This window comes from Quercus lobata, chromosome 2 (genome assembly GCF_001633185.2).
Source record: "Quercus lobata isolate SW786 chromosome 2, ValleyOak3.0 Primary Assembly, whole genome shotgun sequence".
Classification (NCBI taxonomy): Eukaryota; Viridiplantae; Streptophyta; class Magnoliopsida; order Fagales; family Fagaceae; genus Quercus; species Quercus lobata.
The window spans coordinates 1,607,209-1,724,057 of NC_044905.1; the positions used below are offsets into that span (position 1 = coordinate 1,607,209).

The 116,849-nt window shown below is 33.9% G+C and overlaps 9 protein-coding genes and 1 pseudogene across 14 annotated transcripts; 6 read left to right on the forward strand and 4 right to left on the reverse strand.

The window, feature by feature from the left end:
• Nucleotides 1-3,328: 3,328 nt before the first annotated feature.
• LOC115977800 lies at nucleotides 3,329-9,792 on the forward strand (annotated as a pseudogene).
• Nucleotides 9,793-27,177: 17,385 nt separating this feature from the next.
• Nucleotides 27,178-30,346, forward strand: LOC115972188 (glycosyl hydrolase 5 family protein-like). The gene is made up of 4 exons (XM_031092389.1): nucleotides 27,178-27,678; nucleotides 28,191-28,438; nucleotides 28,714-29,234; nucleotides 29,805-30,346. The coding sequence occupies exons 1-4, from the start codon at nucleotides 27,259-27,261 to the stop codon at nucleotides 30,263-30,265; spliced, it is 1,650 nt and encodes a 549-aa protein (XP_030948249.1). The 5' UTR covers nucleotides 27,178-27,258; the 3' UTR covers nucleotides 30,266-30,346.
• Nucleotides 30,347-30,608: 262 nt separating this feature from the next.
• On the forward strand, nucleotides 30,609-41,417 carry LOC115977803 (glycosyl hydrolase 5 family protein-like). Its single transcript, XM_031099827.1, has 5 exons — nucleotides 30,609-30,648; nucleotides 31,011-31,134; nucleotides 31,616-31,744; nucleotides 32,149-32,674; nucleotides 41,331-41,417. Exons 1-5 carry the CDS (start codon nucleotides 30,609-30,611, stop codon nucleotides 41,415-41,417), a joined length of 906 nt encoding a protein of 301 aa, XP_030955687.1.
• Nucleotides 41,418-44,226: 2,809 nt separating this feature from the next.
• On the forward strand, nucleotides 44,227-54,395 carry LOC115972269 (protein bunched, class 2/F/G isoform-like). Of its 2 annotated transcripts, XM_031092486.1 has the most exons (8): nucleotides 44,227-44,464; nucleotides 44,562-44,644; nucleotides 44,747-44,918; nucleotides 45,091-45,141; nucleotides 45,706-46,079; nucleotides 50,073-50,505; nucleotides 53,778-53,855; nucleotides 54,178-54,395. In XM_031092486.1, exons 5-8 carry the CDS (start codon nucleotides 45,718-45,720, stop codon nucleotides 54,226-54,228), a joined length of 924 nt encoding a protein of 307 aa, XP_030948346.1. In that variant the 5' UTR covers nucleotides 44,227-44,464; nucleotides 44,562-44,644; nucleotides 44,747-44,918; nucleotides 45,091-45,141; nucleotides 45,706-45,717; the 3' UTR covers nucleotides 54,229-54,395. The 2 variants fall into 2 exon arrangements, with proteins under 2 accessions (XP_030948346.1, XP_030948352.1); XM_031092492.1 differs by lacking the exons at nucleotides 53,778-53,855; nucleotides 54,178-54,395 and adding an exon at nucleotides 52,985-53,288.
• A 9,648-nt stretch (nucleotides 54,396-64,043) lies between these two features.
• On the reverse strand, nucleotides 64,044-65,349 carry LOC115972411 (photosystem I reaction center subunit N, chloroplastic). Of its 2 annotated transcripts, none has more exons than XM_031092697.1 (3): nucleotides 64,891-65,349; nucleotides 64,517-64,642; nucleotides 64,044-64,312 (listed from the first exon to the last, which is right to left on the reverse strand). In XM_031092697.1, exons 1-3 carry the CDS (start codon nucleotides 65,194-65,196, stop codon nucleotides 64,223-64,225), a joined length of 522 nt encoding a protein of 173 aa, XP_030948557.1. In that variant the 5' UTR covers nucleotides 65,197-65,349; the 3' UTR covers nucleotides 64,044-64,222. The 2 variants fall into 2 exon arrangements, with proteins under 2 accessions (XP_030948557.1, XP_030948566.1); XM_031092706.1 differs by having other exon boundaries at nucleotides 64,058-64,308; nucleotides 64,891-65,299.
• Nucleotides 65,350-66,482: 1,133 nt separating this feature from the next.
• Nucleotides 66,483-73,313, reverse strand: LOC115972464. 3 transcript variants are annotated; one of them, XM_031092762.1, is made up of 8 exons: nucleotides 73,148-73,313; nucleotides 72,997-73,056; nucleotides 69,649-69,979; nucleotides 68,680-69,337; nucleotides 68,396-68,595; nucleotides 68,047-68,291; nucleotides 67,130-67,919; nucleotides 66,510-66,922 (listed from the first exon to the last, which is right to left on the reverse strand). In XM_031092762.1, exons 3-8 carry the CDS (start codon nucleotides 69,915-69,917, stop codon nucleotides 66,916-66,918), a joined length of 2,169 nt encoding a protein of 722 aa, XP_030948622.1. In that variant the 5' UTR covers nucleotides 69,918-69,979; nucleotides 72,997-73,056; nucleotides 73,148-73,313; the 3' UTR covers nucleotides 66,510-66,915. The 3 variants fall into 3 exon arrangements, with proteins under 3 accessions (XP_030948637.1, XP_030948622.1, XP_030948631.1); XM_031092777.1 differs by having other exon boundaries at nucleotides 66,483-67,919; nucleotides 73,148-73,312; XM_031092771.1 differs by lacking the exons at nucleotides 72,997-73,056; nucleotides 73,148-73,313 and adding an exon at nucleotides 72,500-72,596.
• A 1,860-nt stretch (nucleotides 73,314-75,173) lies between these two features.
• LOC115972532 (glycosyltransferase BC10) lies at nucleotides 75,174-81,414 on the reverse strand. 2 transcript variants are annotated; one of them, XM_031092865.1, is made up of 3 exons: nucleotides 80,926-81,414; nucleotides 79,881-80,763; nucleotides 75,174-76,078 (listed from the first exon to the last, which is right to left on the reverse strand). In XM_031092865.1, exons 2-3 carry the CDS (start codon nucleotides 80,400-80,402, stop codon nucleotides 75,440-75,442), a joined length of 1,161 nt encoding a protein of 386 aa, XP_030948725.1. In that variant the 5' UTR covers nucleotides 80,403-80,763; nucleotides 80,926-81,414; the 3' UTR covers nucleotides 75,174-75,439. The 2 variants fall into 2 exon arrangements, with proteins under 2 accessions (XP_030948725.1, XP_030948719.1); XM_031092859.1 differs by having other exon boundaries at nucleotides 79,881-81,414.
• Nucleotides 81,415-84,092: 2,678 nt separating this feature from the next.
• LOC115972557 (CXXC motif containing zinc binding protein) lies at nucleotides 84,093-88,999 on the reverse strand. The gene is made up of 4 exons (XM_031092885.1): nucleotides 88,795-88,999; nucleotides 87,588-87,695; nucleotides 86,225-86,392; nucleotides 84,093-84,455 (listed from the first exon to the last, which is right to left on the reverse strand). The coding sequence occupies exons 1-4, from the start codon at nucleotides 88,894-88,896 to the stop codon at nucleotides 84,333-84,335; spliced, it is 501 nt and encodes a 166-aa protein (XP_030948745.1). The 5' UTR covers nucleotides 88,897-88,999; the 3' UTR covers nucleotides 84,093-84,332.
• A 3,157-nt stretch (nucleotides 89,000-92,156) lies between these two features.
• On the forward strand, nucleotides 92,157-115,479 carry LOC115977805. The gene is made up of 6 exons (XM_031099829.1): nucleotides 92,157-92,302; nucleotides 92,648-92,765; nucleotides 93,044-93,202; nucleotides 93,487-93,540; nucleotides 114,499-114,645; nucleotides 115,099-115,479. The coding sequence occupies exons 1-6, from the start codon at nucleotides 92,157-92,159 to the stop codon at nucleotides 115,477-115,479; spliced, it is 1,005 nt and encodes a 334-aa protein (XP_030955689.1).
• Nucleotides 96,284-102,242, forward strand: LOC115972525. The gene is made up of 7 exons (XM_031092846.1): nucleotides 96,284-96,588; nucleotides 98,947-99,033; nucleotides 99,377-99,667; nucleotides 100,499-100,660; nucleotides 100,776-100,829; nucleotides 101,122-101,268; nucleotides 101,616-102,242. Exons 1-7 carry the CDS (start codon nucleotides 96,439-96,441, stop codon nucleotides 101,997-101,999), a joined length of 1,275 nt encoding a protein of 424 aa, XP_030948706.1. The 5' UTR covers nucleotides 96,284-96,438; the 3' UTR covers nucleotides 102,000-102,242.
• Nucleotides 115,480-116,849: the final 1,370 nt, after the last annotated feature.

A 116,849-nucleotide genomic window follows, 5' to 3' on the forward strand; every position in this document is an offset into this window, starting at 1 on the left:
TGGGAAGAAGCTCGAACCAAAGAACCAAGAAAACACTTAGGAAGATCCTAACCTTATTTAGTTCGTAAACAATGCAGTAATTTTAGTATTTTTTTTTCAAAAAATAAAGTATGAATTATCTTTTTTGTAGTTGTTGACATATCAGTTTGTAAGAATCTGTATAATAAAATTTATAATAATTCTAACATTATTCTATTCATTTTAACATTCGACTATAGGAAGACAGTCAATCAATTAACATAACTTAACCAACAGGAGCACAAAACCACCTTGGGCTCCCCTTAAGTGTTTTAGTTGGTCTAAAAACATTTTTATTTTTTATTTGACGTAAATGCACTTTTGGTCCCTATATTTTGGGGCCATTTCTATTTTGGTCCCTACATTTTCATTTTACCACTTTTAATTCCTAAATTAATTAGAGCGTATCATATTAGTCCTTGCCGTCAGCCAACTAACAGAAAAAACTGACGTGACTGATGGCAATAATAAAATAATAATAAAAAAATTTATTTTGACATTAAAAAATACCACATCAGCATTTAAATTAATTTTAATTAAATAAAAAAATTAAAAACAAAATAAAAAATAAAAAATTACATTAAGTGAGATCTAAGAACATGATATGTTCTTCTTAAATCAAGAAATAAACCTAGCAACGACATCAAATCCAGAATCAAAGAGCAAACCCAGAATAAAAGAACATGAACATCAAACCTACAAGAAAAAAAAACATGAACATCACTAAATCAAAGAGCATGAACAAAAGCAAACACAGGAAAATGAAGATTGACACAAACCTGAGAAGAACATAGAAATCCAGCCCTAAAGAACATAGAAATCAAAATCCAGGCACGAGAAGTCAACTTAGAGAAAATCAAAAAGCCAAAGTACAGAAACCACAATCCAAACCTACAGAAAATAAAATAGCAAAAATGATTCCACAAACCCCAGATCTATGAAACTGAACTACAGAAAATCAAAGAGCAAAAATGAGTCCACAAACCCCAGATCTAGGGGATCACGAAGCCTGCGATTCGTCGTTTGGCTCGTAGGGGTGGAGTGATGCGTATCAGCGGTCTGATCTACGAGGAGACACGTGGCAACCAGTTACAGATTTGAGAAGGGATTGGACCGGGGATGGAGTTGTTGGAGAGATATAGGGTTTGGAGGCTTCGGTAATACTTCAGACTCTTCGGAACCTCGCCGGAAAGCTGCATCGTCGGAAGCTGAAGGCTGATGAGCCGGTTCTTCTTCTTGTTCCAGCACACAACTCCTTGGAGCTTGCAGATTGAAGCGACGGACGAGTTCGTGAAGGTCCATGAACTCAGTTTGTTGGCCATGTCGAAGAGAGAGTTCTTCACGCCTTGCAAGCACATCACATCGTCTTCAATGGAATTGCTTAGAGAAAAGTAGAAGATTGAAGCTAATGAGAGAATCAGAAAAATCTTCATAGTGTTTTAGAGTCAGCGTTTTGATTTTGATTTTTATGTTTTGTTTTTGTTGTTTTTAGTTTGGGTTTTTGAGAGTGAGGTGGGTTTGTTGGGTTCAACTTACTTGAGATGGGTTTTTCTGAGTTTGAGATTTTTTTGTTTGGATTGGTTGTGTTGTATTTTTTGGATTGATTTGGTACTTTGGTGCTTTAGGATTTGATGATTTTGCTGGGTCGGAGAAAATTGTGATTTTGAGATTTTTTAATTTTTGGATTTTAATTTTTGGGTTTGTGATCTTGGATCTGAATTTGTTCTTGCTTAATCTTGTGTTTGTTTTCTAAGAAAAAAAAAAGAGAGAAAATGTCAAATAAAGGAAAATTTTCTTCTTGTTCTTAAATTTGGATTTGTGTTCTTATTGTTCTTGTTCAAGGTCACGTTATTTTTTGTTTTTAATTCCATTTTTAATTTTTTTATTTAGTTAAAATTAATTTTTAATTTAAATGCTGATGTGGCTTTTTTTAATGCCAAAATAATTTTTTTAATTATTTTAATAGTGCCGTCAGCCACGTCAGCTTTTTTTGTTAGTTGGCTGACCAGTGCCGGCTCAAGGCCTAGGCCTAAGGCCCCACAACAAATAAAAAATTTCCCTACTAAAAAAAGGCCCCATCTCCCTCAGTAAAAAGCCCAAAATTTGATAAAAATATAACATTTTTTAAATAATTGGTACTTATTTTTAAGAGTGATGCTAAAAATACCACAAATTTTATTATAGATTTAACTGACATATCACCAATCACATAAAAAAGTAATTCAAATACAAATAAATTAAGTTGTTGAAATTCATCAATTACAGCCATAATCACATTTATTGTGAATATTTTGTAGTATTTTTCTTTTTTCATTTCTAACAAGGCTTTTAAAATAGGAGACCAATAAAAATTTAACCCAATTGAAATCCTAAGATGTTTCAAATAAAATGCTACAAATGTGATAAATTACCATGATGACTAATCTCCTACTAAGCCACACACCAAATAATATCTATCTATCTCTTTCTCTTAAAAGAATTTATAAAATTAAAATTTAGATTACAACTGTACTTAACTATGCATAGTCATATATCCAAGTTAAAGTAAATTCCTTTTGACTTACTTTTGATTCAACTATAATATTCAATCTTCTATTTGAAATTAACCTTAGTTTAGCTAGTATTATTCATCAATTTCTATACTTACATCAAATTAATCTTAATTTAATTAGTATTATAGAATTTTATTTAATTAATGTTTACATATAAAAAGGCGCCATATAAAATTTTTGCCTGAGGCCCCAAATTTTGTTGGGCCGGCCCTGTGGCTGACGGCAAGGACTGATATGACATGCGCTAATTGGTTTAAGGATTAAAAGTGGTAAAATGAAAATGTAAGGACCAAAATAGAAATGACTCCAAAATGTAGGGATTAAAAGTGCATTTATGCCTTTTTATTTTTACAATGATAGGTCCAAATGAAAATGATGTTACCTTTTTTTTTTTTGACAAATAAAATGATGTTACTCTAATAACAATAGACCATGTCAATAATTGTGAAAAATAATGTATTTTTACCATTTTACTCGAACTCCTTCTGTCTTAAAAGCTCCTCAATCATAACGAGCTGCAGATACACCCCATACAAAGCAAATAAGAACCACCGCCATGCAAGTACAGTCATGCAAACGTGTGCACCATAGATGTCATCGAAAACAAGGAGTACTTAGCAGTTAGCACAGAGAGGTATGTATCTTCCAATATACGAAATACTATTTAAAAAAAAAAAGCATTTCCCACCATTAAAGTCCACGCCTAAACTCTATTTAATCAGCATCACCAAACAGAAGCCCCAACACACCTCATTGCTATGACTTGCATGGCCTCCAGTGTCCTCCTCCTCCTCCTCCTCCTCCTCTTCGCTGGCCTCTCTGGTTCGGCCTTTGCCCGGTTGCCCCCAGAAGCTCGACATTCTTCAGTGGAAATAATAATCGTATAATTGCTGATGATATATCACTAACATCAGGGACCAAATGGGCGGTTCTGCTTGCTGGCTCTAGATCCTACTCTAATTACAGGCACCAGGTTTTTATTTTCCTTCCAATAAATTTATTTATAAAATATGTTAGAGATATTACAAATTTTAGCACATCAAACATACAAAATGATATAATACTGAATGTGATTAACAAATTTCAATAACACAAAATGATATAATATTGAATGTGATTAACAAGCTTCAACCACCTCATTAATATAAATGAATGTTTAATTTTTGGCATAATTGATGATATATCAATTTATATTGAGAAATGCTAACGAGTGCCCTTAGGGCACTGGTTAAGAATTCAGTTAAAGAAAGTTTTTATGGGAAAAGAAAAAAAAAATTAATGTTTTGACAGTTTTTTTCATTTCCCATAAAAGTGATGATGTCAAAATTTTCCTAAAATGGATTCTTAACCAGTGCTCTTAGGGCACTCGTTAGCAAGACCCATTTTATATTTTATAAGCTTTATGTTACAAAATTTGTAGTGTTTTTAGTGTCACTCTTTATTTAAATGTCTTTTTTTTTTTTTTTTTTTTTTGCTGAAATCTTTATGAGCTTATTATTTCACAAGTAACTAATTTGGTTATTTTCTTGATAGGTTAAACTATTAATTTGGTAATCGAATTTTTTTGAGAAGGTGGTAATAATCGAATTGTTGGGCGAGGTTCAGACGTTCAGTTTATGGCTTCTCAATAATGCCAATATATATATATATATATATATATATATATATATATATTTATCTTCAATGTTCAATATAGAATCAATATCATCTTTTAGTTTCTCTCCATTTAGATGAATTAACTGAGGTGGCAAACAAAGATGCTTGAAATCTAAAGGCGTTGATTTGATTAAAAAAATATAAAAATAATACATCAGCACTCTCTTGCTTGTACAAACACAATTATTCGATAGTGATATACAAGTAACTACAAGTTTATTACATAACTTTTATAAATGCATGTATCATTAATCAAGAAAATATACTTCAAGCATATATATCCATTTATTATGTTACTAAATTTCATCAATTACATTTACTACCACTCTAATTTGTAAACTTTATTGTGGGGGCGGAAAGTCCAAGAATACATGTCCACATATGTATTGGGCCTGAGGCCCAAGCCGAGGATGAGGAGTCATCCGAAGATGGGAAAATATTGTCAAGGGGGTCCCTGGGTAACAGGTGAAGAGGATGATGTTGATCATAGTGGTCCAGGAAGTGATGCTGAGGATGAGTTCCTCCTTGGCTATCCATAGCCAAGGTCTGAAGAAGTGATTTACCGACAAGGGCAACATTCTAGACCATACCATAGAGAAAGATAAGTGCTAAAGATAGACAGAATAGAGTATGGCCATGAAATATCTCCAGGAAAAGCTGCTACCTCCACATTAAATGCCATACAACTAATCTTTTGGCCGCATTAATGAAGAAGTGATACCTAAACAATGGTTTTCAGCCTTACAGCTACTACCTAAAAACTTTGGGAAGGGGTTGATGTGACAAAGATCAACACTAGCAAATCTGACCTGCATGTGGATGGTGGAGATGAATGGGAAATATAGTATATAAGGTAGAAGGAACTCTAGAATTAAAGATCGGAGAATTGTAAGAGAGAACACTGTAGCAATCTGTATTATTCTTGTAACCATTATCATTCAATATATACTAGAACAAACATTCTCGGACTGTGTCGAGGGCAGATTTTCTTATTCAAACTTACTTCAGTTGTGTTTAATGATCATGTAAACCTAGTCTAACTGTTGTCTCATTTGTTAAAACCCAGTTCTTCAACCCGCTCTCTACAAATTTATTGTTTTGGGCTTATTGGGCTTGAATCCTATTACCTCTTGGGCCGGGAATTCGAATCCAGTCCTTACATTTATATAATAAAATTTTGTAAAATCTTTTCTATTTTTCAATATTCAAACAATAATATGTGATAAATGACTTTTAGCACAATTTGTTGGGTATTAAATTGTAAATGGTGCAATATTACTTTCTCATAACCCTATCACTTATATCACTTTTATTTTACACCAATCACAATATCACACTATTGTATTGTTCATGATTTTTATTTTTACTTTTTCTATTACTATTAACACTTATTATTATTCAAAAACTTTTTCCCCATGCCATCTGCATGGTTTTCGTGTCAAAATTTAATGTCACCCGCGAGCTAATTTGTCGTTGTTTCTTGTTTGTAATTGTGATCTCATTTTTCTTCTTTCTTTTTGCTTCCCTTTTATATATAACTTCTTCTACTTCTTCTTCACAGGCTAATGTTTGTCATGCCTATCAAATCTTGAAAAGAAGTGGGTTGAAAGATGAAAACATTATTGTTTTCATGTATGATGACATTGCTTTCAATGAAGAGAACCCTAGGCCTGGAGTTATCATTAACAATCCTAATGGCAGCGATGTGTATCATGGAGTGCCAAAGGTTATATAAGATTTCTTTCCATAAAGGAAGTCTTATTCTATGTGATCTTCCAGCTGATCATGTGGTAGATATTCTTGTTGCATGCAGGATTATACTGGAGCAAATGTTACTGTCAACAACTTTTTTGCCGTAATCCTTGGAAATAGATCTGCTCTTACAGGAGGCAGTGGGAAGGTTGTGGATAGCGGTCCCAATGATCATATTTTCATCTACTACACTGATCATGGGGGCCCTGGTGTTCTTGGTTAGTGGAATTTCTATGAATATATTTCTTATAAAAAATTTGTTCATTGCTTCCATGGGGAATATGATCTTCTCTTTTTAAGTCCATATATTATAAAGTTTAAATTATTAAAAAATAATGAATTTAATATATATAATAAGAACAAAGTTTAGCTACAAAATTAGTTGTAGCCTTAGGCTACAAACTTACTTAATATTTTTTTATTGGATATAAATTTCGAAAAATCCACCATTGGATTACATCTTCTTCTTATATCCTCCATGCTTGCAAAATTTCAAGAAAATTAAAGATCAATAGCTATGTCATCAACAAATTTTTAAATTGCAAGTTTTTGTAATTTAAAATTATGCACAAAATATAAACTTATAGATCATATAGTAAATGATATCCGATTGACACAAAATTTAACATGTGTATTAAGGGCATAAAGAACATGCAATTCAACGGTTAGATTTTCAAAATATACTGTAGTATTTATTTTATTGAGTGAGTTTGTAGCCTTAAGCTACAACCAGTTTTGTAGCTAAACTTTGTCCATATAATAATGGATATTTCAAGTCAATGAAATATGCTTTAAACTTCTTGCATTAATTTTGTTCATATAAATTTCAAAAAATTACATAGGTAGAACTGTAGAAGTCTCTATAATTAAGCCTCGGAATCTCTTGAGAGTGTGACCAAATGTAGTTCAACAATAACTCCAAGAACGCAAATGTTCTCAACTATTTTTATAAACTATTAACATGTCTTATTGTGATTAGTACATCATAAAAATGGAGTCAATGGTGAAACTAGGGAAAATAGATGTTACTCCAATTACAACATGCTATTTCAAGCTTGTCAACTTTTAAGAGAGAGTTGTGAAAAATGGAGAATTTATGTTGCTTTAAAAATAATGATTTGATCACATGGTAATTTTAAAATCTCTTTTTCATATTGTCATTTTTAAGGGATGCCTACCCCTCCTCAGCTCTATGCTCGTGATCTAAACGACGTTTTGAAGAAGAAGAACTCTACTGGGACCTATTAAAGCTTGGTATGTTATTAATTGAAGAAAAAAAATCATGTGTCCTATTTTTAGTGTTACACATCACGCATTTCCTTTAGGCACATCACTCTTTGGTGGGATGTTAACTTTTAGATAAAATACTTGTGAACTTGTAGGTCTTTTATCTTGAAGCTTGTGATTCTGGAAGCAACTTTGATGGCCTTCTTCCAAAAGGTATGAATATCTATGCAACTACATCAACGAAACCAGACGCGCGAGCTTGGTTGGGCAATTTATTGCCCTGGAAATTCTCAAAATCCTCCCCCCAAAGAATATTACACATGTTTGGGTGACTTTATAGTGTGGCTTGGATGGAAGACAGGTATGCACAATAGATGCATTAATTTGTATCAATCATGTTAGTTATATGAGAAAAAAAAAGCAGCTTGCAAATATCAGGTTCACTTTGGGTCGATTATCTTAATTTAATCACTTCTGTTTAGGTGTTTTATTAGGCAGAACAAAAATTATTTGTATACACTGTTTTGTTTTTTTGCTCTTGAATGAAGTGTACACCTTGATAATGTTTAATTTGTGCGAATTCTAACAATATGAGTTTGTAAGCAGTGACATACACAATCCAGGAACAGAAACTTTGGAACAGCAGTACGAATTGGTAAGAACCAACTGCAATATATTGTTATTGAAATTCTAAGGTCAATAAATTCTAGTTCAAGTGACACTTCCTCTTCGCTTAATAATAGAATGAAGAGTAATGTGAGTTTATGACCCATCAGCATGATTAAATCAAATGGATTTTAACTTTAATCATTAAATCTCTCATCTTGTAGAAAGAACAAGTCAAAATCACGATCAATTATTTTTCATATCTTGCAAATTTCCTTCATGTCAACAATGGATACAAATAAAAGGATAAAATATGAATAAAGGATAAATCTTGTTAATTTGAACCATGAAATTGATCAATTCAAATCAAAAGTGTTCAGATATTGTTCATGCTCATATTAATTGCTGATAGCATTTTATGATTTCAATATGCTGCATTATGATTTCAATATGCTGCATTCACAGATTAAAGTGAGGACATTAAATAACAACTCAGATCGTGGCTCTCATGTCATGCGATTTGGTGATATAAGTCTTAGCCAAGCCAATCTCTCTTTGTATATTGGTGCAAATAGTACCAACACTTTTGTGGATCAATCTGAAGACTACTTGTGGTCACCTTCACAAATTATCAACCAACGAGATGCTGATCTCGTCCATTTTTGAAATAAGGTTTATTCTTCAACTCTTTTAATTTTTTGTTGAATTTTTCTTGAGTAATATTAAGGATATTAAAAATTTTACTACATTCGTCTTACACACAATACCAAAAAAAAAAAATAGAAATGAGCCTAAGAATACTATAAATTTTACTACATTAACTTTCAAATTATTGGAACCGAAGCATTACTCCCTCAACAATATACAAGCAGCTCTTGATTGAAAGGAACATAGGCCACTAGATATAGGCTTTTCTTTATTGATGTGAAATACCCATGCTTGAACTTTTCTTTCTAAATCTTTTCACAGTTCGAAAAGGCTCCCGAAGGCTCTCCAAGGAAAGTTGAAGCTCAGAAGCAGTTTGTTGAAGCAATGTCACATAGAATGCATGTAGATAGCAGCGTGAAACTTATTGGGGCGCTTTTATTTGGAATCGTGAAAAGTGACGAGATGCTCAACACTGTTCGACCAACTGGGCAACCACTTGTTGATGACTGTGACTGCCTTAAGGCAATGGTAACGTTACTAAGTACTAACTCTTAAGTTTGAATTCCTATTAGAAAAGCCAGACATGTGAGTGACTACCATGCTAGTCATTGACTACACCAAGATTACTTTAAGAAAATAAAACATTTTTTGAAGGGGAAAATTTATGGCTTGGCATGGTCACAATTAGTTCTGAATTAAAATGAAATTATTATGGTAGCAAATTAATGTATTTTGCATTTTTTGGACAAGTAAATTACTCCTTTATGGTTTGACCCAATAACAATTTAGTCTCACAATTCTTTCAATTGTTACATTTTGACCTCCAAAGTTTGGTTTGAAATGAAATTTTAGAGGTTTGATGATGAGCCTAGTGCTTTCATTTTAGTCCAAATCTTAGGAGGTCAAATGTAAAAACTGAAAATCTATGAACTAATTATAAATTGTAATAGGACCAAACTACAAGAGGGTAAATTAAAATTTTAAAATTTTCAATTACTTCAAAGGAAAAAAAAAAAAAAATCTAGGTACCAACTTAGAGGATTTTAACTTAAATTAATAATAGTCATTAATCTCCGACTATAATAATGTGTTATGATCAATCATATCTGTGTAGGTGAGGACTTTTGAAACACATTGTGGATCACTATCCCAATATGGGATGAAACACATGCGCTCCTTTGCAAACATCTGTAATGCTGGGATTAAGAGGGATCAAATGGATGCAGCATCAGCTCAAGTTTGTGTTAGCGTTCCTTCTGGGCATTATAGCTCTCTGGAGAATGGATTTAGTGCATATACTATACTATACTATACTATACTATACTATACTTGAAAGACCAAAACTTGAAATGTAGTAACCTATACTATACACAAGTTTATAACCTTACTGCTTTTTTATCATAGTTCTTAAGATCACATCACGTTAACAGAAATAAAACTTCACTTGTTATACTAATAAAACAGAAGGCAATCAAAGTCAGTGAATTTAAGGGTAGGTAGCTCCACATAGTCCTCGTCTATTTCAGTTAGCGTTTCAGGAAAGTTTTCGTCGTAGAATGGAAACGTTACGATCCCATAGTCCTCATACTTCACATCTGCCATGATTCCTAACTTCGAAACCCAAAAGGGAGAGGGGTTAAATAAAGTTTGTATTCCAGCAGCAAAAACATACATAGAGTTACAAGTCCCTTTTTATCACCTATATATATGTACAGATTTTATCACAAGAGCACGTATATGCACACATCATTTTCGAGAAAGAGAGAGACAAACGTTCCTGAGAGCGAGAGCGAGAGAGAGAGAGATGTGTCGAATTGTTGAATGAGAGAAATGGCGAGCGAATGAGAGAAAGAGAGCCCTATATACCGTCGGTTGGCTAGCTTATGTCAAAGTACGGTTTTACCCTAGCATATTTAGGGTTTTTACTTTTTATGCAAACCAAGGCCCATTTATTCACTTATGCTCCCTTTTTTGGGCCTCCCTGTTCCAAAACTTAATTACCTCATTCAAATAAAATTTCACTCTAGTAATTGGGCCATGACCCTCCTTCTTTATCTATATTATTGTTTGAAGGACTGCACTTGTTTGGACTGGATTTTTTTTTTTTAATCAAAATACCCCTATTTTTTTAAGTTTAAGTAGAGATAAAACTAAAAGATAATTTAGTAAAAATACATTTCTAACTTGTACTAAAATATTGCCTACAAAATAGGAATATTCTCCCACTAACCCACTTTTTCAAAGCAACTACAGATTTATTTTTTTTAAATACTATTATTATTTTAAAAAAAAACACCCTACGTACTGATAATTATTAAAAAAAAAAAAAAAAAAAAAAGCTAACACACGTACTGATTAAAAAACTAACACAAGTTGTCAAGTACTGATAAAATGTGGGTGTTTACACATCTTTTTTCTTTTCTTTTTTGGGTAAACTGGAGTTTTATTAAAAGCAAATCTATACTACTATTTAAAGGGCTGCACCTGTTTGGATCGGATTTTTTTTTTTTTTTTGGTTTCAAAATACCCCTATTTTTCTAAGTTTAAGTAGAGATAAAATTAAATGATAATTTAGTAAAAATACATGCCTAACTTGCACTAAAATATTGCCTACAAAATAGGAATATTCTCCCACTAACCCACTTTTTCAAAGCAACTACACGTTTATTTTTTTTTAAATACTATTATTATTTTTTTTTAAAAAAACACCCCACGTACTGATAATTATTATAAAAAAAAAACTATATAGTTATAAAAAAAATTAAAAAAAAGCTAACACACGTACTGATTAAAAAACTAACACAAGTTGTCAAGTACTGATAAAATGTGGGTGTTTAAACACATCTTTTTTCTTTTCTTTTTTGGGTAAACTGGAGTTTTATTAAAAGCAACTAAGCAGAGAAAATAGAAGCATCAATGCTGCGATCATACAAAGTTTCAGCCGAATTTAAATTCAAAAGGACACCTCGGCAGAGGGTCAAGAAAAACTACAACTCCAAACTTCTACATTGATTAAAAAGTACACCCACATTTTAGTCACACACAACTCCAAACCTCTACCTAACAAATTTAAATCTCTCCATTATCATTAAGCAGTTATAATGCTATCAAATTACTTCCCATCTCTTCCATAAAAAAGAAAATACTTCCCATCTCCACCCCCCACCCTCAAGTCCTTGCTTTTTATACTTAGAGGAACAATAGTAATGGGTGACTACGTGCTAGAGGAAGCCACTCAAAAAGGTATTTACTCATCATTTTCTTTCCATTCATGTTAGATAATTTATGAGTTCTATTTGAACTCAAATTTTCTTATATTCACATTTTCAAATATGAGTTCTTATATCTATACTACTATTTAAGGGGCTGCTCTTATTTGGACCAGATTTTTTTTTTGTTACAAAATACCCATATTCCCTAGGTTTAAGTTGGAACAAAACTAAAGGATAGTCCGGTAAAAATACACTTCTAACTTTTACTAAAACATTGCTTACAAAATAGGACCACAATTCCTTTTTTTTTTTTTTTTTTTTACAATTTCAAGCAAAATAAATCCTAAATTTTAGGATTTTAGAATCCTCTACTAATAGCCTACTGACCAACACGATTTTACATTTAAAAAAAAAATGTTTTAGGTATTTTTATTCCTAAAAGTTTGCCTATTATTTAGAAGCAGTTTCCTCCACAATTTTTATAATTTTGTCTTTAAAGATAACTTCCCCAGTATCATTTTTCTCTTTCAAACTTTACATATATAGCAATTGCTTACAAAGTCATCACATGAACGGCTGTTTTTTTTTTTTTTCCTTCTCATTTTACTTTGTATTTTGCAATTATATTCTAACATGAGCATTTGGTACATTTTTTTTTCTTTCTCATATAACTTTGCATTTTGCAACTATTTTCTAACAAAGTTGATTCTCTATTTTCTGTATAGGGAAGAAAGGGTGGAGTTGAAGTAAATGCAAAAGAATTTAAGACCCAAACAATTCATTGAAGGTATGTTCTTAAATTCTTAGTAGAAAATTTCATTCAAATTTTGCATTCTAATTATAGGCTTTTCCTATTTCATATATTCAATTACCGTTTTTAAATATTTGTTTTGGTTTCTTATATTAAATGTCTCTCAAACGTGTATTTGTGATAATGAGATGTTACTGTCACAACCATGCTCTTGATATCATGCTTCCACCAGATCAAGAAGGGCACAACATAGCCACGATTATGTTTCAAGCCACTGGCTCCTCCTGCTTTGTCAATATCTCACTAGCAACCAATTAACACCTATTTGGTGAAATCTTGACTTCACAATATGTATTTGGTTGTCTCCTGCCACATGACAATTTCTATTTGTTTGGTATTTATTTCTCTTCTTTAATGTCAAACTGTTCTTTCTTTTCTTTTCTTTTTTTCTTTTTCTTTTTTGAATTCAATAATTTTGCATCTAATATGACAAATGAGATCTTTCTTTTGGTTCCGTTTATTTATATTTCTTCAAATACCACATTCAATTAAACCCACGTTCAACTTCTATCAAAAAAAAAAAAAACACGTTCAAATTTATCCACAAAAAAAAAAAAAAAAAAAAAACCCTACTTCAATATTTAACAAAACAAAAAACTTAAGGAAGTTAATACCAACACATGTATATTCTGAAATTCAAATTCTATGCAAAAAAAAAAAAAAAAAAAAAAAAAACCCTACTTTCAAATATTTAACAAAACTTTCGGATAACTACTACTAAAAAAACTTAAGGAAGTTAAAAATATGCAACACATGTATATGTTCTGAAATTCAAATTCTTAAAAAAAAAAATATATATATATATATATATATATATAAAACTACTACTAAAAAAACTTAAGGAAGTTAAAAATATGCAACACATGTATATGTTCTGAAATTCAAATTCTTAAAAAAAAACTAGCCTCTGAGCACGCGCTCACACGAAGTGAACATTTTTATTAGTCCAAATGAACACAATGCAATGTGGCAAATGTTCACTTCATGTGGACTAATGGGCAAAAATTTTCATTTTTAAGCCCAACCAATGTAATGAACACAACAACTATTATTAGTCCAAAGGGAAGTGATTTTTATGCTAACGGCAAAGCATGGCTATTCTATAAGCAATGCATGTATTTCAAAATGAATCTAACATTTTTATATAATTTTGTATGTCAATTGGAGTATATTCTTTTATTTGTAAATTTCTTTTAAAACTTTTATCTCTGAAAATAAATCTAAACCATCAATACCATAATAAACTTCATGTTTGAGAAAATATTCAAGTTTAAGACAGTATTTTTGCAAACTATCATCATCTAGCTAGCTGAGAGAGAGAGAAAGAGGCGGAGAGCAAGAGTTAGAAAGAGAAAATGTATGAGTACATTTTAGGAATTTAATATTTTTGATTTGTTTTGATTTGAGATTGTTTTGTTGGTAATTTTTTAGACTGGATTTGCATTTTATCCAGTTGATTTTTTATTTGTCTAGAGGTTAAGGATGAATTTTTTTTGGGATAACGGATTTTGTTTAGACCAAAGAATTTTTTGGGGTACCAATGTTTACAAGGATATTCCAGATTCTTTGTTCTTTGGCCAGAAGGATGTATAAGATTTTTTGGAGTTTCATCTTTTTTTTTTTTTTTTTGGGGGGGGGGGGGCCTCCCTTCCGCTTGGGGAACTTAGGTGATAGGGCAAGAATGTATTGACCCCTTGTGATAAATTAATCAATTAATTAGCCAAGTTAATTAATTAATTCAATTAACATGCAATACGCGTAGTAGCACAAACAAATCACCAAATAACTAAATGCAGCGGAAAATAAATTGACATGGTGATTTGTTTACGAATGGGGAAAATCTACACGGCAAAAACTCTACCGGGTGATTTTAAGGTCACCACACCCGAGAATTCACTATTATCATAACAAGCGGTTACAAGTAAAGGAATTTCAGTACCTTATACCAACCTATAGTTGAACCCTTACCCCAATACCCAATTGGACTTGTTCTGTAGTGACAATCTCTCATTTTCAATGCACGGCTCCCAGTACGTGACTAACCAATAGATGCGCGAATCTCAGTACGCTACTTAATTACCAACTTGAGAAGGATGTTGGCTGCAAAATTCTTCAGTTCATCACACGATAAAGGTCACGAAGCTCCTTGGTCATAAAATCCAACGGCATACAAACGCAGCAGCTTCTTCAAGAGAAAGATGAACTAGGGCAAATTCTGTCTCTAGTCACAATTTGCATGAACAAAACTTTGCTCTACACTCGTGCAACATTTGACGGCTCTTAAAATAATCCTTATATATGTTTAGGGTTGTGAGAAAAGAAAGCCCAAACATCTATTCACGGATTGGAGTGAAATCAAATCTGGAAAACTGATTTTTATAATTCTCGACAAATACCCTATCTATCGAGCAACTGTCGAGCCTCAGGCTGAAACAGTTTTTTAAGCCTCTATAGATACTAACTGTTGAGCTTTAAAATTCAGCACTTCTTCACTTGTTTCTTGGATAGACTTGCATGGGTTTAACACTTGAACTTGAAACCTTGTTCATTGAAGCATTAAACACATCCTAGATCTACCCAATTATGCGTAGTAGCACAAATAAATCACCAAATAACTAAATGCAGCAGAAAATAAATTGACATGGTGATTTGTTTACGAATGGGGAAAATCTACACGGCAAAAACCTTACCGAGTGATTTTAAGGTCACCACACCCGAGAATTCACTATTATCATAACAAGCGGTTACAAGTAAAGGAATTTCAGTACTTTATACTAACCTACAGTTGAACCCTTACCCTAATATCCAATTGGACTTGTTCTATAGTGACAATCTCTCATTTTCAATGCACGGCTCCTAGTACGTGACTAACCAATAGATGCGCGAATCCCAGTACGCTACTTAATCACCAACTTGAGAAGGATGTTGGCTGCAAAATTCTTCAGTTCATCACACGATAAAGATCACGAAGCTCCTTGGTCATAAAACCCAACGGCGTACAAACGCAGCAGCTTCTTCAAGAGAAAGATGAACTAGGGCAAATTCTGTTTCTAGTCACAATTTGCATGAACAAAACTTTGCTCTACACTCGTGCAACATTTGACGGCTCTTAAAATAATCCTTATATATGTTTAGGGTTGTGAGAAAAGAAAGCTCAAACATCTATTCATGGATTGGAATGAAATCAAATCTGGAAAACTGATTTTTATAATTCTCGACAGATACCCTATCTATCGAGCAACTGTCGAGCCTCAGGCTGAAATAGTTTTTTAAGCCTCCATAGATACTAACTGTCGAGCTTTAAAATTCAGCACTTCTTCACTTGTTTCTTGGACAGACTTGCATGGGTTTAACACTTGAACTTGAAACCTTGTTCATTGAAGCATTAAACACATTCTAGATCTACCCAATTACAAGTAAAGTGCGTTTTGTCAAAGGATTAGCCAATTACATAAAATATTGACATATGTTCCTAACATGATTCACATATGTCCTAACACTTAGGCAATGGCCCAATTGGCCTAGTGGAAGGGCTGGCCCTGGCTGGAAGTGATATTGGATAACAGTGACTGGTGACAATCAATGGCGGTTAATGGCTTTGTCGAGCAATGGTTGGAAAATGAAATAAATTGGGTAATCTATATATTTTTTTAGCGAGTTTTAACTTTTAAGCTATGTATAGATGACTCTATATTTATACACAATGATAGTTGATCTTGGAAGCTTTGATTACGCTTGAATCAAGGATAATTTGATATTCCCTAATTCAAGCAATAATAGGAGTTGTACAGAATAATAGGAGTTGTACGGAATCTATAGATACATTCGACATGTGTTTAAGATACAAATAAGGAAATAATAGTAATAACGAAGTATAACTACAAAAATAACGGCTATATGCTGACATAAGTTAGGTATGATTTACATTATGGCTGCTATGGCAGAGAAGATTAAGAAACCACCATCAGTGGAAGTGTTGGAGCTGCTGGCAGCTAGACGTGAATAAAAATCCTACATCCCACTCTTATCTCAATTTTTTTTCCTATTTTATACTTTGATTACTTTATAGGGAAATAAAAAGCGATGTGGTAGGCTATTATTGGCGGAGTATAATGTAAAACAACAAGAGTGTACAACATGTATAAGATGCTATCATAAATATTTATAAGAGAGAGAGATGTGTCGAATTGTTGAATGAGAGAGAAAGCGAGCGATCGAATGAGAGAAAGAGAGCCCTAAAAGCCTAATATATACCGTCGGTTGAGGAATAACACAGATTGAATATTTAAGACTAAGTTTTGAGTCTTGAATTCTGTAGGAGTGGTTAGTAGCGGTGATAACTGAATGCTAATTATACCGTCCAGATTACTGGCATTAGAAGATGCAATTAATAAGCCAACGGGGGCTTGGCTCAACTGGGTATGGTTCGTTCACTCTGCCTAACACGCTCAGGTTCTATTCCCGCTACCAGCAGGAGTCCGTTAGTAGGCATCACATCTCTAAGCGTGTGTCCTATGCCCGGGGGTTTAATATAACCATAAACACCCCCATTTTTTTGTCTCAAAAAGAAGATGCAATTAATAATGCAATATAAAATAAAATAATATGTCCCAATATTTTATTTCTATAATTGTATTTAAATTTGTTGTAGAACTCAATTATTCTAAAAATTAAACATTTGCAAAGTTAAGATTATTGTTTATTTTTTTCAAATCAATCAAATGACAGTTTAAAGAAAAATAATAAAGAAAGCATTTTTGTATTTCAATTGCATAACAAATATATATATTTACTATTTACGTATCAAAGAGACGGATAATTAATAAATTTTTTTGGCAAAGACTTGAGAGAGAGAGAGAGATTTTTGGAGTGGGGGTTTATTTGTTTTTTTAAAACTATTGTGTGCATTAATAGAGGTTTTTTATTATTGTTTTTTTTTTTTTTTAATATACCTATAACAAATTACAATCCTTTTAGAGTGACTAGGAATAACAAGATATAGTTATTCTTAAGGATCAATCTTAAAAGAGCAATTTATTTGTACGTGATAAAAATAAAACTTAATAATTATTTCATATAGATAATCATTCAATTATAATATTTATTTGTTAAAAAAAAATATTTATTCTTTCATACTTACTAAATATGTTCAAACTTTATGAGTATTCCCCCCCCCCCCCCAAAATAAACCTTGTGCATATTAGCGAAAATCATAGGATCGGTCTCATTTTAAAATTTCATTTAAGATTTTACTTGGGTTCTATTTAAGTCAAATAAAGCATATATAGATCATTGGACACGATACAATACGAATATATGTCTAAAATTGGTCATGTGTTAACATCGTATTTTCATTCAATGCACCTGAAACTTTTCCCTCTCCAAAACTATGGATGCAACTAGCCCTTGAAGATTGTGCATTTTCTTTTCCCTAATGCAAAAACAAGATATTGACTTCTCGATGATCAAATCATATTGACACCAAAAAAGGGAAAGTGGGGTTCATGGCAGTTAAAGTTGATTTGGCTAAAGCCTATGATCGGCTTGAGTGGTCATTTATTCACCATGTCCTCACTGCCTTCCATTTGCCTTGTATGCTCATAGACTTGATAATGAGCTGCATATCCTCTACAAGCATATCCATACTCTTTAATGGTGGTAAGTTGGATTCCTTTAAACCCACTAGGGGTATCCGTCAAAGGGACCCACTCTCTCCCTACATCTTCATTTTGTGTATGGAATACTTGGGTTGCCTTATCAACAGGGAGTGCTTGGCGAAGAGATGGGTGCCAATGAAAGCCTCTAGAGACAATGTTGGGATTTCTCACTTATTTTTTGCTGATGATCTCATGCTTTTTGCCAAAGCAAATATTGAGGGGGCAAAGTCTATTAGGGAAGTTTTGCAGAAGTTTGATGCGGAATCTGGGTAAATAGTCAGCCTAGAGAAATCTCGTGTATATTTTTCACCTAATGTCCCTGAGTCTACCAAAGATAACATATGTGAAACCTTGGGCATTCAAGCAACTCTCCAACTGGGGAAATATTTAGGTTTTCCTTTAAAACACAGAAGGATGGGTAGGAACCAATACAACTTTGTTGTTGATAGGCTCATCTCCAAACTGGCTGGGTGGAAATCCAAACTCCTTTCCTTTGCTGGCAGAACTGTTTTGGTTAAGTTGGTTATGAGGGCCATTCCTAACTATGTGATGCAAGGCATTGCTCTACCAGCACACTTGTGTAGTAAGATTGATAAAATCAATAGAGACTTTATTTGGGGGTCTACTGAGGAAAAAAGAAGACTACATCTTGTTGGCTGGAGTAAAATCATCAAGGCAAAAGAAGAAGGCGAGTTGGGTATCTAGGCTGCCAGAGCAAAGAATATTGCCATGCTTGCTAAACTTAGCTGGAGGCTCTATCAAGAAAAGGATTCGCTTTGGGCGAAAGTACTTCTATATAAATATTGTTCTCGACATAGAATGAAAGCCAAAAATCCGGATAGCCTCCCATGCTCACCTACTTGGAAAGCTATCAAGGTTGGATTTCCAATCTTTGAGAAAGGAGTGTATTGGAGTGTGGGCAGTCAGTCTCCTCTTAATTTTTGGGAAAGTAAATGGGTGAAAGGGTGCTCCATAAGGGAACAAATTGCTGGCCCACTCAATCTACAAGATACTAGTCTGTCTATTGTTGAAGTTTTCCATGATGGACAGTGGGATTGGGATAAAATCTCCTTTGACTTACCTTGTGTAATTATGGATAAAATTAAAGCCACCCCTATACAACTCTTTGGGGAAAAGGAGGACACTTTAATGTGGAAATTCTCTAAAGATGGTGACTTTAGCATGGCTTCGGCCTATACTTTGGTTGGTTCCGAGGATTTTGATGACCAGGTTTTCACGGGCAATTGGGTTTGGCAACTTGACTCTCTTCCAAAAATTATTCACTTCATTTGGCTTGGTCTTCATCATAGTATCCCTGTTAGAAAAATCATTGCTGCAAGAGGTATTCAATGTAGTGTGGCTTGTCCCATTTGCCATACCCATGAAGAATCTATTTTACACCTCTTAAGGGACTGTTCCTTTGCAAGGGATTTTTGGAGGAAGATTGGAACTCCTCAGGCAATGGGGAATTTTCTTCAGCTTGACCTTTCGGAGTGGTTAAAAATTAATTGCCTAGCCAAAGATTCTATTTCTGCTAATGGTATTCCGTGGAGATATTTATTTCCTTTTGCTCTTTGGTCATTGTGGAAACACTGGAACCAGATTGTCTTTGAGAATGTCCCTAGTAACTCGAGACTTTCTTCCTCATGTATTCATCAAGCTAGAGAGTTTTTCTTCTGTATTGGGAAACTGCAGAAACTCAAGCAACATAGGGTCATTCCGGTATGTTGGCATAAACCACCACAAGGCTGGTTCAAGTTGAACTCTGACGAGGCATCCTTAGGAAATCCGGGGAAGGCTGGTGGGGGAGGTTTGATCCGTGATTGTCAAGGGACTTGGGTCAAGGGTTATATGAGGAATATTGGAGTGGCCACTAACATCATTGCAGAATTTTGGGCTCTAAGGGACGGTCTTATGTTAGCTCTTAAGCTTGGAATCACCCATCTTCTTGTTGAACTTGATGCAAAAGTTGTTGTTGATCTTGTTCTTTCTAGGAAACCATCTAACAGGCCATACTCTTCCTTGTTGAATGATTGCAGATTCCTCCTAAGTCAACTCCAGCAAGTCAGAATTAACCATGCTTTTCGGGAGGCTAACCGATGTGCGGACTCACTTGCCAAGGGTGGATGTAACCTCTTAGAGGATTTTGTTGTTTTAGATCTTCCCCCTTATGATAGTTTTTATGTTTTACTTAATTCAGATGCTGTTGGTTTGTACTACTTAAGGCTCTCAGCCAATACTTTGCCTTTTGTGGCTAGCTAGTTTCAATATATTTCCCTTTTAACCACAAAAAAAAAAAAAAAAAAGATGATCAAATCATGGCAACTTTCAACAAAATCAAGCTAATCCTTATAAAATGGGAAGAAACACACACACACACCAAAGAACTAAGAAGACACTCACTAGATCCGCAATTTACCATTCTACCCTCAAAACCATCTCGTCCCTCAAACAACAATAACTCAAGTGTCTCACCACAAACTATAAGTATCATACACTAATACACATATTGCTTATATTCTCTCCTTCCTAACCTACCCTCCTTGTGGATCTTGTTATTCTACTTTAAAATCATCAACTCCGTTCATCGTAGGTTTTTTTTTTTTTTGGGTAGAAAAGAAATGCTAAATTAGAGAAGTTTCAATTTTCCTTGCTGCTGAATAGGATTTTTTTCCTACCGCATAATAAGGAAAATTATAAATATCATCCATTTTCACAATAATGGGCTTTACTCTTGAAAATTTTGTCAAGCCCAAAATTAGGCCTTTTAAATAAGATTGATGGATTCAATCCAGAGGCAGAGGTAGCAACTAGCAAAGCAAAGTGAGCAAATCTTTCTTTCATCAGAAACAACGTGTTGCTGTTCTCTCCGTTCGTTCAAAGCTCCCTTTTACGTCGCCGTTTTGCCACCAGATTATCGGTACTACTCTCCATTCTCGTTCAATTTCTCATCGATACCGACCTCTTTTTCTCTGATTCTTCTGATTTTTTTTTTTTGTCCCTCGATTTTGACGGATTTATGTGTATAAATTTTGTATATGATTTTGTTTTTTTGGGGATCGATAGGGTGTAATTTATTTTAGTTGGTTATGTGCTGTTCATACATTAAAATATTAACAACTTAGAAAATTAGAACCAATATGGTTTAGCACAGAATTTGATTTTGAATATAAATTCATGTGTTCAATTTTGATTACTCTGTTGTGAATCCATAACCGAGACCCCAAAGTTTTGGATCAACAAAACTTGGGTACAGTTCCTTAATTACTGTATTTTAGGTTATTTGGATATCCAAATAAATTGAAACATATAGTTACATTGGTCAATAAACCACATTGTTGAATTTAATTGTCTTTACAGAACCATGTGTTGCACTGATTAGTAGTCAATACAGCTTTGTCAGCTACACCGTTGAATCTAAGGTACAGCATCTAAAGAACTGTACCTAAGTTTTACCCAATTTATTAAGAATCACATATGTTCATTCTGCTATGAATGAATAGGTTCATTTTTGTATTGAAATATTGTACTCGAGATATAGAAAGTATTGTCCTTCTCGATATAAATTATTAAACTATGTGATTTAGAAACAATTAGGTGTGCTCCATAGAACAGTTATTAGTTACTTCTGTGCTATACATTTTAAAATGTCCCAAAAGTTGGTTGAAGGTTCATTTTCGATCACGAATAATTCATTAATATCTTTCTCAAAGTAGGTGTGGCGGGACATAAAGATTCAATTGCAGCAGAGAAAAAATCAAGCGAGGCCATGGATAGCATACCAACCTTCAACGCTGAGCATCTTCAAAGTAATATGAAGACTATCTATTACAGGTTTGTTTTTAACCTTTGATGAAGTGGAACTAGTCTAATTGGCTGAATTATAGACTATACATTACACAGGGGTGTCGAATACTTTTGAATGGTGGTTGATTAAATTTTATGTTTTAGTTTGTAGTTCGAGGAATAGGCCAATACACAATATTGTTACAGGGGGAACGAAGGCCTTATTCCGTGTTTGAAATCATTAATTTCGTTTATAAAAATATGAGGCTTTAATAACATTAAGGCGTGACTAAATAAATGATGGAGGGGACGATTGTCTACTGTACCCATTGAGCTTTAATATAAGGCTTGTTGGGTGTATCATATGGCAGATTTGAACTTACCTGGATGTGGTGCCTCAGGACATTCTAAAATGCAATAATATATGAAGTAAAAAATCATTTCTAAAATTTTTTCTTGTGGGTAGAATCTAAGTATTTACGTTTTTGTGCAGCCGGACTTTTCTGTCAATTATTGGCGGGGTCATTGCTGGAATTATGGGGTTCACAAGCTTGACTGGGTTTATTTTTTATTTCCTAATAATGGCGATCACTTCAGTTGGGCTACTAGCGAAGGCAGGGTTTACAGTTCATTCATACTTTGATAGCTGGAACCGGGTTTTACTTGATGGCTTTTTGGGCGGGCTTATGGTATGGCTCTTTATTATTAGTTCTTGTTCATCCCTTTTGTTTTTTCTCTTTATTTATTTGTAATTTTTCTTACCTGTTTGCCTAGGGCTTACCCCTTCCATCTCGTTTTTGCCTGCTTCTGATTATTTTACTTTAATAAGTTCCAACTTTCCACTGTGCATTGTTGATGTACTTGTATTTTTAACTTTTTTTTTTTCAATTAAGGAGAGGCTCAACAGAGATAAATCTTACTTTTTAAATTTATTGCCTCTGAAACTATAATTGATATTGTGGGCTTTTCTCATGTTTTGGGCTGTTAATCAGATCCAAACCTGGTTAACGAGAACACTCTGGAAGTATTTGAAATTTGTGTTCAATTCTCCTAGCTTCCTCCAAGCAAATAATTGTGCATGCTTTCTTCTATTTGATTGTTTGCCCTATTGTTTATTTCTCTTTTTTGCGACTTCATGGGAATGATGTTAGCCTCAGGAAGTTACTTAGGTTGGTTTAAGATGAATCTGTTGATAGGGTAAAACTTCTGCCTTCGATTATGCTTTGTTATTAAGTTCATTAGTAAGAGATTTTCTGTTTTTCATAGCTTGACCTTGTTGGCAATTGGCTAATCAATTCTCTTGCAATGAATTTTCAAGAACTTATATCTAACTGAAGAAAAATGCTTATTATCTCATTGGGTAGCTTTTGTTATTTGTGCTTGGAGCTCAGAAATTTTGAGTCTTTGATTACTGATAAAAATGTCTAATTAATGCTAAATTGAAGAGAGAATGACTTTTTCAGGATGTCACCAAAAATAAAAAGGAAGCTTACTCATTGGCCATTTAATTTATGTTGTTTGTTTGATTTATTCATGTATACATATCAACATTACAATGTAATTCCAACTTTCTATTATCTTCTTGACATCTTGTTCTTTTCTTTTGCAGTCATTTGTGCTTTTCTGGACGTATCCTTTCTAAATGTTGAGACACTTACTAGTAATGGAATAAATTTTGGACTATTGCCACTGTTTTTACACTTAGTAATGACAGTGGCAGTAGTACTGAGACTATAGAATTAGATTATGTACTATCTAATCTTCTCTGAGAAAAAAAAAAAATTGTGCGAGACGACCTGATTGTAACAGCCCAATTAATGTTGGGGTTGTTGAGAGAGAGGGCTATGAGTAAAGTTTCTCTACCAATTTCATCAATTCATCATGAATCCAATTTTGAAAAATATGAAAAAGTCATATTTTTGGTAGCAACTGATTCGTGCTATTAAACATTTGGCATAATTGTTCTGAACTTTTTCTTTTTTGAGCCACATGTCAGTTAATTGCACTGATACTTGCTGAAACATGCTCTGGAAATTACTAAAGATTCCTAAGTATTAGCTCAAGTTTTTTATTCTTGTTATTGTATCATTTTTTGGGTAGATTTTTTGTTTTATATTTTCTGCATTCCTTGACATAAGAAGATTTGCCTATGACTTGGTGCACATATTCTGATCGATTTATTGTTAAACGGGAACGGAGGAAAGCTATGCTGTTGCTGTGATGCTTCTACATGTGGCTTGGAATAGATTTGATATTTTTGTATCAGTTTTTATGACATTATGTGGTTAACCCAAGTGTACCTTAATCTTGCCTCTTCTTTTTTCTTCTATCTAAGTTTTCATGAATACTATTTGGCTGGAGAGAGTTGCGTTAAGAGTGGTTGACTATAGCTGGCAATCTGATGTGTAGGAAATTTTGTATGAAAGCTGCTCAGCACAATGGCTTACACTCAGCAACACCCTTTTTTTTTTCTTTAAATTGAGTTTGCACTTTGGATTTTGCATTTCATTCAATATTTAAAAGAAAAATATAACCTTATTTGTAATAAGCATGAGGGTTTACGACTTTGTAAACAAATAGGAAGACTTTACTTCATATATGTACATGTTATGGTGGCAATTTAGTGATGAGTTACCACTTGTTTTAATTCTATAAGCCACTTTTAACTCCTTTTTTGTGGATGTTCAATTTCAAAGTTAGGTATTAAATTAGGAAGGTGTTAAACACCCAGCCTTGTTTGATAGACTCCATAAAGGCATATGTGGATACATCAAGGTTTTGTTAAATGGATGAAAATTCAAAAATTCAAGTAATTGTAACTCTGAGGGTAAAATTGTTTATCATATTGTACAATCATCTATAAAATTAAATTAAAAAAAAAAAAAAAGAGAGAGAGAGACTCAAGAGTTCAATCTAAAGAAGGATTTGAATTTTAATAATAAAATGGTCACTTTTAGCTAAAGGTCTATGGCTGATTGAAAATCATGTAATTTCAACAGTTAAGAAGCATCCATCACAATTGATTTGAATGAATACAATAATGGAAGTTTATTATTACATTTATTATTTATTTAAGATGGATAGATAGTGTGTATCAAAAAAAGATGGATAGATAGTGAGAAAGGGAGAGGTAAGGTTAATGAGTCCAAATCTTCTATCTTATCAATTGCGCTCCATTCCATGCTCCATTCCATGCTCCACCAATAAAACTTGGATAGTTGGCCTCTCCCATTAAGTGAGATAATCCTGACTTTAACAAGAACTCTATGTGGTTGACATTAACAAGAACTCTTTTGAGTTTTGTCTCTTGCCACAGCTTTAGTTTTTGGGTCATGCTAACGAGGAGTCCAAATCTTCTGTCCCACACTTCCTGCTCCACTATATACTCCACAAATAAAAACATGCCACATGTCCATCTAATTTATTAAATGCTAAATTTATGCTTTCTATCATTTCAATTACCTAAATATGATGGGTTATTTATTTATCTATTTTAGGAAATTGAAATAATAAAAGGCATAAAATTAGCATTTAATAAATTAGAAGAACATGTGGCATGTTTTTATTTGTGGAGTATATAGTGGAGGAAGAGGAGTGGGATAGAAGATTTGAACTCGCTAACGAGGGCCCTAAGGGTACTCATTGATAATCCATTTTAGAAAAGTTTTGACATCACTTTTATGGAAAATGAAAAAAGCTGCCAAAACATTAATTGTTTTTTTTTCTTTTTCTATAAAAACTTTCTTTAATTAGATTCTTAACCAATGCCGTAAGGGCACTCGTTAGCATTTCCCTTAATTTTTTATTTGGACTCTTCCCTCTATTGTCTCATTGTATTCCTATCTTTCTCCCAAAGTTTTTTTGTCCACTACCACAGAGATTTCTTTTGTCCTAATGGGAGAGACCAGTTGTCCAAGTTTTATTGGTGGAGCATGGAGTGGAGCACAATTAATAAGACAGAAGATCTGTACTCAAGGTTAATAGTGTAGATATTTAAGTAATGTGGATATGTTTTTATTTGAGTAGTGGGGAACTTTATTAAGGGATGATTGTCTGTGTTTAGTAGAATTCGATTATAATTGTGAAAAAAAAAATTGTAGCTAATAGAATAAAAACAAGTGTATAAACAAATATAAATATTTTATACAATTTTGAATCTAGATTATCTTTGGATTAGTATTATAAATGAATCCTCAACCATACATACCTGCATTTATTGTTGAAATTAAAGCCTTTGCACCAACTTTGAAGCCAGCTGGAACTACACACCCGACAAAACTATATCACTTAATGGAATAGAGATAGACTAGGAATGCTACCAAAACTTAACTATATCACTTAATGGAATACAGATGGACCAGGAATGCTAGCTAGCAAAACTCAACTATAACACTAATTAATGGTATTGAGATGGACTAGGAATGCTAGCAAAACTTAACTTTATCACTTATGGAATTGAGATGGACTAAGGAATGCTAGCAAAACATACCACGAAATGGAATTGAGATGGACTAGGAATGCTAGCAAAACTTAACTATATCACTTACCTATCCAAACACGATATTTGCAGCAAAATATATATCTTTTTAATATGTCAAATTTTATTTAAAAAACTAGAAAGAAACATATTTAATCAATTTTTTGTTACGGTTAAAAATATATAAAACTAAAATCATTTTAGGGGGAGAAAATATATTGTTATCATTGAAAGGGGAATATGTTATCTTTAAAAAGTATAAAAAATAAATGATAATAGGATCTCAATTTATTGGTAATAAGTTATTTTCCTCCATAAACATTTGTTTATAAACACTAAATTATGGAGAAAACTATATAAGAAATGTTCACACTAAATTATGCTTTTACTAATTAGGTTAAACTGCACTTAATGTTGATGTTAAAAATGTTGCTTACCATACTCTTCGCTTAAGGACATGTTTCCATGATAATCATCCCTTTCAGAATTAAAATCTATTGATTTAAAATTTTAATTAAAGAATATTTTAACATATTTGGTATGACATTTTTTTTTTTTATATAGTTTTTCAACGGAGTTTTGAAAAACATGATGATGAGAGATTTGTTGCAAGAATTTTGGTGCTCGAAAAACTTTGAATTGTTATTCTAATCAGGTTAAACCATTGAATATAGGATAAATGTTGTACGTAATTTTGTGGTTCACTTCTATTCTATTTCTATCACGGGTCCCCCAACATAAATGAGTTTTGTAGTTCACTTCTATTCTATCACGGGTCCCCAACACAAAGGACTATAAATTTACACTCCTGGTTCTGTCACTTCACACACTAGACACTCCCATAACACAAGCAAATATGGCGAAACTCTCTCTCTTTTCTTTAGCAAACCTTCTCTTTGCTCTAATAATCTTCCAATGTGTAATTTCTCAAAGCAAGCTTGTTATGGATTCACCACTATATACTAATTCGCGGTGGATTGTGGACGGAGAAGGGAGACGAGTGAAGTTAGCATGTGTGAATTGGCCATCACATATCGATGCCGTTTTGGCTGAAGGCCTTAGCAAGCAACCCTTGGATGCAATCTCCAAGAGGATCGTGTCAATGGGATTCAACTGTGTTAGGTTTACTTGGCCAACTTTCTTGTTCACAAACGACTCGCTAGGTGCTCTTACTGTAAGACAGTCCTTTCAAAATCTAAATCTATCTCAGGCTCTTGCTGGCATCCAGGATAACAACCCATTTATCATTGATCTTCCACTTCGAAAAGCTTTTCAGGTAAGATGCTTGCTTATGATGCCCTTTAAAAGCATCATATACACATGTTTCAAAATCAACGTTACTTGCATATAAATGAAAGTATTTTTAATAGTTTATTTATTTATTTATTGAGTTCTCAGGTCTCTTATTTTTAATAGTTAGATAGACACCAAGTCCAACTTACTCAAATTCATATTTTTATGTAATTATCCCCACATATAATTGCTTATACATAGATTTTCATGAAGGAGAATAAATTATTGCAATTTTTTTTTTAAATACTAGTAATTTTTTAAATTTGTTTTACTTATGAAAAGTAAGAATAATATTCTTTTTTATTTCCCCTTGTCCCTAACTTCGTTATGTTCCTGCTTTTTCTTTTTTCTTTTATAGATTCTGTACCTTAAAAGAAATTAATTAAATAAAGTTTTGTACTTTCTTTTTTCTTTTTTGTTGGCATTTTTTCTGGATTGGGCAAAGCACAATCCTAAGAACATAACAGCAACTAAAAATTTGACTTGTATTCTCAGGCAGTGGTGTCTAACCTTGGGGCCAACCATTTGGTGGCCATACTGGACAATCACATAAGCAAGCCCGGTTGGTGTTGCAGCCTTAATGATGGCAATGGCTTTTTCGGTGATGAGTATTTCAATGTAGACGTCTGGCTTAAGGGACTAAGTCGAGTAGCTGCCATGTTTAGAGGAGTTCCCAATGTGGTAGGCATGAGCTTAAGGAATGAGCTCCGAGGCTCCAGACAAAATGTAGATGATTGGTTTAGGTAGATACTCTCTCTCTAATAAATGATCTGAATTCTCAATTATGTGTCTTAAATTGTTGTACAATTCAAAACAACAAGGGAGCTCTCTCTCTCTCTCTCTCTCTCTCTCTCTGTCCAAAATAAATGTCTGTTTAATCTTAATAAATCTCAAATGCAATTTTTCCGGAACATTTTAAAAAGGGTCCCGTTAACATATGCCGTATAGGTAATAAAAACCTTTAAGAAATACCATTAGTCATGTTAAAACTAATTTTGCTTTTGCAAATGAAATGTAGATACATGCAACAAGGAGCAGAGAAAGTGCACGCAGCAAATCCAGACGTTCTTGTCATTCTCTCTGGCTTGAGTTACGACATAGACTTGTCTTTCCTTGGAAATAGATCAGTGAATCTCTCATTCACTAACAAACTAGTATTTGAGACACACAGGTACAAGTTTTCAAATACAGCTACATGGGCAGACCATAGTGCGAACGAAGCTTGTAAAATTGTCCAAGATGACATGACGAGCAAGTCAGGATTTTTGTTGGACAAGGGGTTTCCATTATTTGTGAGTGAATTTGGGATAGACGAAAGTGTGAACGATGCCACTGACGAAAGCTTCATGAATTGCTTCTTGAGTTATGCAGCTGAGCATGACTTTGATTGGGCCATTTGGGCACTCACTGGGAGTTACTACATTAGACAAGGAAAAACTAATACGGAGGAGACCTACGGGCTACTTAATTTTGATTGGAGTGATGTTCGAAATCCAAGACTTTTGCGGAGGATATCCACAATTCAATCTCCCTTTAAAGGTATGATTAGATTTTGTTTTCCTTTTTTTATTTTTATTTTTTTAAATATAAAAACAAATTCAAAACTTCACAGCTTTTTTTTTGGGGGGGTATAATTCAATAGTAAAAAGATAGAGGATTTAAAACATGGATTTTTTTGTTGAAAATACCAAGAATTGATTCTTGGAATGTGAAAATTTTAAAACTGATCAACTTCATCCTTCCATCGATGGCATTGGTTTAAGTTTGTTTCCTTAATATGGTGTTGGCTTGATTTTGGTCACTTAATTGTGTTTGATTTGGTCCCTCAAAAATAGGGTGGCTTTGTACTTAGTTTGTCAAGTAAATCAAAAATAGATGGAGACACCAAATTGTTCATGTTTTGAAATTTGAAGGACCAAATCCTATCTTTTTGAATTTAAGAGAAAAAAATCAAATCTGCACCAAATTTTAGGGATGGAATGTATGATATATACTAATTTTTAGTATTTCTCTTAATGTGTAAACCTCCCCATTATGTCAATTGTTTTTTTAAGAGGGTATAGTAAATCAGAGTAACACATTATAAGATTGTGCTTATGTGACATGCAGGGCCAGGTTTACGAGGAACTAATACAGAGCAATTAACTAATACAGGGAAATTAATTTTCCATCCTTCAACTGGTTTATGTGTCATGAGAAGATCAGTGTTTGAACTCACAAGAAGATCAGTGTTTGCACCATTGACATTAGGACCCTGCACCCACCCTAAAGCCTTGTGGAGCTACACACCCAAGAAAACTATATCCCTTTATGGAGCAGATTTTTGCATACAAGCAGATGGACCAGGAAAGCCAGGAAAGCTTAGAAATATATGCATCGACCCTGACACAAAGTGGGAAGCCATCTCAGATTCTAAGCTACATCTCTCATCCACTGTTGGTGATGGCAAAACTGTTTGCTTGGATGTAGATTTTCACACAAACAATGTTGTGACAAATTGGTGCAAATGTGTGAGTGATGATAAAACATGTGACCCAAGTAGCCAATGGTTCAAGCTCATTAAAATATGAACCGTGGTTCAATTAGCTGATTGATTAATTTTACCTCTAGACACTATAATTCAATTTACTCTAGGATTCATTGCAGATCTTGTTGATTTTTTTTTCTACCTAAACTATGTCGTTGATTTTTTGGAATTATATTACTCTTAGCTCTTCATGATTCTGGTGCACCCTATACTTTCAAATAATTTGTTCCCAAAAGTTATGTGCATTCAATTTTTTTTATATCGATTGAGCCACATGTAATGAATACGAATGCATGTGTAATTAAAAAAGAAACTATACAACTAAGCATTGAATATAGAATAAAACCTAATCACGCTACTATCAAATGCAATTAAACCCTATCTTCATGCGTCCACATAGTCTTGTGGTTCTCTTCACCATCACAGGTCCCTAACACAAACAAGGTCTATAAATTTACACTCCTGGTTCTCACACCACCATAACACAAGCAAATATGGGGAAACTCTCTCTCTTTTCTTTAGCAAATCTTCTATCTACTGTAATAATCTTTCAATGTGTCATTTCCCATAGCAAGCTTGTTATGGGTTTTCCACTACACTGATTCACGGTGGATTGTGAACGAAAAATGGGAAACGAGTGAAGTTGGCTTGTGTGAATTGGCCATCACATCTTGATACCGTTGTGGCTGAAGGCCTTAGCAAGCAACCAGTGGATGCAATCTCCAAGAGGATTGTATCAATCGGATTCAATTGTGTTAGGTTAACTTGACCAACTTTCTTGTTCTCAGATGACTCACTAGGTGCTGTTACTGTAAGACAGTCCTTTCAGCATCTAGGTCTATCTCAAGCTCTTGCTGGTTCCAGTCTAACAACCCCTCTATCATTAATCTTCCACTTCAAAAAGCTTTTCAGGTAAAATGCTTATGGTGTCCTTTAATAGTATCTCATGCATCATGCACCGGTATATATTTCAAAATCAATATTACTTGCATGAATGAAAGTATTTATAATAGTTAGATAGACATCAAGTAGTTTATCTTGAAATTCATATTTTTATGTAATTATCCCAAAATATTATTGCTTATACATAAAATTTTCATGAAGAAGAATACATTATTACAAAAATAAATAAATACTAGTATTTTTTTAATTTGTTTCACTTATGAAAAGTAACAATAATATTCTTTTTTATTTCCCCTTCTCCCTAACTTCGATCGTTATTTTCCTGTTTTTGCTTTTTTTCTTTTATAGATTCTGTACCTTAAGAGAAATTAATAAAATAAGATTTTGTACTTTCGTTTTCTTTTATGTTGGCATTTTTTTTCTGGATTGGGCAAGCACAATCCTAAGAACTTGACTATACTGCAACTAAAAATTTGACATATATTCTCAGGCAGTGGAGTCTTAACCTTGCGGCCAACAATTTGATGGCCATACTAGACAATCACATAAGCAAGCCCGGTTGGCGTTGCGACAATGATGGTGGCAATGGCTTTTTTGGTGATGAGTATTTCAATGCAGGGTCTGGCTTACGGGACTAAGTCGAATAGCTGCCATGTTTACCGAATTCCCAATGTGGTAGGCATAAGCTTAAGGAATGAGCTTCGAGGCTCCAGAGAGAATGTAGATAATTGGTTTAGGTAGATTCTCTCTCTCTCCAATATATGATATCAATTCTCAATCATTCAATGTGTCTCAAATTGTTGTACAATTCAAAACAATAAGTGAGGTTTGTTTAATTTCAATAAATCTCATGAGATGTTAGTGCAATTTTTCCTTAACTTTTTAAGAAACACCATTTGTTACACAATAAATTCCATAAATTTTTACATAATTGAGTTGATAGAAAATTAATTCTATTTTCAAAACCCAATTATGTTGAGCAAAACCAACAAAACTAATTTTGCTTTTGTAAATGAAATGTAGATACATGCAGCATGGAGCAGAAACAGTGCACTCAGCAAATCCGAATATTCTTGTCGTTTTCTCTGGCTTGAATTTCGACTTAGACTTGTCTTTCCTTGGAAATAAATCAGTGAATCTCTCATTCACTAAAAAACTAGTATTTGAAGCACATAGGTACGGATTTACAGATTTAGCTATATGGGAAGGCAATGATGTGAACAAAGCTTGTGGAATCGTGCGAGATGACATGACGAGCAAGACAGGATTTTTGTTGGACAAGGGGTTTCCATTATTTGTGAGTGAATTTGGGATGGACGAAAGAGAGACCAATACAAATGACAACAAATTCATGAATTTCTTCTTGAGTTATGCAGCTGAACTTGACTTTGATTGGGCCATTTGGGCACTCACTGGGAGTTACCACATTAGAGAGGGAACAACTGATATGGAGGAGTTCGATGGGCTACTTAATTTTGATTGGAGCGGTGTTCGAAATCCAGGATTTTTGCAGAGGATCTCCACAATCCAATCTCCCTCTAAACGTATGGTTAGATTCTATTTTCCTCTTTTTTTTTTCTTTTTTTTAACAACTTCAAACATTCATAGCAAGGAAAGACTTACGGTGGATACCAAGAATCTAGAAATGAAGAATGATGTTGTAAGTGACAAAATGCTTCGGGGAATTAAATGATTAGGTGGCTTTTTTTTTTTTAACCTCAATATTCCTTTCAAAGGGATTCAGTTCGAAAGTTCCAAATTTCCAGAAACTAATTTCTTTAAATAAGTAAATTTGAAATTAAGTTAAGGAATGACAAATATGAAAATAAAGGCCTCCATTCATAAAATTTGATTCAATAGTTAAGAGATGGAGGATTTAAACTATGAATGTTTTTCTTGGTAATACCATGAATTAATTCTTATATATACTTTTTAGGGTCAAATATACATAGGATCTCTAAAATTTGGATTAAGTTTACTTTTTAGTCCTTTAAAATTCAAAAGTTCACTTTATAGGATCTCTAAAATTTGGATTAAGTTTCTGCCATTCCACTGAACGTATTGCTACTATAGCATGGGTCCCATCATTTGGAAATGCAAAATGCAAACGCGTAAAAAAAAATTTGTATCCAAACGCATACTATGTGAAATTTTCAAAATAGAACAATTTCATCCTTTCGTCTATAGGGTCGGTTTAATTTTGGTTCCTTAATTTGGTGTTGGCTTGATTTAGGTCTCTTAATTATGTCGTTTGTTTAATTTGGCTCCTCAAAAAATAGGTTGTCTTAAAGCACTTCTTTGTCAAGTAAATCAAAAATAGAAGGAGGGATCAAATTGTTCATGTTTTGAAATTTAAAGAACCAAATCCTAAATTTTTAAATTTAAGAGATAGAAATCAAATTTACACCAAATTTTAGAAATGGAATGTATAATTTGTACTAATTTTTAGTATTTCTATTACTAAACCTCTAACAGAACAAATTGACATAATGGGCTAGGTTCACCCATTATAAGAGGGTATAGTAAATCAGAGTAACACATAAGATTGTGCTTTTGTGATATGCAGGCCCAGGTTTACCAGAAACTAACACAACAATTAATTTTCCATCCTTCAACGGGTTTATGCGTCCTAAGAAGATCGGTGTTTGAACCATTAACATTAGGACCATGCACCCACCCTGAAGCCTCGTGGAACACTCGAGAAAACTATATCCCTTAATGGAACAGATGTTTGCATACACGCAAATGGACCAGGAATGCTAGAAAACTTAGTAATATATGCATCAACTCTGACTCAAAGTGGGAAGCCATCTCAGACTCCATGCTGCATCTCTCATCCACGGTTGGTGATGGCAATACTGTTTGCTTGGATGTAGATTTTAACACAAACAATGTTGTGACAAATTGGTGCAAATGTGTGAGTGATGATAAAACATGTGACCCAAGTAGCCAATGGTTCAAGCTCATTAAAAACACAAGATGAGCTGTGGTTCATATGATGCTACTCAAAAGTGAGAATGGATAGTGTTGGATCTAGCTTTATCAACATATCAAATGCATACTCACTGGTGTAGTTCTTTGTGTATACTTGTTATTTTTTCTTTTCTTTTTTTTTCTTTTTTTTACTGTTATTGATTTGACTCATTTGAGTTATGGGTTACTATTTACACAACAAAGATAGTTGAAAAATCATTGAGTTGATTAATTAAGCCAATTATATATTAGATATGCCATGTAATGGTCACAACCACAATTATGAGATGTAACGAAAATAAATTTAACACATACGGTTTTATAATTAAACAAAAACTCTAATGGGAAAAATCCTATGAGTGGTTTATAGGTCAATTTCAACACTACAATTGGAATTTTCTATCTTGTGAATCTCCTTAACCCACGAATATCCAATCTATGTCTAACACTACAACAAATTGATCAAAGTAGGTTATATGTGCATCAACTTCACTTGAAACACCTCTTGATCTTCAATACAGGCTCTTGGTGCACAACAATCGCAACAAGATCTTCTTTTCATAGGTTGCTCTCCTTATATTTACGATGACTTAATAAGTGTTTAAATACGTTTTAGCACCCTAGTGCATGAATCCCAAGGCTTTTGTTCATCATAGGTTGCAAACTTTAAATTTATTTTACCTTCGGCTTGATCAATTGATTGGAGATGAGGATAAATTTACAAGATCTTGTTTTCATAGTTTGCTCTCCTTGTATTTATGATGACTTAATATGTGTTTAAATATGTTTAGCACCCTAGTGCATGAATCCCAAGGCTTTTGGTTATCATAGGTTGCAAACTTTAAATTTATTTTACCTGAGGCTTAATTAATTGATTGGAGATGAGGATAAAATCGAGTTTAATGAATCTCGATACATTGAGCTTGCAGTCAAGTCAAGGCAATAGACTTGATGGCTTCCGAGCAATTTCCCATGTTTTCAATGTAATTCTTTAACCACTTTTCTAGAAGCAAAGTCGCAACTCAAGACAGTTTTTCAACACGCTGTGGACACATTGTTCAAAATAATATAGGCATTTGAGTAATGGGTTTGATTATTGAGTATTTGAGTAGCGGGAAACTATTAAGGGATGCTTGTCTATAATGGTTCAATATATATATATATATGAAACTATTAAGGGATGCTTGTCTATAATGGTTCAATATATATATATATATGAAACTATTAAGGGATGCTTGTCTATAATGGTTCCAAAATATATATATATATATATATATATATATATATATATATATATATATATTAATAGGGAAAGCTTGGAAAAAATTCAATTAGAATTTAAAATTAAATTCCAATTTTACACCATGTATCTAAATTTATATATATATAATAATAATAATAATAATAGGTGAAGCTGAGAGAATTTTTCGTCATGTGTCCCAAATTATTTATTTTTAAAAAATTTTATTTCTTAATTTTAGAATCAAATGTGAGACCACATTATAAATATTCATCCAAGTGAGTTATTAAGTACAAAAACCAAAGAGTCTAGAATAAATGAATCATAAAAAAATAAAAAAGTGCTTCACAATAATTAAAAAAATTTATATGAAAATTTTACATTTTATACTTGTGGGGACTGTTCGATCAATAGGCCCATAAAGTTCAGGATTGATTCAGGAATGTTGGGCCCACGGCCCATCCGAGGAGGCCAAGTCAGGTCATAATGTAGTTACTGAAGGCGATGGTAATCAACATCACAAGGGTAGGGTTCTGTACTCGTCCGAGGACACCATACTCCTCGGCAGTGTGCGTCCGAGGACGATTACGACGTGGTCCTATCACAACCAGACCTCAGAATTAGGTCATCGTAAAAGATAGAATGACCGACCAAGGACGAAAGAGATAAGGCAAACAAATATCTATCACTACAGCTGCCTCCGCATTAATGACCTCTTAACCAACTCTCTGGCCGCATTAATGTGGAGGTGATACCTGAACAGTAAGGAAGCAGCCTTACAGCTGCCCATAGGAAGTTCCAGGGGGTGCTAGATGGGACAGAAAGAAATCCTCCGGACCCAACCTACACGTGTGCGGTGAGGATGGAACACAACGGGGGGTATATAAACTAAAAGAAGAGCATGAGGATGGGGATCGAAACAAAAAAGAAGAAGAGAGAGAAAAACAGAGAAAAAAGAAAGAGGAAAGCAAGAGTAGAGAAAAAGAGTTGCCTTGATCACTAAAGAAAAGGATTGTTGTACCAACTTTATACTTTTAGTATACATGGGAATGAATCTTTATAAGGGAGACCACAGTTAACCTAGCTCTTTACACCCACGCTCTACAAATTATATTATCTGAGCCTTTTTACGTGCGAACCTAACACTGTTACGGTCCACCACGAATCGTGTCCTTACAATACTTAATAATATTTGTAAGGACACGATTTTTAACGGTCCAAGAATGACGTTGGGCTCGTATGTAAAGGGCCCTAACAATATGATTTATAGAGAGTGGGCTTGAAAGGCATGACCTTGGGCACAAGTGAGCGGTTTAGTCGTAATTTCTACGGGAGCTTATGTATGGACGGACTTGGCTTGACTAGCTAAGCCCTCCATTAGTACGGGTTGTAGGACTTAAGTCCTCGGACAGTGTCCGAGGAGCCTTGCATCCTCCCTTTTTTCCCTTTTGCAGGGATCTTCCCTCCTCCTGAGGGGTGGGAGTCCCTTCCTCCTTTGCTTTCTCTCCCTTTTATACTAGTGCTCTCTTCCTCTTTTAGTGTCCACGTGTAAGTTTTATTTTCTGGGGTGCAGACCTGTCCTATCAACCCATACCTAGAGTGGTTGGGGGTTGTTGGAAAAGTATAAGGGCATGGTTTGGAGTATGGGCTTGTCAGATACAGGGCTCTGTATTACTATGTCGGCGGCTTTCTCCCTTGTCCTGCCCCTGTACCGAGTTTGCCCTTTTCTCCATGAGTTTTGTGAGGTGTTGAGCATAAGATCATCCTTGGCCACGTCCTCGTGTCCTTTTTGGGCTTTCATTATGCGTCCTCGGCAGTAGCTCTCCTCGGCTTAGGCCTTGGGCCCAAACGTAGGATGGGCCTGGGCCTGGGCCACGAATTATCATGCCCCACAATATTCTTACAAATTTTTTTAAAGAGTTAAAAAATATATAAATGACTACCAATAGTATTTAAATTATATATATAGGAATTATATTATGTATTTTATTTTATATCTTTAAGTGTGTCTATGCATATGCATGGGGTTACAAGCTAGTGTATATTAATAGGCAAAGTTTAAAGAAAGTTCAATTATAATTTGAAATTAGAAACCAATTTTGCACCATGTATCTAAATGTACGTAGGAACCACATCATAATTATCCACTTAAGTTTATACCATGTGTCCATTTAAGTTTTTTAATCTTTGTGCCAAGTGAGTTAATGAGCGCAAAATACTAAGAATTTAATATTAATGAACTAAAATTTTTTTTTTTTTTTAAATTACACTTTACCACCCTAAATTAGACCTCATGTTACACTTTGCAACCTAAACTTTTCGAATACACTTTTTTCACCCTAAACTATAACCTTTGTTACACTTTACACCCCGATGTTAAGTTTTCTATTAATTTAGATAGAAAAATATGGCATCACATGAAAAGACCTAATTGCCCATCTTCTCAGTACTATAAAAACAAAAGATAAATTATACTTTACCATCCTAAACTATACGCTTTATTACACTTTGCATTCTAAATTATACTCCTTAATAACAAACTTAACGCTAGGGTGTAAAGTGTAACGGGAGTCATAGTTTAGGGTGTAAAACATGTATTCGAAAAGTTTATGGTGCAAAGTGTAACATGATGTATAGTTTAAAGTGATAAAGTGTAATTTTTCAAAAAAAAATCACATATATTCAATAAAAATCACCACACAACATAGATCATCACACGTTCTATCTTGTTAGAAATTAGAGAAAAAAATTATCAAAAGTAGTATTAAATTTAGGTAAGAATTTTAAATGTGACTAATTTCGTTTACTATTTTAAAAAAATAATTTAACTAATTATTTATATTTTTATGATAAAAATTGTGTTTACTTTTAAATGTATCCATATGTATTCATTTGTTACATGCTTTTTAAAAAAAATAATAATAATTTGACTAATTGTTTATATTTTTATAATAAAAATTGTGTTTAATTTTAAATGCACTTATGCATTTGCATGAGTTACATACTAGTTGATTATAATGGGAAAAAAAATTAAATGCAAAACTTATAAAACAAAAACCACAGATCTACTTTATTATATATATTTTTAGCTGAGTTTAAATTTTATTTTATTTTTTAAAGTCTCTATTAAAATCTTATCAAAATTAAAATAAAAGAATATTAATAAATACTATAATTATCTATTAATACCTACTATAATTATTAAATAGGAAAACATGTTATTAGGTAATTATGATATTTTGTAATTTTTTTTTTATACGTAGATAATATTGGAAAAACACATGGAAAATACAGTTTTGTATCTCATACAAAAACACGCAGCGGAATATGAATAGATCTACTTCATTCATGTGAGATAGCATGTAACATCTGAGTTTTGCAAATAAAGAATGAGAAAGCGTACATTGATGCAGTGAAATTCAAAACAAATGAAGATTGGACTTGATATGTCTTTCAATCTTCACTCCAATTCCACAATGTGCCCAAGATGTGTGGTCTCTCAATTAGTTCTATATGTGATCTTTTTAAAAGAATAACCAAGTGTCTCTCTTATTGAAGGAATCTTATTGTTTCTCCTTTTTAATCACACATATATTTCTGCACTTAGCAGTTACATTTATTTAATAACACTTATTAAATAAATAACTAATTATATAATTGGGTTAGCCTTTTGGGCCAACCCAAATGGGATTTAGTGTGTGGCTTGGAATGGAACTAAAAGGGAAAAATAAAGCTCTAGCTTTAAGGGGCTTTGGACTTATCTGTCAACTCTTGACAAACCTAAAGTTATCATTAATTATATTTAATACCAATATATAAATATAATTGCACTTTAGGTTTTATTAATAAATTATATTCCAAGACTTTATTAAACATTTAACCCCTTCATAAAAATATTCGTAGTAATACAAAGTCATAATATGTAACTGTTACTTTGAAGATTATTACATCTTGTTCCTTGAGTATTTTAAGTTATTCATATATATTTTATGAAATCTAATTTCATAAAATATCTTTACTAAAGTGGTTAGACCTAACACTCTAAATAACCAAACATATTAAACTTATCTCAAGAGAATATTTTATATCTCTATAAAGAGATTATGAATTCTATTTTGAGAATATGTGTTCCTTCAACATTACATATGGTTGTCCAACATACTGAGGTTTTGACCGTTTGTCTAGATCTCACTTCTAATATATTAAAGTAACATACATTTCATGATTGGGTTTACTATTCCCTCAGGATTGAGAGTTTATGTAAATGAGAAGTCGTGAGATTTATTATTTGTTTGATAGTTGTTGATAGAATAATAAATCTCACAGTGATCCAGTTCAATATGTTTTATACACTTAAAACATATTAACATATCAACTAGAAATCTCCACTTCCATGATCAAGACAAATCATCTTAATTGATACATTATAATATTCGCAGATGAAATGCCTAATTTTATCACTGACTACAAACAAAGATTCTGAGTTTACAAAGAACTTGTGATTTATATTTTCTATGACTAAATCACATAAATCACATACTATGCATCTTAAGGATTATATGATAATGTTCAAACATTTATGTTACCATTGTTGAGGTACAAATTTTCGGGCCTTAATTTCATTAGCCCACTCACAAAATACCCACATGAGCCCACACATTATTTTAAACCCACATAAATATTCCTCATATATATTACCCAAATATTCTCATGTTATTGGGCCTTCACAAATACTCCATACACAAGCCCATAAATTGCCTTGGGCCCTTTCACAAATATTACCCATTATAGCCCACATATTATCCAACTTGAGCTTTCACAAAAATACTCACCATATTGCTACCATATTGAGCCACAAAATTATATCATCTCTATAAAAAGCCCAAAAGCGCTTAACTTATGGGAAAATCCAAAAAGCCCAACAAAACCCTTACAAAGCCCGTTGCTACATGGCACTTTTACAAAGTCTGTTACTACATGGCATCTTTACAAAGCTCGTTACTACACGGCACCTCTAAAGTCTGCTACGATGTGGCATCTCTAAAACCCGCTATAATGCGACATCTTCAAAGCCCGCTACGATGCAGCACCTCTAAAGCCTGCTATGATGCGGCATCTCTAAAATCCGCTATGATACGGCACCTCTAAAGTCCATTGCTACACAACATCTTTACAAAACCCGGATTGAAGCCCGCAACGATGCGGCATCTCTAAAGCCCGCTACGATGCGGCACTTCTAAAAACTCGTTACGATATGGTACTTCTACTAAGTCCATTGCTACATGGCAATATTTTTACAAAATCCTACAAAGTCCAAATGCTAATTTGACACTATTTTTACAAAGCCTAAATGCTAATTTGGCACTATTTTACAAAGTCCAAATGTTAAATTGACACTTATTTTACAAAGTCCAAATACTAATTTGGCAACTATCTCTAAAAGTCCAAATAATAATTTGGCAACTATTCCTACAAAAGCCCAAATCTATTTTGGCAACTATTACAAAGACCATAACATTATTTTGGCAAAAACAATTACTTTATGCTCAAAACCCAAATACTATTTTGGCACATACTTACAAAGCTCAAATATTATTTTTGACACTTGTTTTACATATACTAAATCTCACACTCATGGGAAATATAATTATTCATCCCTCAAGAAATACCTCTTACAAGATTTATAAAAGCCCATGAATATGATCCATGGCAAAACTATTCATTTTGTAGGGACAACCAAGCCCAAAGAAGCTTAACTATAAAGCCCAACTGGGCTAGCCCAGCTCACACACAAATTCCAGCAGCTGAAACTCACATGAGGTGACCAGCCAAATCTTAACACAACTAAACAGCTGAAGCCCATTCCCATCAAGTCCTAACTTGTCTAATCAGATCAGAAAAGGACACGTGTCCATCAGGGGTTAAACCCTTCCTTCACAAGCTAAAATCCCATCATTTCTTAATTGACATAAAGCTGAAAGTGATGTGACAGAAAGCTGGGAAGTTTCAGTCAGCTGTCACTTCTTTCTTCTCTACCTATTCAGTCAAGAACCAGGAGCAGCCATGCCCAGACCATTAAAGCTCCTGAAACCACTTGAAATTAGTCTATTTTCATATTAAAAACGTGTACTCGCTAGTTCATAGACCAAGCACATGAACCCCAAATGGGAAAACTTAGGGAAATGTAGTTTGGAGGGCACCAAGGGGATCCCAGCAGAATTCCCAATAAGGACTCTAAGGTTGACACCTGGCTTGGGGTGATCCAATCTGTCCTAAGAAGCTCTAATTCTAGCTGCAGTATAACTGAGATCATTAGCCTAAAGCATGCTCTAATCCTATCAGCCAAAGCCAATCAGCATTCAATGCTAAGTCAGAATCCTAGTTGTTATTTCCCAAAACAGCAAGAACCTTCTAAAAGTTAAGCTTATCATTATTAGCTAAAATCCCAAGAATGATTCTCTAAGGATTTTCTAAGGATTGGGCAAGATTTAACAGAGATTATTTGCTAATCACCCCCTAAAAACCCAGATATAAATGGAATTCTCCATTAATACTTCACCAACACACCAAGATACACTAAGACATACACCAGGAAAGACTTTTTCTTAACCTCTCTGTTTAAGCCTCCTCTAAGCTCTGAAAAAGTGGCTGAGTTCTTAGTTTTAAAGCTTAGAAACTAAGTCCCCAACTCCTAGCTCAAAAACACTTCTCATAGCTCTACTCATAAACACTTATCTACCCCTAACAAAAAGCTCCAGCAGCCTTACTTTACTCTCTCACTCATTACTCATACTACTCACAAATGACTCTCTCTACTCATTACTCACTATATATTCACGAGTATGTCTTGGCACCATAATGATCTTGCTGCGCTAACTAGGATCTCTCTCTCTCCCTTCATCTCACACTAAGTTTTCCTAATTATTTGTCATAATGAGACCCATGATATTTACTTATTCATTTACTATTAATGGTTATGATGTAACTGTTACTATAGAATTTTTCCCTCATATTGTTGTATTAGAAGACTCCTCTCCAGAGCTAACGGATGATGAGTCTGAAAGTGTAGATATTCTCCTTAATCTGTGAAGTAGCTAACAGCTGGAGGTTTATCCTATTTTATCTTACTTTACTACTGGGCTATTTTCTGCAAAAACACCTTATCGCTGGGTCATTTTCTGTAGAAACACTTTAGTGCTAGGTTATTTCTTACAGTATGCTTTTTAACTGTGCTGACCTGTCCACTGTAGGGATTGTTTATGGGCTACTCTTGTAAGTTCTAATCTAAACCCAAGGCATAAATTATAGTGAATTTCTTAGATCTTCACCAATAGCCTTTGGGCCGTGCATCAAGCCCATTGTCGAGCTTCAGTTTAGACCTCCCAACCCAACATAAATCTTATTTGTCGGAAAGGAAACTTTTTCGCCCCCGACAACCATTATTTTAGATAATAATAAAACAAGTTTATTACATAGAATATAATGTCATATATGGCATACAATAGGATTTTAGGACACTAATCCTAACAAATAATGGGAGAGGGGGAGTTGAGATTTGAACCACAAATATGAAGCACCATTGTGATATCACTTAACTCCATGTCTTGGAATGACTTTTCTAACCTCCATTAATCCTTACCCTTCACAAGCACTTCGAAATGCATTATTATATATATATGATAAAAATTGTATAGTAAAAAGGGAAATGAACTAATAACTTATTTAATTGTGAAATGGTTTGTACAATTATTCTAGAAAGATAAAAATAGTAGGAAATATCATTACAATTTTCTCCACAGTCCCTATCTATATACACCATAAGTAAGGTTGTGCAAAAAATATGCTTGACCCGCTAACCCACCCAACCTGCGCAGGTTAGTGGAAGGTAGAGTTAAATTTTTAAAACCCGTCAAGCTTAACATGCATGAAAAATATTTTACCATATTAAAAAGCTTAAGGTGTCAATTTTTTTTTGTGGGTATTTGTTTTTTTCTTATGTTTTTATTTGATAGAAAACAAAGAACTATTTGAAAGAATACCGATTAAAAAGATCCACTAAAAATTTCTATTTCATTACCTAATTAAAGAAGTTCCAATGTAAGCAAGCATATCTTATTAACTCTCACAACTCCACCCAACCTATTGAGCATAAACCACTCATATTTTCTACTAACACATATATTGTAGAGATTGATCAATTAGTGATGGTTTAGAATTTTTTCAACTTGTCAAAGTGGATTTGGTTAAAAATTTAAATCTCAACCCATCTCCAACCTGACCCATACACAACTCCACCCAACCCATTGAGCAAAAACCACTTATATTTTCAACTAACCCGGTGATTGTAAAGGTTGGTCAATTGGTGATGGCTTAGAATTTTTTCAACTTGTCAAAGGAGATTTGGTTAAAAATTTAAACCTCAATATTCCTCCAACCCGACCCATTCACAAACCCATCCGTATAACTTTAGATCTAATTTTTTAGTTTTATTTTAAATACGGATCTATAAAATAGTCTCTCAATACTTTTGTGACATAGACATGGGTTAGAAACTAAGAATAGTTAACCATAGTTAGTACACTATAGTGAAGATCTTCACTCACGCACCTCATCCCAGTCATTCATCACACCCGGCTCGCAAGAAAGAACTAATAAAATAAATAAATAAAATGAATTTGTTAGTATTTGTTAATACATGAGAACCAGACGGCGTTAAAAGGTTCCGTTAATTCAAATAACGCCGTAACGGGATTCAAACGAGAGACGGACGGAGTTGACGGATTATATGAGAGAAGCAACGAGGGCCCTGTGATTGTTGATGGACGGTCAGGATTGGACATTTGAAACGTGACGGAGAGTGAGAGAAACGGGTATAAAAACTGAGTTTTGAAAGAGAGAGAGAGAGAGCCTTTCGTTTTTATCAGAACAACAACAAGAAGAAGAACAACAACAAGCTCTGTCTGTGTAGCTTTGTTTCGTTCTCTCTCTGTGATTTTCTCTCTCTTTTTTCTTTCAATTACTTTCTTAGAAACCAAACACGAAAATTTACGACAGCTACACTATAAAAGCTGAGGATCTGGATTCTGAACCTCGTGAAGAGTGAGAGAGAGGGAAAGAGAGAGAGAGGTTTGTAATTGAGCACAGAGTTCGATTTTAGAACTTTTGCTTTCTAAATAATCTTCGTAATAATAACTCATTTTTGGTGTAAATTTGTGTTTCACAGAGTTCAGAACGTGGTTTCCTTAGCTGATTTCGAACAAGATTGTGTTAATTTTCATTGAAAACAAGAATTTTAGAGTTAAAGAGGTTTCTAATTCGAAACAGAGCTTGATTTCTTTTTTGCTTTTGTCCGATTTTCTCATCCGAGATAATAACAACATTTGTTTGTGTTCGATTTGTGTTTCACAGGTTACATTTCGGAGAGATTTGAGCTGTTTTTTAAGGAATCTGAAACTTTTGTTTTGTCATATGAAAAAAAAAATCAAGAGCGGTTATCGGTTGGAGAGATTAGATTCTTACATGGAAGTCGAAGATTTACGCCCTGAAATGTCAACATTTTGTTGAAATCTGAGTAATACAGGTGAGAGAAATTAGTATCTAAATTCGAAGATCAAGAAAAATTTCAAGTATTGGTTTTTGAATTGAGCTTAGGAATTGAATTCCTTAGCGGCTTTCACTGGCAAATCGGATTTGAAAATTGAACCTCTGTAACCAAACACTAATTTTTTCAGCTGGTTCTTTGTTTTGTGCAGGGTATCGGAAACTATTGGGTTTCTCAGATAGTGATTCGGTGAGATTTTCAGGTAATGCGTTCAATTCCATGACTTTCTCCGATGAAAATTCCAAATTTTTGTTGTTGTTGTTGATTTTGGTCTGTCTTCCCTTCAATTTTCTTCAAAGAAAATGAAAAAGCACTCCGTTTGAAATTTCACTTCACGGCCTTTTGAATTGTGAAATGCAAATTCTGAGTTCTGACCCAACGACCCTCTGTTTGGTTTCCGAGAAATCTGAGCAAAAGAAAACGAAAATTTTTTTTCTGAAAAAAATTTCATATATTTGAGATCCTCGCAATCTTCAAATGATGTTCCATCATACTCAAAACGCAAAATCTCCACCATGATTTTTGTTTCGTAAATCTGGACCGTCCGACGATCCACAATCTCTCTCTCTCCTTTTTTTTCCATTTTTTTGTGGGTAGCCTCAATAGCCATATATCCAAAATCCAAACTTTGCTTTGTTGTGCTATGCCTTTTTGGTGCTTCTTATTAATCTTTGCACTTTTAATTTACTACTAAACTAGTACAAGTTAACCTTTGGGTTATATAGAAAGTTAACCTTAGTTACTAATTTAACTATGGATGGGACAGCTGTGTATAAAAATGGATAAAGACTCTGTGATGAGGAACAACCACACCAACAACAGCAACATTAGAGGAGGAGGTGAAGCGACGTCGTCGTTTTTGAGACCAAGTATTGATAGCAGTAGACAACAGGCAACGACGTCGTCTGATTTCGGGTTCCAGTGGGGGAATCGCAAGCGGCTTAGGTGTATGAAAATCCAGGTCAAGGACAAGGACCACGACTCGACTGGACCGGTTCACAGGACCACGGTTCGCGTGGACCGCCGGGTCGTCCGAGCCGATAAAGACTCGTCGAATAGTCACCCCAGTAATAATGGGTATTTGAATCTGCGTCACCGACCCTCTTCTTCTCCTCCACCGCCACCTCAGCGAATTCTCAGGTACACGCACTTCGATTTAAAATCTCTCTCTCTCTCTCTCTCTCTCTCTCTTATTTTTATGTTATGGTAGCGGCGCGTGTGGGACACGCTACGCTGAGTCGTGGAAATTTGGTTGTGTGGTTGGGTTTTTGTGTGGGTTGGGGTGGATGGTGAGGTGGTTGATTGGGCTGTCTCTGACTTCTAGATAAGTGGCGCGTGGGCCAGCTTCGCGCTTTTTATAGTCGTGGATTGCTAGATCATACGATTGCTTTTTTAATGATAGTAAATAGTATGCCACGAGTTTTTAACTATTTTTATTTTACCCTGTGTTTTTAAATGTTTTTTCTAAACCTTTTTTTGGTTAGTCCGTGATTTTCACTTTTAATTTGCATGTTATAATTAAATCTTTCTAATATATACCGTTGTTGTTTATTCTAAATTTGTGTCTGTTTTTTGTTTTTGTTGTTGTCTTTTTGTCTAAAAACACTGTTTTCATCATTAGAAAGCTCTTGAACGGAAAATTTAAGGTATAGGTCCTTTTTTAGGTATTATATTTGAGATTTTTTCTAAGTAAATTTAACGATGTAGTTTTGGAAGCTATACATAAGGAACTACATTAGTCAATAAGTGGATAAAGTTTTACTGCATTAGCAAATAAGTCCCTTGAATTTAAAGGTACAAAGGTAAAGGCCGTACGGTACTCAATTCTTATCAACTCATAATGCGTCTTTTTTTAGAAAACTTTATTGTATTGTGCATTTATGTTTGAGAAAAAAAAAACCTACGAAAAGATTTAAGATCTGATAGCACGTGACACTCATACCATTAGGTCACGTGATATTACTATGAAATGAAAGTCATGTTATCTGACCAGTGCTCTGTGACTATGCTGCAATTTCTGAAAATTCATATAGAAAGATATTTTTTTTCACCCTTCGATGGGCCTGTTTTGGATTGGCAAAAATGGGCGGATATGAAATAAGTGGAATGGTGGGCTCCCACTATTCCTCTATTTGGGACATTGTAAAATGCACATTTTAAAGGAAATGAGTGGTTGGATGTGGACCCGTAGATATGCGGTGCATAAAGCCACAAAGTAGATTCCTCTCATTAAAGATGTTTAAAATTTTCTTTTTGGCCCTCATATCCTCAAAGGGCAGTAAACAATAGAAAAGAGATATTATTGTCAAATACTTTTTTTTCTTTTCTTTTTTTGAGAATCTTATTGTCAAATACTTAACCATCAAATAAATGACCATCAAATAAATGAAAGGAAAAGGATTCAATACTTACTTTTATCTTCCATTCTTTTCCTAATTCCATTAATTTGTTTTATAACTTTTCGTACACATTGTAAGTTGGGTTAAATTGCTAATGTTTGTTTGTCGCTAGTTTTTTGGTTTTGTGGGTTTCAGATCGTTCCAACGGATAAAGTTTAAATAGTCAAATAAGAGATCTAGAGTACAATCTTCACTAATACTAAAAATTGATTAATGTTATGTCTAATGATAAAGAACTATCATAAAGAACGGACATCATATGTTGAATTTTTTTTTTTAAAAAAAATTGTTTAACTTTTACTTTATTTTGTTCATCTACAACTTTTTTTTAAAGCTTTATTTTTAATTTTTTTCAAGTAGAAATATACTTTTGTCTTTAGCTCATTTGTGGGACTCACACATGGACCTAATAATTTCTTGCGTCTAATTGGTTTGTGGTGAGTGACCTTATACAGATTTTATATGTGAAATATCAGCTTCAAATGTGTCAGTGTAGTCAAAATAATGAGTTAGATGGACTTAAATGTTACATTGAAATTTCACCTTCAATGTTACATTTGGGCTGAATAACCGTACTGCTTATTTTGTCCACTTGGATGGTCAGGAGGGTGAAGATGTATCGTTCAAAAGACTTGCTCATTGTAAGTGCATGAGGGGGCCTCTTCCTTTAGGAATTGGATATGTTTAACAGTTTAAGGTAGGTTTTTCATGTGTGGTAAATTTTGCTTGAGGTCTAGATAAACTGAAAAAAGTGACAATCTGATGCATGAAGAACTTGGAAGAAAAGTTAAGTTGTACTGTTGTATGTTTTTGCTGAAAAACTAGAGATACTTTTATTATTGGAGTATGATATTTTTTTGAGAAGATTGTTGCTGACCTGAAATGGCAGTATGTGCTATAGAAGAAATAGTAATACCGTATATGGTCATGATTTGAATGGTCCAAAATTAAACAAAGATTTATTAATTTATCTTTCCTTGAGCTTCTATCAGCCCCAGCTTTTTAAATGTGGATAAGGTTGAGCTTTTATTGTCACCCGACAATTTCACCTATATTTGTTTTCTTTTTTCTTTTCTCTTTTGGGTATTGATGAAAACTTCGTTCAGATGTCCTAGTCATTGTTAGTCTCTTAATCCTTCACAAAATTGATTTTTTTTTTTTCATGCGTTCAACTGGTTTTGCTTGAGCTTATGATGATTTGAGGTGTCTATCATTTTCTTTCTTGTTTTTAAATGAAAATTGAGCTTGTATTATTTGTTGTTTTTTCTTATTATATACACTCAAAGGCTGATGATGAGTGTAAGGGTCTTGTGCTTGGCTGTTTTTATGAGCAATAGTTTGGTGTTTGTTTTTATATAATGATTATTTTAACTTCATTTTAGCATTATTGATACTAGTATGTTGCCTCACAATCTGTCATCATTATTAGCATATTTGTTCTGTTTTATATGTTGGATATTTATATATATAAATTACTTACCAAACAATAATGTATTATTTTATGTAACGGTTGATACAACATCTATCATATATCATATATATTCCTATGATTGGATTGTGGGTTACACCTAATGGTAGAGGAATGTTGTATATGTTTAACTATAACACAAAATACCACCTCCTTCCTAACCCAATATGCATATGACTTGGATCCTCAACCAGATATTATCTACACGGAAAGAATATATAATTCTCATTCATACGTTCCATTAATGATTCTCGTCCCAACTTGTAAGGATCAACTAGTCAACACAGAATGGGGGAGGTACAAGGAGTAAAGTAATGTTCAACTTGCAAAAACATTATTTATGAATATGTCAAAGAGAAAGGCCATCGAAATTTCCACCTAGCCCGTGACATGTGTAACAACTCTATGTCTTCTTCACCACACCTGATCATTTCCCCCACTGCATCTGATCCATAATATACCTTCCTGCCCAAACACTCCAATAATAATGCCTCCTCAAAAAAAAATATAAAAAACCCATTCTCTTTTTACTGATCAAAATTTTTACTGATTTTTATCTATATATGATAACAGTTTTCAAGTTCAGAAATTTTTACTAATTCTTATTTAGATCTATTTATAACAATCTATCACATTAAATGTCATGTTAACCTAATTTTTTCTTTTACTAATAATCTGTCGCATCAACGTGGACCGAATTACACTTTTCTACCAGGCATACCCCAATTCATAGCCGTCCGATGACATGTCGGATTAGGAATCTGGTCCACCCCACCCCCACATGCCACTCCAATTTTCAACACGTAGCTATTTTATTATTAGTTACTAACACATACCCAAAAGCCATTCTCTTAATCCAACGCCTCTAAACCTTCCCATCAAACCAGCTGTTCAAATCTCACACGCACACACTCCCCTCTCAAATATCTTAACTTTTCATTAAAGAAAACGAAATTAACATCTCTCTCTCTCTCTCTCTCTCTTTCATTGTTAAAAGCAAAAACGCAACAAAAAAAACCCACCCCATTTTGTACGCAAAACACGACGAGATTCTAGCCCTCCCTTCCTTTCTACTCACACACCCACCCACCGATCTAGATCACCCACAAAGGTTAATTTCGTAATTGCCCTATAACAACACCAAATTTTTTATTTTTTAATTTTTTTAACAAAAAAATAATTTATTTTTTTTTTTGTAAATTTATTGTATGATATATTTCTACCATATGGTATTCATATATTTTTATTATTTTTGGGTTGTATTAGGAACTCTGCTGAGATTACTTCAAGTGCTATGAGGGGAGGCCAAAGCAACGGAGGAGTTGTGAGGGGAATTGTTGCCTCACCGGACAGAGGGGGTGCGCACGATAAGAAAGTGACACACACCAATCACAATAGCCAACACCACCCCCATCACCATCACCAGAATGAGAATAATATCAATAATCATAATAAGTCAGCGGCTGCTTCGTCCGAGACAGCGCACGATAGCAAGAAAGGTGGTGGTGGCTGTGGTGGCTCGTCGTCTGGGGGCAGCGGTGACGCTGGTGTAGCAGGTGCAGGAAGTGTTGTGTGGCCTCCAAAGTTCGTCATTGCTTTGACCAACAAAGAGAAAGAAGAGGATTTCATGGCTATTAAAGGCTCTAAGCTCCCCCAGAGACCCAAAAAGCGTGCCAAGTTCATCCAGCGCACCCTCAATGTAAGCCCTTTTTCTTTTTCTCTTCTAAAATTTTATTTATTTATTTTTTTTCAAAAAAAAATATTGAAAGTTCAATTTGTCAGGGGTAGTAGTTTTTTGAAACAGTCCAATTAGCCACTTATGAAAAAATAAAATTAAGCTGAGAAAAATTGTTTAACAAATAATTTGATTATTGTAAACTTAAAATATAAGGGGTTTTTTTTAATAAAAATTATGCTTTGACTAGCTTAAAAAATAAGGTGATAGATAGGAAGTAAAAAAACTCTACCAAACATGAGGCTGCAAATTGCAAGCCACCTTATTTATTATGTTGGTTTTGGGAATAGGACACGGTTTCTGAGGAGTTAGTTTTGATGTTTTATTCATCAAGGATAGACCTATTTTACCGAGTTTAATAATATTTTTTAGCTCATCTGGCATTTTCCATGTCCTGGTATTTTCAATTTAGAAAAACAGTAAAACAAATTTTTTTTGGTAAAAAATATTAGAAAACGAAACGGTCCAAGTCTACGCAAGTTAAGTAATGGTGGAGTAAAAATAGGATATCCGTGACAGTTTTAGTTTCCATGGGTAGAACTATTTAGGCATGTTTGGTACATATATTTAAACATATATTTTTAGTTTTTAAATAATATTATATATATTTTTATATATTTTTTTATTACATATATTTTTAAAAAAATGAAAATTTTTGTTTAAATACATGTGTCAAACGAACTCTTAATTTTTATTTTTATTTTTGAGAAGTATTACTTTTGCTACAAATTTGAACAATTTCACCACAAATTATAGATAGTAAGTGATTTCACAACAAATCTAAATTATTATTGGTTACGTTTTTACTCACTAATAATTACTAATAATAACCTATTATTTAACAACTACTATTTAAGATATGTGGATAGTTGGAAATCTGGCGAATATCACTTTTTTTTTTTTCTTTTTTTTTTGTGAATAGAGTATTTGTAATTTTAAATCCGTGTCCGTGAAAATTTCTAGGGGTAGCTGGACCGTACAGATAGAATTGTTTTATTTGTTAGTACTAAACTACTAGTATTGTAGGTTTTTTTTTTTAATTTTTTTTTTCTTTTTTAAAGTTTGGATCTGCTTCGCTTTTGTTGTTTCTTTGATGGGAAAGCTGGGGGAAAAGGTGAACACGTGTCAGTCAAAGCGTGGATGTGTACCTAACAGTGACCTAATGTTTGTTACCGCTTTGAGTGAATGAGTAGGACCGAACCGGGTGCTTCGGAATCATGCTAATTTGAGCTTTATTATATGAGGAATATTTTAATAGTATTCACATCTACTCTTTTTTTTTTTTTTTTTTTGAGAATCAATTTAAGAAAGATAAGAATTGATAAAGATATGTTTCAGCACACACGTGAGATTAAACGGATAATTTAATTGGGATGATTAATTTCACGAGAAAATAAATTGTTTTATACTATATTTACTAATTTAAAGTTGTTTGTCACATGGCATTACTTGTATTTTTGAATAAGAAAAATAATTCTTTAATCTTTACCATGAAAAGAAACTTTTTTTTTTTTTTTGGGTGATAGGATGATATGAATCTTATTAAAAGAAATGGTAAAAATATTAATTCCTCGTCAGGAAATGGATGGGTTAAAAACAGGTTTTAAAACACGGGTTAAGTTCTTTAAAAAAAAAAAAAAAAAAAAAAAAAAAAAAAAACACATGGGTTAAACTATTTTATAGTGCTACTTATTGGCACTCTTGTCTTGTCATGGACATTTTGGTTCATTCCACTTCAATCTATGGGCCCATCGGAGTAAACATAGCCGTTTGATCTGAGTAAAGATGTGTTATTTTGTGTGTAAAAGCAAATCATGGATTCTGAATGAATTGTGATTGCTTGAGACGAACGGCTATTGCTATGCCTTGTCGGATCTAACATGAGGCTTAGTGGGGCCCATTGCCAAAATTCCCCACTAGGGCCACCACAAAGTTTAGTTTAGACTAGGCCAACTAAACTCCAAATATGTTACTATTTTGGAGCGATGTCATAGCGTGAAATAGTCAATAATATCATTTTCCTAGACATAAATGGTTGTGAAATATGTAATGGATGTTGTCTAAAATTATAAATCTTGTAACGATAATGGTGTTTATTAGGAATACAAAAGGCACCCTATAATTGGGAGAGGCACCTACACGTGTCAGTTATTGTAATAATTTAATAACCGGCTTGAAATCCGGATAGGAGAAGATGGTGGAGCCTACTGAAATTGACGGTTCATGCCATACCAGATGTACGGCTCAGCACTATTCAGTGGGGGTAGAAACTATGGTTATTGGGTCAAGGACTGGCCCACCTGTGGCCCAAAATAAAATGACTGTCGACATAAAGGTCATTGAGTGAACAGTTATTTGAGCCCCTTTTTACAGTAAAATACTAAAATCTCCTTTTGTTAAGGGTATTTTCGGCATTCTAACAGCCTTTTGATTATTGTGGAAGTTGCACATTGTTTTCCAGCTTTGGACCATACTGGCCAGTGGACAAAGCGCAAAAGGCATATGATGGCATTGGCCACTATGTACATGCACTTAAGCGTGGCAAGGAGGTAGGGTGAGATTGGATCATGTGATTTGTTTCCGTCCCGTCCTCTTTTCGGGGTGGGTCGAGTTAGGATGGGGTGGAGGTATTTTGTCATCCAACATGAGATGGTTCCAATACTAATAAGATAGAGTTGTGAGAAAAGAGGATGAGTTGCATTAAGAGTGTTGAGATAGAGAGAAAAATGTTTTGGGATGGTAATAGAATATATATTAAAAATTAAATTATAAACAGGATGTGTATAAAAATGATTAAATTGTGTATATATATATACACACACACTCAGGGTGAGGTGAGGCAGGCACAACATCTCCGAGAGGATGTGTGTTATTTTTCCCATTCCCAACTCTTAGTTCAATTTAGTTTTTACCTTTTAGGAAGAATTTTACTTTGCCAGCCAAATTTTATATAAAAGCAATATACAGGGTGAATAGAGAAATTATATTCAAGCAATTATATTTAGGATGTTTCTTAGAATGCTATTAATACAATTTCTGATTAAAAATGAAGAAATAATTACAAAAAGAAACTATTAATTTAATTATGAGGGTGCCTTGTGTAAAAAATTTCCATTCAAACTGGTAGTCCAAAGTGTGGGGAAGAAGTCATTTACCTCCTTTGATTTTTTAACAATTGTGTATAAGAAATTGATCTGCTTCTGACTTTGTTTTCTTTGCTGTAATTTATTCCACAGCTGGTGAGCCCAGGAGCATGGTTGTGCGATCTGACCCTGGAACGATACGAGGTCAGGGAGAAGAAGATATCCAAGAAGGTACACTTTGCTCTTTCTAACTTAAAATTTTTTTTTCTTCCCTTTGTCTTTATAGTGCGGACTGCCTGCCTTATGCAGCCAAAATTAATATATACTTCTAGTGGTAGAGTATATTTCTTATCTTTATTGCAACAAATATAAGCGTTTGAAGCAAAAACCACAAATGTGGGCTGGGGTAACTCTGTTAAATGTATCGTGGTCTATATCTCTGGTCTCTATACAGGTTTATTAAGTGAAAATGTTGAATCTAGTGCACGAAGTTCCCTTTTCTTTTTCCTTTTTTTTGAGAAGCGAGTGCTTAAGTTATTTGTATCTATTGCAGAGACCAAGAGGGTTAAAGGCGATGGGCAACATGGAATCTGACTCTGAGTAGAAGACAACCCTTTGGAAAGTGAAAATTTTAGGATTGCAAGAAAATATAGTGCTCAATGATGATGAGGAAGATGTGAGAAATGTTAGAACTGTGTTGATCATCATCACATTTCACTTATTGAAAGAATGAAAAGATAAATTTTCAGTTATTTGTTTCTTTTGTCTGTAGCCTTTTAGTGTTTTTTATTTTTTATTTTTTATAAATCTATTTCTTAATTTGTTGAGTCGCTCCAAGATAAAGGTGGAACACTGCTCAGCTTAGGCTTATATGCCCAGATCTTGAAGGCTACATTTCATCATTCAAAAAAACCAAGCCCGGTTAGTAAGTTTAGTGTCTGAATGTAAAAACAAAACCTGACTTTTAATCATCCAGGGTCTGCTCATCTTGGTGATAATGTTTACATCTAAAGGGGAAGACATATATTGCATACTTATGTTGAGAAATGCAGAGAGGGCCTTCTCCAAACAAAGGCTTGAGCTTTTGGTTGAACTTGGCGATCATAGCTCAACATTTCTAGACTAGTCAAATTTAAGAGAAGTTTATAGCCATTTCTGTTTAAGATATATCCCAGTGCTTATTCTTTCTGCTATGCTCAACTACCAACTTTTTCATTGGAAGATTAATACATTGCGCACCTGCTTCTGAGGATGATTTAAAGACCTCTATGTTGTATCTAATAGTGGAAAGGCTTTAGGCCCCTGATGGCTCTCTTCTTTCTAAACATGCCTAGGATGAATGTTGGGAGTAAGAGCAACGTAACTTTCATATGAACCTGTAACTAAAATCACTTTATTTGCAACAATTAAAATATGTCACCATGGTGGTCATGAAATATATGGTGGAAATTAAACTGTGTTAAAGCATCAGTTTCAAAAGTATCTACAACTAATGCCATTTATCAGCAACAATAATCGCATGTCATCTTAAATTTTTTTTTTAATGACTAGGTAGGGGGTCATCTTAAAATTTTTTTAATGACTAGGTAGGAGGTAAGGGTTGGGGTTCAAGTTTTCAGGATAGAATTTCACACACATATACATTTAGATTATATTATAGTAGAATTTTTATCTTGTAAAAAAAAAAAAAACAAAAAAAAACCTGAAGGAGCAAAATCAAAATGACCTCAAATTATAAGGGTGTAAATTCTAATTTAATATTTGTATTATGAAACCACCTATTGTTGTGAAAAGTTGTCTTTAGATTTATTTGTAAATCTAGAATGACGTGGTTATATAATCAAGTCCTCCTTAGATGTTTCTCAAAAAAAAAAAAAAAAAAAGTCCTCCTTAGATTAAGGAAAGCTACTCCAAAGAAGTTAATGCCACGTTCAACACTCTTGTACCCAATGTTCGTAATCCTCCATGTATAGCAGAGTCTAGAATCCAGATCAATTTCTTGTTGGAAGTTGGAATACTATTTAAATTTTAAATTGCATGTTTCTAATCATAAACTAACAGGCTTAAGCATTAAAAGTTTGTTGTTTGAATGATTTCACTACCTCAACTTAATCAACTTTCATTTTTTGAAGAAGTATAGATGAAAATATGTTGTCTGCATAAGGCTTTGAGGTTAAAAATTAGTTCAGGTTTTGTATCGCTTTGCTCAAATACGTAGCACTTATTAATAGTAGGTTAGAGGCTTTTTTGACGATAGGAAAAACTTGAGGAAGAGTGATCTATTATTACGTTCATGTTAATTATTGTTAGAAAGGTGTTTTTCACACGTGCTTTGTGGATGCCTTAAGGATTTTTTGTTTTGTTTTAGATTCTCATTAAACATAAGTTGATAACTAGTTACAATGGAGACATTTTATGTGTTTTTTCCAACAACAAAAAAAGTGTTTTTATTTTTGTGAAAAACACAAAAGATAGAGATTCGCGATTGTTTTTCCTTTTAAAAAAAAAATTTATATTTTCAGTAGAAGATCGTGGAATGCCACTCCCAACAATTATATGATTAGAAGAATATTTGTCTGACCTGTTCTCAAAAAAAAAAAAAAAAGAATATTTGTCAGTTTGCGTGTCGAGCTTAATTGGGAAAGTGATCAAGACAGGTTTGAAGTTTTCAATTCTTAAGCAAGGTTGAACAACCACCGGAGACCATATTTGGTGCAATATATAGAATTGTTCTTAACGACGTGACATGTAGAATGATGACTTGTAGGGAGGACTAAGAATTTTGTCTAGAGTAGAATGTAGAATGATGACTTGTATGAGGATTAAGAATTTTGTCTAGAATGGACAAGATAAGTATGGGAGAAGTTACGTGGATATTTGCAAACAATAAAGAGATAACTTTAAATTTGTACTAGTTTCATCACATGCGTAAAAAGATGAGGTTTTTATTTTAGTTTAGTGTTATAATTTTCTTTTATTTTTTTAAAATTTTGAATAAGTTTGTTTTGAAGACATGTATTAGTAAGAAAGTGTCATTTTTTGTAGGTATTTTAAGTAGAGTTTGAGATATATTTTTACCCGATTGTTTTCAAGTTTTTTTCACGTAAGGTAATTCTGAACTATATAAAAGTCCAGTATAAAGAGGAGAATCTACTTATAAATAGTATAAATAACTATTTATCTACACCACCTAATAGGCTAATATACAAACTTCTATTTTATTCTTTCATGAAAGCTATAGGTAAGTGTATAATAGTTGTGATCCCTTTCTTAGCTTGTAACTATTCATCTAAGACACTTAATGCATTACATGACTCTTTAGTTTTTATAGTCTTGCATCCCACTTTAGCTATATAAAGAGATGTCATTCTTTGTAAAAGAGGCCACAAATAACAAATATATTCTTACTTTATTTATAGGGTCTGTTTGGATACCACTTATTACTGAAAACTGAAAATTTATTGTTGAAAATACTGTAACAAAATAATTTTTAAACTATGAATAATACCTGTGAGACCCAATTTTAAAGTTACATTTGTTTTATTAAAAAACTTGTGGGTCTCATAAACAATGCACGAAACCTAGAGAAAAACACAAATGCCAACCGCATTTGCTATCCAAACTCACACATAGTTTATCTTTCAAATGATCTTTTGTGTTAGAGCATATGTTGAGTTCTTTTCATGTTTTTGATAGGAGATAAAGTTTTATTTTGCCTTTTATTGTGCAAATATTTTCTACTAGTGTACTGTTTGTGTTAAGTACAAATTTGGGGTTTTTAGGCATGTACTTCCCAATAGGTTGAATAAAATACAAATTTATGGGAATATATATATATATATATATATATATATATCAATAGTTCCACACAAACCAAAGATCGGGTTCCCTAATCCTAGCATGATCTCTCGAAGACCACCTTGTAAAAACTCATCTTATAAAGATGATTTTTAAATCTTAAAAAGGAATTCCAACTGAACCAACCATTTGACCCTAACAGACCTTCTCTAAATCTCACATGATATGGTATGAGAGGGTAGCTATATATCCCCCATAAAAAAATTAAAAAAAGAAAATACTAAAATTGTCAACCTCTTGTGCCAAGTTATTTCAAATATGAAGTAATTAAAAAATGTGTTCCCATTTCAAAGTTGATGGGGTTGATTACTTGATTGATGTCAGTGAAATAACGTTTGGTTAATAATAGCTGTATTAAGTTATTAACCAATCCACGAACTGGAGCCCACAATAACCAAGAATTAGGTAAGCAATAAACGCAATCAATTATCAAACTCAACCAAATTAACCCAGCTTTTATGATCAGTCATCAGTACTCTGTCAAAGTAAGGAAGAAAAAATTGAGTTAAATTTTTTTAAGTCATTTCAACTGTAGCAGAAAGAGAGTTTGCATCTTTTACCATTTCAATTATACAAAACAAAAGCAAAAAGGACGGTGAGAAAAACAGTACCAGTAAACAAAATTAGAGGGGGGACATCGGATTAACCAACACAATTTCACCCATTCCAGAACTTTGGCATAGGAATTTTCAAGACGAACCAACAGATATTCTGGCCTTATTGGTCTCATAGGTGTCAGTGTGGAATTATTTATATAGTTCTCAAAGGTGCTTCCACACCGCTCCCACTCATGTTATGGATCCATTGTGAATTCCAACACATAAATAGTAAATAGTGTGAATTAACAACTGTTTGCACACGGACAAACCTTCTAAATTTAAAATACTGTGACACAAATTTGTTACATGATAAAATACAATATTTGGTACGTCATAAAATTCTTTCAAATCATATATAAAAGTGAACTACTCCAATATCACACTTCTCTTATATATTATGAAAATTATTTTAAAAAGAATAGTGCTACAACTATAATATTATAATTATATACCACTCCCCCAAAAGAATCACACTCCAACCGTATGAAGTGCGCACCAATGCATTATTCTCCTGCACCCCACCAACCCACATGGTTGATTCATTTTTATGGTTCGACTATTTCGGTACAGAGAGTACGTTCCTTCAAAGTTACTTTATTTTTTTGAAACCTTCAAAGTTAATTACTTATATATTATGAAAATGTTTTTTTTTTTTTTGGCATACTTCTCATTAACATTAGTTTGATTATGACCAATCTTGGTCCATCACTGCACCACTTTGATTCAGTGCCTAATTGCCTCTCACATAGCAAACAAAAACAACTATGAATAAAAATAAATTAAAAAAAAAAATATTTATTCAGATTTATCGCTTAGTACATAAGGTGACAGTGACGACACACCTAGAGAAATTACATGTGCCATTATGTGTTTCAGTTTTTGTTGCAGTTTTAATTATCCCTTGTCCTACTCTCGATAAAGACAAAAATCGTTAAGGCAGAACACGTGATTCTCTTGAATGATTGGTGATAGGTGAAGGGGCAAATTTGTACATAAGCGTAAAAGACAATTAACTTAAGAACTAAGAAATTTGATCAAATTAACAAAGAGGACCCAAGAGTGACAAGTGTTGATTTTGGTTTGAAATTATTCTCAAGCATAGAATCCATCACTATCCGGACCAAAACGAAAGCGATGGGAACCCAATACCATACTCCCATACACCATGCTTTCATTATTCAAATCAGGAAGGCAAAATTAACCACCCCACTCAACATTATTTTTTTATTTAAAAAAATTACACGCTAAGAATTGCTGATCTTCAATAACAGTTCCAAAAGTTTGTTAGTTTCAAATCTATTCAAATCCCAACTTTTCAAAAATTGGCAAATCCATTAAAATTGGTACAATTTAAAATTTTCAGAGTTAAATGAACTAAGGATACCATAAAATTTAAATTGAAACTATCAATATAAGATGGGGTTTCAATTTACCAATTACTTTATTTATTTAAAAAAAACGTATATTTGTTATTTAACCGTTTATACTTTTAACCGCGAGAGTGAAAAAATAGGAACCGCATAATTAACAGAACGAGAAAAACACAAACACAGAGAAAATCTCAGATCTAAAATAAGATATAAGAAGAATAATCAATTATTTACTACAAATGATAACATAGAGTAATAATCGTCTCAAACCATAGTCAAAATAAAATCCATCACGACGCATTATATATTTTCTACCGTCTGTGCACCACTACCAAACTCTCTCACCTACATAAATATCATATCACTCCCTAATAAAACCAGACCAAAAAAAAAAAAAATTAAAACCCTAAAACATACCAAACTAAACATATAAGCAGAAAAAGCCATACGACGACTCAACATCGCGACCAATGATGCAAATGACACGTCACGATCGCGATCGCCATCACGAACGAACGAGCACCTCAGATCCTGAGAGAAGATCCGAAGACGAGAGCAGCAACGGCGGCGAAGAGAGCGGAGCCGACGGATGGAGCGATGGCGGCGGCAGGGGAGGTTGGGCTGGGCGCGGGAGCCTCAACCTGAGCGTGAGCAGCTCCGATGAGAGAGAGAGCTGTGAAGAGGAGAGCCATGAGAGCCATCAACGAAGCCTTGGAGAGAGCCATTGATGAATGAGTGAATGAGCGAAAATCTCGGTTTAGGGTTTTGAGTTTTTGAGAGAGAGAGGAAAGTGTTTAAGTTTGGGTTTGTTTATGTGTGTGTTGGTGAGAAAAAGGAATTGTTGTAGCGAGTGTTTATATAGGGAGAGAGGTTATGGGTAGCTGAGCGGTTTACAGGCTGGTGATTCTTCTGAGTTGTGACAGCTGGTTCCCTTTGTGGCCCCCCACTACTCTGATTTCTAACGACTCTCTACCACTACTTTTCTTGTGCGCGTGATCGTGAACTTAATAAATGTCGTCGTTTCGTGTACAATACAAATACTTGGTTTCGGTTTTAACTTCATTCATATTGTACTGCACTATTACTATTCTACTACTTTTTTCTTTTTTCTTTTTCTTGAATAATAACTCAATAATTTTTTTTTAAAGAGTTTCAATTTATAGCATCTCCAATTGGTGTAAGTAAAGATTAAATCCCGAATTTATTATTTAAGTATTAAAAATTTTACTTGAATTAACTAAAATTCACAATAATTTAATAATTTGAATAGAATAAATGAGAATTTGAATTATGTTAGTCTCCATTTGAAAAATGTACAAATTAAACTATAATAACTCTTTTTTATTATTATCTTCTTAAACTTTTGGCCCATTTGGTAGCACTTGTAATAAATGACTATAAATCAATCAAGATGTTTAGAAGAACCTTCTAAAAAAAATATGTTTAGAAGAAAAAAAAAATTGTTCTATATGAGTAAGGTTTGGGTCTAATGACCAGTTGCATTGAACTCGTTGAGATAATAACATGTGTCGCCATCTCAATGGGTTCGGTGCACTGAATGCACTAGATCTAAGCCTCACCCTGTTTATATTTGTATATTTAACAAATAATTTAAGTTTAAGTTTAGTTTAAACTTAGCTATTGAATGAATTAAGATCAATCATAGTGATGTGTTCATAACTCATAAGTTTAGATGTTTATATCTTTCTAAAAAAAAAAGATGTTTATATTCATGTATGTGTATAGATATATATATATATATATATATATATAGACTTTATATTGAATTGTATAAATTTGTAAATAAACTCTTAAATATATATATTTTAACAATAGTTAAGACATTAATTATATATATAGATTTATAAAGAGGTAAAAATTTTAGCACTTGTAATTTTACTAATTTGTGAACAAGCTCCAAACTTGTTCAATATGATAATAAACCAAATTTGGAAAAAATTATCATTTTGATGATGAGTTCAAACTTCCCTTTTTATTATTATTTTTTTACAAGAAGAATATTTTATTTTTTTATTTAAAATTATGAAATTAAATTAAATAAACATTCTTAATTTTTGAAAACTCTATCCTTTCAGCAAAAAAAAAAAAAATCAGCAAAATTTTTTTAAAAAAAAACTCTATCCGATAAATAAATATTTCCTCTTTCTCAAATTTTTTTTGAGAATCCTCTTTCTCAAATTATTAATAACGTGTTTGATTAGTTTCAAAAAAAAAAAATAACGTGTTTGATTTGATTGATTGTTTTGCGTTATTGATTCACAGTTCACGCGCTAGATAGACGCGTACGTAGAGATGGTATGGCACTTTTCCGGGAAAAAAGGCTGATTTAACCAAAAAAAACGGCCACAGGGCGCAATCATAGCGATTCCGTAAACGCATAGATATTAGAGTCTCTCACATTCACAAATACCGACCTGTTCATGGACACGTTGATTGTGCAAAACAACAGCTTGTTCAAATTGAGGCAAAAAGATCTATCATTCACAGCTAACAGGTGTAAGGTTCGGATTTTGTTGTGGGTATTGATTCCTGAGATTCTTTTTATATTATGGTTTCGAGAACCTTCTCTTGGTTTCTATGCCCTGCCTGTGACTTGTATAATGTGTGACAAGTATTTTTTGTTTTGCTAATTAACGTGTGACAAGTCAAGTACGCAACAATGGTCCATGTTAGTATTATAAAGTAATCTTAAATATGATTCTCAAAAAAAAAAGTAATCTTAAATAAACCATAATGGCCTTGTTGTGTGTGTGTGCGTGGGGGAGAATATTTCTATTTTCTAGTGCACTTATTTTTGTTCCCAATGTTAACTTTTAGACAACAAAAATTTTTTGGCCTAACTCTTCCAATGATCTGTTTGAGCTAATTGGAAGACATTCTAGTTAATAATCACAGTGATAACACATTTTTTACTATGGTTTATTTATTTTTAATCTTTTTTAAGTTTAGCACTTTTATTTTTTACTATTATACTTTACCCCTAAACTTTACTTCTTTTTATACTTACTCCTTGAACTTTCCGAATGTACACTTAGTCTTCTCTAAACTATACATTTTTTTACCCTTACCCTCATAAACTATACATTTTTTATACTTACTCCCCTAAATTAAACAATTTTTTACACTTACATTCTTAAACTATAAGAATACACATTTACTTCCCTAAATAATTACACATGTGATGGGTTATAAAGTGTTTCACAGGTAATAGTTTAGGGGGATAAATGTACATTCTCATAATTTAGGAGGGTAGATATTACATGTGTAATAGTTTAGGGGTTTAAATGTGCATTCTCATAGTTTAAAAAGCTAAGCCTAAAATGGAATGTAGTTTAGAAGAGTAAAGTGCATTCTCATATACGTGTAATTCTCCTGTTTATACCAGTAATCCTTTGAGGATGGTCTTAGAAATTTATTTTGATTTATTGTCAAGTTTTAATTTCGTTTTTTCTAATTAATAAAAGAGTAGGAAGTGATTAGTCCGTAAAAACACTACCGAAACTTTCCCAGGTCTGTTTTGATGGGTTTGATCTAAGTTTTTTACTTTCAAATTAAATGAGGTATGTGAGTGCCTGAGTGGTATTATTGACAAACCAGTGTACCATAACCATGGTCTAGGCTGGTGTTGATTTGGGGTTTTGAAATTTAAAAAATTTTTGCAGGTGAAAGAAAAGGAAATGACAACTTTAGTTTGCAACAATATTAGATACATATCTAGTAGTACCTTTTTTTTTTTTTTTTTTTTTCTGCTGAGATAAATTTTATTGTACTCAATTTATTGCCTTCATGAGTCATGACCACCTATCATGTGCCTTTAAGCGGATAGTTAAATATTTAAAAAGGGTTCATTCACTTCATTGTCGCAAACATTGCTTTAAAGCTCCCTCAATCAGTGCGTTGGCGAGTCATTCACTTCATTGTACACTCATTTTTGCATACAGAAATCACTGAGATTAAACAAATACAAATCTAATTGAATTTTAGTAAATATGAACCCTTTCAAAAGGTTATAGTGCCTGCAACAAAAGATGAATTCAAATTACGGTGATGTTCAAAATTGACTTTAAAGTAAAGCTCATTTCTTTAAGCGTGGTTGGCCTGTCAGCTTACAGACCAGCACATTTATTGCCTGAATGAACGGTGAGGTGGGGGATTAGCCATGATGATGATGATGACAACTCTAACAAGGTATGACCATGATAGTTGTTCTATCTGCTAAGATACCAATGCTTGACAGGGCATAAAATGGTAAGGAGACGACAAAGTTTCATATTCAAAATGTACGGTTGAAATGAGTTTTTCTACCATGTTTCTTTAAAATTAGGGAAGTTTTGGTAAAGAACTCTGCAGAGATATACTTTGTTTTAGAGTCACTCATTGTTTAGCAGAAATCTTTCCTTGGCAGTCAAGTTATGATTAGTGATTGGAGTGCAGGAAAGGGTTATCAAGCTTTAATGTGTAATTGGTTTAAAATGTTACCTGTGAACTAACACTACCCTTAAAATCTCTTCAAAAACTGGATCAAAACTAGTTCTTGGGGTGGCCAAGAAGCAATTAAACATGAGATTATGAACACAAAACCGAATTTAGATTTCTCTGTCCATTCGATTAAACAAATATTGGGTATTTGAAAAGAGAGACATCTGAATTCAGAAAGATTGCAAAACATGGGATGAAGAGTTATTCAACAGAAATTTAGGTACATGTTTTCTAAAGTACATGGTATTGAAAAAAGAAAGGACTACCCTCTTCACCATTTCCAGAAAACATTGGAACCACACTTGTATTTGTCCTTTCCTTCACATTCCAACTCCAAATCTTCAGAGAGAAATGGCACTTTCTGCATCAACCCAAAACCAATTAATTAGAATCAGTTAAAGAAATACCATTGTAGAATCAAACCAAGAAATAAGTGATTCTGCATGACGCAGAGATCACTAGTTCAAATTTCTCTTTTCTCCACTTCCCTTAGGATCAACACTCACTCATCAAAGAGAATATATATATTAGAAATAAATCATTCCATGTCATTTATGAGTCAAACCTTTTGTTTGGCAAGATCTTGGCAGCCAGTGAAGTTCTCAGGGAATTTACATGAGCCAAATTGAACTGTATAAGCTCGTGCAAAGTTAGCAGCACTTGTGGCCAGCCTCTTCTTGTCATTTAGCTCCTATTACAACATTCAAGCATACTGTAAGTCTCATATTACAACATTCAAGCTTAGTTTAAGTCTAATATTAGAAAACAATGATGACAAACAAGTAAGAATGCATAAAAGTAAGACAAATCACAGATCAACAATTAAAATGCACTTCCTTAGTTACAAATAAGCAATTCTATATATAAGTAGCAAAAGCATGATGCTTTTTACGTATATGAGTATATCCAATATATACTATAGCTAGAAACATGACAAACCTTGTTAGCTTTGCTCTTCTCAAGGTAATCTTCAATGACCCCAGCATTGGAAGATGAATTGGAGGCAGCAGCTGTGAAAAGGGTGGCTGTCAAGCAAAGCAGTGCAGCCCTTCTTCCTTCACTCCCCCTTGATTCTTTTGATTCAGAAACTTTAGCCTGTTGGGCCCTGATCACAGGCAACTTGTGACCATGCACAACTGGGTATGCAACAGAAGGTGTGGAAGCAAGTTTTGCATTGAGCTCAGATGATCCAGCACCCGAGATGGCATAGTTGCATGCCAAAACACTAGAGTTCATGGCTGCCATTACAGTAGGAAACAAATATTCACTTTCTAATGAGGTAGTGAACAAAGGCGAAGAGATGGTGGTTAATGGGTTTTTTTGGGGGGAGGGGGAGGTGGAGGGGGGTTATGGATAATTTGATATGGAGTGATAATGAATGTAATAACAGGTTGTGGTGGGAGTGTGGATAAGGTGAGATTGCCTCACTCCTATTGGCAAACTCTGCTCTTCGTGCTGTTTTGGGGTCTTGAATTTCTATGGTGAGCTATAATTTTGGCCCCACTTGGGAATAGAGTTAAGAGTGACAGACCCAATTTACATCAAAGAATGGATAGAATAAATAGACAAAATACACTTTTTTTTTTTTTTAAAAAAAAAAAAAAGCGAGGAGAAGTAAAGCTCACCCTATGTGTTTTAGTGGGTGGTTAGCCACTAGGCCAAGACCTTTAGCAACGTTTATGTGTTTTAAGATGGAAATAATACATTTAGTCTTTAATGTTATATCTCAAACTTAATCTACTGGTTCTATATAAAATAATAATAATAATGATAATTAATCTACTGGATTTTTAATGGGTTTGTTACATGATCTTATTGTCTAATCTCTTTACAGCCTATGGTTAATGGCCCAAGTTTTAGGAGCGGGTTTAATCACAAGAAGAGAAAGGGGCTTCCAAGACGTGGTGGTGAAGAGCACACATTTAAGATTGATGTCACTTTAAAGGCTACAGAAAGAAGTGTGTTGGAAATAGAAGATGTCTTGCATTATGTCAGAACAGAATGTAATGGTTTTAGCAATGTATCCTTCCATTCTACTGCTAATAAGATTTATAATTAAATCATAAGCTATCGATTTGGATTCAAAAGAAAATCTCTTAATCTAAATATATTAAATGATCCAAGTTTGAGATTTTGAAAGGCATAATTACTAATTAGAGACCTAGTTTCTTTTTTATTATTTTTTTAAATACGATAAAACTTCAACTTATGTACTAATCCACTCTGATAATTATTCATTATCATCAAACCGAGACCCTAAATCTCTTATTAGACAACAAAATTAAAGGCTCAATTTCAATGACATTTTAGTGCAAATTTTTCTTTTTCTAAAGTTAATTAGAACCTTTTTTTATTAGATAATCAAAAAGACAAAATAGATGTGGGCGTTACAGACTCCGTTAATTTAAATTAGTCAAGAAGAATATGCTTCAAAGTCAAGCTTAGGTAGAATTTCTTCATCTTCCAACTAAAGGCCAACATGTTTACCTCTGCAAACTAAACCCTAAATACAAACTGCATGCAAAACAATCTATGTAATCAAACTATCGTATTAATGAATTAATCAATATACATACTTCTGTCAGTTCTGTGATGTAAATCTACATAAAATAAGATCATAAAGTCGTCTATGTTATTATGGATTTTCAACATACTTCCTCCCAACATATTTGCATAAAGGCACCAAGGAAAACAACAAAAAATTGTAAATACAAAAAATAAAGCTTAGGAATGTAACTGAAGATAAGAGATGGTCAAAAGCTCAAAAATTCCTCTCATGTCCAAAGCAATTTTTGTACAGATGCCTTCTTTAGAACGGGGTCCATAAATTTGCTCAACCATGAATGTGCAACTCATGTAAAATTAAATTAAACCTCTGATTTCCTCCAATGTCATCTCTCATGATACCAACCAGTCCATTTTCTTTGAAGATGGCCAAGTGTATATGACCCTTGGTGGATGCATTCAAGAGCTTAACACCACCGGCAATGGAGTAGGAATAATCAATACGTGAAACAATTTAAAATGAAGAAATTTGTAAAGTTAAATCTAGTTTGCTTTGATCTGAACTATCCCAGAAGGAAATCTGTATCTATAGAAATTTGTGAAGTTAAATCTAGTTTGCTTCAGTCTGAACTATCCCAGAAGAAAATCAGCATCTATCAACTCATGCTATTACCTTAGTCGTGATAATCTTTTCCGCTTCCGGTTCTTCTTACGTACAGCTGCAGTCTGCATACCCTTGGAACTAGATGGAAGAGCCAGAGTGGGCGACCGCTTGCCAACATTTGTTCTGCCTTTCTTTGAAACCCATTTCAATGGCAGATTGTTTACCACAGTGCCAATGTCACTAGAACCAGTAATTTCAACTAGTTTCTGAAGTTGATCAAGCATCTGGTGAGTCCAGGCAACCGACAGATCTAGTGAAACTGAATCATCCATTGGTTTTCTCCATAAATTCATCAATATCTCTTTAAATGACTGAAAAGACATAGAAGGTTGATAACTTTGATGATTTGCACATAAAGTATTGACCTTAATTACATGCTTGCAAAGGTTTCCTTGAATTGACCATGCACAATCACAGAATGCAAATTCTGATCCAGGATTCCACACAAGACGTGTTAGACTGCTGTCTTCCTGGCTTAAAACCTTGGCAAAGAGTTGCCCATGATCATCCAAAGTGACGGCAGAATCAGGAATCTGCAATGCCCGGTGCCATGATGTAGAAGCAATATATTCCTCCTTCACATTTTGAAAAGAATCACTTTCATCTGCATAGCGGTCAAGCCAATAGCTTGAATGCAGCTCAGTAGTTAGCTTGTGCACCAGCCAGTCGACTCTTTGAAGTGCACCAAGGTGCGAATCATCAAACAGTTTGGCTTTTAGCTTCACATGATAGGCTTCTATGGCACCAGAAGCCTCTTGGCTAGCTAGAGGAAGAGTTCTGATAGTTGAAAGCCACATTTCTGTCAAACAAAAAACAAGCAAAACTTAGATGCAAACATTCCAAGGAAATTTCACCCATTTATCTCTTGTCCAAGTTGTGTGTGTGTGCAGGTATGTGTCCCACAGAGAGAGAGAGAGAGATCATACCAATCTTAGGCACCCAAGAGGCCTTGAAGTATTCCATGAAAGCAGTTTGATCGACAAAATCCTGGGCTAATTCTTCTAAGGCAGCAAGAGTATCAACTCCACCCCAAATGCTGTACACTATCTTCCCCAGCCGTTTAAAAATTTCCCGCTGAACTTCAATGTTACTGCATTTCCTAACAATATTCCTTAGCCATGATCTACGAACACGCCAGAGGGAAAAAAGAACAGGGCAGCAAAATATATCCCTGAAAACCAGTCAATAATATTCATAAACTACTCTATTTTAAGGTTGCATATTATTCCTCTTTTTTGTTTTTCAAAACATAAAGTTAGAGCAAGTGATTCCTGCCTTATGGGATCAATTTCAGCCGCTGCATCATCAATCAAAAACCCACTGACCTTCCATCCAGGCTCCACACTACGGGCTCGACCAAATAAAGCTTTCATCCATTTGGACACGTCAAGCTTTGCAAAGCTGCGTGTGATAACCCATGCAACGGGCAGCGCATGTTGCCTTGAATCAAACACAAGAAGTGTGCTCAAGGGGTACTGTAATCCAACAAATAATAACATAAATATCCTCTCTAATAATTTTTCTATAGCCAGAAAGAATGTGCATAATGAAGTACTTGCCTTAAGTCGCTTTATGCCGAACGTTGAATCGGCTGCGATTAGACTGCGATGGCCAAAACGGATCATTTGTTGCAATTGCCACTCTGTTTGAATCCCCAAAATGAAAGAATCTGCTTCTGAAGTATCCTGGTAAAAGAATATTGACTTTCTATTGCGTTCAACCCACATCTGGATGCTAGCATGGTCATCCAGATCCAACTCATGGGTAGATCGTCTTATAATCATCCCGAGTTTGTGGACATATTGGGAAGCAAGGCTATTAACTTTTGCATTTGAACCACAGTATCGTTGAATCCCTTCTATGTGTTTCTCTAACACATTCTCCTCCGGAATGCCCAGATAGATCATAGACATTGTCTGCTGTTGAATCTCATTACAGATATATGGAATTTTCTTGGCACCAGGGCCTATGGCATCTCTATCAAGTGGCCCATGGCAGACAAAACCAGAATCATTTACATGGCGCCTGTCATTATCATTATATACAAGAAGTGCAAGTGATGGACGAGCATAAAGGCGTTTCACCACAAAATGACATTTGCAGCCTCGCATGGATTGAGGTCTAGCAGCACGATTGCGGGTGTTAAGTCGATATCTTCGACTAGGTAATATACCCCCACCTTCCCCATAATTTTCAGGACCAAATGAACACCAATACCTTCAAGATCAAAAAAAGAAAATAACATTAGAAACTTGAAAACCTTCAATTGAATAAGGATATCTATCATCTTTTATCCATCTAGACCCTTGCTGCCAACATGTCTTATTATATAAGCCCAACCAGAAGGTTAAATAGGTGGGTTACTTTGTATGTGGTGCTCATAAAAAGGTCTCAAACTTCATTATAAATTGATCTCAAATCTCAATGGTAGTCAGGGGGAAAATAACTCATTTTCTAGAAAACATTTATGTCAAAACAAAAGGAGCGCAAATAGTAAATCTTTATTACCAAGCACACTAGAAACTTACAGCCTGTATTCCAAATAATCATCATTCTTGTACTCCTTCAAGCTGCCAAATGATCGTTTCCGCACCCTCTCAATATGAAACCGTGTTGGGCATTCTATGTTAGAGCATTCACCAATTATAAATGCATCCACGCGCTCATAAGGAATGAGGGCAACATCATCTTCACGTTCAGAAGTGCGAAATTTGGTCCAAGTCAAATCAGCCCAACAGAACTCCTCCTCTTCTGGATCTTGCACTGGGATATCAAGTATGGATTCTACTACAGCCATATGCTCTAAATTTCAAGCCACTGATATACCTCTGTACCAGCTTAAAATTAGTACAGCATCATCTGTGAAATAAAGTGCTCAGTATAAGATAAGTTCAACAATGGCAATGAGTAAAAGTGAACCAGTCAAAGCAGGCAAGTTTGCATAGAAAAGACTTTGATGAGACCATTACTACTTGTTATTCTATGCACGCTTTATAACAAAAATAATTATTTTTGCAACGATTAAAGAAAATTATTTTGAAAAGTTGAAGAAGGGCTATCAATTGATTGAGTTAGTGGAAGTCAACCTAGAAAAATTCATTTTCATATGGACTTCAAAAACGAATGATCAGGTACTTTTCTTTTAACATGGCAATGTTACAACAATGCAGCTCAAAAACTCCAACTTGAGTGTAGCAAGATTTTGTCTCAACAATATTAAATTTGTTGAAAACAATTAACTGGAGTTGCAAATGAGCAGAAAAACTAGTTCATGTGAATTTCCTAATTATGACAATGAGGCTTTCAACCCAAACCAATTCATGGTCAAAATACCCCTAAAATGCCCAAGATGATACAAATACCTCCCAACCCTCTAAAATGACCAAATACCTCTGGACCTCTAAATTGACCAAAATACCCTTGAAATGCCTAGAATGACCAGATTACCCTAAGAACCTTCAAAATGACCAAAACACCCCGAAATGCGTAGAATGAATTCCCAAAATGACCCTAGGACCCCCAACATGTCCATTATTTTTTATGTGTGTGTGTGTGTGTGTGTGTGTGTGTGTGTGTGTATTGAAGATGTCTACACAAGGAAAGGTACAACTACAAACACTTTTGCAAAAAAGAAAAGAGAGGATGATCTCTAAGGATAGCATTTTCCAACTACATCTGACTTCAAACATCTATTCTAGTCATATATACTATTGGGTGTTTATTAATGATTATCATTGAATTTCCTTTCACTTATACTAAACTACTATTTTTTTAAATGATTTGCTGCAAATTTATATGGATTTCAATTGTAGAAATTTAACCGAGCTGGCCAGATGCTTGTTTCGGGCAATTAGAAACAAAACAAGTCCCAAAACAAATTAACCTTAACTAGATGCAGGACAGAAATAACAAAATTATTATACAGCTTAAATTGTTACTACCATTTACCGTAAACAGCAATTCTATAATAAAAATGCAAAGAGACTCTATTTTACATACTTAATTTTCTTTTTTTTTTTTGATAAGTAACGAAGAATATTATTAATAATAGGAAATGTGCCAAACCGAGTACATTGGGGATGTACTATGGGGGCACAAATCAGGAAACAAAAGTACAACGGTCAAGAAAAATAGGAAATGAAGAACAAGAAAAATGAGAAAATACCACACTCCATTCAAAGAGAGTGTGCAAGAACGAAGACTTAATTTTCTTTTAAAGGTTTCAAAATTACTTTTCTCCCTGAACACGAAGAGAAAAATTCTCAGCTTCAGACCCTCCATAGCCGACATCCCAACAAGCGAGAAAAAAAAATAAAAAAATAAAAAAAAAAAGGTTCAATCAGTTCCAACTATTGAAAGAGAAAAAGAAAGAGAGAGAGAGTCCATGGTTATGCAAAATTGGAAGATATTCAAGCTCTTTGTGCTCAAGGACTGTAGATTAGTAATTAAAATGATTAGGCCTGACAAAACCAACCAATAACATAAAAAATAAAAGTGAAGAACGTAAAATCCATGCTATTGGACCATATAATGCTAATTGAAATGAAAAGTTAGGATCAAGTTTCTGCACAATGCCATCAGAATAGTCACAGCCAATACAAAATGATCTAATAACACGCAAAATTAATCAGATTAGTAAGGAAAAACATGAAGCAATTATTCATGAGACCATAGAAAAAAAAAAAAAAAAAAAAAAAAAAAGGGTATGGAAGGCCTGCCAGAAATCAATTATCCAATAAAACATAGAAAAGTAAAATGAATTAATGTCCATTTGGCTAGAGCTTATAAGCTCAACTTTAGCTTTTATGTACAGTTCTTTAAAACCTCAATTTTTTAGAATACAAATATACTTTAGCATACTTTTAGCAAAAAGTTAGATAAGTTGTTCTCAAATAGAAACGAATAGAACTTATCACAAAAAAAAGAATGACAAATACATCTCTCTCTGCATATTACCATTTGAAAAGCTTAGAAGCATTTGAGCAACATTCTTCTTCACCTACTCCTTTTCTTAGAGGTTAACCCATTTGTTTTTCACAACATTAATCTCAATCCTATCTTATGCTTTTGAAAGTTACTTCTCCATTTCCTTTTGACACAATCTCACGACCATTGATGTAGAAATAGTCAGAATATCAAAGGAATTGCTCTATATATTCAAATTCATAATCTACACCCAATTCAACGTCTTCATAATCTAAACGAATAGTTTATTTTGTTTGTCTTAACTGAAATTCAGAGTTTTTCATTTTTATTTTTTATTTTTATTATCAAAAGCATGTTACAAAAAAACCATAAAAACACATAATAAATGAAATCAGTATACTAACAAAGTAGAAAATACTCCAAACAGCAAAACCCAATACTTGAAAGACTTACCTGTGAAAGCTCCATAATAGAATGAGAGAAGCAAAAGCTTATCTGTTTGGTGGCTGGGAAAATTAACCGAGAGAGAGAGAGAGAGAGAGAGAGAGAGAGAGAGGGTTTTAAGAGTAGGGTTCTAAGAGTAGGGTTCAGATTTTTTGTTTTTATAGCATTTATTTTTCTCTTTTAATTGGAAATTTGGATCTCCATTTCAAGGCCAAGATTTAGTTTAAATAAAATCTACGGTGTAGAATTTGCCACCTCATTAAAAAAAATCACACCATGCTCTGCTCTATGTAACCGGACAGAATTAACACAGACACAGTAGTAAAAGTAAACAAAGCCATGGTTTTAAAATCACAAATTAATACGTAATTCACAAACAATCCCAGTGTATACAAATAAATCCGCCAACTATGAACACACAGTAAACTAAAATGCTCTGTAAACTATAATGCTCTATGATTCATTAATTACCAATAATTGAAAGAATAATTGAAGATAGAAGTTACCAGTGGAGTAGTGGACTGAACTGATTGAAAATTTGAAGGCAAAGAACAAGAACGGAGAACCTTCAGCAAACAATGAGATAGAGAGACTGAGAGAGAGATTCAAATAAAAAAAAATAGAGTATAAAGAAAGAGAGTTCAGTTTAGTGTTTACCTGAGAGAAAAGAGAGGGAAGCGAGAGGCAGAGCCTCGGCCACCGACCACCGAAAGCAGAGGGCCAGAGGCACTGAGAGGCGCCCAAGTCCGAAGCAGAAGAAATTAAAAAAAAAAAATTGTGAAGAATGAGATGAGAGAGGCGTGTGAATGTGAGTGTGAGTGTGAGGGTGAGGGTTTAGCCAAAACGACGTAGTTTTAGGTTGGGACAAAAATGTCAAAACGGTGCGGTTTTATTTTTCAGCATAGCCGCCAATAACCAGTTCAATCATTCCGATTTTCACGGTTAAACCGGTCGGACCGGCTGATCTGGTCTGATTTTTAGAACCAATACTATTCAATATCAATTTGGTTATAACACAAAATACTTGGAGAATCTTAGCTATAATTTCAGATAGATTAAGGTTGAAAGTTCTTTCACATAATGTAAAGTTCAACTGGGTTCCTAAAGATCTGAATAGGGTTACTCATGTTCTTGCAAAATGGTCTCTTAATAATTACCTAGCTAGTATTTTTGTTTTAGGCTATACTCCTGATTTTGTTGATGTAATTCTTCTTGAGCAGAACCTTAATCTTGATATGTAGCTTTTGTATTTTTGGTTTTTGTATAAAAATGAATACAAAATATTTGACTAAAATTCCCAGTATATGATGTATAGTCTCTTATCTATACAGAGACATTTGGTTCGCCGTAATATTATATTACCCTGTAATATTACATTAATGTAATCTCAATACAAAAATATAACATTACATTATTTAGAAATGTAATGAGATTAATGTGATATGATATATTTTGTAATTTTAGATTATGATAATGTCAGAAAAAATAAAATAAACAAAAAATCTTAATATCACAATATCATAATGTACATCCCATGTGGTCTAAGGTGTTAGCTCATAAATTTATTTTGATTTATTGTCAAGTTTTAATTTCTTTTTTTTCTAATTAATAAAAGAGTAGGAGGTGATTAATCCGTAGAACACCACTGAAACTTTCACAGGTCTGCTTTGATCTAATTTTTTGACTTTCAAATTAAATGAGGTATGGGAGTGGTATTATTGACAAAATAGTGTACCATAACCATGGTCTAGGCTGTTTTTTTTTTTTTTGAGAAGAAGGTCTAGGCTGGTGTTGATTTGGGGTTTTGAAACTCAAACCTTTTTGTAGGTGAAAGAAAGGGAAATGACACATCTTTTGTGCTGAGATAAATTTTATTGTACTCAATTTATCGTCTTTATGACCAGGTTGTTAAAAACTTAAAAATGGGTTCATTCACTTCATTGTCGTAAACATTGCTTTAAAGCTCTCAATCAGTGCGGTGGCGAGTCATTCACTTCATTGTATACAGAAATCACTGATATTAAAGAAATACAAGACTATATGAATTTTAGTAAAAATGAACCCTTTCAAAAGGTCATAGTGCCTGCAACAAAAAATGAATTCAATATACAGTGGTGTTCGAAACTGACTTTCAAGTAAAGCTCATTTCTTTAAGCATGGTTGGCTAGTCGGCTTACAGACCAGCACATTTATTGCCTGAACGAACGGTGAAGTGGGGGATTAGCCATGATGATGACTCTAACAAGGTATGACCATGATAGTTGTTCTATCTGCTAAGAAGCCAATGCTTGACCGGGCATAAATGATAAGGAGACTACAAACGCTTTGTTAAATAAGTTGAGTCATAACCTAACTTCAATTCCAATTAAAGTTTGCCTGTACCAAGACCCTAATCACTAACTATTAAATAAAAAAAAGTGTGGTGTTTTATAGATGAACGCCTTACTTTTTTTCCCCCTAAAAAAGATGTTCATTACAAAAAACTAAAATAAGTATGCTTGAAAAAGAACTCAAGAGCATTGTGCCAGAGGCAAGAGCAATTTGAGATGAGATACCTCACTTTAAAAGTCCACTATACCAGCACATTTAATTATTCTGTTGAAAGGACTTGGAATTGCTGAGCACAAATATAATGCTAATGCACAGTCGTACACAATAGAAGCAGGCTTTGCTAGATCAAAACTCATAAAAATAATATTGCAATACAAAAATGTGAGAATGATGCTAAATGCTAGTTCTCTGTACATCTAAACTTGTTATTGATAGTAGCATTGTCCAAGAACTCAATGTATAAGGAAAAAAAAAAAACCCAATATCACAATTGAGGTTAAATTTATACCATTAAAAACATGTATGATGCACAGAATTTAGTCTTGCACTCTCCCTTTGAACCTTTTCTGCTGTGGCAATTTTCACTTCAAGATGTGAAATTGATTGTGGATTTTATAATCAGAAGCCCAAAACCTTTGGTGATAATTGTAATAGAGGTTCCAAGGCACTTGGAGCAAATTTTCTGGCAAAGAGAAAACAAATTGAAGAGGCATGATTATTGTAAGTGCAGTTTTTACCTTCAACAATTCTTTTAAAGAACTCTACCGTGACATCTGATCTTCCAAAAGTGGCTGGGTGGGGTCCACCCCTCGACCAATCCACCCAAGTGATGCTTCTATTTGCTAATAGGTTCCCTGCTTCAATGGTTAGCATGGTGGGGAAATAATGCTCATCCACATAACATGCCGGTCTACAGAATTGTTCAAATTTCGGGTAAAATGTAGTATCTCCGACAATGTAGATGGCAAGCTTCCTGTTAACTTCAAACCATTGGGATCCTTTACGCCACTGGGCAATATCTACCTCAGGTGCCATGTTATCATTATAGCGTCCTCTCCCATATGGCCCAGGATCATCAAATGCACCCATGAAGCTATATCCGGATTTCAGTATATAGTGGTATATGACACTGAAATTATAGAGAGGAATGCATGATTCAGAAAGGAGGATGAACCATTCATTGGAGATATCAAGCAATGCGTTAGCAAGGAGTCTTCTCTCAGCATCACACATACTCATCCTTCCCCACTCAGAGACCTGCAGGTCCAAAAAAGAAAATGTCTGTCAACCCTTAATTGAAATGCTGAATATAATGCATAAAATTACAAATTCAAATGGAAAAGATGTTCTATAATTAACAAAAAACAAGATGAGAGTTCATAAGTTTGGCCTGAATATTCAATGGCAATATCAACAATATAAAGTAGTTAAACATGGGGTAAAATTGAATCCTAATACAACTATATCAATAAGACAACATAATGGAATTCTTACTGTTTAGATGAGCTAAAAAAAACAATTGAATCCTAAACATCTATCTATCTATATTCAAGTGATAGTTCAAATCTCCGAACCAAAACCCATCACAAATAAACTGCCATTCACGTGCTACACTGCCCTTGCAATCAGTTACCTCTAGCTAAGCACTATCTAGCAGCTTTTTCATGACGGGAACACGGATCAAGTTTTCCCTCAAAGCAGCTTACAAGGATGAAAGAAGAACCTGGCCTAGAACTGAACTCATCAGGTGTGCAGCTCAACTCAACTCAATCATCCAACTATGGTATGGCTCCTCTTATAACCTTCTCTGCCTACTCCAGTTTGGGCAAAACAGAGCATTGTTTGTATAATCTACATAGAAAGCTCATCAAGACGTGTGCTGTGCACCAGACAGAACTTGTTTTTCATCAAAACCCAAAATGTTGATCACTTGTACTTGTTTTTGCTTTCTGACAAGAAACCATTTGCAAAACTGAACTTAGGGACATGACCAGCTACTTGAGCAAAAATATGTACCCATAAAGCCCTAAATAGGTGTGCTATTGACTTGAACTTGGAAAGCAAATATGAAATTCAAAAATCATTATGTCAAACAGACTTTGACCACCTATAGAGTAACTATGTGTAAAGCCATACTCTCAAACCTTTTTCATAATAGAGTCACATCTCATTAATGAAGCAAACCAGGGTTTCAGCTAAAAATCATAATCATGATTATTTAGACAGGATAGGTAGATACATCAAGCCCTCTTGTTTCTGAATTGGGAAAAGAAACTGATGCGGGAGATGCAAGAAAATTATTATTTAGTATTATTTATGTTTGCAAGTCAATTGTATTTTTATGTTTTAGGTCCTAATAGTTTATTAGGCTATTAATTTGGAAGCAAAGTTATTTTTGTAATAAGGCAATTAAGGTTTTCTAGCCAACTAGAACTAGGGTTTAGCAATCCTTTATAAGCAACCTATTGTACTCCTTGAGGAGATAGTTGATATTTCGATGAATGAAAAAAAAATGGCCGTTTGGTCTGGTGCTGACTCCAAGTCTACCCTAGATGCTAACTCCTAGTGGTTTCCCGCTTGGTGCTGACTCCAAGCCAGGCCTAGGTGCTGATGCCTAGGTCATATCCCTTTATTTTATTGTTGTTTCAATTTTGGTGATGCAGGAGATACAAGAAAATTATTATTTAGTATTATTTATGTTTGCAAGTCAACTGTATTTTTATATTTCAAGTCCTAGTAGTTTATTAGGCTATTAGTATTTTAATTTGGAAGCAAAGTTATTTTTGTAATAAGGCAATTAGGGTTTTTTGTTCGGTTACACAACTATAGGACAGCTTTTTGGTACTAAGTAGAAAAATGACAAAGACAACTTTCTAGTGGTGGAAAACACGGCCGTAATGGTTTTTTTTTTTTTTTTTTTTTTTTTTTTGGGGGTGATATTTTTTGTCTCTTTCTTGCGGTGATGCTTCAACAGATTGGTATTTGCTCTGATACCAAAATTGACGCAGGACAACCAAAACAAAATTGAAACAACAATAAATGGATATGACCTAGGAGTTAACACCAAGCGGGGAAATCACTAGGAGTCAGCACCTAGGGTGGAACTGGAGTCAGCACCAGACCAAAAGAGACCAAATAGCCTTTTTTTTTTTCATTCATCAAAATATCTACTATCTCCTCAAGGAGTACAATAGGTTGCTTATAAAGGATTGCTAAACCCTAGTTCTAGTTGGCTAGAAAACTCTAATTGCCTTATTACAAAAATAACCTTGCTTCCAAATTAAAATACTAATAGCCTAATAAACTACTAGGACCTAAAACATAAAAATACAATTAACTTACAAATATAAATAATACTAAATAATAATTTTCTTGCGTTGCCCACATCAGACACTTATAACTCAGAAAAACCTTAATTCAGTAAAAGCTCCAGCAATAACAATAGAGGGATGTTTTACTCAATGAGTAATATAAATTTGAGAGACGTTCACTGTCCTATCCATATCTCCACTCCACTACCTACATGAAAAATAAGCACCCCTGATGGTATATAATCAAACTATTGGAACTCTATAAAACCTAAATGACAATGAGATCCCATAGTAAGAATCTTTGTTGGCATCCTTTCAGACCACAGAGAGGCATAGGAGCTTAATGCTTGTCATACAACATGTTAAATAAGATTGATCCACTTGGGGGACAATGCAACTATGTTTAAAATATAATTTTATATGTAACTTTAGTTCTTCAACACAATTGATTACAATAGATTCCATTAGTTAAAACTGATAGAGTCAAGCTTTAACAGAGAAAAAAAATCAGCACAATTACACTTGAGTTGCAATAATTACCCCAGATTCTTCTTCTAGTGACTGGGCAGAATTATTTTAGGTGAGATTTTATGTTTAGCTAGACAAGCTTCTGGTCTGGTCTTTTTAAAGCATTTAAAGGTGTAGCTTATTTTTAAATCCTAATCAAATTAAAGAAAAAAACACTTCATAGTGTCCAATTTAAAGAACTTTATTGAAAAAAGAAATAGAAAAGTTTACGGAATTTTCCAGTGGCAATTGTAGCTCATCATAATAATATGAGGCAAACCTAACACTTCCTATCATTGCTTGTCTTATTCTGTACATAATCAGGTATTTGATCTTTTAATCAAATGCCTAAACCATCAAAACCTTCAGCTTTTGAATGAACCCTAACATACATCTCCAATATTCATCTATTGCCCCAGTTTTTGACTTTACCTCACCTTCAAGCCTATTTTTAAGAAACAACAGAAACACCTGCAAATTCAAAAAATAAACTGATTGTGGTTTAATACCATAACGCAAGCTTACATCTGTCTTAGAGAGATCTCAGCCTTATCCCTTGGCCAATACACAATTCATCATGTAACCCAACTCTCATCACTTTAATAAAATGATGTCCATAACACTTGCAAAGGTGAAGTAGTTTCCACAGGCCTTGACCTCGTTTTTAAATACTAGAGATCTACTATTAGTGGGCAAGGAGAACAATAACATGGTGACAGCCTCCTAAATTAGAAGAAAAACTTAAAATTTCATATTAGAGGTATTTTGGCAGTTGTTTAGTGTGGAATTTAGCAGTCCTTCAGTTACACTTTTTTTTAATCTTAGTTTTATCAAGTTTTGTCAAATTCATTCTCATTTTAACTCAAGTTGGGTCCTGTTAGTATGCAATTTCTTGTGTGTGTCTCTCATGGCGTACCCATAAGACTTCTACTTTCGCAAAATCCTTATGCTAATGGCGATAAGATTTCAACGAATGATATTCAGCCAGCATCAGTCCAAAAAAAAAAAGGCTATATGGAGGCACAACTTTCTAGCCTCTACCTCCATCCTTGAGTGTAAACCATATAAAAACAAATCTAATCTGCTTAAGCAACCTAAATTCATATAAAACAATATCAGGTGGTAAAGTGAACATGATAATGATATTGAATAAGAAAATGTATGATTTTTATATCCAATGGAGAATTTCCAGTAGAATATGCAAACTTTCAAAAAGGAATTCAGCACAAACATCACCATACCTGGCTAGGAATCTGTCTCTGATAAAAAACTGATGAAGGTGGAAAATTGGCATGGAATGTAGGCAATGAATGAACATATATCGAAAAAAGCCCTTCGTGTCCCTTCAAAAACCTCTCCCACAAAGGTGCCAGTGGCAATGGTCCCTTAGTCAAAAACATAAATGCAACCTTGGGAACTCTCCGAAAAGGATACTTCTTTCTCCGAGGCACAATAGACGCCCTCCACAACAGCTCCTTGTCACTCATAGTATGGATTAAATTTGATGGAGGCCTAATCCATTGCTGAAGACTATTAGGTTCCTCATAGCATGGCTGGAATGAAGACTTAACCGTTGTCACTACACTTTGAATACCAAAACGCCGAATTGTATATATACTAATGACCGAGAAGGCAATGCACAGAGCCAAAAACAGCATGAGTATCTGAAACAGCCTTAGCGGCAAGGCTTTGGAGTGGTTTGTTGTCCGGTTTGTAACCACAGGGTCCTTGTCTTCCTCTAATGGCACGACTCTGGATTGCATATTGAAACTAAAAGTACACTAAAATTCAAGTTCCGGGTATTCGTTTTCTTCACAAAACCCAATCCAAAACCGCCTTTTCCTTCACGTTTCCTCTAATGGCACAATTGTGGATTGCACACTGATACTAAAAGTACACTACAATTCAAGTTCAGGGTATTCTGTTTTTTCTCAAACCCCAATCGACAAAAAGCCTTTGGGGATTGAAAACCCTTCCAAGACTCAAAATTTTGGACAATTATTAACCTTTCCTTCACAACTTAAATGCATAACACAAAACTGTCTAAATTTTACCACGTGGGTATTTGCCTATTTGACTGACCGACTTTCTTCAATCATCAACGGAAAAAACCGTCTGGCAGATCTAGAACAAAAACTACAGTACTCAGAATCAACTTTGAACAAATATTTTGACAAAAAAAAAAAACCAAGCAAAGAGAACATGGGTTTTTAAGAACTACCAAACACACTTCTCTTAAAAAATATAAATAAGATCTGATCCAACAAACTAATAGCGTAAACGTACCAAGAAAGAAGAAGTTACTGTTGTCCAATGAAGTGCAGATCACGAAAACAGGAATATGAAGGTTTTGACTTTGATTTTTCAAACCGAGTGCTTCGAATGGTTTGCAGAAAATTGTGTTGTGTTAACGTGAGTGTTAGGTCACAGAGACCTTTGGTCAATACAGAGCAGCATGTGAGGATAGTTAATGCACAAGAAAATAGGAAAGTCTGGTAGAAGTGGCTATATTTGGCTTTTAGATAGTATATAAAAACAGAGAGAGAGAGAGAATAGTCCAAAAGAGCAGGCAGCCTTAGAAAAAGAGAGAGACAGCAGTGTGTAATAGGTTAATGTTTTTTTTTTAGGAGACGAACTCTCAGAACATGAATTTCTCGTGGAATCTGATGGGTTTAGAAAGTATATAAGGTAATGTCTTTTTTATTATGTTTTTGAAGGAGAGAGAGAGAGAGGGAAGGAATTGCTGGATTTTGTGTCGGACGTGATTATCTTTCCATGTTTGTTGCTTGCTTGTAATGTGAAGTCAGTATCTTCGAAGTTGGGTAAAAGGGCATGGATTATGATCATGACCTTCTGTTTCTAATTGTTATAATTTTTTTATATTAAAATAATTATTAAAGTTTAAGATTGTTACACACCAAATATTATGGTTTCAATATTTTTAAATTTAAATTATTCAATCAAACGTTGGACTAATCCCCAAATCAAACCTGAAAAATATGGTGTTTAAATTAATATGATTTAAAAGTGTAGGGTTTAGAATAAAAAAAAAAAAGTTTAGGGTTTAATTTAAAACTAAAAATAATACTCCTTCCGTCCCACTTTGTTTGTCCTGTTTGAAAAGTCAATTTTTTTAAGAGAACACCATATATTATCTTGTCTACCTTTTAAAAATGTGTAAGTTTTCAAAATTACCCTTAAATAAATTTATCAAAAAATTGAATTATTAATAAAATAGGGGTATAATAGGAATATTAGTAAATTAATGATTTTTATTTTTAGAAATAGGACAATATTTTGGGACATCTTAAAATGGAATAGAGGACAAACAAAGTGGGACGGAGGGAGTAATAAAGTTCAATTTGAAAGTTGAAACTGTGCTAAGCTTCAGAAAAAGCATCTCTAAAATATAGGGTTTATATGTAATTTACCATTTAAAAAAAAAACAAATGCCTTTGATTTTGTTTAGGAGAGAATTTTTTTTAGTTACACCATTTAGAAGTGATATTGAACCTTTAATGACTACGACAAACAAATTGCAATTCTATTTCTAACTCTTTCAAGCAGGCTTTGCCTTTGCTATACGTAACCAATATACTTACCAATCCCGCAAAACACTGGTCCTATTCCTCTTTACATTCATGCATCATGCATTGCAAAGTTGGAATTAATTGGTATTAGCTAGGTGGTAGATTTTTAATTTCTCGATTGAGAGAGGGAAGATTTTTTTTTTTTTTTGGCCAAGTGATTGAGAGAGAGAAGAAGAAAGAAGAAAGAAGAAAGGACAGGGAAGTGCATAAATGATAAATCATTAATTGAATTAATAGCATTAATAGCACCTACACATTAATGCCTACTTCTTTAGCTTCCTTTAGCATGGAAATCAAATTAACAACAGAGAGCATCCTCATCAAGTGTGCCAAATGCCAAATATTTGGCATTTGGCACACCAAACACCAAAAACAGACCCTCATGAGGTGTGCTAAATGTCTCAAAATTTTGAAATATGCTACAATACGCTTTCAAACATGAGAGCGTAGACAAAAATGCTATAATTTCTTTTGATTATTTTATTTACTTTTCTCTCTCCTCCCAACACATATCTCTCTCTCCGTCTGCAACACAGCTCTCTCTCTCTCTCTCTCTCTGGTCTCCATCTCTCTATTGCTCCCTATTTCTTTCTTACTTTCATTTTTTTTTATCTCTCACTCTCTTCCTCTCTCTCTGCATTTCGGTATTATCGCCGAAGATCCGACTTGATTCATATCGACGAGGCTAAGATCAGGCGAAAACTTTGATTTGCTCTCACTAATCCGTAGAAAATGGCTTCTAAGGATATGAAGACGAGCGAAACCTAGAGCTGCCGATCTCTCCTCTCTCCACACCTCGCCAATCTCTCTCTCTCTCTTTTGGTGGTTGTGGCAGTGTTTCTAATGGTGGTTGGTTGTTTTGATTGATGGTGGTTGGCTAATTTTGGTTGAAGGTGGTGGGTTAATCGGGTTGTGGGTGTGAGATTGAGTTGTGGGTGTGAGATTTGTGGATGTGGATGGGTCTCACCAGTGCCATTGCCAATATTGGTTGTGGTGTTTTTATGTGTGTGTGTGTGTGTGTAGAGGCTAATTATGGTCGATGGTTGATTTTGTGGGGGTGGTCAGTGGTTGTGGGCTGTGGCGGTTGATTTGTGGGTGTGGATAGTGGAGGATTTTGTGTGTGTGTATATATATATTTGTAAAAATTTTTTTTAGATTATTTTAATGTATTGGATATATTATTTTAATGTATAGAATTGAAGAATAAAACATCTGATAAATAGTATATTGTAAAATAATGTGCTAAAATGATAAAGTAAGTTTTTGGTGTGTCAAAATAACATTTTTTATGAGAGGGCTTATGAGAATGATCAGCCAACAAACCAAAGGCTTTTTGGAATTTTTCTAACAAAAACTATGTTGCTTATTCAACATTTTTGTTGGTTACTTGAATTTGAAAGTCTCGGGAGGGCATTTACTTCGTGTCCCATCATTTGTCTTAATTTTATATCATGCTTTTAAGAGAAAAGCACCCATTTTGGTCAAACTTCATTGTTTAATACATGAGTAACAAACATGGCACGTTATGAAGGCAATTAATACTCTTATTCGGACCTCAAAATCATAGCATATCAATCTAATACCTAATCCTTAAAGCTCTTTTTAAGGCTCTCTTTTTTTCTTCTCTTTTTTTTTTTTTTTTTTTTTTTTTTTTTTTTTTTCAACTAAAAACAGTTTCTTCACAAAGATAGCGTTTTTAGTTGAGAATGTGGCCAGGGCCATTCTCAAATCTCAACAATTTAGGCATTTATATGTTTTGTAAAGAAATCCATTACTCTAGTTAACCCCTGGTCCCCTACCATCACCAATCTAAATCACGTGGATGCCACCTGCTGAACGTAACCATGTGCACAAGTTAAACAATACAACATCGGAACACATTCACTGCCTCCAAAACCATGACCATATAGGGTGATTAATTCACAATCAGTTAATAGCCCTAACCAGTAAATTTATGAACAAATCCAAGTTCAACTCACATCAAGCCAGTTGCGGATATAGATTCATTGCTACTTCGTGTTTAGCATCCAAATGCTTCCACATCATCCAGACAAGAACAATTATATGTACCATGACAAAATGTGAACATTAGAGTACTACTCTCTATTTCACTACATCAAAAGTTGAACGGAGATTGGAAATCATAACTGGGCACTCTCCCTTCTCATCATATTCTGAAAACTCCCCTGCTGACAAGTCGATGTCATCAAATTTAGTCCCTTCAATCTACAAAATGAATAGGGGCAGTAAGTTGACATAAACAAAGAAAAAAATGGATCAGGTAGTTTTAAATTTTAAAAGTCTATAAGAATAATCAAGATTTCTTTGTGGCGTGCAAAATTGCCAAGAGCCTTGTGGCTTAGTGGCACTGCTCAATCTACTCCGTGGGAGAACCTGGGTTCAAATCCCCCCTCCCCCACTTATGCAAGTAAAAAAAAAGAGGCAAGATACTGATAAAGCCATCCAATGAGGTAAGTGCAGTTTGATCACAGCAGAAATCATTTAGTAATTGAAAATTGAAATAAGATACACTCATACAGCCATCCAACGTTAGTGCAGAATCAAAGATGCAAAGACATAACACAGGATGGAATATACAACAACAGTATATTGAAAACTGGGCGACACTAGATTGCCAAGCAGTGCTATTTCTGGTAAATGTTGAAGTCTAGGAGCAGCTTGGTTGCATGTCTAGTTCTAGTTTAATTGATTGAAAACTTGAACTAGACATTTCCAAATGGCCTTTGAAGATCACCCACTTTAACATTGTGCGATGTTGGAAACCCTTTTCCTTTTGGAATTTCAAAGTTTCATGAAAGTGTTGCTCAGTAGACCGTTCTAACGAGTAACATTCTCCTGATTTCAAAGTTATTCTTTTTTTTTTGATAGATCTGATTTCAAAGTTATTCAATCTCTTATTTTTTGCTTTAGTTCTATTTTTCCTTCTTTCTTTTCCCACTGTGTTTCAGGTTGGGGGGGAGGGGGAGTAGAATTGGGGCATAACAGGCCACCTGTGATTTTGCATAATGGCCAAAAGAACCAGCATCAGACTGGCAAATTCTCAAGGGGTAAAATTCATTAGCAAGATCATCAAATATTCAAATGCATAATTGACATTATCTGAGAACGAGCCCAAAAATGGTTTAAGGGAATTCATCAAAATAAATTTTATTGCATACAACAAAGTGTATTTATAAATGCATGGAGTGACTTTTTAGTGTAATTTTTGGGTTCTTATCCATTTGTGACTTTTTCAGTAAACAATTCCACAAATCTGGAATGTGTAATATGAGAACATCACGAAAGTTCTAAGACATTAAAACTCAAAACCTTAATCAAAATAAGCTACATTTAAGAAGTCAACTTATAGATATGCAAACTAATTCAAAAGTGGAAGATATTTGGGAAGCAGTTTATGAAAATTTGAGAGAAAAACAGGTTTCCATCCCGAAACAATATAGCCATTAATAAATTTAACAGAATTATGCATAAAAGTTTGGACCAGAAATCCAAAAAAGTGAATAATGCGAAGTGCAAATTTCTTGGAACCAGCTAAAATCACTATAGCACCCCTTCCCCCCCACCCCCCCTGGCGGCCAAAAAAAGAAATCCAAAAAAAGACCACTCAAGTTATGCTTCCTAATTACATAGAAGCTCAAATAATAAAATGCTCAACATAACAGCCAAACGGAAACAAGGCAAGTAAGTCTAATGAAAATTTTGTTAGAAAGCCAGAATCAATGCAAGGGAATATTCACCCCCTACAAGGTCTACTTTAATGTTCAACAACAAAGCATTTACCAGCCTTATCTAAACCAAAATATTCTTAATTCTTTTTTTCTTTTTGATTAGTAAGAATGATTTTATTATATAGAGACTACTTCATGTACGAGGAACACAAAGTAGCCTAAAGAATTATTTGCAAAATGGCAAGGACTCTATAAATGATGCAATAGAATGGCTAAGTAAGAGAAAAAAGGGTGACTGATACTTACAGATTCAGCCTTCCATCCACTGCTAAATACATATTCCAGAGGCTCATAACCCCTGCAGTCAAACTGCATCAAGGGGGCATACTTCCCAGCTTGACTTGCTTCGTCAGTCAGTGGTTTACCTTGACCAGGGATCATTGTTATAGTTCCATCCCTCCCACAAAACTTGCACTGTAGGGAGAGAAAAAGTCACTAAAATATTCCAGCACCAGAAGACAACTGCTTGATAATCAAACAAAATGGAAGAAAAAGCTAATAACAATTTGAAGCAATGCATTAAAAGCAAACAATATAGCCACTAAGCTATGCAATAAAAATCTTATCTTATGACATGACACAAGCGCAAGTTAATTGTACCAAGTTGATTCAATATATACCAGCTCTTAGACGAAGTTGATCATACCAAGTAAGGCTAGTAAAAATAAAGAAGACAGGAGGAAAAAGTTAAAATATAGAGGCTGCTAAGAAGGGGAAAAAACTAGAGTCTTTAAAAGCTCATTGAGCCACATGCAGCTTATCTTTCTATCTAATCGGCAAAGGGTCTGAGCCCCATGAAGCACCCGTTGTCATCCTTCAATGAATAGAAAGTTATTAATATTTATAGGCAAATGGGTTATTATTCCATGACCTGATATGTGAGGTCTGTCAAAAAGTTATCTTCCAGACTTAGAGATAGAGTACATCGTACAAGAATGATTTCAAAATTTAAGCAGGAAAGGGAGAAAAATGTGAGGAGAGAGATTATGTGATACAAGAGGAGAACATATCAAAGAGCCACTGGCACCATGACATGTGAACAGACTCAACAGAGGCTGGTGATGGAAACAAGACTATGATTCTCCCCCACATTTATGCATGGAAATCAAATTGATTTGATTCCTCCTCCAATGTGTGGTCATTATATCAACAAAGACAAAATAACACCCCAACACTCACAAACCCACATAATTAAACAAAAAGATTGATGTTTTATAAGATTGAAAGATGAAATAGAGACAGATCATCAGAGCTTTCACAGAATTAATCCTATGGGCCTAGACTAAATGAGCCCTAAAAATATGAACTCTAAAGGGGTATGAGAACCAAAGAAAAAAGAAAATCAAGGCTTAGAAAATTAATATTATCATCATATAAGACACAAAGAATACGAAAAAATCCCGTGAACTGAGTACATTATTTATTTCAAATTAAAAATTGTTAAAAGAGAAAAACATTATAGAGCTAGAATTTTTTCATTTTTCTTCCCTTTCCTATAATTGGCAAGCAATCGGTGAGCATCTGGGCTAAGTATTGCAATAAAACCTTTTACAATATAATCCAAAAATTATTTAGAAGAACATATCGTGGATTGAGGATGAGAGATAACCTTCTGCATGAGATTAGTTGTTGCCTTGCCAGCTGGGAGAGCAACAGTTTCACTCAAGGTCACACAAGTTTCTTTCTGGCTCACCTCTCCGCACCTCCCACATTTCACCTACAAAAATTTAAAAATATTAAAAAAAAAAAAGCTTCATAATAATCTTTTAGGAAGATAGTGATAATTAAGGAGTGCAAGAATTACTCATGAAACAGAAAACCACAACAGGTCTAGATCCAACTAATTTAAGCCAAACAGCATCACAAACATCACATAAACAGAACAATGCACACATATAAACCCACATTCAAATTTTCTCCCCATGTATACATGCATAAGTTTGAAACAAGAAATCAAAGAAACCCAGCAAAGAAAACAATGGGATAATGTCGATTAGTGATTAACCACCTATGGTATAGCCCGTTTGGACCTCACATACCTGTGGTTTAAAAAGTAGCATTTTAGTGATTTTACCCACCCGAGGTTAACTCTATTAGCTTCTGTAAGCCACCATAGTGCTTGCCGTTAAATAAAAAAAAAAATGAGGGATAAATGTAGATCATATATTGACATAACAAACACTAGCTGACTATTGATAATAAGATAACAAGAAGACACACATTACAAGCTGATTCACCATAACGAATGTGTTGCATAAGTTTGCAACTGATGAACACTATGTATGGATTTGAGTAGCAGTTAATTACAACAACAACAAACAATCTCTAGTCCCAAAACTTTGGAGTCAGCTATGGAGACTCGACAAACTGATCAAGGTCGGCCATATGTATGAGTAGCATTTTACAATGATCTCATATTAACATAATAGTTTTATATTTATGGAATGATAAAAAAAATATAAAAACCCATATTAATGAAATAATGTAAATTACAATGGAAATCATAAAAATGACAACAATAGCTTTACAAGGTTATGAATATTAAGAAAAAAGAAAACATGAGCCTAATGTGATTGGCTGAATTTACACTTTGAACCCAACAAGAAGGCAATTGTGAGTTACAAGCTAGACTAAAATCTATGATTGTGAATTGTCAAAAGCTAAAGTCCATCAGAGTACATATTTGTAACTATAATTTGTGCATTTGAAGTGAAAGAATTAACACAATGAAGATATTGGACGATTAAAAGTAAAACTACAAAAAAATAGTCAAGACTAAAATCCCTAAGAAATGGAACAAAGAAATTGACGAAGACCTTAAAGAGGTAAGAGAAGTTTGGGTCGTCACAGCCACCTTGGGGCTGAAGGTTTGTGAGATTCTCAAGCTCCGCAGTGATCTTCAGAAGGTAGTTCACCATTTTTGGATTGGGCGTCAATTTCAAAGCTCTCTCTCTCTCTCTCTCTCTGCTCCGGATTTTGTTACCTTATACTGATTACTGAATGGTTCTGTTATGAAAGTGGATGGAGATTTGGGCTTTTGTTTTGATGGGCAGCACATGAATAGAGCACTTTGGATTGGGCTTTTACTTTCATTCTAGAGCCTAGCCCATGCATACAACTTGGGGTTTGTAAAGAGCCTTCATTTGTTGTTTGATAAAGAGAAACTCGTAGAGACGCGCCTAAATACACTCAAATCTATAACAAGCTTAAGTGTCATTTTATAATTGGATGCATCTAAATTTACTTTATGTAAGTGTTGTAATTTAATCACAAATTTACACCCAAATATGTAGTGAAATTTTGGTTGTGTCTGTAGCAGGGGTGGCTTGATGCATTTGGGGGCCTAAGGCGAAAATTGATCATCTTGTTTTAGAAGCAAAATTACTACTAATTAATATGAACTACGTAGAATTTTTTCTTTTTTTAGAAATTTTATAGACATAAAAAATTTGACAAAATTTTTCATACTTGTTAATATGACAGATTGATAATGGTAAGTAAAACAGTGGTGTTAGTTGTAGATTTAAATGAAAACTAGTAAAATTTTGCTAACTAAACTCTTATTATTATTTTTTTTTTAGAAGTGTAACATTCACAATATTTTTTACAACAAATCCTAGATTTTAAATTACTTTTTGCTTTTTATTTGAAAATATTGCTATAATTATTTTTTTGCCATCAACAATAGGCTGTAACAACCTGCTACTTAGCATTAGTTGTAAAAGTGTTGTGAAAAATATTGAGGACGTTGCATTTTTCTCTATTTTTTTATTTGTTTTTCATTTAGTAAAAAAAAATTATTTTATTTATTGATTATAAATAACCCTATTGGATAAAATTTGGGGGCCTTTTTTTTACTTGGGGCCTTAGGCGACTGCATTTCTTGCTTCACCATTTAGCCGGCCCTAGTCTGTAGGCAGATTGATAGATAAAGGGTTCAAACCCCAAATACCAAATATTATAGAGGGTGTCAATAGTCTCAATAACATTGTGTTATTATTCAAATCTTGATTTACAAAGAGTTTTCTTCTTCAATGATATTCTCTATTTTTAACATCTTGTTATTATTCGAATCTTAATTTACAAAGAGTTTTCTTCTTCAATGACATTCTTTATTTTTAATTTTAGGAGAATTTGAATTTGGATCCCTTGTCATTGAAAATAATAATAAGAAGAATAATAGGCCTTAAGATTATCCTTATACTACCCAAAAAATAGAAAAAGAAAAAAAAGTTGGTCACCAAAATGTATTAAAGGTTTAATTTTACTATCTAAAAAAATGGGTTTTCAAATGTAAATAGGTACAGTTTAGCTTTTAAAATTTCTAATTTTATCAACTTGATGCTTCTGTCTATATGCAAGTTGAAGAAATTGTGGACATAACATATGGAGTGTTGACTATTTAGAAACAAAAAGAAAAATTATAAAATTTTGATTCTAAGTCATGACTCATGTTGAATCGTTGTTTTTAATATGATATTTTTCCTTGATCAAAAGAGAGTTTATTATGTGGATTTCAATTAGCTCAACTAGTAAAATCTCTTATTATTAAACATGAGATATGGTTGTTAGTTTTTACGTCATTTACTACATGCTAAACATGCTTCAGGTTCTTTTGTAATGCCTAACGCATTGGACCCTGCTTGTGTCATGTCTAAGCCTTTAAAAATAATGATTTGATACAAACACCTACAATATCTAAGGCCATTGAGGATTCATTCATATCTTCTTCTAATATTAATGTTGTATTTTGAAATTGGAAGATGTAAATGAAAATTTGATGGTTGGAAGGTGAATCATGCAAACTTTGTGCATGGATACTAGATATATATCATCTTTTTCCCATTAGCATAATACCACAGTGTGCTTCTAAAGTTCAAATCATATTTTATGTTAGAAGTTTATTGCAGAGATAGATAAAAATGAGAACAAGTTTTTCTCATGGTTTGGGATTCAAAGGCATGATCAATTTTTTGGGAGTGGCTCTCATTTGTTCTCAAGTGGTGGAGGGTAAAACATTTTCTAAGCAGAAGGTTTTGGAAGTTGAAAGGAAAATAAACCACCTGAGAAGGCATGCATTAAAAAGTATAAAGGTATACACTTTTTCTTGTTAAATCTTCCTTCCTTTGGTGAAGTCTCTCTTAAATTCATAGACAGACTAGTTGAGAAGTGCTTCCAGAAGCATTCTATGACCTTAATAGTGTTTAAAAAAAACAGAGGGCCACTTTGGAATATGTTCGCTTTATTTATTGTTTCAAAATATGAATCATGCAAGTAAGAAAGAGGAAACATGAAAACAAAAAGAACTAAATTCACAACCATTAAGTGGAAGGAAAGTAAAGCTATTATTTTAATTTGTAATATTCCTAGCATTAATCTTATGTGGAGTCATTGAAAATATATTTAATTTCAATTTGATCAATTTCATAGTTTAGATTAAATTTGACAATATAAAGGGATACTAAATGTCATGTCATTTAATTTTAAATAACATGACAGTCTGGACACTATTAAATTACTAAAATTAAAATCTTGAGCATGAAATGAAAGTAATAGAGAGAAGAGGTTGAAATTGAGATGATATTGTTCTTAATTAAACTAGTGCATGTAGAGTGCAGATGGAGATATTATTGATTGCATTGACATTTACAAGCAGCCAGCTTTTGATCATCCCGCTTTAATGAATCACACCATCCAGGTCTACCAATTTTTTCTTTCTATATTTATATAAATCTCTTATTCTTTTCTAGCTCTGATTTAGATGATATTGTCACATTAAGATTATACACTATTGTTTACACTCAAAATCTTTAATTCTTTACTTCTTATATCAGATGACACCCAGCTATGATCCAACCGAGACTAAAACAAGAACAAAATGGGATGAAAAGCACTCTTCCATGACCATGACTTCACAACTATGGCAAAAAAGTGGAAGTTTTCCTAAGGGCACAATCCCAGTTCGAAGGATTCGAAAAAAATGACCTACTTAAAGCTTATTCAGTTGAACACCATCCCGCTTTAATGAATCACACCATCTAGGTCTACCAATTTTTTCTTTCTATATTTATATAAATCTCTTATTCTTTTCTAGCTCTGATTTAGATGATATTGTCACATTAAGATTATACACTATTGTTTACACTCAAAATCTTTAATTCTTTACTTCTTATATCAGATGACACCCAGCTATGATCCAACCGAGACTAAAACAAGAACAAAATGGGATGAAAAGCACTCTTCCATGACCATGACTTCACAACTATGGCAAAAAAGTGGAAGTTTTCCTAAGGGCACAATCCCAGTTCGAAGGATTCGAAAAAAATGACCTACTTAAAGCTTATTCAGTTGAACACCATCCCGCTTTAATGAATCACACCATCTAGGTCTACCAATTTTTTCTTTCTATATTTATATAAATCTCTTATTCTTTTCTAGCTCTGATTTAGATGATATTGTCACATTAAGATTATACACTATTGTTTACACTCAAAATCTTTAATTCTTTACTTCTTATATCAGATGACACCCAGCTATGATCCAACCGAGACTAAAACAAGAACAAAATGGGATGAAAAGCACTCTTCCATGACCATGACTTCACAACTATGGCAAAAAAGTGGAAGTTTTCCTAAGGGCACAATCCTAGTTCGAAGGATTCGAAAAAAATGACCTACTTAAAGCTTATTCAGTTGAACACTATGGAAGGAAGAAACCAAGCTTTTCGCATCAAGTTGCTCAATCAAGCGACAATCAGAATTCAAACTTTCAACAAATGAATCACTCAGTGAGCCTCACTTAAAAATTGTTTGTGGGAAATACTTGTTTCACACATACACCTTGTTGCACACATCTTTACACACTTAAAAAATGCATTGAAATCTTGACCTGAAGTGAGGATTTTGAGCTTGGAAAGCATGACTTCATGTCACGATTTCAGTGCAATTTTCTCGTGTGTAAAAGTGTGCAACAAGTTGTGTAATAAACATTGACCTATTTTTATTCTACTACTTTTTATTTTTGCCCCTTTGCTTTTCTCACTCAGCATATTATGTGAATCAGAAGGCAGTATTGATTACAGAAGGTTATAGCTACTCAGGAGCTAAAGGAGATATCAAAGTTTGGAATCCTAACGTTGAGGCTGACGATGAGTACAGTATTTCTCAAATTTGTCTCTCCAATGGCCCTTACTATAATTTTGAAAGCATTGAATCTGGATGGGCGGTAATTAGCATAAACACTTTAAATTTCTAGAGCATCTTTCATTGCTATGACTAACTACACTAATGCTACATATATAGTTGTATTATACAAATTACCATGTCACACGTGAATCTTTATATATCTGGAAAATGTTAAAGCAATTATCATTTGAGAACTGACCATAACCTAACAACAAATAAATGTGATTGGTGTCATATCAACAATATAATATACAAACATTTGAATTTTATGCAATAAATTTATGGTATCCACTACTTTAATCTATAAGTATTTTACTTTTTTAGGTAAATCTGAGTGTATATGGGGACAGACAGACTTGTTTATTCGTATATTGGACGGTAAACGTACAGCAACCATAAGTTAAAATAACATGAAGCTCTGTAAATTTGAAATGATATATTTTTGAAGGAATTTTCTTTCAATTTATACTTCTTTTCTGTGTGCAATAATAGGCTGATGCTTGAAAGACAACAGGTTGCTTTGATCTCACTTGTCCTGGTTTTGTTCAAACCAGTGATATAATTGCTCTTGGCGCAGCAATATATCCAATTTCATTGCCTGGTGGACTCCCATATCAAATAACCATTTACATATTTAAGGTTAGCAAATGAATGTAATTCACTTTCAAAATTTGGTAAATTACAACTTGATCCCAAAAGTTTGATGGGAAATATAGTGAATTTAATCTTAACCAATCTTCTAACACTTCTCTCATGCATGGGCTCAAACTCCCACTTAATATAAGTAGGGGCCTAACATCTAAGATTTTTAACCATGTTTTGTTATCATGATATATTACCATTTGATTTCAAAAGTTTAAGTTAATAGTATAATATTAATTTAAACACTTGATCGATATTAATTCTATTAGAATTAACATACCAATTGAAATGTGTTCCATAAATTGAGTGGAAACGTAACTCAAATTCATGACTACATGCTCTTATATACCATGATAATTAAATTACTAATTGTGCCAAAAGCTTAAATTATGAAGAATCGTTGAATTTAATCATTTAAGAAATATTCTAACGATTGCTTTTGACTTTAGGATCCCAGCACAGGCAACTGGTGGGTGCAATATGGAGAGAAAATCAACATTGGTTATTGGCCACCTGATTTATTCAAATCTTTAAGCTTTCACGCAGAAACTGTGGATTGGGGAGGTGAAGTATACAACTCCAAACTACAACATGCTCCACACACTGCAACAGCTATAGGAAATGGAAACTTTCCTCTTCCTTATCTGTGCAATTCAGGCTGCATAACACGAATGCGAATTCATGACAATTCTCCAACCTTGAAGTTCCCAGATTGGGTAGAAACTTATACGGATGAGTACAATTGCTATGATGTTATGTATGTTGGAGATTAAATTGAAGATCCTGAATTTTTTTATGGAGGGCCTGGTAGAAATTATATTTGTCCTTAAGGACTTGTAATGACTAGTAGAAGGGAATGGTTAATATAACAAATTTCTTGTGCTGATTAATCATATGTAATATATCGAAGTTGAAGTACAATCAAAATCTAAATCAAATCCAAATTAGCTTCTCATTAAAGTTTAATTTTGCACTAAGCGTCCATTCTATTTTTCTTAATTTTGATACTGAGTAACTCATTTATAATACTCAGTGCAAAAGTCAAGATAATGTACACATTCACTTAATTAGTAAATGTTTCCATATGAATGCATTACAACCTAGCGATTATGATTGTGTTATATCAATATCCAAGACTACCATTTGTAATTTCATAAACATGTATTTAATTGGAAAAAATGCAACTCTTTCCTTCTCCTACCACATTTTAATTTTTCGGGCAGTAATTGTTCTCTCACACTTCACACATGTTGATGTAGACTCCAAACACATTGTGTGATTTAAGTCCATAATTTCACACATGATTTTCACATTTTTTATTTATTGATATCCATATTTAAAACATGAAATGGGTGATGAGTACAAACAATATACAATAAGAAGTGTGTGAAAATCAATGCCCCTTTTTTAGTTCCTAGACTAGTGTTTTTAGAATGCAGCCTAAATTTGTGCCAAGAGCCTTGTAGTTTAATTAATACCTCCTAGTATTTTTGTAGAAAATATTCAAGATTCAAATCTCCTCCCCTCCATTGTTGTAAGTTGTAACTATCAATTTAAAAAAAAAAAAAAATTGCAACCTCAGTTTCCAAAACCCAAAGCGAAAGTATAACTCTCCTAATTTGGAATTTCCTTAATTAAAAGCATAGTGACAAGAAAAATGCTAAAAGCCTAAAAGAACTGCAATCAATTTTAGTATTACAAATGAGTTACAAACTATCATGATAATAAATGTGATTGGTGTCATTTCGATGATATAATAAATGAATGTTCAATTCATATATTTATGATTGGTGGCACATTAGTTTATGTAATAGAACTTATAGGATCCTAGATTTCTAATATCACAAAACTATCATCAATTGATTACCAAATTAGATTGAGGAGTATTTATTATTTGGATTTTGTTAATGAAATCCTAGATTCATAATATCATAAAACTATCATTAATTGTTTGCCAAATGAAATTGAGTATTTATTATTTGGCTTTTGTTAATGAAAACCCTAAAAGCAGTGATAAATATGCATTTAATGCATTATTAAAGGCCAAAATATACTCTTAGTCCCTCCATCCCATTTTGTTTGGTATGTTTAGAAAAGGAAAAAAAGTTAACAAATGCCTTAAGGGTATTAGTTAGAAACTATTTAAAAAAATATTTAATGGGAAAATGATAAAGCAATTAATTTTTTTGCTGAATTTTTATATTTCCTATAAAAACTATGTCAAAACTTTCCTAAAATTTTCTATTAACAATTGCTCTAAGAGCACCCATTAATAAAATCCTTTAAAAAAATTCGGTATTTTAAGAGAATGTCATTTAATGCATTGTCAATCTTAATAAGTAACTTAATTTAGCAAGGGTCGAAGTTCAAGTCTCCAGAAGAGAGCTTTACATACATATACACTTAGATTAGACTAGAGTTAAATTTTATCTTGGATCAAAATTTGCCAAAGGAACCCATATGGAAAAATGGAAACTTTAGAAGGATAGAATATCATCGAAAACTGAGCAACATTTCATTAAGAATTAATGTTTTCCTTCTCTAAGCCAAACTAACTTATAAATCTCTTATGGTTTCTTGCTAGACTCCATATGTGTAGTGTTTTTGTTTGAGAGAGACAAAGAAAGAGAGAGTATGGAGAAAAGAATTACTCTAAGGCTTTTGTTTGTGATAGCTTTGCTTGTTTTAAGCAGTGTAGATGTAGAAGGTAAAGTTAGAAAAATTACATCAGAAGTCAATAGAAAATTGAAGCTTCTCAATAAGCCAGCAGTCAAGAGTATTAAGGTAAATTTTTTTTTCTACTAAACTTTCAACTATCCTCCTATGCAAAGAAGCAAAGACACCAAAAGTCAATTGGTGTCTTGGCTTGATGATTAAGAGAAATCATCACAGAATATATGTCATGGGTTGAAATTGTGTTGTAATTATCAACCAAAAAAAAAAAAAAAGGAGAGCATAGACACTTTGAAATTTTCTCTGTGTCTTTGTTCGACACGTCAAGGGAAACTCCTACATGCATGTTCATGTTGTGTGTAGGAGGAAAATTATATCTAAATTTTGATTTTATTTCTAAATAATTGGATAATTATTATTTATTTTAAACTTAAAATAACCATAAAATATGCCTATTAATGTCTAGAATCGATCTTTTTATAGAAACAATCACACATAGACATACAATAAAAAGGGAATGAGGTTCTAATATAAAGACAAAATAACAAGAATCACTCAAAAGTTATGGTAATAGAACTATCTAACGATATATATTAATTAATTGTGATATCCCCACTGTCTCATTCTATTATTTTTCAAGAATTTTTGTGTCTCGTGTCATGGCGTGTCAATGCCTATGTTTCTATTCTACATACCTATTATAAACATTTAGGGCATGTTTGTTATGCGGTAATTAGATCTCATGATAGAATGGTAATTCTTGTATAATAGCTATTCAGTTATTTAGTTGCATCTTCATTACAATGAATGATTATGACTTAGGATTAGCTATTACATAAATTGAGGAATATTTATCAATCTCTAAAGAGAGTTATTCCTTAGTGGTGTAACAATTTTTTAATTAATATATTTTAAAAAATACAACATTTCCATATGCATCATCTTTTAAAATATTTCCACATGTACAACTAATTTTACAACCAAAAGTATGAACTATGAATAGGAATTCTACGATATATTTTATTCCAAATAATAAAGATTAATATTATTTATAATAATAATAAAAAAAAGATAAATATTCATATCGTAATCTCCCTTTAATGTACCAAACATGCCCTAAATTATATGTCTAACCTCACCCTCTCACGTTTGGCCAAAAGAAAATTACTTGGGATAGTTCCATAAATTTCCTTAATTTCTAATCTATGCCAAGATTTGGTCGAACCCAATTCTTTGCCTCCATTTCACAAATTTCCTTCAAAACCATGCCATTTGAACACTATGACATATAAAATTGAAATCCTCCATAGGAAAAATCTCATTCAGAGATATACCCATGTGGCTTTGTCACATTGAAATATCTTATCCATACAATTTTTTTTTCATAGATTAGAGATTGTAACCTGAAGCAATTCATACCTCATGGTAAAATGTGGATTGTGGCATAGATTATAAATGTCAATAGGCCATTACATCTAGGGCGGAAAACATCAATGGGCCAAAATGCCTATAAAATTTATCTTTTTCTAACCGTATAGTTTGTATAACTATCATATATAATTAGCCATGAAATGCTATAAAAGTCAAATATAGCACTGAAGTAACAAAATGCAGATTGAAAGTCGTCTTGTTGATTAAAGTTTTATGTATGAGATTGCATCAATGCTAGTTTTCATTATCGAGAAATTTTTGTTATTATTAAGATTATATATCCTTGATCTAATAGTGTATATAATTTCACATCATTTAAAATTTTTAAATGGCATAGCATAAGATACACCATTAAATTTGTAATATTTAATCCAAATCATAATTGGATCCATTTTAAATGAAAAGGATTCCAATGCTATTAACCAAGTATGCTAATCATTGCCTTAGAAATTTTTCATTTACTTTTTTGTTGCCTTATTGGTAAATGATGTGCTTCAATTTTGAATAAAGCTTTCTATCTTTTAATTTAAAAAAGGGGGTTGCTAAGTGTTGAGATATCTAAAGCTAAGTCAGCAATTGAGAAGCCTCAATCCCAACGGCTAGTTTTTAAATCACAAGAACAGAGTCACAGCAACGGCTAGTCTGCTAGAACGATGTCGTTGTATTTATTGATTAGTTATGTTGGTATATAAAACGGTGCCGTTCTATTAAGCACCTTAGTAAGTCTGTTGTCAATTGAGATTAGGCGGGAAAGGTTGTTAGAAGTAGCTCCACCTTTCGCAGATCCATTCCGTGATTTCAGGGTTGGTTAATTAAGTAGTTACAGTTAGTTCTATGTATAAATAGAGATAGTTGTAATGCAAATGAGAAAAGTAAGCATTTACAGAAAATTCTGGAGCTCTCTCTCTTCTTTTCTCTCTGTTTCTCACTCTTCTTTCATTCTCTGTTTTTCTTGTGATTCTGAATTCTTTGTTTGCTTCAATCTTGACCTTAGTTCAATTCTCTTCACTAAGTATTTGTGGTTCTTACTTCTTATAGAGTGAAGATGGAGATATTATCGATTGTGTTGACATCTACAAGCAACATGCTTTTGATCATCCTGCATTAAAGAACCATAAAATTGAGGTACATTTTCTTTCATAACCTTATTCTCTCTTCATGTTAGATTATTTATTCAAAATATACTTATATGTGTGTGTGATGCAACAAAATGAACTTATTAGTGAAGTTATAAGAGAAACTCTAGGGCATCTAAAATTATTAATTCCTTCAATGCACTTCTTGAATTTGACTCAATTATACATATTATTCACTTTACTTTCTTTGATTTTCTTCAATACTTAACTAAGCTCACATGCATACTTACCATTCTAATGATTCACCGCTCAAAATCAATCATTTCAACAAGTTGTAATAAAATGTGTGGTCGTAAAAGAACTTATAATACAATGTTTCATGTAATTTGCAGATGAGACCGAGTATTAATTTTCCATCTGACACTACTACAGCTGCTAAAAACGAGTCATCCCAACGAGTTCTATCGCAAATTTGGCATAAAAGTGGAAGTTGTCCAAAGGGAACCATTCCCATTCGCAGAATTACGAGGAAAGAATTATTGAGGGCAGCCTCCATCGAACACTTTGGAAGGGAAGGCCCACGGTCTTCTTTTGTTGCAAACACAACAAATAACAAAAGTGGTTATTTTGTATATCGTAACAATGGCACAAAAGTCAAAGTCTTTCCTTTACCCAACCACTCGGTAATTATAATTTGTAATAGCCTATAAATATATATATATATATATATATATATATTTCTTTTTCTTTTTTCTTTTTTTTGCCATAAACATCATATATAGTTCTGTGCACTAGCTTTGTGCTAATGCCCAATGGACATGAGCTCAACACAATTAGATTGCACTTTTTTTTTTTTTTTTATACATTTTAATTAAATATTATTTATTATCATAGATATTTAATTTATAATTTTAAGGTTAATTTTTTTTTTAAACATTTCATAGATGAAATAGTTATACACAAAAAAAGTTATTGAGTGTTGTAATATTAACAAAGATTTATAGACTAGGTGTAACTTGAATTTGAATATTAATATGTGTGTGAGTAGATTTAAAGATGCATGCAAACACATCAATGAATGATTTTGAATTTTTATAAAGGTTTTCTATGGAAGATATTATCTCGGAAAAATATGTATTATTTTGTAAAGGTGTCTTCCCGATTGCCTAAAAACATTTTGTCACAGTATCTATTCTAATGCTGCCATAAAAAAAATGGAAAAAGAAAGTATTCGACATGCAAGTTTCTTTCAAAATATTTATAATTTTTTTAATAATTGAGATCTTGCAATTAGTTAATAAAAATTTTCAGAGAAGAAAGCATCCAACATGCAAGTTTGTTCCAAAAGATTTCGTGCTTTTTTTAAAAAAAAAAATTACAAATTTTTTTATTTTAAATAATTGAAACCTTGCAATTAGTTAATAAATATGTTCATGTTGAAATTTGTCATTTTTTTTAAGTTATGCTGATTATTTTTTTATTTTTTTATTTTTTTTGTGATGCTTGTGAACCAGACTGCATATCTTATTACATTGGGATATAGTTATATTGGTGCTAGAGGAAATATAAATATCTGGAATCCAAGAGTTCAATCGCCCAATGAATACACTACTGCTCAAATTTGGCTTAAAAGTGGCCCTGGAGATAGTTTTGAAAGTATTGAAGCAGGATGGATGGTTGGTTCATTAAACAAAACATTAACCCCATTTTCTAGTACATATTTAATGCACATGGTATTAATCACATTTTTTTAACCTCAAAATTTGGTAATATTGTTTTCTCTTTTTCTAGGTCAACCCAAAGTTATTCAGTGATACACAACCTCGAGTATTTATACGATGGACTGTAAGTACATTTTTGCTAAGCCAAAGAGGGGAAATTGCAATCTCAATCATATTTTTGACACTTTATGTGTGAGTTTTCACAAAGATTCATGTAGCTCAATTGGTACCTTTTGGTATTTTTAATGGAGACATTCCAAAATCAAATCCCCCTCCCCAGTTATAACTATCAAATTTATCTAAAAAACAATTGTGAGTTTACACTAACAATCTTAGTTTTCCTTTGTAAACAAATATTAATTAGTTAACAATATATTTTAATTTATTAACTTATTCTTTTTTACTTTTTTGCTTAGTTGGATTCCTATCAGAAGACAGGCTGCATTAACCTCATTTGCTCTGGATTTGTACAAACTAGCCAAGAGATTGGATTAGGTTCAGCTATTCAACCTACATCACAAAGATGGGGAGACCAATATGAGGTCGACATCCAAATTAACATGGTAAAATATATGAATCTCTCTCTCTCTCTCTCTAAACTTTATAGTTATATATATATAGTAGAATAGTTCAATAGATATGATCAAATAAAGCCAAGAGTTTTATATTTTAAATGACACTTTCTGGTATTTCGGTATTTTCAACAGAACCTACACCACCTATTGAATTTTCAAAAAGGAAAAAATATAAATAAAAGATTTGATCACATAAATGAAGGGAATTATTAAGAAGATTTGTGCTCGACTTGTGTGTACAATTCTTATACATAAATATACCATTTTTTCCCTTTTCTCTTTGAGTAAATAATGATATGTAATGGTTTGTTTAAAATCCAATGTTTTTGTTTTAGGATCCAAATATGAGAAGATGGTGGCTAAAATTTGGAGACGATGTGATAGGGTATTGGCCCTTCGAAATCCTAACATATATGCAACAGAAAGCCGTATTAGTTCAATGGGGAGGGGATGTTTATAGCAAAAACGTGAAGGGAGTGAAACCCCACACTACAACAGCCATGGGGAGTGGAGATCATGCATCTGCTTTGTTGGGAGCAGCTTGTTACATTAATAAACTTAGAATCTTGGATTATTCTCTCCAATTGAAGTACCCTGAATGGGTACATACTGATTCCGAGGAACCCTATTGCTACAGTGCTCTTAATTACCAAAAGAGTCTTGCATTTGAGCCTACGTTATTATTTGGAGGTCCTGGTCGAAGTCATTATTGTCCATGAGAGCAACAAGATATATATGTTGATGCCAACATTTTCTAGCAATAACACATCAATAACTTAGCTGATGCCTTCCACAGAAAAGGTGTGGATAATTATATCCTCAATTGTGTAATTGTGTGGCATTAAGCAATTTTTGGCATTTCATCTTAGCATTTGAGAAAAAAAGGGGTAAGTTTCAAATTAGTTTCCAATCTTTTCGCTGTGTGTTAATTTAGTTCCAAATGTTTTAAATGTATTATTTTAGTCCCTAATTTTTTTTTTTTTTTTAATATTGTGTCAAATTGATCTTTGCAGTTAAGTGATAAATAGAAAATATTGATGTGGTTAACAGTTAAAATAAAAAATAATTTTTTTTGCCAACTCAAATGTCCTTGCTTAGAAAAGAGTTTGTGTATGTTCCAATTAGCTAAACCAATAAAGTTTCATTTCATCAAATAAGAGATCTAAAGTTTGAACCCCATCTACACCAAAAAACGATTAATGTTTTAGCTTGATAATAGAAACATTCATTATTAAGTAGACATTATATGTTGAAATTTTATTGTATCTAAAAAAAAATAGGAGTTTGCTATCAAGTTTCTCATCAATTGTGTTTGTGATATAACAAATATTGAATTGTACAAGTAACAATTAAGGAGAATTCCAAACTTTGTGTATTTTGTTTGTTTTTTTTTGTTTTTTTGAGAAGATGCCGTAAATAACTTAATATTAATAGATAAATAGACTATGAAAAGGCACAATTGAAAATGCATTATTGAAAAGTTACCATTGAAGAGTCCCAAGACTCAACCTTCAAAATATTATCAAAACAAATGCGCATCTTTTGTCTCAAGGTCTCTGTCCCAGTCCCTGCTCCACCACTCAATAGATGACATGCGTGTCTACTTAGGATACGTTTGGTACACTAAATATAGATTACATTAAGAATAATAATCTTTATTTCTAAGAATAAAAGACATTGTAATGGAATAACTATTATTATCCATAAGTTTGGTTGTTACATATGGATATGGAAAGCTTGTAAAATATGATGTATAAAGAAACTTTATATTTTTGGAAATATATTAATTTTAAAACTTATTATATGCACCAAGGAATAACAATTACATCCATTTTAAAAAGGAATAGTTATTTTTCAATTTAAAGAATAGTTATTTCAATATAATAACTAAACCATGTAATAAATATGCAACCAAGTGATTTTTTTTTTTTTTTTGAGAGAGTTTCAATCTATGGCGTTCGTTCTTGATGATAGCTCTTTTATTATTAGACCAAAACACCAGTCGGTTTTTGGTGTAGGCCGAGATTGAACCCCAAATTTCTTATTCAACCTTTAAAAACTTTACCAGTTGAGCTAACTGGAATCCACGCAACCAAATGACTGAATTGCTATTACACATAAATAACTATTCCATTACAGGAACTATTATAGCATACCAAGCATACCCTTATTGTTTTCTACTCTTAACACACTAACATCTCTGAGTAGGATTAGTTTCCGTTAGTTAGCCAACTAAGAGTAAGTCTAGTGCCACAAAAATTTCTATTACTTTTGCCATAACTTGCCTGTGTGGCATATTGTAAGTGATGCAAATAAAATATTGGTATATGTGAGTTTATAATTCCATCACTCACTCACGAGTCACAATACTGTAAAGTTGTAGAATTAATTCAGGTACTATACTTACTCGCCCACTAGTGGTAACGTTAGTCAGAGGAGATCAATTTAAATATTTATTTATCGGTGCTCTCTGGCTTTTGGGCTTGTAGATGCAAGTGAGTGTCTCGCATCCTATTGCGAGAGTTAGTCTGACCTTCCTTCGGTAAGGTCATTGGTAGTGCAGGTGGTGTGAGGTGGACGTTCGTGTCTCCTTGCCTAACTCTAAAGGGCTGCTGTATTGGAGTTTCATGGCGGAGGAACTAGAAGTGTTATGGAAGAAGCTATCGTTTACGGAGGAAGAGGCTGATGATGTCGAGCTCGAGAGTGGCAGTACGAAGGCGGCAATAGAAAGAGGGAAATTTTGCGCCATCTTGAAGGTGCTCACAAACATAAGCATTAGCCTAGACGCCTTGCGGAAGAACCTGAGGATGATGTGGAAACTAAAAAAGGAAATGAAACTGTCTGAAATAGAGGAGGATCTTTTCTTGGTGGAATTTGGAGATGAGAAAGACAAAAGGAAAGTTATCGATATGAGTCCGTGGAGTTATGAGAAACAGTTAGTAATCATACAAGAGTTCGAGACTGAGCTTACCCCAAAGGAGATAGAGTTGAAATGGTCACCCTTTTGGGTCCAAATGTTCAACTTGCCTTTGAAGAGTAGAACAAGGGAGACGGGGATGGCAATAGGCTCAAAACTTGGGGAGGTCTTGGAAGTGGATGTCGCTGATTCAGGAGTCCATTGAGGAAAATTCTTGAGGGTGAGAATTCGAATAGATGTGACAAAACGACTATTGAGGGGTAAACGGGTTTCCATAGAAGGTGGGGAGAGCCGATGGATCAACTTCAAATACGAACGGCTTCCAAACTTTTGTTATAGCTGTGATTTGCTCAGTCATAGTCTAAAGGATTGCCAGGACAATTCAGCTAATGTTCTACAGAATAAGGGGGAGCTACAATACGGGGCTTGGCTGAGAGGAGAGCCAATGAGGAAAGGCAATAGGGATTTTCTTAGTTCGAGCATGGAAGGAGGCGTAGCAGGAGGGGGTGATACCGGAGTTAGATCGGAAAAGGAGAGAACACAACCTGCTGAAACTGATGCGGTTGGCGAGGTAGGTAACACTCACGTGCCTAGGCTTGAAGCTAGAGGTGACGATAGCCTTACATGGGATGAAACAAAAGTGGCTTCCTCAATGCATCTGACAGAAAATTTACATGAAGAAGGCCAAGTCAATCTGAAGGAAGGAAAAGCGAAAGATTTGATAGCACAAACTAGTGAAAAGGCTACTGATGTGAAAGCAGCACAACCCGAGGCTTTTGATGAAATGCAGTGGGAGAAAATCACATGGCAACTGGAAGATCCCACTTTTAAATTTGAAAATAAGTCGGTGCAAAGTTTGAAGGTGCACGCGACAAGCACGGACTTAGTTGATGTGTCACAGGGCCCAGTTGCGATGGTGTATGATGGCAAAGTGGGTTGGACCACGGAAGTTTTAGGCCTACATAGCAAACATTGGAAACATTTGGCTAAGGAATCAAAGGGCAAGAGTGAAAGTGAAGAATCTGGCCCAGAAAGCAAAAAAAGAAATGGACCAACTCCTTTACAAGAGCTGGATCCAAATGCAATTGATCAGAAAAAAAGAAAAGGGACGAACCAGAGGAAGCTTAAACTAGAGAATGAAAAAGAGATGGCTGGCAGAGAGGCAGAGGCTGCGCTGCAACCCCGCCGAGCCCAATGAATGTGATAGCTTGGAACTGCCGAGGTATAGGGCCCACCTTGGCAGTTCGTACCCTCACCGACGAGGTGAGAACACATGAACCCCTGCTGGTCTTTCTAGTTGAAACCAAGGCCAGGGTAAGTAGAATAAGAGGGATTCAAGCAAAGATGAACTACACGCAGGGCATCGTTGTTCCTAGTGATGGCAGGAGCGGCAGCCTTGCTCTGCTGTGGAAAGAGGGTGTAGATGTGAGTTTTAAAAGTTGCTCAAATGCTCACATCGATGTGGTAGTTCAAGAGAGTCCATCATCACCTTTGTGGAGAGCCACAAGTTTTTACGGTCAACCAGAATCAGAAAAGAGGTATATATCGTGGCAGTTATTGGAAGCTTTACGAGATTAGTGTGAAATGCCATGGATTGTCTTCGGCGATTTTAATGAGATGGTAAACAGATGGCAAACTTCAGGGACTGCTTAGACAGGTGTGGTTTATTTGATTTGGGCTTTGTGGGCCAGCGCTTCACTTGGTGTAACGGGCGGCATGGAGATTAGAGAACCAAACTCAGGCTTGACAGAATGGTAGCAAATGAAGATTGCTTGAGGTTGCACCCAGAAGCAAGTGTGCACCATTTCTCAATGTCCATTTCAGACCATTGCATGTTGGTTCTAGCCCTGAAACGAAGCCAGCCAAGAAAACCAATGAAAAGAAAGTTTATGTTCGAGGCTATGTGGACAAGAGAGGAAGGATGTAGGGAAATTATAGAATCAGTTTGGGATCCTTTTAGCTGTGATATGGGGCTTTCAATCACGGATAAATTGAGGCGATGTCAAGATCATTTGCAGAGATGGAATTGGAGAGTCTTTGGGCATGTGAACAAGGTTCTGAGGTAGAAACAGTCAAAACTTCAACAGCTTGAAGCCACGGAACATAGGAATGAGAAGTCGGAGGAGATTAGGAAGATAAGGGCAGAAATAAATGAGTCATTACTTAGGGAGGAGATGATGTGGAACCAAAGGTCTAGAGCTCTATAGATCAAGTGGGGAGACCGAAACACAAAGTTTTTTCATGCCACAGCTAGTCAAAGACAAAGACAGAATAAGATAGTGGGGCTGATTAATTCTGATGGGGTGTGGCAGGAGGATCAGGGGAGGATTGAGGGCATAGTTTTGGAGTATTTTGCTGGTATCCTCAAATCAGACTTCCCAACTTCCTTTGAAGTCAGTTTGAGTGCAATCAATATTCGTGTCACTCTTGAAATGAATGATGAGCTGTTAGTAGAGTTCAAGGCGGATGAGGTAACGCAAGCAATCAATCAAATGCACCCAACAAAGTCTCCAGGTCCAGACGGTATGTCCCCGATCTTCTATCAAAAATATTGGGATTTGGTTGGTTTTGATGTTATAAATTGTGTCCTAAATGTTCTGAATGTTGGTGTGCTGCCTAGTGGTCTTAATGAAACTTACATTTGTCTCATCCCAAAAGTCAAAAATCCCCAAAGAATCACTGAATTTAGACCGATTAGTCTTTGCAATGTTCTTTACAAAATAATTGCGAAGGTTCTAGCTAACCGGTTGAAAAAAGTCCTAGCTGCTGTGATTGACGAATCCCAAAGTGCTTTTGTCCCGGGGAGACTCATTACTGATAACGTCCTAGTGGCGTTTGAAACAATGCATTGTATAGAACAAAGAAAGAAAGGAAAGGAGGCTCTTATGGCTATAAAGCTCGATATGAGCAAAGTCTATGATAGGGCAGAATGGGTATATTTGGAAGCTATAATGAGAAGGTTGGGGTTTCATGATAGGTGGGTGTCTCTTATGATGATGTGTGTGACCTCGGTGTCTTATTCGGTTTTGCTTAATGGTAAGCCCAAAGGTAGAATCATTCCATCAAGAGGGCTTAGACAAGGTGACCCAATATCACCATATCTCTTCCTTCTTTGTGCGGAGGGGTTGACGGCAATGTTGAAAAAGGAAGAGTCTAATGGCTATATAAAAGGGGTAGCAGTGTGTAGGGGTGCTCCAAGAATTTCTCATCTTCTTTTCGCAGATGATAGTATTGTATTTTGTAGGGCCTCCTTTGAAGAAGCAAGACGGGTTATGAAGGTTCTTGAGGATTATGAAGGTGATTCGGGGCAAAGGCTTAATAAGGAGAAAACCTCCCTATTCTTTAGCAAGAATACTAGTAGAGAAGTCCAAGACCAAGTGAAGTCTTTGTTTGGAGCCCAAATTATAAGACATCATAAGAGGTACCTTGGGCTACCACCACTTGTGGGAAGAGGGAAAATGAAGGCTTTTAACCATATTAAAGACATGGTGGGCAGAAAAATTGCGGGGTGGAAAGGAAAGCTCCTTTCCAATGCGAGGAGGGAGATTCTTATTAAAGTCGTGGCCCAAGCCACTCCGACCTACACTATGAGTTGTTTCAATCTCCCGGTGACCTTATGCAAGGAGTTAAATTCCATGGTTTGCAAATTTTGGTGGGGGCAGAAGGATAAAGAACGGAAAATGGCGTGGATCTCGTGGGAAAAACTTTGCATGCCTAAGATGGAAGGGGGGATGGGTTTTAGAGACTTAAATACTTTCAACCTTGCACTCTTAGCTAAGCAAGGTTGGAGGATCCAACAAAATCCTAACTCCCTTGTCCATAGAGTTTTTAAGGCAAAGTATTTTGCGGGAAGCTCTTTTAGGGAGGTGCAATTGGGTTATAAACCATCCTACGTGTGGAGAAGTACCATGGCAGCCAAGGACTTAATCATGAGGGGGTCTACATGGATCATCGGAAATGGTGAAAGGGTCCACATTTGGGATGATAGATGGATCCTAAGTCCAGACTCTTTCAAAGGGTAAGCCCAGGGGGTCTTTCGACTAACCTTGGACTGGTTTCGAGTCTTATCAACAGGGAGACTAGGGGTTGGGATGTTAATTTGGTAAGGAATACCTTCCTCCCACATGAAGCTGAAATTGTGCTGGGAATTCCAATAAGTCCTACCCTTCATGATGACTCCCTGGTTTGGGCTTGGACTCCAAATGGCCGATTCTCAGTCAAAAGTGCCTATAGAGCAGCTCAAAAGCTGTTGCCAAAGCTAAATCAGCATGGAGAAAGGGGGGAAAGCTCAGATGGGTCAAAGTCTAGAGCCATTTGGAAGTTTATATGGAATCTGGATTGCCCAAACAAGATAAAACACTTTATGTGGAGGGCTTGTAGAAACATTCTGCCATCAAAGTGTCGTCTAAAGTCCAAGGGTGTGGATGTGGAACCGAACTGTGATGTGTGTGAAAGGGAGGAAAATACAACTCATATTCTTTGGGACTGTAAAACAGCAACAGAGGTTTGGAGTGCATCCAAAGTAAAGCTTCCTTATCTGCCTGAAACTCACCTGGAGTTTGTGGATATAGTATGGGAAATTAAGGAGAGATACTCGGTGGTAGATTGGGATATGTTTGCTATTACGGCGTGGAGCTTGTGGAACAATCGGAATACAATAAGACATGAAGGCAGAGGCAAAACCATTGCTGAAATGGTTCGGATGGCAATAGAATATGCAAAGAAAGTCAAGCAATCTCATCAAGTCCAAATCCATTCCTCCAACCCAGGCAAGCCCTTATGGTCTCCCCCAAACCCGGGTTGGTATAAAATTAATACAGATGGGGCTGTTTTTGGAGACATTGGATGTAGCGGTGTGGGAGTCGTGATTAGAAATGAGAATGGCCAGCTAATGGGGTCGATGAGCAAAAAATTGCTGCTGCCGCTGGGTGCGTTGGAGGCTGAAGCAAAGGCTGTGGAAGAAGGAATTCAATTGGCTTGGGATCTTGGCCTTAGAGATGTTATAGTTGAGAGTGACTCGCTGAGTATGGTAAATGTCCTAAGGGGGCAGGGTCCTTCTCCTTGCTCTATTAGGAAGGTTTCGGAAGGCATTGAAATGACTCTGAGGCAGTTCAGAGCATGGAAGACTTCTCACATCAACAGGGGCAGCAACATGGCTGCTCACTTAATGGCACAATATGCCAAACAGGTAGATGATTGGTTGGTTTAGGTTGAGGATATCCCCCCTGTTATAGAAAACCAAATTCTGAATGATCTAATCAATATGAATGTTGTTTTAGATCAATGAAAATTTTCTCCTGTGTTGTTTATCAAAAAAAAAAAAAAAAAGTCAGAGGAGATCAAACGTTCCAGTCAAAACTTAAAAGCAAAAATCAAAAAAGTAATAAAAAAGACGTCACAATCACATGGCTCTTTTTTTTTTCCTTTTCTTTTTATTTGTTTTATTCAGCCCTTGGTTGTGAATGTCTGATCTGATCACGTGCAAAGCCTTTTCACACCTCTTGCGCTTTTCTTTCAGCTCCAGCTAGTTGTTTCCGTCGTGAATTTGGATATTTTGATTCTTGGTTAATCGGAGCCATATAGTAAAGAGACGTTAACGGGATTTAAATCTTAAAGAGACGTTAACTCAAAATAATATATATATAGACACGTATCATTTGTTGAGTGGAGGAGCAGGGACGGGGACAAAGACCTTGAGACATAGGATGCGAATTCCCTACATCCTATTATGTTTGGCATGTTTTAGAAAATTTATTTTTTTTAAGAGAAGACCATTTAATACATTGAGTATTAAATTTTTTTTAAGAGAACACCATTTAATGCATTGAGTTTTTTTTTTTTTTTTTTTTACAAGATAGAATTTCTACTCTAGCCTAATCTAAGTGTATATGTGTGTGAAGCTCCCTTCTGGAGAATTGAACCCCGGCTCTTGCCCTCCACACTTTATAAGCATTTATACTTGTAAAGTGACCACCGCACCAAGGGTGCGCTGTGGTATACATTGAGTATTAAGTAACTTAATTTTGGCAAATGTACCTATATGAAAGTTAGTAACTTTTGAAGGATCGAATTAATACGATTGAAAATTGTGCAACATTTTATTAAAAATTAAGGCATATTTGGTAGACTGTAATAGGCACTGTAATGTAACAAGGATAAAAACATGTAAAATGCTGTTTTCATTTTCTAATTTTCAAAAGTCAATGAAAATACGTATTTAATTTAATGAATCTATCTCATTTAATAAGTTAGCATTAGAGTTCAGATCTTAGCAACAACATATTTTAGTATTTTCAAGCTCTCTCTCTCTCTCTACTTCGGATTTTGTTACTTTATACTGATTACTGAATGGTTCTGTTATGAAAGTGGATGGAGATTTGGGCTTTTATTTTGATGGGCAGCACATGAATAGAGCACTTTGGATTGGGCTTTTACTTTCATTCCAGAGCCTAGCCCATGCATACAACTTGGGGTTTGTAAAGAGCCCTCATTTGTTGTTTGATAAAGAGAAATTCGTAGTGACGCGCCTAAATACACTCAAATCTATAACATGCTTAAGTGTCATTTTATGATTGGATGCATCTAAATTTACTTTATGTAAGTGTTGTAATTTAATCACAAATTTACACCCAAATATGTAGTGAAATTTTGGTTGTGTCTGTAGGCAGATTGATAGATAAAGGGTTCAAACCCCAAATATCAAATATTATAGAGGGTGTTAATAGACTCAATAACATTGTGTTATTATTCAAATCTTGATTTACAAAGAGTTTTCTTCTTCAATGACATTCTCTATTTTTAACATCTTGTTATTATTCGAATCTTAATTTACAAAGAGTTTTCTTCTTCAATGACATTCTTTATTTTTAATTTTAGGAGAATCTAAATTTGGATCCCTTGTCATTGAAAATAATAATAATAATAAGAATAATAGGCCTTGAGATTTTCCTTATACTACCCAAAAAATAGAAAAAGAAAAAAAGTGTTGGTCACTAAAATGTATTAAACGTTTAATTTTACTATCTAAAAAAATGGGTTTTCAAATGTAAATAGGTACAATTTAGCTTTTAAAATTTCTAATTGTATCAACTTGATGCTTCTATCTATATGCAAGTTGAAGAAATTGTGGACATAACATATGAAGTGTTGACTATTTGGAAACAAAAAGAAAAATTATAAAATTTTGATTCTAAGTCATGTTTAGGGTTGTCCACCGAAACTTGTACCCAACCAACCCAAGGCAAACCGTCTGATCCGTACCCAAAATCAACCGACCCAACACTAATGACGATCGGCAGCGGGTCTCAACCTCCAGAAACCGAGACCAGCGGGTCAGTTGACGGGTTTGCTTTTCAAAATCCGATTCTAATCGATCTGACTGCCTATATATCAGAAACACTCACCGATTTTCTTAGGTATGAGGATTTCCAATTATTTCTCGATAGATCCGTTGAGATCCTGTGAGACCTCTTCGAGATTTAGTGAGTACCTTTAGAAATCTTGCTTGATCCGGCCATGTTTCAGCCAGATCTAGCAGATTTCGACCAGTTCCGGCCTGATTTCGGCATTTTTCGTCTTCCCTGAGTTCGACTGACCACCGACCAATCCGTACTCAATATCCAAGTAGCCCAAACCGACTCATCTTACGGTCGGCAGCGGGTCTGGATGTTGGAGACTCGACGTGGTCGGGTCGGTTCTGGGTTGGGCACAAACCTGACCCAGACCGACCCGTGGATAGGCCTAGTCATGTTGAATCGTTGTTTTTTATATGATATTTTTCCTTGATCAAAATAGAGTTTATTATGTGGATTTCAGTTAGCTCAACTAGTAAAATCTCTTATTATTAAACATGAGATATGGTTGTTAGTTTTTACATCATTTACTACATGCTAAACGTGCTTTAGGTTCTTTTGTAATGCCTAGACACGCATTGGACCCTGCTTGTGTCATGTGTAAGCCTTTAAAAATAATGATTTGATACAAACAACTACAATATCTAAGGCCATTGAGGATTCATTCATATCTTCTTCTTAAATTAATGTTGTATTTTGAAATTGGAATATGTAAATGAAAATTTTATGGTTGGAAGGTGAATCATGCAAACTTTGTGCATGGATACTGGATATATATCATCTTTTTCCCATTAGCATAATACCACAGTGTGCTTCTAAAGTTCAAATCATATTTTACGTTAGAAATTTATTGCAGAGATAGGTAAAAATGAGAACAAGTTTTTCTCATGGTTTGGGATTCAAAGGCATGGTCTTTTTTTTGGGAGTGGCTCTCATTTGTTCTCGAGTGGTGGAGGGTAAAACATTTTCTAAGCAGAAGGTTTTGGAAGTTGAAAGGAAAATAAACCACCTGAGAAGGCATGCATTAAAAAGTATAAAGGTATACACTTTTTCTTGTTAAATCTTCCTTCCTTTGGTGAAGTCTCTCTTAAGTTCTTAGCTAGACTAGTTGAGAAATGCTTCCAGAAGCATACTATGACCTTAATAGTGTTTAAAAAAAACAGAGGGCCACTTTGGAATATGTTTGCTTTATTTATTGTTTCAAAATATGCATCATGCAAGTAAGAAAGAGGAAACATGAAAACAAAAAGAAGTAAACTAGCAACCAGCATTTAAGTGGAAGGAAAGTAAAGCTATTATTTTAATTTGTAATATTCCTAGCATTAATCTTATGTGGAGTCATTGAAAATATATTTAATTTCAATTTGATCCATTTCATAGTTTAGATTAAATTTGACAATACAAAGGGATACTAAATGTCATGTCATTTAATTTTAAATAACACGACAGTCTGGGCACTATTAAATTACTAAAATTAAAATCTTGAGCATGAAATGAAAGTAATAGAGAGAAGAAGTTGAAAATGAGATGATACTGTTCTTAATTAAACTAGTGCATGTAGAGTGCAGATGGAGATATTATTGATTGCATTGACATTTACAAGCAGGCAACTTTTGATCATCCCGCTTTAATGAATCACACCATCCAGGTCTGCCAATTTTTTCTGCCAATTTTTTCTTTCTATATTTATATAAATCTCTTATTCTTTTCTAGCTTTGATTTAGATGATATTGTCACATTAAGATTATACACTATTGTTTACACTCAAAATCTTTAATTCTTTACTTCTTATATCAGATGACACCTAGCTATGATCCAATTGAGACTAAAACAAGAACAAATGGGATGAAAAGCACTCTTCCATGACTGTGACTTCACAACTATGGCAGAAAAGTGGAAGTTGTCCTAAGGGCACAATCCCAGTTCGAAGGATTCGAAAAAATGACATACTTAAAGCTTATTCAGTCGAACACTATGGAAGGAAGAAACCGAGCTTTTCGCATCAAGTTGCTCAGTCAAGCGATAGTCAGAATTCAAACTTTCAACAAATGAATCACTCAGTGAGCCTCACTTAAAAATTGTTTGTGGGAAATACTTGTTTCACACATACACCTTGTTGCACACATCTTTACACACTTAAAAATTGCATTGAAATCCTGACCTGAAGTCAGGATTTTAAGCTTGGAAAGCGTGACTTCATGTCACGATTTCAGTGCAATTTTCCCGTGTGTAAAAGTGTGCAACAAGTTGTGTAATAAACACTGACCTATTTTTATTCTAATACTTTTTATTTTTGCTCCTATTCTTTTCTCACTCAGCATATTATGTAAATCAGAAGGCAGTATTGATTACAGAAGGTTATAGCTACTCAGGAGCTAAAGGAGATATCAAAGTTTGGAATCCTAACGTTGAGGCTGACGATGAGTACAATACTTCTCAAATTTGTCTCTCCAATGGCCCTTACTATAATTTTGAAAGCATTGAATTTGGATGGGCGGTAATTAGCATAAACACCTTAAATTTCTAAAGCATCTTTCATTGCTATTACTAACTACACAAATGCTACATATATAGTTGTATTATACAAATTACCATGTCACACATGAATCTTTATATATCTGGAAAATGTTAAAGCAATTATCATTTGAGAACTAACCATAACCTAACAACAAATAAATGTGATCGGTGTCATATCAACAATATAATATACAAACATTTGAATTTTATGCAATAAATTTATGGTATCCACAATTTTAATCTATAAGTATTTTACTTTTTCAGGTAAATCCAAGCGTATATGGGGACAGACAGACTCGTTTATTCGTATATTGGACGGTAAACGTACAACAACCATAAGTTAAAATAACATGAAGCTCTATAAATTTGAAATGATATATTTCTGAAGGAATTTTCTTTCAATTTATACTTCTTTTCTGTGTGCAATAATAGGCTGATGCTTCAAAGACAACAGGTTGCTTCGATCTCACTTGTCTTGGTTTTGTTCAAACTAGTGATATAATTGCTCTTGGCACAGCAATATATCTAATTTCATTGCCTGGTGGACTCCCATATCAAATAACCATTTACATATTTAAGGTTAGCAAATGAATGTAATTCACTTTCAAAATTTGGTAAATTACAACTTGATCCCAAAAGTTTGATGGGAAATATGGTGAATTTAATTTTAACCAATCTTCTAACACTTCTCTCATGCATGGGCTCAAACTCTCACTTTATATAAGTAGGGGCCTAACATCTAAGATTTTTAACCATGTTTTGTTATCATGATATATTACCATTCGATTTCAAAAGTTTAAGCTAATAGTATAATATTGATTTAAACACTTGATCGATATTAATTTCTATTAGAATTAACATACCAATTGAAATGTGTTCCTTAAATTGAGTGGAAACGTAACTCAAATTCATGACTACATGCTCTTATATACCATGATAATTAAATTACTAATTGTGCCAAAAGCTTAAATTATGAAGAATCGTTGAATTTAATCATTTAACAAATATTTTAACGATTGCTTTTGACTTTAGGATCCCAACACAGGCAACTGGTGGGTGCAATATGGAGAGAAAATCAACATTGGTTATTGGCCACCTAATTTATTCAAATCTTTAAGCTTTCACGCAGAAACTATGGATTGGGGAGGTGAAGTATACAGCTCCAAACTACAACATGCTCCACACACTGCAACAGCTATGGGAAATGGAAACTTTCCTCTTCCTTATCTGTGCAATTCAGGCTGCATAACACGAATGCGAATTCATGACAATTCTCCAACCTTGAAGTTCCCAGATTGGCTAGAAACTTATACGGATAAGTACAACTGCTACGATGTTATGTATGTTGGCGATTACATTGAAGATCCTGAATTTTTTTATGGAGGGCCTGATAGAAATTATATTTGTCCTTAAGGACTTGTAATGGCTAGTAGAAGGGAATGGTTAATATAACAAATTTCTTGTGCTAATTAATCATATGTAATATATCGAAAAGTTGAAGTACAATCAAAATCTAAATCAAATCCAAATTATCTTCTCATTAAAGTCTAATTTTGCACTAAGTGTCCATTTTATTTTTCTTAATTTTGTTACTGAGTAACTCATTTATAATACTCAGTGCAAAAGTCAAGATAATGTACACATTCACTTAATTAGTAAATGTTTCCATATGAATGCATTACAACCTAGTGATTATGATTGTGTTATATCAATATCCAAGACTACCATTTGTAATTTCATAAACATGTATCTAATTGGAAAAGTGCAACTCTTTCCTTCTCCTACGACATTGTAATTTCTTGGGTGGTAATTGTTCTCTCACACTTCACACTTGTTGATGTAGATTCCAAACACATTGTGTGATTTACGTCCATAATTTCACACATGGTGTTCACATTTTTTATTTCTTGATATCTATATTTAAAACATGAAATGGGTGATGAGTACAAACAATATACAATAAGAAGTGTGTGAAAATCAATGCCCCTTTTTTAATTCCCAAACTAGTGTTTTTAGAATGCAACCTAAATTTGTGCCAAGAGCCTTTTAGTTCAATTAATACCTCCTACTATTTTTGAAGAAAATATTCAAGATTCAAATCTCCTTCCCTCCATTGTTGTATGTTGTAACTATCAAATTTTTTTTTTTTTTTTTTAAATTGCAACCTCAGTTTCCAAAACCCAAAGCGAAAATATAACTCTCCTAATTTAGAATTTCCTTAAAAGCATAGTGACAAGAAAAATGCTAAAAGCCTAAAAGAACTGCAATCAATTTTAGTATTACAAATGAGTAACAAACTATCATGATAATAAATGTGATTGGTGTCATTTCGATGATATAATAAATGAAGGGAAATGCTAACGAGTGCCCTAAGGGCACTGGTTAAGAATTCAGTTAAAGAAAGTTTTTATGGGAAAATGAAAAAAAAAACAATTAATGTTTTGACAGCTTTTTTCATTTCCCATAAAAGTGATGTAAAAAATTTTCCTAAAATGGATTGTTAACGAGTGCCCTAAGGGTACTCGTTAGCATGACCCATAAATGAATGTTCAATTTATATATTTATGATTGGTGGCACATTAGTTTATGTGATAGAACATATAGGATCCTAGACTTCTAATTAATATCATAAAACTATCATCAATTGATTACCAAATTAGATTGAGGAGTATTTACTATTTGGATTTTTTTAATGAAATCCTAGATTCATAATATCATAAAACTATCATTAATTGATTGCCAAATTAAATTGAGTATTTATTATTTGGTTTTTGTTAATAAAA

Bases quoted from the DNA above. Each gene is read 5' to 3' on its own strand.
- LOC115972188 (XM_031092389.1), top strand. From the start codon at position 27,259: ATGGCGAAACTCTCTCTCTTTTCTTTAGCAAACCTTCTCTTTGCTCTA. The intron at 28,439-28,713 runs GTAGATACTCTC...AATGAAATGTAG, and splicing joins AATGTAGATGATTGGTTTAG to ATACATGCAACAAGGAGCAG. The intron at 29,235-29,804 runs GTATGATTAGAT...TGTGACATGCAG, and splicing joins AATTCAATCTCCCTTTAAAG to GGCCAGGTTTACGAGGAACT.
- LOC115977803 (XM_031099827.1), top strand. From the start codon at position 30,609: ATGCGTCCACATAGTCTTGTGGTTCTCTTCACCATCACAG. The intron at 31,135-31,615 runs GTAAAATGCTTA...ATATATTCTCAG, and splicing joins CACTTCAAAAAGCTTTTCAG to GCAGTGGAGTCTTAACCTTG. The intron at 32,675-41,330 runs GTTAGATTCTAT...GTGATGTGACAG, and splicing joins AATCTCCCTCTAAACGTATG to AAAGCTGGGAAGTTTCAGTC.
- LOC115972269 (XM_031092486.1), top strand. From the start codon at position 45,718: ATGGATAAAGACTCTGTGATGAGGAACAACCACACCAACAACAGCAAC. The intron at 46,080-50,072 runs GTACACGCACTT...GGGTTGTATTAG, and splicing joins CCACCTCAGCGAATTCTCAG to GAACTCTGCTGAGATTACTT. The intron at 53,856-54,177 runs GTACACTTTGCT...TATCTATTGCAG, and splicing joins AGAAGAAGATATCCAAGAAG to AGACCAAGAGGGTTAAAGGC.
- LOC115972411 (XM_031092706.1), bottom strand. From the start codon at position 65,196: ATGGCAGCCATGAACTCTAGTGTTTTGGCATGCAACTATGCCATCTCG. The intron at 64,643-64,890 runs GTTTGTCATGTT...ATGTTGTAATAG, and splicing joins AGAAGAGCAAAGCTAACAAG to GAGCTAAATGACAAGAAGAG. The intron at 64,309-64,516 runs GTTTGACTCATA...TGATGCAGAAAG, and splicing joins AAGATCTTGCCAAACAAAAG to TGCCATTTCTCTCTGAAGAT.
- LOC115972464 (XM_031092762.1), bottom strand. From the start codon at position 69,917: ATGGCTGTAGTAGAATCCATACTTGATATCCCAGTGCAAGATCCAGAA. The intron at 69,338-69,648 runs GTAAGTTTCTAG...TTGATCTTGAAG, and splicing joins GATTATTTGGAATACAGGCT to GTATTGGTGTTCATTTGGTC. The intron at 68,292-68,395 runs GCAGGAATCACT...ACTGGTTTTCAG, and splicing joins GCTGAAATTGATCCCATAAG to GGATATATTTTGCTGCCCTG.
- LOC115972532 (XM_031092865.1), bottom strand. From the start codon at position 80,402: ATGCAATCCAGAGTCGTGCCATTAGAGGAAGACAAGGACCCTGTGGTT. The intron at 76,079-79,880 runs GTATGGTGATGT...TTGGACCTGCAG, and splicing joins AGAGACAGATTCCTAGCCAG to GTCTCTGAGTGGGGAAGGAT.
- LOC115972557 (XM_031092885.1), bottom strand. From the start codon at position 88,896: ATGGTGAACTACCTTCTGAAGATCACTGCGGAGCTTGAGAATCTCACA. The intron at 87,696-88,794 runs GTCTTCGTCAAT...AAATTTTTGTAG, and splicing joins ACTTCTCTTACCTCTTTAAG to GTGAAATGTGGGAGGTGCGG. The intron at 84,456-86,224 runs GTAAGTATCAGT...TTCATTTTGTAG, and splicing joins GTGGATGGAAGGCTGAATCT to ATTGAAGGGACTAAATTTGA.
- LOC115977805 (XM_031099829.1), top strand. From the start codon at position 92,157: ATGACACCCAGCTATGATCCAACCGAGACTAAAACAAGAACAAAATGG. The intron at 92,303-92,647 runs ATGACCTACTTA...ATTCGAAAAAAA, and splicing joins GTTCGAAGGATTCGAAAAAA to TGACCTACTTAAAGCTTATT. The intron at 114,646-115,098 runs GTTAGCAAATGA...TTTTGACTTTAG, and splicing joins TAACCATTTACATATTTAAG to GATCCCAACACAGGCAACTG.
- LOC115972525 (XM_031092846.1), top strand. From the start codon at position 96,439: ATGGAGAAAAGAATTACTCTAAGGCTTTTGTTTGTGATAGCTTTGCTT. The intron at 99,668-100,498 runs GTAATTATAATT...CTTGTGAACCAG, and splicing joins TTCCTTTACCCAACCACTCG to ACTGCATATCTTATTACATT. The intron at 100,661-100,775 runs GTTGGTTCATTA...CTCTTTTTCTAG, and splicing joins GTATTGAAGCAGGATGGATG to GTCAACCCAAAGTTATTCAG.